General features: G+C 43.3%; 2 protein-coding genes across 11 annotated transcripts; both read left to right on the top strand.

Moving 5' to 3' along the window:
• The first annotated feature begins 52,431 nt into the window (after positions 1–52,431).
• Positions 52,432–84,382, top strand: PEG3 (paternally expressed 3). Of its 9 annotated transcripts, none has more exons than XM_031659313.1 (11): positions 52,482–52,627; positions 57,566–57,652; positions 59,914–60,388; positions 67,415–67,490; positions 69,442–69,604; positions 70,192–70,281; positions 71,033–71,116; positions 72,422–72,525; positions 75,482–75,584; positions 76,660–76,752; positions 76,920–84,382. In XM_031659313.1, the coding sequence occupies exons 5-11, from the start codon at positions 69,589–69,591 to the stop codon at positions 80,816–80,818; spliced, it is 4,389 nt and encodes a 1,462-aa protein (XP_031515173.1). In that variant the 5' UTR covers positions 52,482–52,627; positions 57,566–57,652; positions 59,914–60,388; positions 67,415–67,490; positions 69,442–69,588; the 3' UTR covers positions 80,819–84,382. The 9 variants fall into 9 exon arrangements, with proteins under 9 accessions (XP_017808222.1, XP_031515173.1, XP_017808224.1 ...); XM_017952735.3 differs by having other exon boundaries at positions 52,482–52,632; positions 60,258–60,388; XM_021931481.2 differs by having other exon boundaries at positions 52,482–52,632.
• A 13,321-nt stretch (positions 84,383–97,703) lies between these two features.
• On the top strand, positions 97,704–127,384 carry ZIM2 (zinc finger imprinted 2). 2 transcript variants are annotated; one of them, XM_003916188.5, is made up of 5 exons: positions 97,704–99,356; positions 104,841–104,920; positions 119,783–119,951; positions 122,425–122,520; positions 126,437–127,384. In XM_003916188.5, the coding sequence occupies exons 1-5, from the start codon at positions 99,350–99,352 to the stop codon at positions 127,249–127,251; spliced, it is 1,167 nt and encodes a 388-aa protein (XP_003916237.2). In that variant the 5' UTR covers positions 97,704–99,349; the 3' UTR covers positions 127,252–127,384. The 2 variants fall into 2 exon arrangements, with proteins under 2 accessions (XP_003916237.2, XP_021787174.1); XM_021931482.1 differs by lacking the exon at positions 97,704–99,356 and having other exon boundaries at positions 104,837–104,920; positions 119,437–119,951.
• The last annotated feature ends 16,795 nt before the right edge of the window (positions 127,385–144,179 follow it).

The raw sequence follows: 144,179 nt of genomic DNA, 5'->3' as shown, positions 1-144,179 counted from the left end.
CTGATTTCCATTCCCTGATCACTCAAGAAGTGACACCTCACTTTCTAACTTCATGGGTCTTCTCTTTTTCTTCTATCATTTAACTATTAATCATTTTGCTCACACATTTTTTCTTTTTTATTATTATTTATTGGGGTACAAGTGGTATTTGGTTACATGAGTAAGTTCTTTGGTTGTGATTTGTGAGATTTTGGTGCACCCATCACCATATTTGCACTGCACCATATTTGTAGTCTTTTATCCCTTGCCCCTCTGCCACCCTTCCCCCCAAGTCCCCAAAGTCCATTGTATCATTCTTATGCCTTTGCACCCTCATAGCTTAGGCCGCACGTATCAGTGAGAACACACAGTGTTTGGTTTTCCATTCCTGAGCTGCCTCACTTAGAATAACAGTCTCCAATCTCATCCAGGTCATTGCAAATGCTGTTAATTCATTCCTTTTTATGGCTGAGTAGTATTCCATTGTTTATATACACCACAGTTTGTTTATCCACTTATCGATTGATCTAAGACCTGAAACTATAAAAATTCTAGAAGATAACGTTGGAAAAACCTTTCTAGTCACTGGCTTAGGCAAGGATTTCATGACTGAAAACCCAAAAGCAAATGCAATAAAAACAAAGATAAATAGCTGGGACCTAATTAAACTAAAGAGCTTTTGCACGGCAAAAGGAACAATCAGCAGTGTAAACAGACAACCCACAGAGTAGCAGAAAATCTTCAGTCTATACATTTGACAAAGGACTAATATCCAAAATCTACAATAAACTCAAACAGATCAGTAACAAAAAAAAAACAATCCCCTCAAAAAGTGGGCTGAGGACATGAACAGACAATTCTCAAAAGAAGATCTACAAATGGCCAACAGACATATGAAAAAATGCTCAACATCACTAATGATCAGGGATATGCAAATCAAAACCACAGTGCGATACCCCCTTGTTCCTGCAATAATGGCCATAATCAAAAAATCAAAAACAGTAGATGTTAGTGTGGACATTGTGATCAGGGAATACTTCTACGCTGCTGGTGGGAATGTAAACTAGTACAGCCACCATGGAAAACAGTGTGGAGATTCCTTAAAGAACTCAAAGTAGAACTACCATTTAATGCAGCAATCCCACTACTGGGTATCTACCCAGAGGAAAAGAAGTCATTACGCGAAAAAGACACTTTCACACACATGCATACAGCAGCATAATTCACAACTGCAAAATCGCGGAATCACACGTCTTTGTCGTCGAAAGGTGTAAGTGCCATCCCTGTTGCATCTGAATCCACTCCAGCCTTCTCCGCCATTTCCTACTCCACTAAAACCAACTTGTAAAGGATTAACATTTACACATCAGAAATGGAATGAGACAAAATGGCCTCACTGGAGAGTCAGAGTGAAAACTGGCCCAAGCCGGCTTTCAGGAGCGAAATGTGCCAAACAGCCGTGAAGCCGGGGATTAAAGTCTTTCTTCCATCTGGAACCTGGTGTCGGCAGCACAGTGACCACATTGTGCTCCTTCCCAGAAAAAGCACAGTGTTGCCTGGCTACCCGGCAATGTATATATGGCTTGGCAGCTTGCCTGATTTTGCAACTCAGAGGAAAATTCCAGGGTGGGATGCAAGCTGAGGTTCTAGGACACATGGTTTAACCCCTGCCTCTCGGGGAACTTGAGCCCAGGGGTCTTCCACGGCCAGGTAACTCAGGCCAGGTGAGCAAACCTCCAGGGCGTTTGGTCTCCTTCTTTGCAAAATAGGCTCAACAGGACCCGAGTTGGTGAGAAGCCACGTAGAGCTCATGAGGTTCATAACCAAGCTTAGTGCTTCTAGGACCCAGCACTCAGAAGAGGCTTCATATTCGGACATATCCTGGCTTAGACACTCGGTAGTTTCGTGGCCTTGGGATGGCGGTTTAGCTCCTCTGTGTGCAGATTTCTTATCAGTAAAGTAAGGGTGACCATACCAATCTTTGTGTGTGTGTCGTGTGTGTGAAACAGGGTCTTGCTCTGTCGCCAAGCTGGGGTGCAGCGGCGTGATCATGGCTCACTGCAGCCTTGACCTCCTGGGCTCAAGCCCTCATCCCACCTCAGCTCCCTGAGTTGCTGGGACTATAGGCATGCACCACCATGCCTGGCTAATTTTTCTATTTTTCTTTTTCTTTTTTTTTTTTTTTTTTTTTGTAGAAACTGGGTCTCACTGTGTTGCCCAGGTTAGTGTTGAACTCCTGCACTCAAGCCTTTTGCCTCGGCCTCTCAAAGTGCTGGGATTCTAGGTGTGAGCCACTGCACCAAAAAACCAGGCCCCAGTCTTAGTTGGTTGTGTTAAACATCCAACGTATGAAAACTACGTCGACAGGGCAGGAAGGTGACAGAGAAAATTCCCCCTTCTTCTTCCTCCTTCCCTTCTCTTGAGCAGGCTTACAAATGACCTGTCCTCCTGGTAAATCTCAAAGCTTGAGTGACACAGTACTCTACTGATTCTGCTTAAGACTTTATCATGGCTTTCCATTCTAGTGTTCAACGAGGAATTTACTAAGTCCACAAGATCCTGCCTCCCGGCTCCCCACTGTGCACCATGTTCTTGTCTCGTCCGTCATCAGTTTGTTCTTTGATCATCCCAAGATAATTCCTACGTCTAAATCATCCCCCCCCACCCTCAAGAAGATGAAGACAAGCTCTTTTCACCCTGCGGGGCTCAGGTCAAATGTCATCTCCTCAAAGAGACTTTTCCCAACTGCCTTATCTAAAATAGTAGCCAATGCCAGGAGCAGTGGCTCACGCCTGTAATCCCAGCACTCTGGGAGGCCAAGGCAGGTGGATCACCTCAGGAGTTCAAGACCAGCCTGGCCAACATGGCGAAACCCTGTCTCTACTAAAAATACAAAAATTAGCAGGGCATGGTGGCGGATATCTGTAGTCCCAGCTACTGGGGAGGCTGAGGCAGGAGAATCGCTTGAACCCAGGAGGCAGAGGTTGCAGTGAGCCAAGATTACGCCACTTCATTCCAGCCTGGGTGAAAGAGCGAAACTCTGTCTCAAAAAATAAAATAAAATAAAATAAAATAAAATAAAATAAAATAAAATAAAATAAAATAAAAAACAGCAGCCAAATCCAGGTCTCCAAACCCTGGGCCTCCGTCCCAGACCAATCCTCAATGCTGCTGGGCTCCTTAAAGTCATCCCTCCACCCCCACCCCACACACACAAACACACACTCTGTAGATCCCTAGACAAAAACCACCCTCCCATATTACTCAGAAATGTATCCCATGCACACTGAAGTGAGCCTCTGTTGGTTTTCTCACCCCACATCTATTCCCCCTTTATTCTGATTCTAGCACTTTCTATTTTCCTTGGGGATCCAGCCCAACCCCACTCTCAGCCTGTGCAGTGTAAGTGGAGATCACATCACTTCCTGATGTGGGAACAGACACATGTCCCAGGTCTGGCCAATCAGTGTTTCAGAAATTGACTCATGGGTGGGCCTGGAACTTTGGTGGAACACTGAGATAGAGGTGCTCTGTTTCCTCTGGGTCTCTTAGCTGGTAGCACCCAGGTGCTGAGATGTTGGCAGCTATCTTTACCTTTCTGGGGGGAGACCGTGTGGCAGTATGAAACCAGATCAGAAGAAAGCAGGTCTCAGAAACGCAGACATGGCCGCTCGCAGTGGCTCACGCCTATAATCCCAGCACTTTGGGAAGCCGAGGCAGGTGGATCCCCTGAGGTCAGGAGCTTGAGACTAGCCTAACCAAAATGGTGAAACCTTGTCTCTACTAAAAATGCAAAAAAATCAGCTTGGCACGGTGGTGGGACCCATAATCCCAGGTACTCAGGAGGCTGAGGCAGGAGAATCCCTTGAACCCGGAAGGCAGAGGTTGCGGCGAGCTGAGATCGCACCATTATACTCCAGCCTGGGCAACAAGAGTGAAACTCTGTCTCAAGAAAAAAAAAAAAAAAAGGAAACACAGACATAAAGGTCATGTCTTGATAAAATCATTAGAAGTTCTGGATCCAACTGTACTTGAAGCTCCTTGAACTTGACAGATGTCGAGCCTATTACATTCCTATTTATTTTGTTTAAGCCAATTTGAGTTTATTTTTCTGTCACATCTGAAATAGGCATGACAGATAAAACCCCTCTCCTGGGCCCTTGTCAAGTCACCCCTGATTCATCCCTCTTCTCTATTCTCCATATCCAAACAGTCACCATGTCCCATGGAGATCAGCGTCTGCCCATAATACACGAGTGCTCACATCTCTCTCGTTTTCCATTTTTGTGCGTCCGTTTCTCATCTCTCACACTGATGCATCCTCCAGGTGACACAGCTCTAGCACCCCCTGCCCTTGATTCTTCACTGCTTGGCTGTCTCTACTCTTGCTTGCTCTTTCTATACCATTCTCCGATCCCAAGAAGGACACCCTTCCAAAACACAAGTCTAACTCCATCAGTCTCCTGTTTAGAGACATCTCTTCCATGACAAGCGACAGAAACGCTGATTGCTAAAGCCAAATCAAACAAACAACAATAAAAGTTGTTTACTGACTCATGTAGTTGAAAAGTCCAGGGTAGCTGTCTTCATGCATACCTGGACTCCATCCCTCAAACATTTTTATCAGAGGCCGGGCACGGTGGCTCACGCCTGTAATCTCAGCACTTTGAGAGGCTGAAGAGGGCGGATCACTTGAGGCCAGGAATTTAAGACCAGCCTGGCCAACATGGCAAAACCTCACCTCTATCAAAAATACAAAAAAAATTAGCCAGGCATGGTGGTGCATTACTGTAATCCCAGCTACTCGGGAGACTGAGGCACGAGCATAATTTGAACCTGAGAGGAGGAGGTTGCAGTGAGCCGAGATCGCACCACTGTACTCAGACTGGGTGACAGAGTGAGACCCTGTCTCAAAAAAAAAAAAAAAAAAAAGGAGTATTAGAGATCTATCGGTCTTATTTTCCTAGCAGGAATAGTCCACAATCCTTCTAGCAAAACTCCTAGGGCTGCCCCTCATTGGCCCAGATTGGGTCACATGTCCATCCCTGAGCCAATAACAGTGACTTCTATTGACCAGGTAGAGGTCACAGGAGCTGGAGAGTGAGGCCACATAGGCTCCGTGGACTGAAAGGGTGGGAGAGGGTGCTCTTCAAAAGGAAAAGGGGATTTTGTTATAAAAAACTGAACACTGGGTGAGCAAAACTTTATATCCATTGTGCCCATCCAAGGTACACCTGCACCTTTGAAGTCACGTTCAGGCCTCGTGGAGTTCTCTGTGGCCTCCTCTGCAGCCATGCTTCACCTTACCCACCCCCAGCACCACGCCTCCATGCGCCAGTCAGAATAAACTACTCATCCACAGACTTCTGCATGTCTGCCAAATGCTCGCTGCTCTCATTTCTCTTTTTTTTTTTTTTTTTGGTGGTGGGGGGGAGGAGTCTCGCTCTGTAGCCCAGGCCGGAATACAGTGGCGCAATCTCTGCTCACTACAACCTCCACCTCCTGGGTACCGGTACAAGCAGTTCTTCTGACTCAGCCTCCCGAGTAGCCGGGATTACAGGCATGCGCCACCATGCCCAGTTAATTCTTTTGTATTTTTAGTACAGATAGGGTTTCACCATGTTGGCCAGGCTGGTCTTGAACTCCTGACCTCATGATCCGCCCGCCTCGGCCTCCCAAAGTGCTGGGATTACAGGTGTGAGCCACCACGCCCAGCCCCTCTCATTCCTCTTTTAAGCAAGCTCCTGTTTAGCTTCAAGGCCCTGTCACACAAGCTATTTCTTCCAGGAAGGAGTTCCTAAGACCCCACAGCACAGGAATGTGGTGCGCAAGGTGGATATGAATGGTTTCATCTGTGTAGCGCTCCTCCCTGCTACTTCGGGAAAACTCACCCTGGCCCTTATTTTAGGGACTGCTTCTCCTCCACGCGTATCCCCACAAAGGTCCCATATTGTAGTTTGCTGGGTGTCTTGGCCATGGGAGTAGGCATGTGACCCAAACCAGGCCAGTGAAGAGCCTGCCAAGGACAAGGGAGGCAGGTCTTCCCCTTGCAGATGGATAACCTGAGAATAGCGCCATTCTGACCTCACGGGGAAGCCTTGTGTGACAGGTCGCTGCCAACATGCAGACTCAAATGGTGCAGAGACAGCTTCTGGCTGCATTCCATCACCCCGAGGACAACTACACCCCTTCCCTCCCTGAGATTTGGTTACCTGAACCAAAAAGTCCACCCCTTTGCCGAAACCAGTTCGAGTTGTTTCTGTCATCCTCAACCGTCTGAGACCAGCGGTGCCCCAGCCGCTCCATGGAGTCGCCATGACTGCTGACTGAAAACCCTTATGGCTGGGGGTGGTCATGGGGTATGAGGTGAAGCAAACGGGACTTCTTTCTTTCGCAACCAGGATAGTCTTCTAGGACCACCCAGAGGGAACCACCATTAAAGTCACGAGCTTCGTACACACTGAACAAATGGATTCTAATGTGCAAATTGGTACCATTTAAGGGAACTGCTTTTTTTTTTTTTTTTTTTTTTTGAGACAGAGTCTCACTCTATCACCAGGCTGGAGTGCAGTGGCGTGATCTCTGTTCACTGCAACCCACAACTCCCTGGTTTAAGTGATTCTCCTGCCTCAGCCTCCAGAGTAGCTGGGATTACAGGCACGCACCACCACACTCAGCTAATTTTTGTATTTTTAATAGAGACGAGTTTCACCATGTTGGCCAGGCTGCTCTTGGTCTCCTGACCTCGTGATCTGCCCGCCTTGGCCTCCCAAAGTGCTGAGATTACAGGCGTGAGCCACTGCGCCCGGTCAAAGGGAGTTACTTCTGAGGAGATATTTCCACATCATCATGCATTGCTGGATGAGAGTTATCTTCAAAATGAATTGAATTCCAGAGACACAGCACAGACTACGGCAGCTAAGGGATGGGATCTGGAATCGTACTGCCTCAATTCCAATTACAGCTCCATAATTAACTTCTGTGTGCCTGTAAACAAGTTATTTAATTTCTGCACCTCAGTTTCTTTCATCAGTGAAGTGAAAATGATGATTGAAATGTATGACCTGCTGGGTGACTCATGTTAGGTGACTCATGCCTGTAATCCCAGCACTTAGGGAGGCTGAGATGGGAGGATTGCTTGAGGCCAGAAGCTCGAGGCCAGGAGTTCAAGACTAGGCTGGGCAAGACCCTGTCTCTACAAATATTTTTAAAAATTAGCCAGGTATGTTAGCACACACCTGTAGTTGGAGGATCACTTGAACCCAGGAATTCAAGGCTGCAGTAAGCTGTGATCACACCACTGTGCTCCAGCATGGGCAACAGAGCCAGACCCCCGTCTCTAAAACCTAAAAATAAAATAAAACATAAAAATAAAAACATATGGCCTTACAGGATTGTGGTCAGGGTAAAGTAAGAAAATCTATGCAAAATACACAAAATTTTGTCTCATGTTTCGAAAGCCCCAAATAAGAGTGAGCTAAGATTAGCCTCATTTGCTGCATATTGAATAGAAAGAAGCAGGCAAAAATATTTGCTACTGTGCTAGACATATGTGAGAGAAGAGGGAAAACACAAACGTCGATGTGAATGAGAGAAGAGGGAAAACACAAACGTGGATGTGAATTCAGCTGATGCGCGTATCTCACTATCAGAACACATGCGCGTCCCTTGCTTTTCTTACCATAGCTACCATGTTCCCAGCCCCATGTGCCATTTTGCCTGCCAAGTTTTCACTGGGCTTCCTCTGAGACTCCTTCCTCAGCTCTCTTTTCATATAGTTCCGGCAGGGCCAAGCCCACCCTGCTGACTCCAGGAAAGGGAAAAGGAACAGGTCTAGCCCAGGAGATCAGCACGTCCTCTTGGTCTCAGTGATTTGTCCAGGGATGGCCACAGGATCTAAGTAAGGCCATGCACCTGTCAATGGACATGGGATCACGTCTGTGTTTCGGTTATTGGGTATAATGCTGCTATGGGTGTACATGTTCTATCACTTCCTCCATATTCTACTGTTTCCAGCTGCAGTGGGAAGGGTTCAAGAGAGAACCAAAAACTTCCTAGATCTTCCCTTCCCACCTCCCTCAGCCTCCGCTGGTCATGAACCAGCTCTGGGTCAGTGTCAGAAGAGACTACAAGTCTATGAGCACTACTAGGGAGTGAGGATTATCGGGGGCCACCGTGGAGGCTGGCTACTACAATCTGGTCAGACTCAGGGACACCAGGAGCCTCTGGTCCTTAATCCCTCTGGCTGCCGGGCTGGAGGCCCTTGCCAGGGCCAGGAAGGAGGCTTACTCCTTTCACCTCTCCGTCTTCCACCCCAGCAGAGGAGGGGTAGCCTGAGACCCCTGCCTGACACCAAGAGACGGGATTTCTATCCCAGTGGGGTACAGGGAGTGCAGAGCTGGAAAGGGGAGAAAGTATCATTGCTTCTATATCCAGCAATGGGGGAGGTAGGAAGAAAGCCAGAAGAGAGAATTGTCAGGGAGGTCTGGTGAACCCAATTCAGTGTGGACTTGAGTCTTCTAAGAAGGATGGGGTGGGGCAGGTGCAGTGGCTCACGCCTGTAATCCCAGCACTTTGGGAGGCCAAGGCGGGTGGATTACCTGAGGTTGGGAGTTTGAGACCAGCCTGGCCAACATGGTGAAACCCTGTCTCTACTAAAAATACAAAAATTAGCTGGGCATGGTGGTGGGTGCCTGTAATCCTAGCTACTTGGGGGGCCGAGGCAGGAGAATCACTTGAACCCGGGATGTGGAGGTTGCAGTGGGCCAAGATCGCACCACTGCACTCCAGCCTAGGCAATAGAGTGAGAATCTGTCTCAAAGAAAGAAGAAGAAGAAGAAGAAGAAGAAGAAGAAGAAGAAGAAGAAGAAAGAAGAAGGAGGAGGAGGAGGAGGAGGAAGAGGAGGAGGAGGAGGAGGGAAGAAGAAGGAGAAGAAGAAGAGAGGAGGAGGAGAGGTGACAAATTGTCAAGTCTTTATGACAGCTGGGACTCAATTACTGGATTTGTCAATGTGGAGATTATTGGTGGCCTTTTAGTAAAATGGTATAGATGAAAGCTTGATTGGAATGAGGTTAAGAGAGAGAGAGAAATACAAAAGTAGAGGTGGGGCTATAGAGTTAGTTCTAAGGGGGAGAAGAGAAATGGTGAAGGAGCCGAATGAAATGTGGGTTGGCCAAGCACGGTGGCTCAGGCCTGTAATCCCAACAAAGACTCTGGAAGGCACTGAGGTGGGAGGATCACTTCAGCCCAGGAGTTCAAGGTCAGCCTAAGCAACATAAGAAGTACCCATCTCTAACAAAAAATTTAAAATTAGCTGGGCGTGGCGATGCATACCTGTAGTCCCGGGTGTGCTGAGACTTGGGAGGCTGAGAAGGGAAGACTGTTTGAGCCCAGGAGGTCAAGGTGTCAGTGAGTCGTGGTTGTGCCACCGCACTCCATCCTGGGCAACACGGCAAGAGCCTGTCTAAACAAACACACAAAAAAGAAACGAAAGAACTCAGACTCCCATCCAAACTATGAGGGTTCAAATCTTGGATCTGTTTATTCAGCAGCTGTTAGACAAATTATCTCTCCCTATGTGGAAAATAAAAAGGATCTCTGAAAGTATCCAGTCGAAGGGTTATTGTGAGAACACTCTGTGAAAATGTTTTGTGAGAACACTTAGGTCATGCCTGTATCTTCTGTGAATGTTACTTATTGCTGGAATGAGACAGTATTCCATGAAATTCAAGAGGAAAGGTATCGGACAAGTAAGTGCAGGGCTTACAAAAGGGGTACATTTCTCATTTATTACAGGTTATTACTATTGTATTACAATAATCTTATCCATAACATATAATTAAATATGTAATGCAATAATTATGTAATAATCTTATATATGACAAGTAAGTAAAGAGACAATCTATAATAAATTTATTGTAGATTTCCATCCCTTGCCAGAGAATCAACAACACAGTCCTCATTGCAGTTTACCTGAGTGAAGTAAGGCTTGTTAGGGATAAACTAGCAAGAGACTAGCCAACAAGTCATTGACTGACTGACAGTGAATTCAGTATTTATTGAATGTCGAAGACAGAGTTGCAATACACAACCACCCTTCAGCCAAAGCTGGTGAAAGCCTTTCTCCTACACATCCAAATCAACATTCAGAAAAACACAAGATACTATATTATCTGCAGTATATTCCTTTGACTTGACACATGGACATTGATCCGTTGACAAAGATTCTTCGCTTGGCCACATGTTATTTTGTTTGTTTTGTTTTGTTTTGTTTTTGAAACAGAGTCTTGCTCTGTCGCCCAGGCTGGAGTGCAATGGTGTGATCTCAGCTCACTGCAACCTCCACCTCCCAGGTTGAAGCCATTCTCCTGCCTCAGCCTCCTGAGTAGCTGGGATTACAAGCACCCACCACCATGCCCGGCTAATTTTTGTATTTTTAGTAGAGATGGGGTTTCACCATGTTGGCCAGGCTGATCTCAAACTCCTGACCTCAGGCAACCTGCCCACCTCGGCCTCCCAAAGTGCTGGGATTATAGGCGTGAGCCACCACGCCCAGGCTTGGCCACACTTTAGACAGGCTCCTGAATCTTGTGCTAGGCCCATCTAAGACCCAGTTTCAGGGAAGAACCCTGCTAAGTGAGTTTAGCAGGAACCCTCCACTGTTGACATCTCATCCCCTTTGATATCTGACTGGATTCCTCCTGTCACCCAGGACTGCCTTCAGCAGGAATCCTGAAAGGTCAGTTTAACCAGCATCGCCCTTATCTCTGAAGTTTCCTCTTAGTAATTTTCTAGCCACCGCTCCCGACCCTGCTCCTTGGCTGTGAATTCCCACTTTCCCTGCTGTATTCGGGAATTAACCCAACCTCTGTCACCAACCGCAAGCCCCTGTGGCAGCAGTCTCCGTACCCACTGCGGTGATCCCAAAGAGAGTCCGCCCATTGTCATTGAGCCGTTTTTTCCCAAATAAAATTAAAGTCTGCCCATGTCTTTGAGCCGTTTTTTTCCTTCAGCACCTCAGAAGCAAATGCAGGCATTTTTCACTCCCTCCTGCTTTCAACCTTGCCAAATATGCACCTCAAAGGCAACCCAGGGCCTCTATAAGGGGAGCTGTTGGGGACAGCAGTATTTCAAAGCGATTCCAGGTTTGGGATCCAGAGGCTTTTCTTTCACCCCAGGGCAATTCACTGCGATAAGATTAGGGGGTGAGAGAGAGGTATGCTATTCATCTGTAAAGTGTTAGCAGGGTCATGGCAAAGAGGGGCCCTAGGGCACCTCTCTGGGAGATGGATTCTCTTAAACTGTGTGCTCCATCCCCCGTGGGGGTGTGCCAGCCTCCTGGGTTACAAGTATCTTAATTTGAAGGTCACAGCTCCAGTGACCTTCAGACCTCTGATTGATTTGGGAGCCTCCAGCCCTCTGGCCTACTCCAGCTCTCCTGGGAGGCTCCTGGGCTGCCACACCAGACTCAGGGACGCCAGGAGCCTCTTGTCCTTAATCTCTCTGGCTGCCGGGCTGGAGGCCCTTGCAAGGCTCAGGAAGGAGGCTTGCTCCTTTGACCTCTCCATCTTCCACCCCAGCAGAGGAGGGGTAGCCTGAGACCCCTGCCTGACACCAAGAGACGGGATTTCTATCCCAGTGGGGTACAGGGAGTGCAGAGCTGGAAAGGGGAGAAAGAATCATTGCTTCCATATCCAGCAACGGGGGAGGTGTTGGCCCCGTTAAGGTTTCCACATTCAGGAGGGGGTTGCAGATGCAGACCCCGCCTACACTCCCATCCCCTGCTGGGGCAGGTGACCCAAAAACCCCGTTTCCAGCTGCAGTGGGAAGGATTCAAGTGAGAATCAAAAACCTCCTAACTCCTCCCTACCTCCCTCAGCCTCAGTATCCCCAGTTGCCTAGAAGGCCTCAGCTTCCTGCACACCAGAGGAGGGGGAATGGAGGGAGAGGCAGAAGGTTCCACACCATTCACCCTGCAAATCAAAGATCAGGGAGATTCCCAGCCCCAGTACAGAGCCAGCTCTCTGAGGGACCAAGAGACAAGGTCTGCCTGTCCCGTAGGTGCCCCATCACAGGACAGTGGCAGGCAGGTCTCCTCTGGAAGTTTCGTCCCTCCCTTCTGGTGCCGACCAGAAGAATTCAGAGACCTTGCCTAGGGACAGTCAGGTGTAAGCCATAAATAATAATATTCTGTTAGACATCAGCAACAGAGAATCCACTCATTCAACAAGTATGTTTCATGTTTGTGCCCTGGGCACTGTGTTAAATTCTAGGAAGTCCAGGGGAGCCGGAGACATGTCTATTTTCTCCTGGAGTGGATGGAATGGGGTGTGGAAACTGACAAACAGAATCAAGAATTTTTTTTTTTTTTTTCCCGAGACAGAATCTCGCTCTGTCACCCAGGCTGGAGTGCAATGGCCGGATCTTGGCTCACTAGAACGTCCACCTCCTGTGTTCAAGGGATTCTCCTGCCTCAGCCTCTTGAATAGCTGGGATTACAGGCACCCACTACCACGAATAGCTAATTTTTAAATTTTTAGTAGAGACAGGGTTTTGCTATGTTGGCCAGGCTGGTCTTGAACTCTTGACCTCAGGTGATCCGCCCACCTCAGCCTCCCAAAGTGCTGGGATGGCAGGCGTGAGCCACCGTGCCCGACAAGAAAATTTTTAAAATAAATGGGGTTAGGCAATGACATGCTTTAGGATCTGACACCAAGCACAGGCAACAAAAGTGAAAATAGGCAAATGGGACTATATCAGATGTGCCTTAAATAACTCAACAATTGACGGAATGCAAAGACAGCCTATGGAATAAGAGAAAATATTTGCAAATGATACATCTGATATGTGGTTAATATTGAAAATATATACAGAACTACAACAACTTAACAAAAAAATCAAATAACACAATTCAAAAATGGGCAAAGAGCTTGAATAGACATGTCTCCAAAGAAGATATACAAATGACGAACAAGCGCATGTTCATTATTAACCATTAAAGAAAAGCAATTCAAAACCACAATGAGATACCAACTCATACCTATCGGGATGGCTACTATCAAAAAAAAAAAAAAAAAAAGGAAAGTATTTAAGCCGCCTGTAATCGCAGCACTCTGGGAAGCCGAGGCGGGCGGATCACAAGGTCAGGAGTTCGAGACCAGCCTGGCCAACATGGTGAAACCCCATCTCTAGTAAAAATACAAAAAATTAGCTATTCGTGGTAGTGGGTGCCTGTAATTCCAGCTATTCAAGAGGCTGAGGCAGGAGAATCCCTTGAACACAGGAGGTGGAGGTTCTAGTGAGCCAAGATCCGGCCATTGCACTCCAGCCTGGGTGATACAGCAAGACTCTGTCTCAAAAAAAAAAAAAAAAAAGAAGGCAATGTGGAGAAATTGGAACCCTGGGGCACCATTGGTGGGAATATAAAAGTGGTACAGTCACTTTGGAAAATGGTATGGCAGTTCCTCAAAAAATTAAAAGTAGAATTACCTTATGATCCAGCAATTCCAATTCCAGGTATTTACCCAAAAGAAAACATGGACTCAAAGAGATATGTGTACAGCCATGTTCCTAACAGCACTATTCACAATAGCCAAGAGGTTGAAGCAGACCAAATGCCCATCAACAGATAAATGGACAATGGGAATGTGGTATATGCATACAACGGAACATTATTATTCAGGATAAAAAAGGAAGTGTTGTGAGATAACAGGACTGAACCCTGAGGACATTATGCTAAGTGAAATAAGGCAGTCACAAAAAGATAAATGTCATTATCTCACTTATACAAAGTTACTTACGAATCAAATTCATAAAAACAAAAAGTAAAATGGTGGTTACCAGGGACTGGGGTAGGAAGCAATGGGGAGTTGCTTTTTCATGGTTAAAGAGTTTCCGATTTGCAAGATGAAAGAGTTCTGGAGACCTGTTTCACAATAACGTGAAAATACTTAACATTACTAAATTCTACACTTAAAATAATTAGGATGGTAAATTTTATGTTATGTGGTTTTTACCACAATAAAATAATTAACGAAGATCATAAAACTGGGGAACTTGCTGTTTCCTCAGGAGTTTCTACACAGGAAGGACTTCAGAGGGTAAAGAGAAGGGAAGTTGAAGCTGGTTTGTATATTGCTTTATAAATAACTTTGAGGAGACACAAGTTGTCCACGCGAAAGAGTGGGGGTTAATTACGGGGATGAGGCCACCTACAGCACGACAGACATTGCCGAGGCTATTTCGGCTCAGGTTCTCAGAAAAGATCCCTTCAAGGAAGTGACGTTTAAGTTGAAGGAAGCCTAAATGATCAGTCAAGCAAAGATCTGAGGGAAGAACATACCGAGAAGTGAGAAGACAACGGAGAGAAAAATGTTGGAGAGGGAGAAAGAAACCCTGTGTGGCTGAATAAGCCAGTGGAGAGGTGGGAGGAGGTGACTCTGAGCTAGGGTAAGGTTTTCGTAAAGGTAAAAGGTCCACAGGAATACAGGAATGCTGCAATTCATAGTAACAGCTATGACTATTATTTCTATTATTTCTTTTCTTTCTTTCTTTCTTTTTTTTAGAGTCTCGCTTTGTCGCCCAGGCTGGAGTGCAGTGTCATGATCTTAGCTCACTGCAACATCCACCTCCCAGGTTCAAGCGATTCTCCCGCCTCAGCCTCTGGAGTAGCTGGGACTACAGGCATGTGCCACCACGCCCAGCTGACTTTTGTATTTTTAGTAGAGACAGGGTTTCACCGTCTTGGCCAGGCTGGTTTTGAACTCCTGACCTTGTGATCTGCCCACCTTGGCCTCCCAAAGTGCTGAATTACAGCATGAGCCACCGCACCTGGCTGACTATTATTTCTATCATTATTATTGTCTTGCTGATTTCCAGGGAGACAGACTGAAATTAGGGTGGCCATTACAGGTTGAGCATATCTAACGGGAAAATCTGAAATCAGAAATACTCCAAAATCTGAAACTTCTTGAGTGCCAGCATGATGCCACAAGTGGAAAATTGCAAAGGGTTGCAGTCAAAAAAAGTCAAAACTTTGTTTTCATGCATAAAATTATTAAAATTATTGCATAAAATTACCTCCAGTCTATGTGTATAAGATGCCTATGAAACATAAATAAGGCCGAGCATAGTGACTCATACCTGTAATCCCAGCACTTTGGGAGTCCAAGGCGGGCAGATCACCTGAGATCAGGAGTTTGAAACCAGTCTGGCCAACATGACGAAATCCATCTCCACTAAAAATTTAAAAAAAAATTAGCCGGGCATGGTGGTGGGTGCCTGTAATCCCAGCTACTCGGGAGGCTGAGGCAGGAGAATCGCTTGAACCTGGGAGGTGGAGGTTCCAGTGAGCTGAGATCGCGCCACTGCACTCCAGCCTGGGAGACAGAGCAAAACGACTCCGTCTCAAAAATAAATAAATAAATAAATTTCATGTAGAGATTCAGGTTATATCCCCAAGATATATCTCATTATATAAATGCAAATGTTCCAAAAATCTGAAAATATCTGAAATCTGAAACACTTCTGGTCTCAAGCATTTTGGATAAGGGATATTCAACCTGTATCCCCTGAGCCTCCAAACCCTGGTTCCACCACTCACCAGCTACAGGCCTGGCCCCCCCCTCTTGGTGAAGCTTATCGTCTAACAGGGAAGACAAACACCACATCAGAGAGGACAGGATGTTTGAGCAGCATGGAAGGGGTGACCATTCCATGGTGGGCTGGTAAATGTTTAACAACTAGCTCTCAGGGGAACAAAATCATGCTCTGTAGAGTCTGCCCATTTCCATGGTGCAAATATTCCCGCTGTGGTTGACTTCAAGCTAACAATGTGATATCACCGAACATGCAGTTGGGAAGAGATGAACAAAATTGGATCTCATGAGGCTGGGGAAGCCACCACTGGGGCTACCCCTATTCTGAAGGGGATGGGAGGGAGGCGTCAGAGGTCTCCTGGGAGGAAGTGTCCTGAAAAGTGCAGGCAGAACAGGAAGGAATGGCAAGGGGGAAGTGTTTCAAGCCAAGAGGTCCACAGCTTGAAGGCAGCCTCCAAGAAGTGCAGAAAAACAAGAGCATGACAGCAGAGACACAGCCCGTTTTGTTTTTTAATGGTGGAACAATACAGGTAACATAAAATTTACCATCTTAAACTTTTTTGTTGTTGTTGAGACAGATCCTTGCTTTTGTTGCCAGGCTGGAGTGCAATGGCTTGATCTCAGCTCACTACAACCTCTACCTCCCGGGTTCAAGCGATCCTCCTGTCTCAGCCTCCTGAGTAGCTGAGATTACAGGCATTTGCCACCAGGCTCAGAGGAAATGACAAGAACTGGTCTGGAGAAGGAGCTATTTTGAGGCATGAGAGACAGGATTCTCTGGGTGGTGGGATGTGGAGCCTGGATGTGGAGAGCACTGAGTGCATCCCCGCGTCTTCCCAGGCACTTCCTTTCCCCAAGACATGCAGGTGGGACTTTGGATCTCCAGAGACTTTTGAGGTGAGTGACCAGCCAAGGTTATCATCTGAAAACAAGAAATCAAATCCTTACAAAGCAGGAAGACCAGCTCAAGTAGGACAGGCCTGGGAGCAGCATGAGGCCATCTCTACTCTCCTCTGGGGAAGTGGGGCCCCAGGAGGCGAGCTGGGGAGGCGGCTGTAAGAACCAATCTCTCCTGGAGGTGAGAGCCGGGAGTGCCCCTCCGTTCCCCAGTTGCCAGGGGGGCCGAGGGCACCTGCTACCAGCCTGCCTGGATTTGAACAACCTGGGACCCCCACCAGGCCTCTGCTGGGGCAGAGAGCTTGTTCTCAGCTTGTGGATGCACAGGGAGGTTCTCCATGTTCTAACTAGGAGGACAGGACGCTAGGAAGACATGACCCCAAGTCCCTGGAGCTAACAGCATCCCAAGGCGAAGGCCAGAGCACGATTTACCCATCGGTTCAATATTCTCCACTGTCTTTGCTCAAGAACATTAAATCTTTTTTTTTTTTTTTTTTTTTTTTTTTTTTACCACAGAGTAGTTTTCTAATTAAACTAAAGAGCTTCTGCACTGCAAAAGAAACTACCATCAGAGTGAACAGGCAACCTACAGAATGGGAGAAAATTTTTGCAATCTACTCATCTGACAAAGGGCTAATATCCAGAACCTACAAAGAACTCAAACAAATTTACAAGAAAAAAACAAACAACCCCATCAAAAAGTGGGCAAAGGATATGAACAGACATTTCTCAAAAGAAGACATTCATACAGCCAACAGACACATGAAAAAATGTTCATCATCACTGGCCATCAGAGAAATGCAAATCAAAACCACAGTGAGATACCATCTCACACCAGTTAGAATGGCGATCATTAAAAAGTCAGGAAACAACAGGTGCTGGAGAGGATGTGGAGAAACAGGAACACTTTTACACTGTTGGTGGGATTGTAAACTAGTTCAACCATTATGGAAAACAGTATGGCGATTTCTCAAGGATCTAGAACTAGATGTACCATATGACCCAGCCATCCCATTACTGGGTATATACCCAAAGGATTATAAATCATGCTGCTATAAAGACACATGCACACGTATGTTTATTGCGGCACTATTCACAATAGCAAAGACTTGGAATCAACCCAAATGTCCATCAGTGACAGATTGGATTAAGAAAATGTGGCACATATACACCATGGAATACTATGCAGCCATAAAGAACATTAAATCTTACCAGTAGCTACTACCCTAGGCGGGAGGGTCAGGCAGGCGGTGCGTGGGAAACCCAGAACACGGAGGATTCACACGGGACAGATTCAGGTCCTACAGAGAACACACGGCATGTGCCCAAAAGCCAGGTGTAAGGACTTCAACTCTCACACTGGAGGAAAGAAACATCTTCCCGGGAAAGCATAGAGAGCCTACCAATGCAGGACTCATCTGTAACCATAAAGGTGGCGTATTTACTTTGCCAAAGCACAATGATACTAGTGTTCCATTATGGCCTGAATTGTGGCACACCTCCCACCCCCACCTTCATATATTGAAAGTTCTAACCCCCAGTTTTTCAGAATGTGGCTGTATTTGGAGACAGGGTTGTTGTTGTTGTTATTATTATTATTATTATTATTATTATTATTATTTTGATATGTAGTTTTGCTCTTGTCACTCAGGCTGGAGTGCAGTGGCACGATCTCGGCTCACTGCAACCTCCACCTCCCGGGTTCAAGCGATTCTCTTGCCTCAGCCTCCTGAGTAACTGGGATTACAGGCGCCCGACACCACACCCGTCTAATTTTAGTATTTTTAGTAGAGACGGGCTTTTACCATGTTGGCCAGGCTGGTCTCGAACTCCTGGCCTCAGGTGATCCGCCCATCTCGGCCTCCCAAAGTGCTGGGATTACAGGCGTGAGCCACTGTGCCTGGCCGATGATAGGGTCTTTAAAGAGGGAAATAAAATGTGGTCATTAGGGTGAATCCTAATCCATATGCTGCTATCCTTTTAAGAAGAGGAGACCAGGACACAGACACACACAGAGGGACAACCCTGTAAGGACATGGGGGAAAGGCAGCCAGGTATCAGCCAAAGAGAGGCCCCAGCAGGAACCAACTCCAACAACACCTGGATCTTGGACTTTTTGCCTCCAGAACCGTCAGAAAATACATTTCTGTTGTTTAAGCTACTCAGTCTGTGGTCCTTCATCATGGCAGCCTGAGCTAACACAATTCAATATCTGAAATAAAAGAACAATGCTGAATCGATTTCTTACCATAATAAGGGAGGGAGAGCTATGCTAACCAGGCAGTCTCTCTGTGCAGAACGGTCTGGTTTGATGGAGGGTGTCGGGGCAATGTGAAGTTCAGAGGTTGTGGGGCTTCCATAGACATCAAAGGGTTGACATCATCTGCAGGACGGTGATCTCTCGAGTGGGACCCTTGTGGACTGGCTGGCACTCACAGACGTGTGTATCAGAGGGAGTCCCTCCAACCAAATGATTGTTTGGCCTGCAAAGGCGCGTTCACTGAGGCGGGCTGCCATGGGTCAGTTGTACGACCTTAAAACTGATTCTGATAGCTCCCTGTTTCCCTGGCTGCTGACTAATCTATCTTCTCCTAAGCTTGGGAGAACTTGCTTATTCTCCACGTTTTTGGCAATTGGGGCCCCCACGAGACTGTGAGCTCCGGGAAACGTGAAGGAGATATAAATTGTTCGTCTAGGTGCATTCCTGGACAGGGTGTGTGACTGGCCTAATGTGGGCACTCGATACATATGGGGAATTAGTATTGTTCCTCGCTGTGCACATCTGGGGAGTGGTCATCTGGGCTCCCTGAATAAGAATGGCGGGGTCAAAGGGTGTGCACGCTTTCAGCTTTAGTACCTGCAAGCAGAAGAAGGAGAGCTGGAAGAAGGTGGGGCCAGGACAATCAGGATAGAGGGTCTACGAAGGGACAAGAAGAAGCGTTTTTGCACCAGGCGTGGTGGCTCACGCCTGGAATCCCAGCACTTTGGGAGGCTGAGGCGGGCGGATCACAAGATCAGGAGTTTGAGACCAGCCTGGCTAACATAGTGAAACCCCATCTCTACTAAAAATATAAAAATTAGCCAGGCATGGTGGCAGGCACCTGTAGTCCCAGCTACTTGGGAGGCTGAGGCAGGAGAATCGCTTGAACCAGGGAGGCAGAGCTTGCAGTGAGCTGAGATTGGGCCACTGCACTCCAGCCTGGGTGAAAGAGTGAGACTCTGTCGCAAAAAAAATAAAAATAAAATAAAGAAATAAAAACAAAAAAACAAAAAGGAGGTAAAATTGGCAGCCACAGGAAATGGATTGGCTGAACTTGGGGCAGACAGGAGCACCTAAGAACTACAGCTTTATCTCTGCCTGGGGCGACTGACAGGGAACAGGTTTGTTCAGTAAGCAAAGAATTTCAGGCAAAGCCAATGGCCTCCACCCTCTGAGAAGAAAAAAGGCAATTCTGGAGAGGGAAGAAAGGCTGACCAAGCAGGTCAGGGTCACGAGCATCTTGGGGCCTTCTCCCCTTGCTGCCCACCCTGAGAACTATGAGGTCTCTAGAGAGGCAGAGGAGAAAGAGGGGGATGAGCAGATGCAGCCTCCCCTGGCAGCATCCTGACTCACCTTCTGTGGCCCCCCTCCTTGCCCCTACTCAGAGTGGAGACAGAGGAGGTCTGTGTCCCACCTGCCTTGACAGTTTCTGCAGCTCCCCACTGGGGTCTGCTTCTTCCCAGGCAGCCCAATGTACTCATGACCAGTATGTTTTTTGGAAAGGTGACCTTGGCTGTATGTGATGAACATATGGGAAAGGGGCAGTGAGGAAGCAGATACAAGGAAATGGTCATTCTTGAAGAGGGAAGAGATGACAGAAGCTTGGTAGCTAAGGAAGGTGGCATGGGGAAGGAGGCAGTGGGAGACAGGTGTGGACAAACCAAGGTTTCTGTTGGAGATGCAAGTGATGGATTTGAGGGGGCAGAAGGACCCAAGATGTCCCCAGTCTTCTGACCTGGTGAGTGGGTGGGTGCTGGCACCCTGAGCACATCTGATTAACACTGAAAAAAAAACAATTCAGAGTTTGGAGTCGAAGGACTGAGACCAACTGGAACCAGACCAAAGTGGAAATGTCCAGTGAAAGCAGGATTCATGCGTGACCAGAGGCTGGAAGAGAGACCCGGACTAGAGGAACAGGAGACATTGAGAAAAAGATGGCAGATCTGCACAGGGTCCAATCTGAGGTGCTGGAATCACTGGGAGTGATGTGGCACGAGGATTTCTTCTGCTTTTGCTTTAAAATAGGGACTTAACCTTCTGCAACTGTGGGAGGTGGCTCAGCAGTCGAGCTTGGCCCTGGAGCCTGTGTTTGGCGCTGGTGCTGCCGTTGAGAAAGGAAAGTGAAGAAGAACAAGTGCCAATGGATCTGGGAGGTCTTGCCAGCACCCATGGAGATGAATTGGAACCTCCATCAGTCTCTCATGGCCTGTGAGGATGTGGCATTTTGCAGGAGACCCTGGAGTCCTTCAGTGTGAGCTAAAAACATGCAAACAGCCCAGGAGAAGCTAGTGGTGTAACCACCCAAAAGTTTCTTCCCATCTGCTGCACAAATAAAGATCATGGTATTGCAGTAAAGAAACAATTTAATTAATGTGAGGCCAGCCGCACCATACAAAAGATGGAGTGATTACTCAAATCAGTCTCATCAAAGGTTTGTAGGTTGGGGGTTTTTCAAAAGTAGTTTGGGATAAGGGGCGGGGGTGGTTATGCAATGGGTGGTTGCTGCTGATTAGTTGGGTCAGAGGTGAAATCATAGGGAGTTGAAACCAGCCTCGTACATTGAGTTGGTTCTGGGTAGGGCCACAGGAGCCATTGTGGATGGGTCTAGGTGGAGCCAGGGGTGTCAGACATGCAAAAAACCTGAAAAGATATGTCAAAAGGCCAGTCCACAATAGCAATGTTACCTGCAGGACCTCCAGAATAATGGCTGGCAATCTTTAAGTCTACACCTTAGCAGAATTCAGTCTTCTCCCCTCCCCTACTCTGGTGGTCTCTCATTAGCTTTACAAAGGTGGTCGAGTTTTGGAGAAGGGCTGTTATTACTTAAACTATAACCTAAATGCCTCTCAAAGTTAGCTCAGCCTAAGCCCAGTGATAATTAAGGTAACTTGAAAACTAAAGGCAAGAGGAGGGTTGGCTAGAACAGATCTCCTCCACTGCCAACATTTTCTCACTGATATAATTTTTGCAAAGGCGGTTTCAGTGGGAGCCGGGAATGTCCCCATGGGCCACAAGGTGAGCCGGTAGCTAGCAGGGACATGCATGAGCTGCACAGTACCTGGTCCAACCGTAACCTCTAAACACACACACCCCCCTACACACACACACACGGCACCTGGTCCAACTGTAACCTCTAAACACACACCCCCACCCACACAGCACCTGGTCCAACTGTAGCCTCTAAACACACACCCCCCGCCCCCACCCACACACACGGCACCTGGTCCAACTGTAACCTCTAAACACACACACCCCCACACATACACACATACACAGTGAGCTGGCAACTGGCAGGGACATACATGAGCTGCATAGCACCTGGTCCAACTGTAACCTCTAAACACACACACACACACACACACACACACACACAGAGCACCTGGTCCAACTGTAGCCTCTAAACACACACACACACACACACATACACACATACACAGTGAGCTGGCAGCTGGCAGGGACATGCATGAGCTGCATAGCACCTGGTCCAACTGTAACCTCTGGTGGCCAAGCCCAGCCAAGAACCGTAACAGAAAGTGGACTCTGTGAAACATCACTCTGGTTCTGCCAAGTTGAGCACAGCACTGAGCCACCACAGGCAGCATTCCAGGCCACACCAGCGGGTAAAATCTCTACAGTGTCTTTGCCTAGAGCTCTTTAAATTGCCAAATCATGATATTCCCAGATGAGTGATGTGGGTGTTCCTACAAGGGGGCCATTTAAAACTGGAAGAGTTGGACTGGAATGGAATTAGCTTAGGTGAGGACATGAATGTGTATATCTCTGAAACTCTGGGGTAATATACTCCTTGGGAAGCCAAGAGGCAAAAATGTGTTCCCAGCATGGAGGATGAGCTTACAAGGTAGGTGTCATTTATTTATGTGTTTTTCTTTTTTCTGTTTTTTGTTTTGAGACAGAGTTTTGCTCTTGTTGCCCAAGCTAGAGTGCAATGGCGTGATCTCGGCTCACTGCAACCTCCGCCTCCCAGGTTCAAGCAATTCTCCTGTCTCAGCCTCCTGAGTAGCTGGGATTACAGGCACCCGCCACCACACCTGGCTAAGGTTTTGTATTTTTAGTAGAGATGGGGTTTCACCATGTTGTATGGGCTGGTCTTGAACTCCTGACTTCAGGTGATCTATCTACCTCGACCTCCCAAAGTGCTGGGATTACAGGTGTGAGCCATCGTGCCCGGCTTATTTATGTGTTAATGTTTAAAAATTATTTTTAACTGTGGCAAAAGATATATAACACAGGCTGGGCACAGTGGCTCATGCCTATAATCCAGCACTTTGGGAGGCAAAGGTGGGCAGGTCACCTGAGGTCAGAAGTTCAAGACCAGCCTGGCCAACATGGTGAAACACCGTCTCTACTAAAAATACAAAAATTAGCCAGGTGTGGTGGTGAGTGCCTGTAATCCCAGCTACTTGGGAGGCTGAGACAGGAGAATTGCTTAAACCCGGGAGGTGGAGGTTGCAGTGAGCTGAGATTACGCCACTGTACTCCAGCCTGGGCAACAGAGCAAGACTCTGTCTCATGGAGAACGCATGGGATAAGTATATATATATATATATATATGTGTGTGTGTGTGTGTGTAACATAAAATTTACCATCTTAACCCTTGCTTTTAAAAAGTGTTGGAGACAGGATCTCCCTCTGTTACTCAGGCTGGAGTTCAGTGGTGTGCTCATAGCTCACCGTAGCCTCAAACTCCTGTGCTCAAGCAATCTTCTCGTGGCCTCTGACTGTAGCTGGGACTAGAGAGGCACACACCATCATAATTGGCTCTGGTTTCAATTTTCTGTAGAGTTGGGGCCTCACTATGTTGCCCAGGCTAGTCTTGAACTCCTGGGCTCAAGTGATCCTCCTGCCTCAGTCTCTCAAAGTGCTGGGATTCCAGGCATGAGCCACCGTGCCTGGCCCTGTCTTAACCATTTTTAAGTGTACGGTTTGTCTACACAAAGAGTCAAACACTATGAAATAGTTGAAGAGATTTATTCTGAGCCAAATCTGAGTGACCATGACCCGTGACACAGCCCCCAGGAGGTCCTGAGAACATGTGCTCAAGGTGGTCGGGGTGCGGCTTGGTTTTACACATTTTAGGGAGGCATGAGATGGGGGGGTGGCTTCCAGGCTACAGGTAAATTTAAATATTTTCTGGTTGACTTTGTCTAAATACCTGGAATCTACAGAAATAAAATGTTCAGGTTAAGATAAAAGATTGTGGGCAAGTTTGTGGTGACCTCGTATTTTTTTATGGTGGTTGGGTTTTTTTTGCCCGGCTGGAGTGCAATGGTGTGACCTTGGCTCATCGCAACCTCTGCCTCCCAAGTTCAAGCGATTCTCCTGCCTCAGCCCCTCAAGTAGCTGGGATTACAGGCATGTGCTACCACACCCAGCTAATTTTTGTGTTTTTAGTAGAGACGGGGTTTTCTCCATGTTGGTCAGGCTGGTCTCGAACTCCCGACCTCAGGTGATCCGCCTGCCTCGGCCTCCCAAAGTGCTGGAATTACAGGCGTGAGCTACTACGCCCAGCCCCAAGGTTCTTCTGAAGCCTTATAGTGGTTGCCCTTAGAGACAATAGATGACAAATGTTTCATATTCAGACCTTTAAAAGGTGCTAGAGTCTTAGTTAATCTCCTCAGGATTGGGAGGGCCTAGAAGCAAAACATCTAGCTATGTTTTTAGAGATTCTTTACAGATGCGAATTTTCTCCCACAAAGGGCAGCTTTCAATGGCCATTTCAAAATATGGCAAAGAAACATGTTTGGGGTAAAATATTTTGACTTTCTTCTTCGTCACGTAATGTTATGCCAGAGTCAGATGAGAAAGTAAGTTACAATATATAGGGTTAAACAAAACCTATCTGATGAGAATTTATAGTTTGTAGGGCATGACTTTCCAGACCCCTTAGATAGGAATTTGGGCAAGATAAAAAAAATCAGAGCTTAATCCTCAAGTTCAGTGACATTAAATACACTCACATCTTTGTGCAACCATCACCACCATCCAGCCCCAGAACTCTTTCAACTTGAAAAACTGAAACTTTGAACCCATTAAACAACAGCTCCCCATTTCCTGCAGCTCAGTCCCTGGCACTTACCATTCTACTTTCTATCTCTATTAATTTGACTACTCTAAATACCTCATGTGGAATCATACAGTACTTGTCCTTTTGTGACTGGCTTCTTTCACCTCACATAACGTCATAATGCTCATCGATGTTGTAACAAGTGTCCGAGTTTCCTTCCTTTTTAAGGCTGGACAATATTCCATTGCATGAGTAGACCACACTGGGTTTCCATTCATGTTTTAATTTCAAGACATCATCTCCAGAGACAATTGCCTCACCTGGTTTTTAACCAATACATTCCTAATCCCTAGAAAGAGTCTGATGTAGTTTTTGTTTGTTTTTTGTTTTCGTGTGTGTGTGTGTGTTTTTTTGTTTGTTTGGTTTTTTTTTTTGAGACAGAGTCTTGCTCTGTCGTCCAGGCTGGAGTACAGTGGTGCAATCTCGACTCACTGCAACCTCTGCCTCCCAAGTTCAAGCGATTCTCCTGCCTCAGCCTCCCAAGTAGCTGGGATTACAGGCAAGAGCCACCATGCCCAGCTAATTTTTTGTATTTAGTAGAGACAGGGTTTCACCATGTTGGTCAGACTGGTCTCAAAGTCCTGACTTCAAATGATCAGCCCGCCTGGGCCTCCCAAAATGCTGGGATTACAGACATGAACTACCACGCTCTGCCCACTGCCTGTTTTTTTTTTCTTTTTTTTTTTTTTTAAGAGACAGAGTCTTGCTCTGTTGCCAAGGCTGAAGAGCAGTGATACAATCATAGTTCACTGTAGCCTTGACTTCCTGTGCTCAAAGGATCCTGTTGCTTTAGCCTTGCTAGTTGCTTACAGGCTTATGCCACCATACCTGGTTAACTTTTAAAAATATTTATGTAGAGATGAAGTTTTGATATGTTGCACAAGCTGATCTTGAACTCCTGGGCTAAAGTGATCCTATCCCCTTGGCCTCCCAAAGTGCTAGGATTATAGACATGTGCCACCATGCCTAGCTAATTTTTCCATTTTTAGTAGAGACAGGGTCTCCCTATGTTGCACAGGCTGGTCTGGAACTCCTGGGCTCAAGCGATCCTGCTGCCTTGGCCTCCTAAAGTGCTGGGGTTATAGGCATGAGCAACTACATCTGGCCTCACGGCCTGTTTTTGTATGGCTCAAGAGCTAAGAATGGTTTTAGTATTTTTAAATGGTTGAAAACAAATCCAAAGAAGAATATTGTTGATGTGACAAAATCATCTGAAATTCAAATTTCAGCGTCCCAAAATAATGTGGAACATAGCCATGTTCATTCATGTACATATTGTCTATGGCAGGTTTTACACAAAATGGTAGAGCTGCAGAGTTACGACAGAGACTATACAGCCCACAAGCCTAAAATAGTCATTGTCTGGTCTATTCCCGAAGTTTTGCTAACCACTGCACTTGAGTTCCAATACAAAAGGCATCAATTTAGTTAAATACAATATCTCTTATACCTCGCACCATGCCTGACATGTTATATACATTCCTGTGTATTTCTTATGTAAATGAATGTGGATCTGAAGCTTGCCCCATACTCCTCTGGCCTTACTGTTACTGGTTCTTCACTTCTCTGCTACCCTAGTTGAGTACAAGGTCCTTAATGGCTATGATCATGCCTTGTGCACCTTCTCTTCTACAGAATCTTACCCAGGGAAGGGGTCAGTGAATGTCTGAATGGGTTGGTCCAAGCATTTTGAATCCAGGCAAGTATATTCTTCAGTGAACCCTGGAGAGCTCATAAAACCTCGCTGTGGCTCAGAGGAAACATTCCTCTATACTGTGGACCTCCATGTTTTCATTCCATGCTCTCCAAAAACTCTCCTGATTTACCTTCATTTTGAAGCAGTTAACAAATCCACAATCTTTCAGTTCCTGCAAATAATTTCTTCTCACTCATTCCTTTGTAAATCACTAACAACGCTGGCTAACATTTATTGAGAATTTACTATGTGCTGGGCACATTACATGCATTATCTAGCAGAAGCTTAAAAACACACAGTGGGATGCTCTTTCTTGATTTATTCAGATAGGCAAAAAAGATGGCTACAGGCCAGACACACTTCAGACCAGTTTAGCATCCCAGCAAAGGGAATGTGATTTCTCGTAATTCCCAAGGAAAAGTCCCAGGTAAGTAAGTCTCTGACTGGCCCATTGGAGTCATGTACCCATTCCTGAACCAATCACTGTGGGCATAGCAACAGCACGAAGTGACCAGGCCTAGGTCAGACGCTAACCAGTTCTCCGTAGGAAAGAAGGCTTCTGTGGCAGGAAGCCTGTGGAAGGCGTGTTGGGCAGAAAAATTACAGAGATCTGCAACAACATAAATTGTTGATGAGATCAGTTATATCTGATGAGATCAATTATATCTCTGGCATTTTCAGTTACTTAGGCCAATAAATTCTTCTTTTTATTTAAGTCAATTTGAGTTTAATATCCTTTTTCTTCTAACTAAAAGCAAATGAATTCATTTATATATTTTCCCTCTCTTTCCATCAGAATGTAAGTTCCATGAGAACAGATACCAAGTCTATTTTGTTCCCTGCTGTCATCCCCTTGCCTAAAATAGTGCCTGGCACCACAGTAGCTGCTCAGTAAATATTTGCTGTTTTGTGATTATCTATTTAATGTCCGACCTCAATCCCACCAGGATCATTTCCATGCAGCTCAACGATTTGTTTTGAACTCATCCGTGAGTCCCTAATACATGTCTCACACATATGGGACCTCAGAGTATATTGAAGAATAAACAAATGTCTCTTCCACTGAATTCTAAGAAACAGGAAAATAGAGACTCTGGTGTTTTTTTTTTTTTTTTTTTTTTGAGACGGAGTCTCACTCTGTCCCCCAGGCTGGAGTGCAGTGGTGCGATCTCGGCTCACTGCAAGCTCCACCTCCCGGGGTTCACGCCATTCTCCTGCCTCAGCCTCCCGACTAGCTGGGACTACAGGCACCCACCACTACGCCTAGCTAATTTTTTGTATTTTTAGTAGAGACAGGGTTTCACCATGTTAGCCAGGATGGTCTTGATCTCCTGACCTTGTGACCCGCCCACCTTGGCCTCCCAAATTGCTGGGATTACAGTTGTGAGCCACTGTGCCCGGCCAACTGTGTCTGTTTTGAAAATAATTACATCTTTGGGATCTAGCACTGTTTGAGATGCAGAAGTGCCCCCAATCATTATTAGTTGAATAATGACTAAATACATTTTAATAAATGGTAAGTATGCATAAAGTTTATGTCACCAGTGTTTGAAGCAGTTTCTGAAGTGAAAACTTATGAATTCATGGGGTCTGCAGAGGTTTACGTAGACAGCTTTTGTTCTTTTGCAGGGACTCCATCCAAGGACAGATGTTGACACAGACAAAATTCTTGCATAAACCATTGATGAAGGAATAGAAGGCTTTAGGGCTTCAAGCAGTCCTTCCCATCCCCCAGCCAGGGTAGGCTGACGTCAATTGTTCTGGCTTATTCCCTTTCAAAAACCCTTAGCTCTTGTTAGCTACAGAGGCAGGTTCAGTTTGTTACCATAGAAACTGCAGCTGGAGTGGGGAAGGGGAGGGAGGCTGAGGAATGGTCAGACACTGGAATTTTCCAGCTCTGGAAGCAGATTATATGGAATAGAAATCCGAGACCAGCAGCACACAATCAGTTCTCAATAAATAATAATTATTTTATTTATGTATTTATTTTTTTGGCACAGAGTCTCACTCTGTTACCCAGGCTGGAGTGAAGTGGTGTGATCTCTGCTCCCTGCAACCACCCCCTCCCGGGTTCAAGTGATCATCCTGCCTCAGCCTCCCAAGTAGCTGGGACTACAGGGTAGTGTCACCACACCTGGCTAATGGTTTGTACTTTTAGTAGTGGCAGGGTTTCACCATGTTGGCCAGGCTGGTCTCAAACTCCTGAGCTCAGGCAATCTGCCTGTCTCAGCCTCCCAAAGTGCTAGGATTACAGGCGTGAGCCACCAAGAGGCCATAATACATATTTTTTGGGGTGACAGTGAAAATATTAGAACTTGGACAAGTAAACTCCTATCTCTGAGCTTCTTTCTGCACTTATAAAATAAAAATAATCACCCTACCGTGTAGGAGGTTTCAGTTAAGATGATGTAAATATAACACTTACCACACACTTTATAAAACACAGTTTCTCAAGTGTAGTTTTCTGACCTGCTTTAGAATTGTTTGGAAGTACTTATCTACAAATTCTGGGTACCGTTTTCTTTTCTCCTCCAGTTCTTTTTCTAAGAGGCACACAATCATTTTTCCTCCCCACCTTAACATGTCTTCTAAGTTGCTAAATAAAATATAGGACACCCAGCGTATCCAAACGGGACATAACTTATGCTAACAAATTGTTTAGTTTATCTGAAAATCACATTTGACAGGGTTATCCTGTATTTTTTATTTACTAAATCTGGCAACCCTACTTTTCACACTAGGTCACTCTGAGACAAATCAAAAGCTGCTTGTTATTAGCTAATCTATTCGATTAACAGTAGCTAATTATTAGCGAATCTATCCGTTAACAGTAACTCAGGGTGCCTTTTTCAAAGACTCCAGTCAGTCATTTGAGAAATACTCGAGGAGCATCCGTTCCATGCCAATTACCATGCAAGGCGCAGAGGATACGGCACCTACACTCATCAGTGGCTGCTCTCTCAGAGCTTTCATTCTGGTCATAGAATCATACATCTTTTCCCCACAACATAACGAAATCTTGGAGGCCGAGGCAGGCGGATCACTTGAGCCCAGGAGTTTGAGATCAGGCTGGGCAACATGGTGAAACTCCATTTCTACACAAATACAAAAAATAAAATAAAATAAAACATTAGCTGCGCGCAATAGCGCTTGCCTGTAGTCCCAGCTACTCAGGAGACTGAGGAGGGAGGATCACTTGAGCCTGGGAAGTTGAGGCTAAGTGAGCCGTGATCACACTACTCCACTCCAGCCTGGGTGATAGAGCGAGACCTCCCTGTCTCAAAAAAACCGAACAAACAAAAATATTATGAAATTTCAAAATATTTCAAAATATTAAAAATATAATGAAATATAATTCTAAAATTGAAATTTAATAGAATTCTAAAACTTGTTTTTTAAAAGATTACCTCACTGTCTAGATCACAATGTAAAAATAATGTGTCCAAATGCAGATTTCTCCAAGCTCTATCACAGACCTTTGGGTATAGCTGACAGACGTCCCACGTTTGACCCGTTTGACCCGTTCTCCTGTTTCCCAGTCGGCAGTGAGCTCCCTGAGGGCAGGGCGTGTGTCACCTCACACACGGCTTCCCCAGGCGTCCTTGCTGAGGGCCCTGCACGGCGCGCATGCGCACTACCCGCGGCCTCGTTGACCGGAAATGCTTCCGCCTGGGTCTCACCACAACAGTCCTCTGTGACCGGAGCTCGACTGAAGAGAGCTGCGACTCTGAGGACATAGTCAATGGAGGTCATGGTTCTACTGACCAACTCCTTCAGAGCAACCGGGAGAACAAACCACGACGGTGAACGGGCGAGATTCGAAGGCGGGCGGGGTGCATGCGCAGAGGGCCTGGGACTCTGTCGCAACTGGGCCGCTGCGGGCTGGAGGCTCGGCGTCTCCCTGAGGTCAGCCAGGTTCGTGGGCTCGCGCCCCGCGCCTCTTCGACACACAGACTTCCCCTCTCTTGGGGAGATACCTCCGATGTCCTCCAGACGGAAGTGCTGGAGGTTCCAGTCTGCGCCAGGCTGCAGGCCTCGCGCTGAGACCCAGCCCGTCGTGATGAGGCGTTACCCAGGTGACCTGACCACCACAGGCCTCATTCGCCAGACGTGGTCTCTTCTCTGCCGGTCCTCACCAACGGCTTCCAGCTTCGCCGCTAGAGGCTTCGAGAAAGGCGAGCAACTTCCCGGAACGGCTGCTGAAGTCTGGGGCCCATTCCCTGACCCCCAGTGCGCCCATTCTACGCTAGCGTTTCTCAGAACTTGCTATGTCCGATTATTAGCATTGATTTGACTGGGAAAAAACCTGTGAGACGCCTAGCACGGAGTATAGGAAATGGCTTTCGACAAGAAGCGGTAGCTGGGGTACCCAGCCTCTTTTAGACAGTTTTGTGGAGATGCAGTGTACGTCAAAATGTACCCAGTATACAACTGAGTATTTTTTAGTAAATTTGTGAGTTGTACAGCCATCACCGCAGTCCACTTTTAGAATGTTTACGTCAACCAATCCCACCATCCCCAGTTCCCTCGAGCCCATTTGAGGATCGGCCCCAGGCAAGCACTAATCCACTTGATGCCTCTTGAGATTTCCCTTTTCTGGACGTTCCATGAAAACGGAATTGTACAATTTATGATCTTTTGCGGCTGGCTTCTTACCTTTAGCATAACACTTCTGAAGTTCATCCATATTGTAACGTTTATGTGGAGTTTGGTCTTGCCTCTTTTAGAGAAAGATAGTTTTGGTTCAGAACTGCTTTGCTGAGTGAATCGTGGACACTGTTGACATTGTTTGAAAGCTGTAGGTATACCACGCACCCCTTTATCCCCTTAAATTTGAGTTTTGTCAATTTCTTTTTTCCCTGGATTGAGCATGTATAATTAGGATTTTCAGACTTATTAGCTGAAAGTCTGTTACGGATGCCGGGTTTGTTCCCTTGCTAGCTTGGATTTGGATCCAGGCCCTCTTGCTTGTGTGATTTTGGACAAACCGTTCAACCTCCTTATGGTCTTAGTCTACAGGGGATACTTATTCCTAGTTTAAATGAGTTATTGCATGGGAAATGTTTAGTGTCTGGCACATAGTTCAGCTAAAAATGTTAGCTATCATTATCTTGCATGGTTTTTTTATTTTTAATGGTGTGTTTTTTGTTTTTTTTAATGGTGATGAGTTAGAGATGAGTGCTATTGCAACCCAGTGGGCTAGGGTATTAAAACTTGCTAAGTCTGTTTTCTTATGACCCAGATCAATTTGTGGCACATATTTATTTGCTTCCTGGGAGTTGGTAGGAAATTTATACAGCTCACCAAGATTATTTTGATAGTTACTTTTGGTACTTTATATATTTTCAGTAAATTATGTATTTCCTTAAATTTGCAGATTTATTAGATAAAAGTAAATGGTGTGGTGTTAAGACTAATCTCTGGAGGGCAGAAATGAGGGTTAGAATGCTGAGCTCTATGTGGAGCATTGGGCAATTTGTTTAACATCCCGAGGACCCACTTTCATCCGTGGAATTGGAAAACAATGGCACCCTACCTTCCTGGTTGTCAGGAAGATTAAATAGAAATCTTCTACTTAACCACAGCACCTGGCAGCATAGGGAAAGTTCCATAACTGCCAGCTGTTGTTATTTCCATTCTGCAGAGTTCTTTCCAATTAAAACAGCTTAGGGATTGTAAACCTCTGTGAACCAGTTAATTAAAATGAACTGGGAAGCCCTCCACTGTTTTCTAGGCCTTGGAACACTTTATGGAACAAGGACATTATTTGTTCCTTGAAAGTTGGAGGTTAGTTTCCATTCCTACTCCAGTCACCTTTTGAGGCCATGCTTTCTCTTGCTTTTTCCCGGGGAGGGGGTGGAGGGGGGGACGGTACTTTCTGTGTACTACTCCTCCATTTTAATAAGAGTTTTAAATATGATAACAAAGAGGGTCAGCAAATCTTTTCTGTAAAGAGCCAAACAGCAAATATTTCAGGCTTTGTGCGATATACTGATGTCCTGTCAAAATTACTCAGCTCTGTCCTTGTAGTGTGAAAGCGGCTGTAAATAAAGGGGTGTGTCTGGGTCCAATAAAATACAGCCAGTGTTATTTATGAACTTTGAAATTTAGGTTTCATTTAATTTTCTCATGAAATATTTTTTTTCAACCATCAATTTTTTTTTTTTTTTTTTTTTTGAGACGGAGTCTCGCTCTGTCGCCCAGGCTGGAGTGCAGTGGCGCCATGTCGGCTCACTGCAACCTCCGCCTCCCAGGCTCATGTGATTCTCCTGCCTCAGCCTCATGAGTACCTGGGACTATAGGTGTGAGCCACCACGCCTGGCTAATTTTTTGTATTTTTAGTAGAGACAGTGTTTCACCATCTTAGCCAGGATGGTCTCGATCTCCTGACCTCGTGATCCACCCACCTCGGCCTCCCAAAATGCTGGGATTACAGGCGTGAGCCACTGCGCCCGGCCCATCTATTTTTGATTCAACCGAATTTTTGTATGTAGGCTGTGTGAACTGTATAAAAATACAGCAGACTGGACTTGGCCTGATTGCTGTAGTTTGCTGACCCCTACCATAGTATTTCATGACATAGTGACTAGTGGTGTGATGTAGAGTCAGAAAGACATGGGTTTAATACAGTTTTGGCTCTGATATGTGTTAATTGGGTGTATTTGGGCAAATTAGCACATCACTCAGCCTCATGGTCTTCATCTTACGATAGGCAGTAAACTTACCTACCTTTTTGGTTGTCAGTTGGAATAATACATATGAAGGGAGTCAGTGTGATAATCCACAGTGCTAGGAGTCCAGTGAATCATATATTAGCTATAGCATATTCTTTTCTGAGAGTTGGTTGTGTAGATTTAAGTGCTGGAGAGTAGAGCTAGATGACTTGGTTTTTAATCCTGGCCACTTTCTAGCCATGTGACTTTGTGCCAGTCATCTACCCTCTCTGTGCCTCCCCTTCCTCATCTGTAAAATAGGGATTATTAATAGTACCTACCTTAGATAGTTGTCATGAAGATTTAAGAAGCTAACAATTACAAAGTGCTCAGACACATTCCTGGTACATACACATTCTTATGTCAAAATAAAGTACATTTGGGGTTGAAAATCCATGTGCTTTCTTCAAATGAAACACTTTTGTCTCTTTTTGCGGAAATTACACAATTTATAAAGCATAAGAATTATTTGTTCTTTGGAAATGTGAAGAAAGTTGCCTATAAATGGCAAAGACTTGGAGAACTTTTTGAGGAAAGTACTCCCCTGACATTTGCCAAGTTTTTATTATCTCCCTTCCTTTCAAGAATGATCCATTTCATTATGGCTTTCAAATGTAATAGCCTAGAAATGTACCTAGTGGTGGTTGAGGGCCGAGGCTCAGGAATCTAACAGATTTGGGCTTGATTTCTAGCTCTGCCACCCTTTAGCTTGTAACCTGGGAAAAGATACCTCTTAAGGCTTGCCTCTCATCTGTAAAACCTGGATGATAATAGCATCTACCTTATTAAGTTGTTATGATAATTAAACATAATAATTCACATAAAGTGCTTGGTGCCAGGCCTTACCCACTGTAAAAGTTTAATAAATTATAGCTATTATTTTTATTATTCTCCGGGGCACTCTTGAATTCAGATGCACTTGGAAGCCATCTGCTAGCTTCTTAAATGGACAGCTTCCCTCTTTAGGTTTGAAATGCTTAATAGCATTATAGGTTGAGTATTCCTTATCTGAAATGCTTGACACCAGAAATGTTTGGGATTTCTGATTTTTTTGGATTTAGGATTTTCAACTATATATGAATTATTTGTTCTTAGGAGGCTGCCTTCATGAACCTGTTAGTCATAAGTTTGTTTTCTAAGAAAAAAGGGGGCCATTTATTGAAGATTTTCAGTGTATTTGCATAGGATTGTGTTGGGAGATAGTAAGCAATATAGACAGAAAAACTCATATTTGAATTCTGGCTTTCTCAACTACTTAGATTATGACCGTGAGTAGATAGTGTCCTCTCTGAGCTGCAGATTTCTCGTCTACAAAATAAGTATATTAGTTTCAGTTTCATTAAGGTTGTTGGGACAATACACCTAGATACATATTTTTAATAACAGCCTTATCAAGATATAATTCATCTGCCTTACAATTCACCTGTTTACAGTGTATACAGTTCAGTGGTATTTAGTGTATTCAGAGTTGTATGGCCATCACTGCCATCAATCTGAGAACATTTTCATTACCCTAAAAAAAACCCTTCACTCCTCATTCCCCTCTTCCTCCAACCGTAGGGAACCATTCACCTATTTTCTGTCTATAGATTTGCCTGTTCTGGACATTTCATATAAATGGAATCATACAAGATGTGAGCTTTTGTGACTGACTTTTTTTACTTAGCATACTGTTTTCAAAGTTCATCTATGCTGTAGCATGTATTAGAACGTTGTTCTTTTCTATTGCCAAATAATATTCTGTTGTTTGGATATACATAATTTATCCATTCAGCTAATGACCGTTTGGGTTTTTTCCCCTTTTTGACTATATTATGAATAATGGTGTTAAGAACATTGATGTGCAAGGTTTTGTGTGAACATGTGCAAGTTTTCTACCTACTAGTAGAATTACTGGGTCATGTGGTAACTCTAACGTTTTGAAGAACTGCCAGATTGTTTTCTAAGTGGCACCCAGATCTTTTATAAAGCACTTACTCCAGTGCCTGGCACAGGGTGAGTGTCCCATACAAGATAGCTATTCTTGTAACACATTTTCATTGTAAGAAATATGTTCTTGAAAGCCACTCTTCTAATTTAGTTCAATGAATTGGCAAGCACTTGTCTTTTTCTTCTTAATGTCCTGGGAACTATCTGTGCAGACTAAGAATAATTTGTTCCTTAGGCATTGGAAGAACACTGCCGGTCAAATAGATTTCAAGTAATTTCTGTTTCCCTAGAAAATGATGCATTTCTTTAAAGTTTTCCAGCTTATTAATACAGAATTAATGTAGGATAGTGGTTCAGAGTCTGACTTCTGGAGTTACTTACTGGGTATGCTTCAGTTTCCTTATATGTAAAATAGAGGTGATGAGGTCACCTATCTCAGGAATTGTGAGGATGAGCTGCAAATACATGTAATGCTTGATGCAGTATATAGCACACAGGAAATATTCAATAAATATTAGTTTTATCTCATGGAGCCTGTAGGGGCTAGATTATTAAAATGTACTAGAAAGTTTTAACATACAGGATTCTTTGTAAGAAGGCTTTTCTTACCTTTTTTCCCCCCCATTCCTTTGGCAGTCAGTTTGCTAATTTTTATTTTCCTTGAAAATGTTCCTTTTCATTAAAATTTTCATAAGTACTCATCTAAAATCATACTGAATATTAACTTTTAAAAACTTTTAATAGGTAATATATTTGTGTGGTTTGAAATTCAAAAAGGAGAAAATTTGTGCTCCCCACATCCCATCTTCTAGCCATCAGTTTCCTTCTCTATACATAACCAGTGTCTCAGATGTGTTTGAGTCAGAAAAAGAAAAAAAAAAAGATAACCAATGTCAATAGTTTTGTGAATATCTTTCCAGTGTTATTCCATGCATATAGAAGCAAATATGTATACAGTGTGTTTCTCTTTTTATTTAATAAATGAAGTATACTGTGTTTACTGTTTAACACCTTGGCTTTTCATTTAACAGTGTATCTTGGCGGTTGTTCCATAAGATTTTTTGCATGCTTTTTTATCATTGTAGATTTTTCTGTTAAATGTATGTGCCATAATTTATTCATCCAGTCTCCTCTTTGTGAACATTTTACTTATTGTTAGACTTTGTTAAATCTGTATCTCTTACCTCCAGCTGTTTTTCTGCTTTCTGATTCATGTTTTACGTTTATATCAATTATTGCCTTTTTCTCCATTCTTCTTAGGTTTATCTCATGATGGGCCTTAAAAACCAACCAGATAAAAATGCATTTTCTCTATCTGCACGATGATCTGCATTGTGGAAGCCAGAGTAGCTCTCCTTATCATTCTGGTCATGTTCTCAGGCATTGACATGTGAGTATGTGTAGAAATCATGCTGTTTTTCAGGGGACGTGGTTGAGATGTGAGTGCCGATCTCACCTGGGAGAAATTCTTGTAGTGTGCTACAGTTGTGGGTTGTCTGGGATCTCCAGTCATTAAATGGCCTACAGGGTCTTACAAGATCTGACTCTTCTCTGCTTCTGTAGCCTTTATCTTATGCCATTCTGTATTCTAGCTACACAGGTTTCTGTATTCCTGCAGCCTCATAACCCTTGTGCACACTGTTAATTAGGCATAGAATGTCTTTCCTTACTACCTAGACTGGGTCAGGCTCTCTGATATATGTGTTATAGTACAATGTTTGTTTCATCACATTTATTGCTTGTTACTTATGTTATTTATATGCTTATTTGATTGTTTGGCTTCATCAGTGAGCTATAAGCCCCATGACGGCAGAAGACTATGTCTCCATTGTTTATCACTGCGTCTCTAGTGTCTGAATGTAGTTGATACTCATTACCTGTTTATTAGGTGGTCGGATAAATGAACGTCTACCATTTTGCCAGTTCAGGTTTAGAGCTTTCTGGCTGGTAAACCAACTTGAGCAAAAAGCGGATGAGTAACCCTGTGTTTTCTATGTGTACTACTTTGGTTACCATGTTATAGCTTGATTTCTGAATGTTTTAGCTTCTTATGAGAAATGGTGCCCAGTGCCCTTTTGGACAGGGACATATAAGCTGAACTTTAGTTCTGAACCTTAATGCTGTCTGCCAGACTTGACATATTTTCCTTTTATCATATCTGATTCATGATGGGAGTGGGCTTTTGCCTGTCTCAAATCCTGTATGTAATTCATTGCTTTTAGGAGCTGTTCTTTTAATATTTGAACTTACTAGTACTTTCTGTGAAAGGGTTGGTTACTTTAATATGAATGTTTGGCTTTATATTGTCCTGAAACTCCTACTTGAGAGAGTTAAAAAAATAAAAGTTTTCCTTAAGGAAAATTTGTTAGATTTGCATTACTGAGGAATGGTGTACAAATTTGTATATGAAGATATTTATCCAGCAGCACTGAATATATACACACGAGTTCTAAATACTGAAGAACTGGTTTCTTTATCTTGTAAAGTAGTGTTTATTTTAATCTGACTATTCATGTAACAAATCAGCTATGTGTGGAGGACTTCAGAGCTCTAGCAGAGACCTCTCCAGAATCCCTGCTCAGTGTCTCCACTTGCTTTAGTGTAAGCATTTTAAATATTATATGTCCCACATAGCTCTTGATGTTGTGCTCTTCCCCTGAAACCTGTGTCTCAGATACTCACCAAATAACACTTCTGTGCACCCAGTTGTCCAAACCAGAAATGTGGAACTCATTCCTGATTCTTTTTTCTTTGCCACACATACACAGATCATCAGCAAGATCTATCTCTATTGTTTCCAAAGTATATCTTGTATTTGTTCACTTCTCCCTGTCTCTACTGCCACCATACTAGTTCAGAGCCCTGCCATCCTTTGCTATCCCTTAACTGGTCTTCTTGCCTCCTCTGTTAAGTATCTCCAGTCCCCTAGTTTTCCACAGAGCAACATGAATCATCTTAAAATGCACGGTGTCAGGTCTTATTTAAAAATCTTTAATGGCCGCCATTACATTTAGGATTAAGTTCAAGCTCTTCCTCTTAATCTACAGTTCCTAAAGAGCTGGCTTTTGAATACCTGTACAACCTCATTTTATACCCCTCATTATCCTCTAGCCACTCTGATGTAGTAGCTGGGATTACAGGTATGCACTACCATGCCTGGCTAATTTATGTGTTTTTGGTAGAGATGGGGTTTCACCATGTTGGCCAGGCTGGTCTCAAGCTCCTGACCTCGGATGATCTTCCACCTCAGCCTCCCAAAGTGCTGGGATTACAGGTGTGAGTCACCACGCCCTGCCTGTTTTGTCTTTTTGAAATGTTCTTCCCTTCCTCTTCCCCAGGCTGGCTTTTTCAAAATTTAGTCTTAGTTTCTCTTCCTCAGAGATCCCTGACTATTCTGTATCTACCATACAAACACAACCATCCTCATCTCGGCATCCTGGTTTTTGTTTGTTTGTTTGTTTAAATCATTTACCATAATCTTTAAAGGTTTGTTGAATGTCTCCTCCCAGCTGGACTGAAACTCCAAAGACATATTAAATAAATAAGTTATGGCAGGGGCCATTTCAGTTTGATTTACAATGAACCATGAACTTGACCTAGCATTGGGTCTTATATTAAAAGTAATTGCAAAAACCACTATTACTTTTGCACCAACCTAATAAGATAGTAGGCACTCAAATATTTGCTGAAACAATAGCTGAATAAGCACTTATCGAGAGACTTCTGTGTACTAAGCTTTGTGCTAGGCCTTGAGATCATAGTAGTGAAAAAGACAGATTTCCATCCAATCTGCTCAAATAACCCAGACTATTACAGATTTATTGTAGACCAGAGATTCTCAAGCTTTTTGGTCTCAAAACCTACTTACACTCATGAAAATGAGGACCCTAAAGAACTTTTGCTTACGTAGCTTATACCTATTGATATGTATAGTTTTAGATATTTTAAAAACTAGAAATATGGCCAGGCATGGTGGCTCACACCTGTAATCCCAGCACTTTGGGAGGCCGAGGTGGCAGATCATGAGGTCAGGAGTTCAAGACCCGTCTGGCCAACATGGTAGAACACCATCCCTACTAAAAATACAAAAATTACCTGGGCATGGTGGCACGTGCCTGTAATTCCAGCTACTTGGGAGGCTGAGGCAAGAGAATTGCTTAAACGGGACCTGGGAGGCAGAGGTTGCAGTGAGCTGAGATCACACCACTGCACTCCAGCCTGTGCTACAGAGCGAGACTCTATCTCAAAAAACAAAACAAAACAAAAAATAAAACAAAGCTAGAAGTAAAGTCAGAGGACTTCAGTACTTGCATTAGTCTGATTTCATACTGCTGATAAAGACATACCCAAGACTGGGAAGAAAAAGAGGTTTAATGCACTTACTGTTCCACATGGCTGGGGGGCCTCACAGTCATGGCAGAAGGCAAGGAGGAGCAAGTTAAGTCTTACATGGATGGCGCCAAGCAAAGAGAGAGCTTGTGCAGGGAAACTACCATTTTCAAAACCATCAGATCTCATAAGACTTGTGCACCATTATGAGAACAGCATGGGAAAGACCCGCCCCCATGATTCAGCTATCTCCCACTGAGTCCCTCCCACAGCACGTGGGAATTATGGGAGCCACAAGATGAGATTTGGATGGGGACACAGAGCCAAACCACATCATTCCTCCCATGGCCCCTCCCAAATCTCATGTTTTCACATTTCAAAACCAATCATGCCATCCCAACAGTCCCCCAAAGTCTTAACTCATATCAGGATTAACTCAGAAGTCCACAGTCCAAAGTCTCATCTGAGACAAGGCAAGTCACTTCTGCCTATGAGCCTGTAAAATCAAAAATAAGTTACTTCCTAGATACAATGGGGGTACAGGTATTGGGTAAATAGAGCTGTTCCAAATGGGAGAAATTGGCTAAAACAAAGGGGCTGCAGGACCCATGCAAGTCCAAAATCCAGCTGGGCAATCAAATCTTAAATCTCCAAAATGGTCTTCTTTGACTCCATGTCTCACATTCAGGTCATGCTGATGTAAGAGGTGGGTTCCCATGGTCTTGGGCAGCTCTGCCCCTGTGGCTTTGCCAGGGTATAGCCTCCCTCCTGGCTGCTTTCATGGGCTGGCATTGAGTGTCTGCAGCTTTTCCAGGTGCACAGTGCAAGCTGTAGGTGGATCTACCATACCAGGGTCTGCAGGATGGTGGCCCTCTTCTCACAGCTCCACTAGGCAGTGCCCCAGTAGGGACTCTGTATGGGGGCTCCGACCCCACATTTCCCATCTGCACTGCCCTAGCAGAGGTTCTTCATGAGAGCCCCAACCCTGCAGCAAACTTCTGCCTGGACATTCAGGTGTTTCCATACATCCTTTGAAATCTAGGTGGAGGTTCCCAAACCTCAGTTCTTGACTTCTGTGCACCCACAGGCTCAACACTACGTGGAAGCTGCCAAGGCTTGGGACTTGCACCCTCTGAAGCCATGGGCCAAGCTGTACCTTGGCCCCTTTTAGTCATGGCTGGAGCAGCTGGGATGCAGGACACCAAGTCCCTAGGCTGCACATAGCACAGGGACCCTGGGCCCAGCCCACACAACCATTTTTTCTTCCTACGCTTCCAGGCCTGTGATGGGAGGAGCTGCTGTGATGACCTCTGATATGCCCTGGAGACATTTTCCCCCTTGTCTTGGGGATTAAAATTCGGCTCCTCCTTACTTATGCACATTTCTGCAGCAGGCTTGAATTTCTTCTCAGAAAATGGGATTTTATTTTCTATTGTATTGTCAGGCTGCAAATTTTTTGAACTTTTATGCTCTGCTTCCCTTATAAAATTGAATGCCTTTAACAGCACCCAAGTCACCTCTTGAATGCTTTGCTGCTTAGAAATTTCTTCCACCAGATACTCTAAATCATCTCTTTCAAGTTCAAAGTTCTACAGATCTCTGGGGCAGGGGAAAAATTCTGCCAGTCTCTTTGCTAAAATGTAAGAAGAGTCACCGTTGCTCCAGTTCCCAACATGTTCCTCATCTCCATCTGAGACCACCTTAGCCTGGACCTTATTGTTCATATCACTTACCAGCATTTCTGTCAAAGCCATTCAACAAGTCTCTAGGAAGTTCCAAACTTGCCCACATTTTCCTGTCTTCTTCTGATCCCTCCAAACAATTCCAACCTCTGCCTGTTAACCCAGTTCCAAAGTTGCTTTCACATCTTTGGGTATCTCTTCAGCAATGCCCCACTCTACTGGTACCAATTTATTGTATTAGTCTGTATTCAAGCTGCTGATAAAGACATACCCAAGACTGGGAAGAAAAAGAGGTTTAATGGACTTACACAGTTCCACGTGGCTGGGGAGGCCTCACAATCATGGCAGAAGGCAAGGAGGAACAAGTCAAGTCTTATGTGGATGGCGGCAGGCAAAGAGAACTTGTGCAGGGAAACTACCATTTTCAAAACCATCAAATCTTGTGAGACTTATTTACCATCATGAAAACAGCACAGAAAAGACCTGCTCCCATGATTCAACTATCTCCCTCCCACAACACATGGAAATTGTAGGAGCCACAAGATGAAATTTGGTTGGGGACACAGAGCGAAACCACATCAGTACCTCATTTTTAGTAATGTGTAAATTATCCAAACAGAAAACAATAAGGATAGAGTAGATTTGAACAATACTGTAGGCCAAATGGACCTGACACATATACAGAACATTTCATCTAACTGCAGAAGAATATACATTCTTTTCAAGCACACAAGGAACATTCTCCAGGACAAATCATATATTAGGCCACAAAACAAGCCTTAACAAATTTAAGAAGATTGATATCTATATGAAGTATCTTTTCTGACTATAACAGTATGAAACTAGAAATCAATAATGAAGAATATTGGAAAACAACACATATGTGGAAATTAACACACTCACTCCTGAACAACCAGTAGGTCAAAGAAAAAATCATAAGGGAAATAAAAAATATTTTGAGACAAATGAAAATGGAAACACAACATGCCAGAACTTGGGATGCAGAGAAAGCAATTCTAAAAGGGAAGTTTATAGTGTTAAATACTATATTAAGAAAAACAAAGATCTCAAAGAACCTAACTTTGTACCTCAAGAAACTAGAAAAAGATGAACAAATTAAGACCAAAATCTAGAGAAAGAAGGAAAGATAAAGATCAGAGCAGAAATAAACAAAATAGAGAATAGAAAAACAATAGAAAAGATCAACAAAACTATGATCGTAATAGTGAAATCTGTTTTTTTGAAAAAATAAAATTGACAAACCTTTAGCTAGGCTAAGAAAAAAGGAAGACTCAAAATTATAAATGGAAGAGGAGACATTACAACTGATACCACAGAAATACAAAGGATCATAAGATACTACTATGAACAAGTATGCACCGACAAATTGGATAACCTAGAAGTGAAAAAATTATTAGAAACATGCAACCTACCAAGACTGAATCGTGAAGAAATAGAAGTTCTGAGCAGATCAATAAAGAGTAAGGAGATTGAATCTATAATCAAAAACCTCCCAACAAAGAAAAGCCTGATACGTGATTGCTTCACTGGTGAATTCTACCAAATATTTAAGGAAGAATTAACACACAGCCATCTCAAGCTCTTCCAAAAATTAAAGAGGAGGGAAAACTTTTAAACTCATTTTATGAGGTCAGCATTACCCTGATACCACAGCCAGGCAGAGACACTACAAAAATAGAAAATTACAGGCCAATATCTCTGATGAACATACATGCAAAAATCCTTAACAAAATAACTAGCAAACTAAATTTAACAGCTCATTGAAAGGATCATACACTATGGTTAAGTGAGATTAATCACTGGGATATAAGGATGGTTCAACATACACAAATAAGTAAATGTGATACACCACATTAACAAAATGAAGCATAGAAATTGTGATAATTTCAACTGATGCAGAAAAGCATCTGACAAAATTGAACTTCCTTTCATGATAAAAACTCAACAAATTATGTATAGAAGGAACGTACCTCAAAATATTAAAGGTCATATATGACAGGCCCACAGCTAACATCATTGTCAGTGGTAGAAGACAGAGACGTTTTCCTTTAAGATCAGGAGCAAGATAAGGAAAAACAGAAGGCATACAAATTCGAACAGAAGAAGTGAAATTGTCTTTGCTGATGATGTGGTCTTATATATAAAAGACCCTAAAGATGCCGCCAAAAACTTGTTAAACTAATAAACAAATTCAGTAAAGTTGCAGTAAAAACCAATATTGTTTCCAGGTACTACTACCAATAAACTCTCCGAAAAAGTAATCAAGGAAACAATTCCATTCACAATACCATCAAATTATTTAGGAATAAATTTAACCAGAAAGATGAAGGACCTGTTCACTGAAAACTATAAGACTTCGATGAAAGAAGTTGAAGACACAAAAAGGAAAATATCTGGTGTTCATGGATTGCAAAATATTGTTAAAATCTCCATACTACCAAAAGTGATGTGTAGATTCAGTGCAATTTCCTTTAAAAATTCCAGTGCGATTTTTCACAGAAATAGAAAAATACTCCTAAAACTCATATGAAACCACAGAATACCCCAAATAACCAAGGAAACTTTCAACAAAAAGAACAAAACTGGAGAGGCATCACACTACCTGATTTCAAAATTGAGTATAAAGCTACAGTAATAAAAACAGCATGATACTGGCATAAAACCAGACATAGAGACCAGTAGAACAAAATAGCCAGAAATATATCCGTAATTTATAGTCAGTCAATCTTTGACAAAAGTGTCAAGAACACACAACAGGGAAAGGACTTTTTTTTTTTTTTTTTTTAAATAAGTGAGTGGGGAAAACTAGATATCCATATATAAAGGAATGAAATTAGACACCCCATATTACAAAATCAACTAAAAATGGATTAAAGACTTAAACAAGACCTGAAACTGTAAAACTACTGGGAGAAAGCATAACGGAAGAAACTTCTTGTCATTGGTCTGACCAATGATTTTTGGATAAGACTTTAAAAGCACAGGCAGAAAAAGCAAAAAATAGAAGGGATTGAATCAAACTAAAAAGCTTCAAGTGTTGGCAAAGATATGGAGAAAAGGAACCTGTGTACATTGTTGGTGGAAACATAAATTAATATTGCCATTATGGAAAACAGTATGGAAATTCATTTAAAAAATTAAAACTACTGTATGACCCAGCAATCTCACTTCTGGTTATATATCTAAAGAAAATCAGTATATACTTCCATGTTCATTGCAGCAGCATTCACATTAGCCAAGATGTGGAATCAACCTAACTGTCCATGGATTGATGAATGGATAAATAAAATGTATATATGTATAATGGCATACTTTTTCAGCCTTTAAAAAGAAGGAAATGCTGTCACTTATGACAACATGGGTAAACCTGGAGGACATAATGGTAAGACAAACACTGCATGATCTCATTTATATGTGGAATGTAAAAAAGTTGAACTCATACAAGTAGAGAGTAGAATGGTGGTTGTCAGGGGCCAGAGAAGATGAGCTGATGTTGGCCAAAGGATGCAAAGTTTCGGTTAGATGGGATTAAAAAGTCCTGGTGATCTGTTGTACAGTATAGTGACTATAGTTAATATATACTTGAAAATTGCTAACAGGGTAGATCTTAAGTGTTCTTCACACACAAAAGTAATATGTGAGGTGATATGTTAATTAGCTTGATATCCTTTTTCAATGTATATGTATATTGAAACACCATGTTGTACACTATAAATATATACAATTTTTATCAATTATATCTTAAGAAAAAATTAAATATTTAAAATGTGTATTTTATTTAAAATAACAGTAGTAAACTTACAGGTTAATGGAAGCAACATTTTTAATGAAAAATAACAATTTTCAAAACCAAAGGTTACTGAGAAGAAGGGCATTGTTTCACATCTTTGTAAATCTCCTTAGCATCTGACTTAATACAAAACAGCTGGATTCTCATCTGCTTCGGCCTTCAATTTGTCATGATATCACAGGTCATACAGCCTCAGGCAAACTCCACTCCACACTTGGGAAACAAGTGAAAACTGTTGTAGTTCATAGAAGATAATACTTTTGATTGAGATGGTACTATGATGCTATGAGTTTGTGAGTTCACCATTTACCCTCCTTTTAATATAAACTTGCAATAATAGGAATATTTAAGATATCCATATGGGTCAAAACTTGAACAGCAAAATGCAAGGATATGTGGAATTGAAAACATAAACCTTCTGAACTAATGATCTTGAAAAGGCAGAGGAAATTAGGAATCTGACTGCTCTTGGGTAATGAGGTCCAGAAGTACCCCATGCATATTGAGGTCCCAGGCTCATTGTGGCAAACAGGCACCAGATTGGGACTCTCCTGACATAAAAGGAACCTGGAAAAACAACAACAACAACAAACAGTGATGGTTACCCAGGTTTTTTACTTACGAGTGGTGGCAGGGGCGTGAAAAAACAGAGCCATGCAGAGAGGATCCAGCCTAAGCTTTAATCTTGCTCAGTGACTAATACGCCCATTTTTTCACATGGCACAAAATCCCCAGTTGACAATACATGATTGTCTCTGGACTATGCTTCTCATGGGTGAGGTAGAGACAGTCAAAAAGACATGGAGGGAAGAAAAGTTCAGAGAGGAGGGGAAACGATAACCCATAGGAAAAACACTTAGAAACTAAACTTGCAAAGCACTGGGTTAAAGTTACGAAATCTTAAAATGAACAAGACAGCAAAACCAGCAATCGAGACATGAATTCAGTCCTTTCAAAATGCAATTCAAAATAGTGTTAGTGTGACTTTACGATTTTTGAAGCAATAAAGAATAGTGTCCATGAAATGTTCATCCATTTGAGAAAGGTAGATATTAAAAAAAGGTACCAATTAGAAATTATAGAACAGAAAATGTAGTTATTGTATTTAAAACATCTAGGGAAATGCTATTACCAGATGTCGTTAAAAAGAGGAGTTACTCAGCACAGAAAACAATGTGAAAAATAGAAAGATTGAGACAAATGGAGGATGGATTAAGATGGGTCATTATACTTTATAGGTTGAAAAGAGTAGAAATGGAATGGCAGAAAAGTTATATTTAAAGACACACTAGCCCAAGAATTCTCCAGAGTGGAAGAAAGACCTTCATTGTTCACATAAATCCTGAGCAGGATAAACAAAAATCTATACATAACATCTAGTCTGAAAGCTACCAGGGCAAAAACTAGGTGTTATTATAAAGGAACGTTATGTTGATGCAGACCTCCTCATCAGGTTTGTTAGAAGAGAATGGAATAATATCTTAGGAGAGAAGATAAAGGTTACCTAAGAATTCCATACCTGGCTAAAATGTCATTCAAAAATGTCTTATAAAGACATTTTTAGAACTACAAATAGACTACCTTACACACTTCCTGAAAGATACATTTAAGGATTTATTGCAATGAGAAAAAGTAAACCTAGAGGAACGAGAACTGAGATTCAAGAAACAAGAATGAGTGAATCAATTCTTGAACTAAGCCAGTAAATATAATTAATCATTAACTGTAAAAATGGTTTTCCTTTGTTTATAAAAAAGGTATAATTAAAATTCTAGACAATATTAATGAAGGTGGGAATGGGAAATCCAGTGAATTGCTGACGTGTGCCAGCATGTTTGCTTTAGTGCTTTATAGTCTGTTAAAATATATATGCTTGTGTAGAAATTAGGAACTTAAAGATAGACAGTGAAGTAATAAATATAATTGAAACCTCCCAAATAAGCAGAAGGAAAACAAAACTTGATCAATTCCGTAGAATGCAGGAAAGGAGAAAATAAGTGACAAAAAGCATATTAAACAAATACATCAATAATTAAAAATGTAAACAGATTAACTTTCCTGTGTTTCTCAACAGAGTCATGGCCTTGTTTGCACCTAAAAACATAGCCTTGAAATATATATAAAGCAAAAACTATTAATTATAACGAGTGGTGGATAAAACCATAGGAATATTGGGAGATTTTATTATATCTAGAACAGATAGATCAGGCAGACAAAAAATTACCAAGAATACTAAAAATCTGAACACAGTTAACAAGTTGATCCTATGAACATAAATAGAAATTGATACCTAACAATTAGAGAATACTCATTCTTTTCTAATATATTGAACAATTAAAATTAACCATATCTTAAGGTCACCAAGGATGCTTTGACAAATGTGAAATAGTAGCATATGGGCCATACTATATGAGTATAATGCAGTTAATTTGGAAATCTGTATTCAAAAGATAGTTTTTTTCCCCCAAGATCTTTGACCCCTAAACACATTTCTTCATGTCGCAAAGAGGAAATCTAATGGAAACGGAAACAGTGAAATACAGAACTGAACAAGAAAGAACTAGAAAAAGAACAGAAATTAATTACATGGAAAAGAAGGAAGAATATAGTCAACAAAATCAAGTCCTTTTCAAAAGACAGAACTGGCAAATCTTTAGCAAAACTGATGGAGAAACCATGGATAGATTAATAATATTAGTAATAGAAAAAGGGGCATAATTCTCAATGGAGAGGAGATTATAAACTATGGTAGAGAATATAAGAAGTAGGATAGCAATCCAAATCATTCTATAAGGCTGTTATAACCTTGGTAGCAAAACCAGACAAAGATAGTGTAATGGAAAAGTATAACTCAGTAGTACCCAGCTGCATGTGTATATGAATCAGATCCTCATAATCAAGATCAAGCAGGGTTTAGGAATACAGTTTTCAACATAAAACCTGCTTTATTCACCATATCATCAGATGATGTTAAATAATATAATCTTCCCAGTGGATGCAGATAAGTCATTATATAAAATTAAACTTATGATAAAAATTTTAAAACCTAGAACTTAAGGGAATTTCCTTAACCCCCAATAAAGAGACTGTACAAAACAAGTTTGCAATGAACGTTTTTACTTCTTAGTAAAGATGAGTATCCCCTTTCAAATATAGGACAAGACTTGTTCAATATCACCCCAGAAGTCCTAGCCAATGCATTATGTTAATGAAGTGAGATACGATTGTCAATGAAAGTAAAAATGAAGTCATTAATTAGCATGTTAATATTTTAAAGATATAGGAACATTTTTTTCTGTAGAAAAAAAAAAAGTCAACAAGTTCACTGGATCCAAAGTCAGCATATAAAAAGCAATAGCAGGCCAGGTGCAGTGGCTTATGCATGTAATCCCAGCACTTTGGGAGGGCAGGGTAGGCTGATCACAAGGTCAGGAGTTCGAGACCAGCCTGGCCAACATGGTGAAACTCTGTCTCTACTAAAAATACAAAAATTAGCCGAGCATGATGTCACATGCCTGTAATCCCAGTTACTCAGGAGGCTGAGGCAGGAGAATTGTTTGAACCCGGGAGGTGGAGGTTGCAGTGAGCTGAGATTGAGCCATTGCATTGCTAGCTTGGGCGACAGAGCCGGACTGTGTCTCAAAAAAAAAAAAAAAAAAAAAAAGGCAATAGCAGATACTCTTCTCAAAAATTCATAACCCAAATCAAGTTGTGAGAAAATATCAAACAAACTGAGTATTCTACAAAATACTGAGAAGCTGTCACAGCCTTGGGGAGCCTAAGGAGATTTAATCACTAAGTGTAATGCTGTGTCCAGACTGAGATCCTGGAACAGAAGGAAGATAGTAATGGAAAAATGGGTGAAATCAAAATAAAGTCTGTAGTTTGTTTTCTGCTAATTATCTCTTCTTTTTGACAAAGTAGCAAGGTTACGGAAGGTATTAACATCAGGGAAAATGGGGTGGGGAAGTTTTGTACTATCTTTGCAACTTTTTTGTAATTCTGAAACTATTAAATAACCAATTATACAATTAATGGGGGGAAAAAGGACCTCCTAAAGTCAAATAAGGCCTTTATAGGAAAAAAAATTACAGTGTATCGTTGATGGCCATAAGAGATACGAGTAAATACTGATATAGAGGATGGTCAAAGATGAGAGATCTTGATATAATGTTTTTAGTTTCTCTAAATTGCTGTGTGGATTTAATAAAATGTCAGAATCTCACTAGGATAGTTCATCAGACTTTAAAAGCTGCTTCTAAAAATCATTTGAAAGATGGTGGGCTAAGAGTCAGATAATTTTGAAAGACAAGGTAGGGCCAGACACTTTGAAAAACAAGGCAGGGCAGTCACCCTTTCAGATACCCAGATACTGTAAAACTGTAATAATATGGTGCCTTAATGCACAGAGATAGAGAGTTCAAGCACAGACCTGCTCATATACAGAAATATGATACAAAGTCAGGGGAAAATTAGATCCCTAACACAGAACATAGGCAAAAATAACCATAAAGAAAACTAAAATGCACAGCTATTTGAGTATCTTTATGACATGAGTGTGGGGAAGAATTTCTTAAATTAGGCATTGAAGGAAAAGATTGTGAAATTTTACAGCACCTATATTTAATTGTCCTCTAAGACAAAAGATAATGTTGGCTCTTCTAATTTTGGGCTTTTGGACTTTAAATGCAGTTGGGATGGGGGGCAGGAGGTCATTCAAGCTGAAACATGACATCTTTTTTGCTTTGCAAGATCACCCTTAATACTGGAGGAAGGGTTTGGAATGGAAGAAGGGTTTTTGTAGGAAGATAATGTTCCTTAGGACTACCATGGAAAGGGAAATCATGGGACAAATTTGGGATTTGCCTTAGACAGGGTCAGCAAGACTTGCTGATAAATTGGATGCTGGTGGTAAGGAAAAAAGGAACGAGAACAATCGTGAGGCTTTTTTGTTTGTTTGTTTTTATTTTTGTTTTGTTGGTTTTTGTTTTTGGCTTCAGCAACTGGTACTGTTTATAGAAATGGGGAAAGGGGAAATTAATATTTGTTTGAAATGCTTTGAGTTACCTGATAGACATCCAAGGGGATCAGTCAGTTTCCAAGCAAAAGACTGCACTTTTGTGGACCGTCCTGTGACAGAGGATTGGAATTTGGGAACCATTGGTATGCAGGTGGCATTTAAATTATGTGACTAGGTGAGGAGGGAAGGGTTGTTACCTAGGGAGTGGACATTGATGGAGAAGACTAGTGACTAAGTTCTGAGGCAAGACCCTCCAGTGTATAGATGGTGAGCAGAGCAAAAGCCATTTATGACTGAGAAGAGACCACTGATGGGGGGTGGAAACCAGGACCATGTAATTGTCACCAAAAATAAGAGAAGATAGCGTGCGATTTTGTTTTTGTTTGCTTGTTTTAATGAGGATGTTGAGTATTACTGAAAGATAAAGTGAGATTAAGAGCAAGTTTCTTGGTGACATAAGGAATAGCTGAAATTTGTCAAGCAATTTCAGTGGGTTTGGAAGGGATGGAAGACTTTGGGGCATATATGTTAGCAGGAGAGAATGTATGGTAAGACCATTGAGTCAGCGACAGTAGACTGCTGTATCAGGAGGCATTTTCAGGGCCAAGAGGTGCTGAGCAAAGGAGTGGTAACTGCAGGAGCTCGGAGAGCATGTGGTGTCTGGTGGAAATTAACGATTCAGGATCCAGAGAGAAACTGGTATTGCAGATAGAGGCCTTTGAGGAGAGAGGGGGATGACGGAATCCTTAAAATATGTTAAAATCACCTACAAAACCTAAACCAGACATTAGGATCCCTTGGGAACCTGAAAAACAGATCTCTGTGCGACACTGGGAATCCGCATTGTTTAACGGCTCTCCAGGTGAGCCAGATTTGAAAATCTCTAACCTAAGTCAGGGTACTGCCACAGTCACCTTCAGTCTTCCTGCTGGGAACTGGTTTTGAATGTGTATTTTCATAAGCACAGTGTTTTCATTCGTATATTATGTTTATGTTGCACTGCCGGGCGAAAAGAGACTGTTGATGGTCTAGGGAATCTAAAACACGTAAAGCAGCTTCTCAGTGTAGCAAGCAATCACTGATAACTCCTTGAGTATAATCAAAGTTTAATTTGGGGTATTAAAGTCTGTGTGCTCCTTAGGTAAACACCTTTTGGTAATTAACCACATCTTGCAGATTTTTTCCTTTAAAGTTAAAATCGTACAGCATTTTTATTAGCCACTTAAAATCGCTGTGTGTAAATTTACCAGAATACAGTTTAATTCTTTTCTATGGAGCATAGTTTTGGTGATAAAAATGATGCTCCGTGAATATCTCTGTATAGAATCTTCTGTATATCTCTGTATTTCCTTTGCTTTTTTAGTTCCTTGAAAGTGGAATAGTTGGACCAAAGAGTATATTAGTGAACTTTTAGTAATTCATTGATTTTACTGCCAGAGAAGAGAGAAGTATTTCTGCCAAGGAAATTCACAGTATGGATGGCAGAAGGGAAGAATCCCTCTTCCACCCCACATTCCTTGTCCCTAGAAGTAACCCATTAACAATTTCTTGCCTACCCTTCCAGCAGTTTTACCTGTAGTTGGGTTTATCCTTAAAAAACAAATATATGAGAAAACACTTACTTACCAGTTCGTTTCTACAAACTTCAGTAACTTGTATATTTCACTAAATCTATTGAGAATTCGGTCCTTAATAATCCCATCCAACTCTACCTCATTATTTTTATCTCTCATTTTCTCGCTGTTTTACTAAATGGCAGTGTAGTGGGCTCACGCAGTGGAAGGTCTGTATTGACGGCTGGTGGGAAACAAGTCAGTAGTGTGTGAGACTGCCCGCTCCCATAAACCGCACGTGCCCGGTGTTTCAGGTTTGCATTTCTTTATGCAAATAGGTCGTGCTGTTTCCTTCGCAGGTCGGCCAGCCGTTTGGATTTTCTTGCGAATTGCCAGTTTTGTCCCCTTTGCCCATTTTTCTGGCTTGGTTTAGTCTTTATCTCGTTGGTTTCCAAGAGCTCTTCATTTATTAAGGAAATTAGCTCGGTGTCTTTCATGTGTCCCAGGCGGAGAAGTCTTGTCTTCCCTGTTGGTCTTTAGACGTTAATGTATATGTTTTTGCGGCCAGGATTTTCATTTTTTTCATTTAGACAGTTGTGTACATTTGTCCCTTTATTCTCCGGCGGTTTTACATTTGAGCATCTCAGTGGGGTTTCCTCCATTTCGACCCCCATTTCTTTGTTTGGGGGCTGCACCCCCACCACCCAACCCACCCCCCTTTTCCAGACCCGGCTTTGGGGTCCCTCACGGCCACTCCCTGACGTCAGCCCCCAGCCTTCGCGCCAAGCCGTTGCTGTGGCAACCGCAGCCTGATTGGCACATCACAGGGCCGTGGTGAGGGGGCCCGGAGAGGGCGGCGAGGCTGCTGATTGGCTAGCACAGAAGCCCCGCCTCTGCAGAGAAGCCCTGACAAGGAGGCGTCGAGCGGCACCTCGGTGCAGAAGCCTGGGAGCTGCGGGTGGAGAGGTTTGGGAGGCGCGAGAGATGTCCACCCTGGGCTGGTGGCGCCGCCGGGCGCCAGGCGCCATGTGGGTGCGCTAGGCGGCTGTTCGCGCCCGAGGCTGCGCTGCACTGAGGTGAGGTGAGTGCGCCCTCGGCCGCCCGGTGCACCTCCTGTCCGCCGGACCTTGGTGTAACGACGGTGCTGTGCCGGAGTGGCCGTCTTGCCGCAAGCCCAAGACCCCCGCGGCAAGCCAGCGACCCTTGTGGCAGGGCGGTCCGGCGGACCTGGTACATGGCCGCCCACTGCCCAGTCCGGGAGTGGGCACAGTGGCGGCCGGGCTGTGGATGGTTGGTGCGTTTTTGGGGCAGGGGTGGGCGCAGCCTGGGCTGCTGCGTTGGTGCCGCCATCTTGCGGGCCGGGGTCTAAGGGGCTGCTGCGGGTCCTCCGCGCCTTCCTGACTGGCCGGGGTCCACCGCAGCAACCCGGGGGCATTAGGGCAGACAGCCAGGGGCTCTGTCACGGCGAGTCCAGCAAGGTGGACACCAGTGCCATCCCTGTTGCCGCGGTGGAGTGCGGCTCTCGGGAGCCCTGGGCTGCCTGGACTGGGTCTGGGGGCTGCAAGAATGCCCCTTCCTGCGGGCTGCCATCGGCCTCACGGCGCTGGCGTGCCCGGCTACCCTCTGGGGGCGGGGCCTGTTTGCCGCAGTGGTGGTGGGAGGGGCGAAGGCCGCCAAGGTGGCGGGGCTGAGGGCTGTCCCGCCTGTAAGGGGTTTTCTTTCCCCGCCCTCTCGGGCGCTATCTTAAAGGAGGGCGGCTGAAGCTTGCGGCGCAAGCACTGCCCTGGTTGGTTGGCGGCAGATGGGGCGGGGCAAGGCTAAAGTGACTGTGGGTGGCGTTGGATGTAATCGTCTGCTCAAGCCCCACCCACTGGGTGACATCTTTTCTGAGGGTGGCTGAGATTTGCCGTGCAGGCGCTGTTCTGGTTGATTGGCGGCAGATGGGGCGAGGCAAAGCTGAAATGACTGGGTTGCATTGGCTGTAATGGTCTGTTCCAGCCCCACCCACTGGGTGCCATCTTTTATAAGGGTGGTTGAGGTTTGCCGAGCAGGCGCTGTTCCTGTTGATTGGCAGCAAATGGGGCGGGGCAAGGCTGAAGTGACTGGGTAGCGTTAGATGTAATGATCCGCTCAGGCCCCGCCCAGTTGGACGCCATGTTTGATGAGGGCTGCTGAGGTTTGCTGCGCAGGCGATGCCCTGGTTGGTTGGTGGCACATGGGGCGGGGCAAGGTTGAAGTGACTGGGTAGCACTGGATGTGACGATCTGTTCAGGCCCCACCCGCTTGGACGCCATGTTTGATGGGGGCTGCGGGCCCCACTCTCTCGGACGCCATGTTTGATGGGGGCTGTTGAGGTTTGCTGCGCAGGCGCTGCGCTGGTTGGTTGGTAGGAGATGGGGTGGGGCAAGGCTGAAGTGACTGGATAACATTGGATGTGACGATCTCAGGCCCCGCCCACCTAGGTGCCATGTTTGATGGGGGCTGTTGAGGTTTGCCGCGCAGGCGCCGCCCTGGTTGGTTGGTGGCACATGGGGCGGGGCAAGGCTGAAGTGACTGGGTAGCATTGGATGTGAAGATCTCAGGCCCCGCCCACCTAGATGCCATGTTTGATGGGGGCTGATGAGGTTTGTTGTGCAGGCGCCGCCCTGGTTGGTTGGTAGCAGATGGGGCGGGGCAAGGCTGAAGTGACTGGGTAGCATTGGATGTGATGATCTCAGGCCCCTCCCACCTAGATGCCATGTTTGATGGGGGCTGCTGAGGTTTATTGCGCAGGTGCCGCCCTGGTTGGTTAGTGACACATGGGGCGGGGCAAGGCTGAAGTGACTGGGTAGCATTGGATGTGAAGATCTGCTCAGGCCCCGCCCACCTAGGTGCCATGTTTGATGGGGGCTGCTGGGGTTTACTGCGCAGGTGCTCTGATTGGTTGGTGGCAGATGGGGCGGAGCAAGGCTGAAGTGACAGGGTGGCATTGGACCTAGTGGTTTGTTCAAGCCCCACCCACCTGGGCGCCATCTTTAATGGAAGCGCCTGAGATTTGTTGCACGGGCGCTGTCCTGGTTGGTTGGGCGAGGCAAGGCCCGCCCGCCTGGGCACCATCTTTGATGGGGGCAGCTGAGGTTTGCTGTGCAGGTGTTGCCCAGATTGGTTGGCGGCAGATGTGGCCGGGCAAGGCTGAAGTGGCTGCGGGTGGCATGGGCGTGATGGTCTCCTCAAGCCCCGCCCACCCGGGCGCCATCGTTAATGGGGGTGGCTGCGGTTTGCCGCCTAGGTGTGGGGTTGTCCACAGGGAGGGGCGGGGCCGCGGCTGCTGTGCCGCCTTCTCTGCGGTGGTGGAAAGCTGTGGAGTGCCACGCCCGTTGGGTGTGTGTGCTGGTCGCCGGGCTGTTTTGCCAGTGGGACTGGCTCGGTCCCCGCATCTGGGGGAGCCAGGAGACCTGCCTAGAGAGTTTGCCGTAGCGGCCGCGGAGCCATTTGTCCTCAAGGACACGGCAACGGTTGTCAGCGTGCTCGCTGTGTTTTTGGCTAACGGTGGCAGAGGCTCACCCCTTCTCCTCTTGTTGCCTGACCAAGACTTTGTTCACCTCAGGATGTGTGTGGCTCCATTTTGTGTCTGGGGGTGGCTTGGCGGGGGAGCTGTGTGGCGGGTTGCGCAGGCGCCCCGCTGGCAGGGCTAGGGGCGGGGGCCCAGGACCGTTCTTCGGGACTGATAGGGCTGAGAGCACCCCTACCTCCACTGTCCCCCGCCGCCTCCACGGTACTGTCTGTGCTAGCCTTAGGGGGGCGCCCGAGGTTGATTGCGCAGGCGCCATCTTGAGTGACACCTGGGTCGGCCCGAGGACGGGCATGAGGGAGGGCTGTCTCAGTGACTGGGAGCTGCCGAGCCTGGTCCACTCTGGCGCAGTGTTTGGCTACAGTGGGGCACGTGAGGGCAGTTACACAGGCACTGGTTTGAATGACTGCTGGGTTGGCTGTAGGGCCCGGTGCAGAGGAGTGACCCGGGGGCTGCATGGCCCCGCCCACCCTGTGGCATCATCGTGGCTGGTCATTAGGTGGCAGCCAAGGTGTACTGTGCAGGTACCATCCTGAATGACAGGCTGGCTGCAGGTGCGGGCCTGAGGGAGGAGCTGCTTTGTCTTGAGTGATTGAGGGGGGCCATAGCATGTGTGTCTTGTCTGATGGAGCAGCCTGCATTCAATGTGACGGGTGCACTGCAGAGGCGCCATTTTTGAATGACAACTGTGTTGGCTGTAGGAGTGGGCGTGAGCCCACTATATGTATATTTAGTACCTAGTACCGTGTGTGTGGGACGTTGGCGGGGGCAGCAGAAGCGTACTGCGCAGGCGCCATCTTGAGTGACAGCAGGGCTGTTGGAGGGGGCTGAGGGGATTTCAAGGTAGGCGGGGCCGTACAGCCTAGTTCATTCATTCTGTGCCATCTTTGCCGGCTCAGGGGTAGGGCCTGCGCGGGAGCCTTCCTGAGTGACCGCGGGCTGCACTGGCGTGCCAGCTGAGCCCTGCCCCTACCATCTTGGGCAGCGCGCCTTCATGGCTGGTGGCGCCGTAGTTCCTCCAGGGGGCGCCAAAGCCAGGCCTCGGGAAGCCGGCGAGTTCAGCTGCGCAGCCTTGGGACAGTGAGGTCCAAGGCCAAACTCAGAAGTTTTAAAAGATTTGGGGAAGGGTGGGATTTTAAGTGAGAAAATGGAGGAGGTGCACTGTGGGTGTAAGATTTGGGGTCTAGGTGATTTGGAGACTCTGGTGGTGAAGGATTTTCTCTCAAAATCCTACAAGTGGAGCTGGAAAAATTCAGGGCTGCAGGTGGTCCTGAAGGGAGGGGCAGTGCCTTGGAACTAGGAGGCTGCCCTGGGCAGGTGGGGGTGTGTTTGAAGGGGCTGCCCCAAAGGTAGGGTGGGTCCTTGGGAGAAACTGTTCATGAGCAGAGCCGCTAGAGGGCTGCACAGCTTCCAAAGCTTAGTTTGGATGGGGACCTCCCAGCCCTAGCTCTCCTACAGAGTCCTAGAGCTCACTTACCTAGCCCTGGCTCCACCCAAGGAGATCTTAGGTCAGCCCTTTTGTTTTATTTGAGGTAGGGAAAGTGACACATATGACGCTTCCTTCCTAGCCTGTCATCATTTCTTTTTTTTTTTTTTTTTTCAGACAAAGTCTCGCCCTGTCACCCAGGCAAGTAGTGCGGTAGCGTGATCTCGGCTTGCTGCAGCCTCTGCCTCCCAGGTTCAAGTGATTCTCCCACCTCAACCTCTCTTGAGTAGTTGGGAATACAGACGCGCACCACCCTGCCCAGCTAATTTTAAATTTTTAGTAGAGCAGGGGTTTCACCATGTTGGCCAGGATGGTCTCGAACTCCTGACCTCAGGTGATCTGCCCGCCTTGGCCTCCCAAAGTGCTGATTACAGGCGTGAGTCACTGCACCCATCCTTTGAATAGTTTTTAATAAGCTCTTTAACCTCACCAAAATATGCTCACCTGACTCTTGGAATATAAACCAGCCCCGTAATCATGAAGGTTCTTCCCCCAGTGACCTCTAATTGATTGAACACATACTCTGAGGTGCAGTGGGGCTTGAACTATGTCCTACTAGTCCACTGAGAGCATGTTGATAAACCTTAAAATATTTCACATGATTAAGAGTATCATTACCTATTAATAATGATAGGATAGCAGTCCTAACGTAGGGATGGCCAGCGCCATAAATGGGGTTCTTGAATTGATTCCTTAATCTAGAGCCACAGGGAAGGTTGTAAGACACCCCAGAAACTGACTTGAATGCTTTTGATGTAACCTTGTTGGAGAAAGTCTGTGAGTACATCCCAGGGTGTGACATGGCCTAAGGGGGCTATACCCATGGCCATTTATCCTGGATGGGATGCTATTTATGGTCTCGTTTGACCTGTGCCATCATGGAAGATAAATGTGGAACTGTTGTGCTATTGTTCCCCCCTGAGGAACCCAGCAACTGCAAAATAAACATGGTGAATCACATTTTCTTTTCCTCTACAGCTTTGCCTTCTTGATCTTCCATCCTCCTTGGAGACGACTGGCGAGAGGAAGAGGGACTAGGTCCAAACGCTAGGTGGCTGGGTCCAGGTGAGTTGAATTTCCTCCTCACAGTGCCACATCCATCTTTGAAGTGACCACTGCACTTCCTTACTCTGACACTTTCCTACTGCACACGTGTTCCACATAGCCACCCCAGCACCATTAGTGCCCTCTGAGAATACCCAGACTCTTCTGGTGGATTTTGTATTCCCTAGAAATTCTCCTTGGCCTCACACCATCCATTTCAGTATCCTCCCTCTTTTTCTCATACTCAGCTACTGCTTCAGGCCTACTCTTTTTCTCTTACCTGATGATTAAAGAAGCATGAGAGATTCATCCACTCATCTGTGAATATTGACCAAGTGTGTACTTTGTGCCAGGTACTGGGACATAGCCCCCATGGGGGAAAGGAAGTGTTTTCACAGAGTTTTTAGTCTATTTGGGAATTAAAGCTGTGGAAAACATAATTGTTTGATTTATACTTTTGCAAGAGAACATCTGCTAGCAACAGCCGACTTAATCTTGGAGAGGCCACATAGGGACCTCCCTGAGATGGTCAAGAACATTAAAGCTGAGCCCTGAAGGAGTGTGAATGGTGTGTGTCATGGGGAGAGTAGTCTCAGCAGAGGGGACAGGGATGTTCTTGAGAGATGCAGAGAGAGAGGAACTGAAAATCCAGGATTCCTAGAGCAAGGGAATCATTAAGTGGCATCTGACTGAGGTAGGAAGAAGGTAAGTTGCGGCTTCATTGTGAAGAGACTTGTAATCGTGGTAAGTAACTGGGCTTGACCTAAAGTGCATCAGGAAGCCCTTTTAACCATGGGAGTATCGTAATCAGATTTGTGGTTTTAAAAAGATCATCTGGTTACAGGGTGCAGAAGGGGAGGGTGGACGCAGTGGGTGTGAGGAGGCCACCTTGGGCCTGGGTGAGAGATGGTGGCTTGGCTTGTGGTCATATCACAGGGAGGAGCGAAGTGGGTAGATTATTTGAGAGGTACTAGGAGGGAGACTCCACAAGACTCACTTTCTCTGTTCATGGCCTGCTGACTGATTCAGAGCAGACACAGTGAGTCACATGATACAGGGAAGCAAGCACATAGCCAGGGGTTGTCTGTTTATTAGCAAGCATTATGCTGGGCCTGATCCAGGACAGGATCATGCCAGGCTTGGAGTCTCTAGAAGTGAGTGGCATAATCCCTGGCCTCAGTGTCTACTGAGTGGAAACTACTCCCATCACAAGAAGAGTAAGGATGTGTTTACCAAAATAGGTGGCTACGGTGGTGGTGGAATACTGCTTGGGGAGAAATTAACATGACCAGGTGGGCCCTTGGGATGGGTTGGTGTATTCCTGGCCTCAGTGAATGCTCAAGATATCCATTATGGTGCTTAACCCTGTGGAGACTTGGAAACCTCCTTTGCCTGAGAGCTCGTGTTGGTAGATCCACATTTAACTAAGCTCGAGAGACTTAAACCCGTACTAACATGACTTGTAACAGGATGTTCTTTTTCCCACAATTCTGGTTTATTAAGTCATGGTAGGCGATCAACAGTAGCAGGGACCCAGGTACTCAGCAGTGTGTATGATCAGCAGATTCTCTCCCTGTGGGCAGACCTACATGGGAAACACAGCCATAGTGAGAATGTTGCTTGATGAGTGTGGAATCAGAACCAAGAGGATGTGGGTGAGCTTTCATAGCACTGGTTTGTAACACAGCCTGGTGCAGCCATGTAGTCACAGTGAAACCCTTGCTTAGAGTTGCCAAGACACCACAAGCCCCTTATCTAACATCCTTGCCCTCCCCAAACTCCATTCGAGTTAGGTCTGATGAGAGTTGTTCACTATCCTGTAGATGATTGGATGGACCATGCTTTGTCGCCTACTTTTTAGTACTCCCTGCCGTTAAAAAAAATAAGATCAGCCAATTATTGTTATTAGAATATAGTCAAATAATTTCATACTGTTGTGGAAGACATTTTGTCTCTTTTAAAGTAGCTTTATTTGTCTCGAACCATTTTGTGCTGGTCGTAAGACTGAACTCTTAGATATTATTTCCTCTCTTTCTAAACTTTTGGGGAAATCTCTCAAGGATGGACAACGACAAGGAGATTTTGCTGCAGTGTGGTAAGTGCTAAGCTTAATGTGGTAGAAGTAAGCCCAGGATGTTGAGATTATCTGAGAGAAGCCAGCCAACAGACCAGAGGGTGGAGGTTGTGGCCTTTGAGATGGAGTTGGTGGTCATTTACTCCTTGCTCCCATATAAAGTTGTTCCCTCTAAAGCCCCTGTGTCCCACATGTACCTTATTCATAGGTGATTGGACCAGACTGGATACCTTAGAGCAGTGGTTCTCAAAGAACAGCTCCTGGAGTGGTGGTAGGAATGCTTCTTTCCTGGGGAACCACAGACCTCCTGAGTCATCCCACCTGGAAAAGTAGCTTCGTGTTTCATAAGCACCCTAGGCAACTCTTCTGCACGTCTGAGTTGGAGAACCACTGCCCTAGAAGGAATCAGGCTGTAGCATGCACTTTCATACTGAGAATTTCGATGAAAGGACACTTGCGTGTCAGGCATTTAAACTGGGAGGTAAGGTAGGGCTGGGCTGGGACAGCATCTTACTCCATGTGCATGCTGAAGTAGAGAATGTCGGTCTGCAGAGAGAGGCAGGAGAATGGAGCAAACAAGAAGAGAGAGGAGACCACACACCACGCTGTCCCTGAGAGACGAAGAGAATAACCTCCTCGGTTCCTGACTTTAAAGTTCTCAATTCCAGCCCCCTTTTAATGAGGTAGGTAGAACGAGTTAGGGGGCTGAATCTAGGTGCACCATGGTGAGGGACCAAAGTAAGTAAATGGAAATGAGACTGAAGGAGACTTGGTGGATTTTCTCCTGCGTCAGATGGGATGTGGGAGCCTGAGGCCAAACTGGAGTCACAGGATTTCTTCTCACACATGGTCCCAGACGCTTTCTAGTGCATGATGTGTTCTTTAATTAAGTTCTTCCCTGCTCAGTTGAACACTGACCCATCATTTCTCTGATTAAAGCCACAGATCTTCCCCGACTTGATGGCAAGGATGCCTGATGAGTTTCATCTTTGTTATGTATTATATTACTTGTGAGATCCATGCTTTTAATTTCTACTCATTTTAATGGAATAGAAGTAAAGTGTCATAAAATATCCAAAGAATGGCATCAGTACCACCATCCAGACTTCAATGGCAGTGCTGTCTTACAGCAGGCTGCGCCAAGCTTATTCTGTATACAGAGAGGTTTCGTGTTTAGATATCTAAAGAACAAATCCTTTGGAGATCAAAGAATGCCAGATTCCCAGAAGCACTCTTTCTGCCTGGCTGTGTAGAGGGATCCTTTATCAGTGGCCCCATCACTTGGCGCCTCTCCTCCCTCCCCTTGAAGTTGGTGACCTTTCTTTGTCCCCTGGCCCAGAGTCAGCTAGCCCTTGTGTGCTGCTAACTGCTGTTGGCTACTACTTAACACTGAGTCCTGCTCTGAAGAGAGAGCAGAGGGAGATGTGGAAGCTTTAGTAATGAGGGGTGTGTGGGAGCCCCCCTTCAAGTCAGGAAGGAGATGGATTTGCCCTGTGGCCAGAGTTCAGTCTTGAGCCATATAATGGCTAGACAGCTGTCACTGAAGTGAGGATTTGGGTGTGGAGCCTAATGCCTACTAGCCCCTCCATGGTACAGTCACTGGAGAGGGGAGATACAGATGGTGACCACAGGGTACCCTCGGTGGGAGTGCTTTAAGGGTCAGAGGGAGATTGTATTATGGGGACCCCAGCAGGGAAAAGGGAGGGCCTGATGTGCTGCAACAAGCTGGGCAGGAAGGAAAACAAACCCCCTAGGAAACAGTCATTGAATTTACTTCATTTTTATATTTAGTTTTTTTCCTGATTGGGAAGTTAAAATAACATTTTAAATAGAGATGGAAAAAGAAACAGAGACTTGTTATTATTAATCATTTATTCTGATAGACTTCCCCTATTTCATAAATAGTTTTAGTACAAGTGTATGTGAGTTTTCTTCCAGTTTAGTTTGTATGTAGTTTAGTTTGTATGTACTACCATATGTTTAACTATTTTTTACATACATGAGATCATGCCATTTATCAAACATTTCACACTCAAGGTCTCCATCTATAGCTTTGCTTTCTGAAAATGCATTATATTCCATTGTGTGGACACTATCATTCTCTGTGTACACATAAATGGGAATATTTGCAGTAAGAACAACATATGTATAGATTTTAAGATTTATTAATAACAACAAACTTAATCAGTAGGTGTGGCTTGCAGTTTCTATGGTGAATGTTTTGCAATACCTGAATGTAGTGCTGTGTTTTATTTTTATAATCAGAAAATAAAGCTGTAACATTTCTTGACAACACGACTTAATGGTTATGTAACATTTTGCTAAATACTTTGGTTTCATTCCTTGTTTAATGAAAACTCAGGAGGGATGCTGATTTTTTGGGTGCAGTAAATTACTTAGAACAAAGTATGTTTGTCATTGGCCCTAGTGGCCTTAGCTTTCCAGAAATGTGTGGTTGAAATACCTGATTTCTTAGGGGATGCTCCATGCCAGCAGTGGTTATATTGGCCTTTCCTAACGTCAAAGGCCAACTCTAATTCTAGAAATGCATGCTTGAGTAACCAAACACTGAAGTGTCAGCGGTCCTGTCATGGCCTTTTTGTTAAAGTTACCCTTTGCCATGTAGTTGTAAGAAAGTTCCTAGTTTGTATTTAAATAAGGAGTCATTTTCCAGTCCTTTATTATACGTTAAGTCCCCATGTGTCTGTAGACTTTCACACAGTTGAATTCCGGACTCTGTTATGTCCCAGTGGTATATTTGTCCCTGTGCTTATATCCTTATATTGGAAAAAACACTTTATTTTCATGTGTTGGAGTCATTTTACAGACAAGCCACCCCCCACTCCATATAGGCCTTATGCACGGTTGTCTTGATATTCTTGTACATTTATTCTTCCAGAAGAACTGGATTATCGGTTTGTCAAAACTCCCCACCTCAAAATAAAAAGGAACTTTTAAAATGTGATACACATGTCTTCATGTATTTATTTCAGACTTACTGCCCTTCTGTAATTTTTTTTTTTTTTTTTTTTTGGTGATGTGGTCTAGTTCTGTCACCCAGGCTGGAATGCAGGGGCATGATCTTAGCCCACTGCACCCTCCCGCTCCCAGGGCTCCCCCTGCATCAGCCTCTCGAGTAGTTTGGATTACAGGCGCATGCCACCACCCCTGGCTAATTTTTGTGTTCCTCTGTAAACTTTTGAAATTTTGTTTGAAGTTGCAGATAACTTTGTTAAACTGATTTATGGAGATTGATTTATTTGTTTTGCTATTAATGGGAATTATTTCTCTTGCTGTATTTACTCATAAGGTTTTGTAGTTCAAAATAATGCTGTCCCCATATTTATACTTTTTTCTTCAGTTGCACTAGCTAGGACTTCCAGAGTCATGTTAAATTGTAGTTGTGATGTAGCTGTCCCTTCCTTGTCCCCACTTCCAGAGGAACACCTTTAGGGTTTAATAACATGCTTGTTTGCATTTCTTTGAGATAAGTATTATGCTTAGATGGTCTCCTGCGTTTACTCTGCTAAGAACTTATGAGGAAAGGCTGTTGAAGTTTGCAAATTTTTTTAACTTGAAATACTGCTCATGGGCTCCCCTTCCCCTTTCATCCTTTGTATAACAGTTTACCCTTATGGGACATCCTCCTTGTATTCCTGGAATAGCCTTTCAAGATCATGGGCTATTATTTGGACTTTGTTAGATTGGGTTTATCAAATGTTTTTGCATCTATGTGCAAATGCTTATTGAACACCTATAAAAATACAGAGATGAAAAAGGTAGCAGAGTCCTTGCCCATGGGGCCTTGCAGTGGGGTATAAATACAGGTGCTCTGTAGTTCTGTTGGATTCATACATCTTCAAGCACAGGTGCTCTGTTGTTCTGTTGGATTCATACATCTTCAAGCACAGCTCTGATTAATAGGCTACATTTTTACTGATGGCCTGTTTAGGTCATCCTCGGGCAGACTAACTCCTGAGCCTTAAATGTTTCATTTGATAGCATCAGACAAGCCTTTATACCTTTCTTCCTCTCAGCACCTGCAAACACATATCTTCTGTTTTCTTCAGTGGTAGGCATGGCTGTTGCCATGGAGAAGCTGGCCTGGGGAAGTGGGGGCCGAGTGGGTAGAGCAGTTATGCTTTTGATTGGCCAGACTCGCTGTCACAGAAGGTCACCTGGGATCTGATCTTCCCCAGGCAGGGTAAGGTAAGTATGTGGCCCTGGCAGGTGCAAATTCAGCATCTGGCCCCATTGCTAGTTGCCCTTTGGGCGGCAAGTAGAGGATGGGGTGAATCCAAAGCTAAGGGTTGGGTCACGCAGCCAGGAAGGCAGCTAACCTAATTGCATATGGCCCACCTTGTGTCAGGTGGCCCTGCAGGAGAAGGCTGACCAGCACTTCCTCTTCCTGCCTTTGGTTCTGGGTTGCTCTAATGTGACTTGTGTTAGGACTGTGGTTACAAAGCAGTAACACAACAGAACACGTTTCCCTGTCAGTCGTGCTCGTCCCTTCCCACCATTCCATGTATAAAATGTGTTACCTGCCATTATTTTGTGCTCGAGGTTTTACCTTTTACAAACCAGAAATTAGCTGTACATACAAAGGTTAAAACATAGTGTGCAGCTGACTTTGTTTTTTGTTGTTGTTGTTGTTGTTGTTTTGAGATGGAGTCTAGCTCTGTTGTCCAGGCTGGAGCGCAATGGTGCAATTTTGGCTCACTGCAACCTCTACCTCCTGGGTCCAAGTGATTCTCCTGCCTCAGCCTCCCGAGTAGCTGGGATTACTGCCACCACGCCCAGCTAATTTTTGTATTTTTAGTAGAGACAGGGTTTCACCATGTTGGCCAGGCTGGTCTCGAACTCCTGACCTCAGGTGATCCACCCGCCTCAGCCTCCCAAAGTGCTGGGATTACAGGCGTGAGCCACCGCACCCAGCTGCAGCTGACTTTTTAGCTTTTTTTTTTTCTTATTAGCATTTTATCTACTTGGCTATATTTGTTCTTAAATGGAGAATTGCTGGTTCAAAAGAAGTAGGTGGTTTTTTTAGTAGCTTTAAACAGTGGCCAAAATGGGGTCCAGAAATGTGGTTCATGCCTGCTCCAGCCAGCTTCTCTACACCCTCACTAGCAAAAATTTTCATCTTTTAAACATGTGCCCATTCGACAGGTCAAAAAAACGTTTATTGTAATATTTTACATTTCTTTGATGTCTGATGTTAAGTAAGCGGCCTTTATTATCACTAATTTTATGAACTCTGTGTATTGGTGGTGTTTATTTTCATATTGGGCTATTTTTCCTAATGCCAAAAACCTTTTACATTTCAAATATTAACTGTCATCTATGTTATAAAATACTTTCCCCCTCACTTTTTGCTTTGTTTTTACTTTGGTTGGTTTTTATAGTGCAGAAAAGTTGGGCCCATCTTTATTTTCCTGTGTCCCACGTGGTGGCCTTTCAGTGGCTCTGCCACGGGAATTATGCTTGAGCATTTGCCTGACTGTTCCTGTTCCCTGCTGTTGTAAACAGTGCTTCTGTGAACACATTTTTGAACCGTATGTCTTTGTGCACATGGGCAGATGGGTCTGTGAGTTAGATTTCAGAAGTGGAATTGCCAAGATAGGGGATGGCATTGTATTTATGTACTGACAGTTGATAGGTATAATTGAGGGGTATATTCAGATTGCAACTGCAATATCATAAGTATTTATTGGATCTAAGAGGTTTCAAAGTTGATTCTTTGGGGTTTTCTAAATTGACTTTCTCATGTCCCCTGCAAATGGCCAGGTTAGGGTATGACCATGGATTCAAGCTGCAGATGGTGAAGGGGAGGGGAGGGGAGGAGAGCCTGGGCTCGGCACCAGTGTAAAGATGTTACGGCTGCCTGCACCCACTCCGTGGGTAGCACAACCTCTAAAGGCCTCTACTAATAGTTTTGTTTATTGTTTTAACTTTGAATTTGTTTTTTTGACTAGGTAATACATGCTCATGGTAAAATAAAAATAAAAACAAAAAACAAAGGGAGAATATACAGTGAAAAAGTAAGTTGCCCTCCCTTTCCTGGCCCCTAGTTCCCTTACCCAGAGGCAACTGCTATTAGTCATCATTAATAGTCTCTTATATATCCTTCTAGAAACCGTCTGTGTAAGCACATCTGTTTTTAGTTTCTTGGAATGCTATATACATTTTATATATCCTTCTAGAAACCATCTGTGTAAGCACATCTGTTTTTAGTTTCTTAGAATGCTATATACATCTTATATATCCTTCTAGAAACTGTCTGTGTAAGCACATCTGTTTTTAGTTTCCTGGAATGCTATATACAGCGCTGTGTTCAGTTTTGCACTTAACTATGTTAGAGATCATCTCATATTCATTTATTTAAGGTTGCCTTGTTTTAAAGGGTTTTACAGTAATTCATTGTATGAACATAACGTATCTTGTCTATTAACAACACTTCAGTGAATATATTCTTGCACATAGGCCATTACATATCTCTGAGGTAAATTCATAGAAGTAGAATTTATAGGAGAGGGAGGATATGTGCACTTGTAATTTTGTTAAAATCTGCATTGCCACAAGCAGTATGAGAGTGCCTGTGTCTTCCCGCGCATACAAACATATGTTGCCCAGCTTTATGATTGATTGTTTTGTTTCCAAAGCCCTTTCTTTACTCCCAAATGAATTTCTGCTGCCATGGTGGGAAGTTGCTCAGGTCTGATTTTTTTTTTTTTTTTTTTAAGTTTTTCTGTTAAAAAAATAACTTCAATTTTTCAATGGCTTCTGTTAACCGAGGGCCAAGTTCTATTGGCCTGGTCTGAAAATCTTGAGCATGTTAAATGAAGATTGTGTATGTTTACTCTAATCCTGAATTTCTTGAGGAAAAGCAATGTGTTTTTTTGTTTTTTTGGTTTTTTTTGGCACAGAAGTTGGCATCCACCTTGTGACAAGATACATGTGGGCATTCAAGTGGTCACATAATTAATTGTAGGAAGTCCTCCATCTCTTTTCTGTGCTCTGGAATGGTTTTTATAGCATGGTAAATATTTTATTCACAGAAAGTTTATTTGGGAAGTTGCTCTTTACATTATTTCAGCTTTTTAGATTTCTTCTCTAGTGGTCATATTTTTCTCTGCTTCTTGAGTCAGATTTGGCTATTTGTATTTTCTCCAAAAAAAAAATGTTGATTTCCTGTTGAACTCTATAAGTCTACCATTCTGATATATAGCTTTTACCTAGGATACTTTATGCTTCAATTCATGTCTTTTGGGGAGAGAAATTCACATAATATAGAAGCATATATACGTATCTAGATCTTACGTAAGGGAATGTTCGTTTTATCTCTTTGTGCCTCAGATGTGTTTTTCTTGTCTTATTGTAATTGGGTAGAACTCCATAGAATAATGTTCAAAAATAGCAGCATTAAGACTTTTATTTCTGCTTTCGTGAGTTTGGTTCGTGGTTTCTTAGTGATATCTTTGTCTTGCGTTTTTGACTTGTTCTGGTTTCATAAAGACAGTTTGAAAGCTTTTTATTTCTCCTGTCTGGCATGGTTTGTATAGCATGGGAATGACCTTTCCCTGAAGGTATAGAAGGCATCACCCCAGTGCTATTTGAGTCCCCAGTCATTTGGGGAGTTAATTCTCTGACACTCCTTCTATATGTCTTTCATATTCTTAGTCTATGTATTTCTTCCTTTAAAACGTCTGCAGGTACCTGTGTTTTGACTCTCTTCCTGTGGATAACTGCTTGGTCTGAAGTTCCAGAAAGGATCCTGTTCCCAGACAGGTGATTACATATCTGAGGCTGTTTTGTTGCCTGAGGATGAGGGCTAGTATCATCTCAGGTACCAGAGTGTTCTCCTGAGCCTGTCTGCCATGTAGCAGAGTTGGGCCGTGTGTCCTTGGCTGTCTCCCTCACAGGCACAGACCTCTGCTCTTGGCCTTTCCTGGGTTAGAGTGACCATGTCTGAAATGTCACACCAATCATCTGGAGCCTGGACTCTCTGGCCTGCTGCCTTCCCTTGCTTTGGGATTCTTCTGCCCAGCAGAGCATTATCTATGTTGTGCTGTCTGTGGTGTCTCAGTCCTATGGAGAAGGGCAGCAAGGGAATGGTCTAGTCGCTAAGGTCTTCAGGATCGAGGCATTTGCACTGGATGGTGCCCAAGCTCCATGGGATAACTTACAAGAGAGAGCGCGGGAAGGCAGTTTGCATAGTGAGGGAAGTGGGAGCCCATCACTGAGACGAGTAAACATGAGTTTACCGCAGTTACCACATTAATTTCCAAGTTATAATGTCTAATTGAGACTCTGAATAATGGAAACACCTTCAGTTTTCCTTTAGACTTTTTTAAATTAAAAAATTTAAACTTGCTTTCCTTTTAAAACAAAGGGAGAAAATTTTTGTTGCATATGGTTTTTTTTTCTTCTCTGGAAGTAAAGCCAGTAGGTAGTTTATGCTCCCAGACCTCGATTTCTTTCCCATATTGCCCTACTTAGTTGCACCAGTTGTGCTGACAAGTCATAAAAATACATAATAAAACGTAAATGATAGCAAAAATGCTTTAAAGGAAACGTATAGCTTTACTTGGTTACGTAAAAAAGAGGAGAGATTGAAAATCTTTACGTTTATATCCAATCTCAAAAGTTTAAAAAATGGAAGGGGGCAGATAATAAAATAAAGACAAGGAAATAAATGAACTAGGTAAAGAAACAGTAAGAAAGGAATGTCAAAACAGAAAGCCAATTCTTTTAGACAGATGAGATCTTTGATGAGATTGATGAAGGGCAAAAGAACATGCAGTAGCATCAAGAGGCTCAGTGGTCACTTGTCACTGTCTGAGGGAATAATGTCATGTTACCTAGAGTTGAGTACTTTTAATATTTTTGAGTGGTCTTCCATTTTTTACATGTTGTATACTGTGTTTTAATGATTGTGTTAAGGGAAGAAATGTTAGGGGAGGATTTGCCCCAGCTCCTACTTCCCTTTTCATTTTTGCTAATAAATGTGCTGACATCTGATTGTAGTACTGGCTAGGGCCTTGAACATTTCTCTTGTGCCTTGCATTGGGCAGTTAAGTCTTTTTAGGTATCTTAGTTTATTTCAGCTTCACAATTCTGAAAGGGATGGAGGTGCTGTTATTCTCATTTCTCAGATTACAGAGACAGACTCTAGGGCATTAGACAAATTGCCCACAGTCACCTAACAAGTTAGTAGCAGACCTAACTCCTCAAGAGTAGGTCTATGTGAAGCCCAGGGGTCGTGCTTGTAACTGCTGTGCTGAGGCCAACTTTGTGCAGTTGTTTGTCTATTTCCTGGCGACTTCCATATCCCAAAGCATTGTTGATGCCCCTGGTAGGGTGGCCTTCACTGCTGCCTGGTCCTGAACTTCTGGGACATGTGTATATCTCCTTACGATCTACAGGTCCCTGAGTACTGACGGTCAGGGGCTGCCGCGTCTTTCCCGTTGACTCATGTTTGGTTCCTCCAGTGAAAATTTTACTTAGAGAAATGCTGCCTCCAAAGCACTTGTCTGCCACCACACCTAAGAAGTCCTGAGCCCCAAATCTGTATGAGCTAGACAGTGACTTGACTAAGGAGCCGGATGTCGTCATAGGAGAAGGTCCAACTGACTCTTAGTTTTTTCATCAGAGGTTTCGGAACCTAATCTACGTGGAATTTGTTGGGCCTCGGAAGACCCTGGTCAAACTCCGAAACCTCTGCCTTGATTGGTTGCAGCTGGAGACTCGCACTAAGGAGATCATCGAGCTCTTGGTCCTTGAGCAGTACCTGACCATCATCCCTGAAAAGCTCAAGCCTTGGGTGCGAGCAAAAAAGCCAGAGAACTGTGAGAAACTCATCACTCTGCTGGAGAATTACAAGGAGATGTACCAACCGGAAGGTAAGAGTCTCCATGGGGTGATGGTGCAGGCCTCAGGCGTGCCCTGCGGCTCTCAGCCTCCACACTTCCAACATGGTCTGGGCTGGATTATTCTCTGTCCTGGGCAGCGGTGGGGGTGTCCCGTGTACTGTGGAATTGAGCCGCATCATGATTTTCTGGGTGTGACCACCACAATTGTCCCCGCACATGCCCAGGTATCCCCTGGCAGCCAAAACTGCCCTGGCGCAGAACCAGCATCCTGAGTCAGGAGAGGGAAAGGAGACACCTCTGTGGAAGGGAGAAAACGTCTTACGGCTCCTGCCGTTTTGGTGTGGCGTGCTAGGAGATTGCCTTCTGGCTTTTTGTGTCTGGGGGTGAGGTTGGGGTGCTCACAGCCACCATGCTCCCCCCACAGTTTTTAGTATGTCAGGAGTGGTTGGAAGCCACTAAAGGGTTTTGAGCTCAACAATGTCAGGATCAGGTCACTCCAACCATGTGTGTGTGTGACAGGGAGATGCCAACTCAGGGATTGGGGGCAACTATTGTGAGAATATGGGCCAGAGATAGTAACCAGGTCGATAGTAACCAGGTGATGGGTGTCCTCTCAGACGACAACAGCAGTGACATGACCAGTGACGACGACATGGCCCGGGACAGAGGAGAGTCCTCACCACCTCACTCAGTCCATTCTTTCAGTGGTGAGTACTCATCCCCTGGGTCAATCATGGGCAGGCGCTGCCAGATGCTTCCAGGTGGAGACACGGTGGGTTGGGGCCTCCATGAAGATGCCCCGCCATCCCCAGGTGGTCAGCTTCACTCAGAGATCTGAGGAGAGGGTAAAGTAATTGATGGCATAATGAGATATTTTTATATCTAAACAGACACCTTAAATACTTAGTTTCATTTTATTCAACGATAAAATATTTAAAGCTATTTGGAATTTGCAACAGGCTGCTTCCAGCTGTACCCCAGCCTCCCCAGGAAGGTTCATTAAAGATGCTTCAGTGAACTTTTATAGGGAGCACTGCTTTCAGGGAGGGTGTGTGTGTTGTTTTCTTGGGTTTTGTGTTTTTTTGTGGTAGAATGACATGCACTTTAAGATTGGCTGCCAGACAGTAGACGGTCTGCAATCCATTCTCCTGAATGTGGACTCAGCCCCTTAGGAACTGGGAAGCCAGCAAAGAGTCTGAAGTGGGGGTTAGCTACTGGACTGAGCTTTAGAACTTGCTTGGAAGCAAGCCCCACTTGTGCAAAGCCTGCAGAAACCATGTTGCGGGTATAGGATAAAGAAGGGGCCAGATGAGCCTGGGAATCTGGAGCTCTCTGTTTTGGATACATTCCTTGTGGGAAGAGGGTAGCATCTCTTTCCAGAGGGGTGTTTGTGCACATGCAGGGAAAACAGGTGTGTCGAAGTGCTTTGTTAACCACTGGAATGTCTCACCCGCTCAGGTGACCGGGACTGGGACCGGAGGGGCAGAAGCAGAGACATGGAGCCACGAGACCGCTGGTCCTACACCAGGAACCCAAGAAGCAGTGAGTCTTAACCACTTTCTTTCTCAGTAGGAGATACAGAGCATGTGCTGTGCATAGGTTGAAGGGGAAAGTGCCAGGGCCTCAAAAGTTTCTGCTGCTCCATTTGGACTATATTCTGCTTCCCCAAAAGTTTAGTCTGAGCCTCCTATTTGTGAAGTTCCACTCAGTGCCACCAGCACAGGTTTCACCACATAGACCTGTTGCCATCTGAACTATTTGCTCAGTGTTCTTAAGCTGGTGCATTTTTTTAAAAAAGCTAGAAGTTTCTGTATGAAAGATTATGCTACTCTAAAAATTGAAAACTAGGCCGGGCGCAGTGGCTCACGCCTGTAATCCCAGCACTTTGGGAGGCTGAGGCAGGCAGATCATGAGGTCAGGAGATCGAGACCATCCTGGCTAACACGGTGAAACGCCGTCTCTACAAAAAATACAAAAAAATTAGCTGGGCGCAGTGGCGGGCCCCTGTAGTCCCAGCTACCCAGGAGGCTGAGGCAGGAGAATGGCGTGAACCCAGGAGGTGGAGTTTGCAGTGAGCCGAGATCACACCACTGCACTCCAACATGAGCAATAGAGCAAGACTCCGTCTCCAAAAAAAAAAAAAAAAATTGAAAACTAGTATAAAGTGCCATAGGCAGAAAGCAGAATGAAAAACACATTATAACAATGTTGTTAGCTAGGAATGTCTGCAGTGACTTCTTGCAGTGTTAGGAAAGTGCCACATCTGAGCACCAGGCCTGAGATTTGAAAGGGAATCAATCATCACACCAATGTGGTGTTGGTGTCCATACTGCTGGAAATCATTTCCTCTTCTTCCTGGACTTGGAGAGCACTGCTCTGGGCAGCAGGGCACCCCTAAAATTGATCAGGAGAAGGATATCAGGAGTGAGTGACGTTTAGTGATGGTTCACAACACATTAGGCATTGTTCAGAGACATGACCCTGTGGGACGGTCTCTTGATGCCATCTCCCTGTCACACACTGCAGCTGGGGAGACCCAGAGGTTGTGCCCGAAGGATGAGGCTAGTGGGCACTGCACTGGACCCACACAGCTTGGGCACAATCTGAACCACCTGCGAGACTGGGAGCAGAAGGATGAGGCAGGGCCCCTGGCCCTGCTCTGGGTCTGGGTTTTTGTGGGACTGGTTTTATGGGACTCCTCAGAGGCTGCCACAGAGTGCAGAGAAGAGAAAGGCACTTGCTGTTGTACACTCACACCCCAGCCGGCTTCACAGTTGAGTAGGACAAACCTGGGACCTGCAGGATGGACTGGGCCCTGCTTCTTGTTGATGCCTTTTCTCTTCCCAGGGATGCCTCAGCGGGATCTTTCCCTTCCTGTGATGGCGAAAACAAGCTTTGAAATGGAAAGAGATGATGACAGGGACTCCAGGGCTTACAAGTCCCGATCTCAGGTATGCTCAGGTTTCCTCTCTTTCTAGAAAGGCCATCTTCATTTCGTGGCAGAGATGCCTTTCTTTCCTCGGATGGTGTGTTTATTTATCTGCCCCTAGAGTCCCACCTGGGGTGAGAGCCCCAGCCCTCCAGGAAGAGCCCAGGCCCATCCCATAGGTGACAAGTAGCCCAGGCTGCTGCTGGCTGGCTGTGTCGTTCATGTGGTCAGAGGAGCTACTGCCCCTCAGCATGTGTGTCACTTGGTAGGTTGGTCACATTGCCGTTCCCTACAGGGCCGGGGAAGCAGAGCGACTCTGGAGATGTTTCTGGTCCTCAAGAGGGAGCCAGGAAAGCTGTGGGTCTGCAGAGTAGACTGGCCAGGGAGAACAAAGGCTCTGGAGCTGACAAGAGCTGGGTTCAAAGCCTGGCTCTGCCACTTGCTAGCTGGCCTTGGGCCATTTACTCAACTAAGCTGAATTTCAGTTTCCTCATCTGTAAAATGAGTATAGTGATTGCTCCCAGAGCTGCTGTGAAAAGTCACTCATACACATACATAAAGTACCTGGCACATGGTAGGCATACCATTAAATGTTATGGCAGTTGTGGTTTAAGAGGCAGCATGTGCCAGGGAGATTCATGAAGGGAAAAAAAAGGTGGGACTTGAGCTTGTTTTTTAGGAAGGAGGAAAGGGGTCACTTAGACATGGTGGAGTGTGGAGGAAGACCCCAGCACTGACTGGACTCAAAGAAGGGAGGAGCCATTGGGCTGAACCTTGCTTTCCTTCATGTATCAGTGCCCACCCCATGTCAGATAGCAGGCCTAGGCCCTGGGGGGCACAGCAGTGAGCAACACAGAGAGGGGCCCTGCCCTGAGAAGCTTTTGACAGTTGCACAAATAAATATTGACATAAATGTTGTATATAACTGCTAATCGTTCTCAGTGCCCTCAAGGAAAAACAGAGAGTTAACAAGAAATTGTAACAAGGGCCTTGATTTGGATTGAAGGGAAATGTGTTGGAGGCATTAACAGTCGCCGTTTAGAGCAAGGAGCAGACTGGGTCAGGTGTTGTGGGAGGGGACCCCAGGCATTCGGGAGAGCTCAGCTAAAGTTGTGGGATAGGAACTAAACAAAGGGCCAAGTGACTGGGATACAGGAAGAAGGCTGCAGGCATGTGTGGGCCTGGCCATTGGTATCCTGGTAGTTGGGCTTTGTCTTGTTTTGCTTTTTAAATGCCCTTCCTTGACAATCTGTGAAGAACTGGCATCCAAGCCCCATGTCTGCACAATCAGAAGTCTGGAAGCTACTGATTCCTACTGATGCAGTATAGTAGTAACCCCAGCAGCAAATGACAAATTACGTTTTGGAGGTGTACAAAACAGAAAATTCTCTCATCTTTTAGCATCATGTGTAAATCTCCTAATTGTTCACATGTATGGATCATGTTGTGAAAATTACATTGTGCCATACTAGCATTGTTTTCAGAACAGCGTCTCTTCCGTTGAACTTGATTGCAGTTTGTATACATTAAGATGTCATTGTTGATTACAAACACAAAGTGAACAACCAATGTAGGGCTGCCCACTTGCCTAGATTTTAATTTCAAATCAAAGTGTGCTTTTTCTTTCATGTGAGAAAGGAATTTTATCTGTGAAGCTCTGCTTTGTTTCCTTGCCCTACTTAGTTTTTGTCGTTGTTTTTGCTTTTTTGTGGCAGGACACAGGCAGTGCATAAATAAGGCTTCCCTCTTAAACCCAGATGCCCGTACCTCTCTGTTTTCTTGATATATACCTTATTCAGCAAACCCTCTTTTTTGCTACATTCTTCATGTTGCTCCATGCCTTTTCCCAGCAATAGAACTATGGTGGATTTAATATCAAAACATATGTATTTCCTTTACATAATTTTTCTTAATATTTAAGCAACACATCACATTGCCGAAAATCCTCACCCACAGTATTGCAAAGCAGATAAATGCACTTCTCCCCATTTTACAGGTGAAGAACCTGAAAGAAAGGTTCAAAAAGGTTTCTGTTCCCAAGGTTGCACAGCTCATAATCGGTGCGATCCTCCTTTGACCCAGATCTCTGTCCAGCTCCAAAGCCTGTGGGCTTCCCATAGCACCGTCTCCCTCCTCAAGTCTCTCTCCAGCCTCAGTGCCATTCTTCCTGGAACCATGACTCCCTGAAACCAGTAGTGTTCTAGTCGGCCCTCTGGCAATAAGCAAAGGTCCTTTAGGATCCTGGTAGAAGGTTCTCCTGAGTAATTCGAGGAATTTTTAAATTCCTTTTTAGGTAAATGTCCATTAAAACAGAAAAGGCAATTATAAAAATGCCCTCAGGGCTTACAGTTATTCCTGGGTTATTTGGAAATTCTGCAAACTGGAAACTCCCTCAGTATAGCCGTGCTATGCCGTGGAGAAGCCAGGAGGGAGGTTTAAGTCACATCCTGACCAGACGTCTGCCTGAATGTGTGTGTCTTCTTTCTGTTCCCTGAGTACTCCATGCCTGTTTGATATTTAGTCTGTTTAAGTTTTCCCACCAATCCCTTTCTCTATGTATCATAACCTTACCCGCTACTGAAGGCCCCACCTGCCCTCCACAAACCTTTGCACACTGTTCAGGCCCACCCTGAACTGTCCCCTCTACAAAACCCGTTTAGCACTTATTATCTGTACCCCAATTTATTGTTTATTGTTCTCTAATTGTTTCATGAGTCTTTTCTCTCCAACCAAATTATAAGCTGCATGAGGGCAAGGAATATGTGTCATGCGTCTTTGGGATCTGCCTCAGAGTGTAGCACCAAGGTAGGTACGACGTAGGCCCCTAGTAACACTTGACTTGGATCACTCAGAACCCCAATACCGTGAGCACTTACTATATAACTTCATATATGTAGCTCCCATGTCGCCAACATTATTCTGTCTTTGGATATCGGTGGGGACAGACTCCATTGAGAGGTCTGTGTTTGCTGTTTTAGGATGCTGAATCATACCAAAATGTGGTAGACCTCACTGAGGACAGGAAACCTCACAACACAATCCAGGACAACATGGAAAACTACAGGAAGCTGCTCTCCCTGGGTAAGCAGCTGCTTCTCAGTCACTCCCAGTCCAGTCATTGGAGCATTTTGTCATCTTGCTCCTTTTTAAGCTGGATGTTAGAGTCCGACACATTAATATATTTGGACTTCAAGGGTAGTAAGAAATCTATGAAAGATTTCAAATGAGGGAGTAAATGATGAAATGTGTGTTTTTAAGAAATGCCTCTGGCTTTGGGTAAAGATATATTGTACAGGGTGGGGACAAGCAGGGTGATGCTTCTTGCCACAAGAGTTGATACCTTTTTCCAGAGCGGTAGCACTGGAGGTTTTTAAGTAGACATTCAGGATGGAATCCGAGTTCCCATGTGGACTTTCCTGGAAGACATCTAGCCTAAGTTGGTAGTGGGCAGTTGGCTGTCCTGCAGGTCTATAAGGCCATGGGGCCTCGAGGGAGCGCGTGGAGGAAGAGCAGTCGTGAGGTAAGAGGAAGAAGGCCAGTGAAAAAGAGGACTTAAAAAGTGGTTACAAGGGCCGGGCACGGTGGCTCAAGCCTGTAATCCCAGCACTTTGGGAGGCTGAGATGGGCGGATCACGAGGTCAGGAGATTGAGATCATCCTGGCTAACATGGTGAAACCCCGTCTCTACTAAAAAATACAAAATACTAGCCGGGCGAGGTGGCGGGCGCCTGTGGTCCCAGCTACTTGGGAGGCTGAGGCAGGAGAATGGCGTAAACCTGGGAGGTGGAGCTTGCAGTGAGCTGAGATCTGGCCACTGCACCCCAGCCTGGGTGACAGAGCGAGACTCCGTCTCAAAAAAAAAAAAAAAAAAAAAGTGGTTACAAGAAGGTGAAGACTAAAAGACAATGCACTGATTTCAGGGACGTGTGAGGTCTTTGTGCACATTTCTGAGTGGAGTCAGAAGAATTAATTGCAGATTACAATGGATTAGGGAATAGATAGTAGGGAAATGAGACAGCAAATGTCTTCTGACATCCAAGGAATCAGATGTGGGCCACCTCATATTTAGAGTCTCAGTGAAAGATGAAGATCAATTTATGGGGATGAGTCTTGGTCCTCAACTTGAATTTGAGGCACCATATTGTCCTTGTGACCAGGAGTGCAGCTTGCTGAAGACGATGGCCACTCCCACATGACGCAGGGCCACTCATCAAGATCCAAGAGAAGTGCCTACCCAAGCACCAGTCGAGGTAAGCAGGAGGCACATCCCACAGAGGAGCCACACAGCCAGTAAGATGCTATCAAGGAACCTTCTACACTTTGCATTCCTAAACATCACAGAAGGGTGCACCCCTCCAAGTCCCACTGTCCTTCCTGTGGGGACTAGGGAGTATTTACATTTAGGGTTTCTTTCCAGGTCTAAAAACTATGCCTGAAGCCAAAAAATCAACCCACCGGCGGGGGATTTGTGAAGATGAGTCTTCCCACGGAGTGATAATGGAAAAATTCATCAAGGATGTGTCGCGCAGTTCCAAATCGGGAAGAGCAAGGGAGTCAAGCGACCAGTCACAGAGATTCCCCAGAATGTCAGATGCTAACTGGAAGGACGTTTCATCGCACAAGAGGGAGTCAGTGATCCAGCAGAGGGTTTATGAAGGGAATGCATTTAGGGGAGGCTTTAGGTTTAATTCAACCCTTGTTTCCAGAAAGAGAGTTCTGGAAAGAAAGAGGCGCTATCATTTTGACACGGATGGGAAGGGCTCGATTCATGATCAAAAAGGCTGTCCCAGGAAGAAGCCCTTTGAATGTGGTAGTGAGATGAGAAAAGCCGTGAGCATGAGCAACCTGAGCAGCCTCAGCTCCCCGTCGTTTACTGAGTCGCAGCCAATTGATTTTGGGGCAATGCCATATGTATGTGATGAGTGTGGGAGGTCGTTCAGTGTCATCTCAGAATTTGTTGAGCACCAGATCATGCATACTAGAGAGAACCTCTATGAGTATGGTGAGTCCTTTATTCACAGTGTGGCTGTCAGTGAAGTTCAGAAAAGTCAGGTTGGAGGGAAACGTTTTGAATGTAAGGACTGTGGAGAGACCTTCAATAAGAGTGCCGCCTTGGCTGAACATCGGAAAATTCATGCTAGAGAATATCCTGTGGAATGTAAGAATCAGGAATGTGAGGAGGCCTTCATGCCTAGCCCAACCTTTAGTGAGCTTCAGAAAATATATGGCAAAGACAAATTCTATGAGTGCAGGGTGTGTAAGGAAACCTTCCTTCATAGTTCTGCCCTGATTGAGCACCAGAAAATCCACTTTGGGGATGACAAAGATAATGAGCGTGAACGTGATCGTGAGCGCGGGGAAACCTTTAGGCCCAGCCCAACCCTTAATGAGTTTCAGAAAATGTATGGTAAAGAGAAAATGTACGAATGTAAGGTGTGTGGGGAGACTTTCCTTCATAGCTCATCCCTGAAAGAACATCAGAAAATCCATACTAGAGGGAACCCATTTGAAAATAAGGGTAAAGTATGTGAGGAAACCTTTATTCCTGGTCAGTCCCTTAAAAGGCGTCAGAAGACTTACAATAAGGAGAAGCTCTATGACTTTACAGATGGCCGGGATGCCTTCATGCAAAGCTCAGAGCTCAGTGAGCATCAGAAAATTCATTCTCGAAAGAACCTCTTTGAAGGCAGAGGGTACGAGAAATCTGTCATTCATAGTGGACCCTTCACTGAATCTCAGAAGAGTCATACTATAACACGACCTCCTGAAAGTGATGAGGACGAGAAGGCATTCACCATTAGCTCTAACCCCTATGAAAACCAGAAGATTCCCACTAAGGAAAATGTCTATGAAAGGAAATCATATGAGAGGTCTGTTATTCATAGCTTAGCCTCTGTGGAAGCTCAGAAAAGTCACAGTGTAGCGGGGCCCAGTAAACCAAAAGTAACGGCAGAGTCTACCATTCAGAGCTTCGATGCTATCAACTATCAGAGAGTTCGTGCTGGAGGGAACACGTCTGAAGGAAGGGAATACAGTAGGTCTGTTATCCATAGCTTAGTGACTTCCAAACCTCCAAGAAGTCACAGTGGAAATGAATTGGTGGAATCTAATGAGAAGGGAGAATGCTCCATTTATATCTTAGACCTTAATGATAAGCGACAGAAGATTCCTGCCAGAGAGAACCCTTGTGAAGGGGGCAGTAAGGATCACAACTATGGAGACTCTGTCATACAGAGTGTATCCCATGCCAGACCTCAGAAAAGTGTTCCTGGAGAGGGATCTGGTGAATTTAAGAAGGATGGTGAATTCTCTGTTCCCAGCTCAAATGTCCGTGAATACCAGAAGGCTCGTGCTAAAAAGAAATACATTGAGCATAGGAGCAATGAGACCTCTGTAATTCACTCTCTACCTTTCGGTGAACAAACATTTCACCCTCGAGGGATGCTCTATGAATGTCAGGAGTGTGGGGAGTGCTTTGCGCGTATCTCTGACCTCACTGAGCACCAGAAGATTCATGATAGAGAGAAGCCCTCTGGAAGCAGAAACTACGAATGGTCTGTCATTCGCAGCCTGGCCCCTACTGACCCTCAAACAAGCTATGCCCAAGAGCAGTATGCTAAAGAGCAAGCGTGGAACAAATTTAAGGAATTCAGACAATTTTTTGCTACCAGCAAAGACCTGAACACATACCAGAAAATCTATGACCAAGAGAAGTCTCATGGTAAGGAGTCTCAAGGTGAGAAGATCCGTGGGGAGGAGACCTATAGCGAGGAGACCCACGGCGAGATGTACGGCGAGGAGACCCATGGTCAGGAGACAATTGAAGACCCTGTCATTCAAGGCTCAGACATGGAAGACCTGCAGAACGATGACCCTGATAATGCAATCTATGAATGTGAGGACTGTGGCCTGGGCTTTGTGGATCTCACAGAGCTCACAGACCATCAGAAAGTCCACAGCAGGAAGTGCCTGGTTGACAGTCGGGAGTACACACATTCTGTAATTCACACCCATTCCGTCAGCGAGTATCAGAGAGATTACACTGGAGAGCAGCTGTATGAATGTCCAAAGTGTGGGGAATCTTTTATTCATAGCTCATTCCTTTTCGAGCATCAGAGAATCCATGAACAAGACCAGTTGTATTCCATGAAGGGGTGTGATGATGGTTTTATCGCCCTCTTGCCCATGAAGCCACGGAGGAATCGTGCCGCAGAGAGGAATCCTGCTCTTGCTGGGTCGGCCATTCGATGCCTTTTGTGTGGACAAGGCTTCATTCATAGCTCTGCCCTTAATGAGCATATGAGACTTCACAGGGAAGATGATTTACTGGAGCAGAGCCAGATGGCTGAGGAAGCTATCATTCCAGGCTTAGCCCTCACTGAGTTTCAGAGAAGTCAGACCGAAGAGAGACTCTTTGAATGTGCAATCTGTGGAGAGGCTTTCATCAACCCAGCAGAACTTGCAGATCATGTAACTGTTCATAAGAATGAGCCTTATGAGTATGGGTCCTCCTATACTCACACCTCATTTCTTACTGAGCCCCTCAAAGGAGCTATACCATTCTATGAATGCAAGGATTGTGGAAAGTCCTTTATTCATAGCACAGTCCTTACTAAACATAAGGAGCTTCATCTGGAAGATGATGATGATGATGATGAAGCAGCAGCTGCAGCAGCAGCAGCCCAGGAAGTTGAAGCCAATGTCCATGTTCCACAAGTAGTTCTGAGGATTCAGGGGTCAAATGTAGAGGCTGCCGAGCCAGAAGTGGAGGCTGCCGAGCCGGAAGTGGAAGCTGCTGAGCCAGAGGTGGAGGCGGCTGAGCCAAACGGAGAGGCTGAAGGGCCAGATGGAGAGGCTGCAGAGCCCAATGGAGAGGCTGAACAGCCGAATGGAGAGGCAGAGCAGCCAAATGGGGATGCCGATGAACCAGATGGTGCAGGGATTGAAGACCCAGAAGAGCGAGCTGAAGAGCCAGAGGGAGATGCCGACGAGCCTGACGGTGTGGGAATTGAAGACCCAGAAGAAGCTGAAGATGAAGAGATTCAGGTAGAAGAACCATACTATGATTGCCATGAATGCACAGAAACCTTCACTTCCAGCACAGCATTCGGTGAGCACCTGAAAACTCATGCCAGCATGATCATATTTGAGCCTGCAAATGCCTTTGGGGAGTGCTCAGGCTACATTGAACATGCCAGCACCAGCACAGGTGGTGCCAATCAAGCTGATGAGAAGTACTTCAAATGTGACGTCTGTGGGCAGCTCTTTAGTGACCGCCTGTCCCTCGCCAGACACCAGAATACCCACACTGGCTGAGGGCATGGGGTAAAGGTTAGAAAACCTTCACCTAGGACTTGACCCTTACCAAACCACAGAGAATTCAAACCAATCCATGATAATGTCAGTAGGAGACTTAACCTTAGTGTGTTACACACCTGACTTAACATCTCCAAACTCATATTGAAAAGAGAATGAATGTGGAGATTCCAGTCTTAAGCTTTCCCCTTCAGATGTCAGTGTCTGCATGTGGGAAAGCCACAGCACACATCTTACCTTTCCAAGTAACCAGATTGAGAAAACCCTATGAGTATTCCATACTACAAAGGTTGCCCAAACCAACTGTAAATGACACTTGTGTAATGTATATATAGTGTTTCCTGAGGTGTATATAAAATAGCAAATTATGGCAGAACAGTGATCACATAGATTTGGATTTAATATGATATACAGTTACAGTTTACAGAGGTACCTTACCTGGTACTCTGAATTTTTTTTTTTTTTTTGGAGGAGGAAGAGAGCAACAAATTTGAATATATTTGTAAGTGTCTTAGATCCCAAGAAAGATTTATTGTGCATTATTTGAACCCTGTCAGTATCTTTTTCGAGTTATTGTTTTGTTTCTTACCCTTGAACAGTCTTGTGAAGGTGTGGGCATGATAGATAACATGTCTTTTACTCTTTGCTGTTTGAAAAGAGAAGTACTTTAGCTTCTTTCTGCAGCCATTTCATCTGCACCAACACTTTGGAACCTAATACTGTGTAAGGCTTTACAATATACGGATTGACTTTTTGTGACCCAAATTGATTGGTTCCCACATCGTTATGTTTGTTGAAGTGGTTGTCATGCAAAAATATTACAAGTTTGTTTTCTGGATTTTTTTTTTTTTTAAACCAACTCAGTATGTGTTTGATGATAGTGAATTGATAAAACCCGAAGCTTTTCCCTGTAAATCTTACATCTTTGCCTTTAAAGAATGGGTTACAACCATCACTAGATCACAGTAGTGCCTAATGAAGGTTGAGAACCGTAGGAGAGGCTCTCATGCTGTAAATAATGATGCAGGCTAATGACCTTTCATCACTTCCTTTGTGCGCTTCCTGCCTTAAGTGACAAGTAGCAACATGGCTTGGGTCCCCTGTGCAGCACCAGCCTATGCTGCCACAAGTCAGTTTGCACCCTAGGTGCCCAGGAGCTAGTATCCTTAGATCTTTCTATCGCTAACTTAATTCTCTTCGTTATTTATCTGACCCTCTAACTCTATGTCTAACTTGCATTAAAAAAAAAAAATTGCTTTCTTTACAGTCAACCCAAGCTTAACATGGACTCAGGTTCCCCAGCAGCCTTAATTTGTTTTGTTAACATCTGTTCCTTCTTTTTCAGCTCTCCTAGAGTATTTCTGAGTGTCGCGTTCATCTAATCTTAGTATTCCTTTTAATCACAAATTGACCTCACAGCTTGAGGTTTCCTGTGTCCTATTCTGTGGACTACCTGTGCTCCTTTGCTTCCCCTACCCTTGCATAATAACTATATTAAGAGATTTTTTTTTTTTTTTTTTTTTTTTGGCCTTGAGTTGGCTGGAAAAAAAAATTTAAAATTTAAAAAATTAAAAAAAAAAAGATTTGCAAAATGTAAGTGTAGATCATTTGAACAAGCAAAATTAAAATACCCACTGGGGGAAATGTGTCTGAATCTTACTCTTCTGGATCTGCAGGATTAGGGCTTGGAAGTATGTCAAAGATGCAGGGAGTGTCAACATTTAGGAAGATTGTAGAGCTGAGAGGTAGAAGCAGAAATGAGTAAGCCAAAGAAGGGAGTCCTAATATATCACCAGATCTAGGAGGGGAGAGGAGACAGACAGAAGAAAACACCAGAGGCAAGAACTGTGGAAGGCCAGGTTGCTGAGAAGGAATTGAGTGGGGTGTCCTGAGCAGTTTGGAAAAGGAGCCTTTGATGGTATGGTGTAGGTGAGAGCTAGCTGCATAGGAAGACCTGAGGTTGGAACGGACATCGGGAAAGCTGAGGGGCAGTGAGGTGTACTACATGGGAAGAGGACTCTTGAAACGAGAATCAATGTTGATGTCGGGGTGAACTTTGTGGGTTCGTTACTTGGTGTTAACATTGTTGGCAGTGGTAGACCCTTTTCAGAAAGCACCTTGCCATAAGTAAGGGTGTCCGTTCCAACCTTAAGTTAGTGAAAAGGTAGTAACAAATGGTAAACAAGAGAATGATTGCTTCAGCCTATCTGCGGACACTTAATGCAGCTGTTTAAAAATGATAATCACGAGTTATGTAGCAACGTGGAAATATATTTGCAGAATATTAAGTGGAGAGAGCAGGACATGAAAGTATATTTATACTACAGTTATAACTGTTTAAAAATATATGCTTATAGTCAAAAGCTGTTGTGGTGGTGTTGTAGGCTTATAGTTGAGCATTATTTTCTTAAATTTCTTGAATGTTCTTTATGGTAGTGTTACTAAAAAGTTTATGATCACATTTCCATTGTGAACATAATTTGAACTCATTATCACACACTTGGAAATTACAGAAAAGTGGAGGAAAAAAAATCATATTCCCACCATCCAAAGACATATAGTCTCCTCTATCTTGTTTATGCTTGTTTCTGTGCACAGGTTTATGATTATAACTGTGTCAAAATGTATATTCAAAATAGCTTGTTACGTTACCTTTGTGGAATTATGGTTAAATACTTTCACCTTAATTTTTCAAATGTTCCCTATAATAATGTCCTGATAACAGTGTATTATGTATGTCTCCATTGTGTGCATAATACATACCCAGAGGAAAAATTAGAAAATACAGTAAATTATTTTAAAAAATTACCTATATTCCCAACACCCAACAACTACTGCTAACATCTTGATCTGTTTCCTCCGTCTTGTTTCAGCGCACAAGTTTGTGATTATAACACTGTTAAATATGTGTGCATAAAGTCTAAAATGAAAAGATGTGGAAAATAGCTAAAATAGTGTTGTCGTTGTGGGAACTTGGTTAAATATTTTGTCTCAAATTCCTTAAATAATCTTTGGTGTCTTGGTAATAAATTTTATGTATGTATTTTTTCATTACAAATATAATACATACTCATAGAAAAGTTTGAAAATTCAGTAAAGAAAATTCACTCATATTCCCAACACCCAACAACAATTACTGTTAACATCTTGATCTGTGCACTAGTCTGTGATTATTAGGGTGTTAATGATAAGTATGCATAAGTGTCAAAGATGGGAAGAAAGATGGAAAACAAGAAATAGTTGTGTAGTTGTTGTGGGATTATGGTTATTTTGTCTCGGTTTTCTTGAAAGGTCTTCATCATTCTAGTGTTTTGGTAGTCCGCCTTTATTACATATATTTCCATTATATATGAAATATGTGTTCATTATAGAAACTTCGAAGTTACAGAAATGTAGAAGAGAACCTCACCCATGATTTCACCATCCAAAGACTGTGGTTAACATCTTGATATATTTTCTTCATCTTGTTTCTGTGCACAGGTTTTTGGTTTGTTAATATGGTTGTGGTCGTTCTATCTATCTGTAATAGTGTCAACAATAAAAATAAAGTTAAAAATAAATATGTGCCAGTCTCTTTTGTCTGTTTTGTGTTTGGGGTTGTTAAATATGTTCTTTTGTTAGAGTTATAAATCCAAAAACTTAGTCCCTCCGTAAGCCTAAAAGTTTTGGTTTACAAATCTCATTCTATTTTTAAGTATTATCTATTTCAATGATTACTTCTAAGGGATTTTAAAATACTGTCTGATGTCACATTTGTAACTGCCCTTATGAAACTAAAACATACGTTCCAACAATGTTTTTAAACTTGATAATGAGCACAAGTACATCTTAGTTACTTGAGTGGGCATTTTTAATTGGAAATGTGAGATTGTCTCAAACATTAAAAAAAATCACAGAAAATAATAAACCCTTAACATAAAAGTGTTAATACTATATTATATAATCTCAGGTGTTTATTCCTGACTCTTGCCTGAGGTTAAAAGGTAATTATCCTGAGTGGGTCATCTCGGTACCGGTTTTCCCCCAAGTTCATTAACCATACTTTAACCTGACCTCCCCACCAGAAACATCCCATGCAATTCAGCAGGTTGTCATCCCTGATAGTAATTTTTAAACATGGCTGTGATTCCATAGTGATCAGAGCTTTTCAACCAACTTGCTAACTGGAACGCTGTTGGCGACCACAGTGGGCGGCGCCATACCCACCCAATTTGCGACTGCTGTGTCCCCGATTCCATTAAGTCAGAGGAGATGATTGTGTATTCATGTCCTTCATGTCACATGAGTGGATTATGCTCTTAAGATATAAAAATGTACTTGCCACTAATTCTAACTAGGGTTTGACAGAGTCCTGCATTCTTTCATGTTCTTAGAACTTTATCTCTTGTGGCATCTGACTATTTTGGTCACAGCTTCCATGGTCATTCTGTGACAAGGGGCATCAGCATAGGTCAGGGTGGGAGGGTCGGGACTTTTTAAGGATGGATTCCCTAAATAATGCGTTACAAAAGGCTGTAAAGGAAGGGAATGAAGTAGGTGTCGTTAGGGGTTGTTGGACCAGTCCTTATACTCTGGGGCAATTCCTTCCTCCACCCCACACCCAGTTGAAGGGGTAACTAACTTCCCTACTGCTACGCTTATTCTGTTAGACTTGACCTCTCCCTCGTGTCAGTTGATTGGTGCCCATAGGTTCCTGGTGTTCAGTCAGACTCAAAAGAGAGTGAGGGCTACCTAGGTGGTCATACGGGTTGGGGCTGGGTATACTCATGAACAAACAGACCTAGAAGGAAATAGGCCATAAAGCCAAAGGGAATCCTGGTTCCTGGTGCCTCACCCACCCCAGTGCCTTATGGAGTCTGGCTGAACTGCCTGCCCTTGGGTTTCTTTTACATGGTTAATCCACTTTTTGACAAACCTCTCAAGGATTAATGGATGTTGAATCTAAACACTAATTGTTGGGGATCAGAACATTGCAGGGTGAAGAGCAATGAATATATGCTGTCTGCAGGCTAGCCAGCTCTCGAGTTTAAGTCACTCCTCCCCTAAAAAGGCAGGAGTGAGAAAGAAGCCAGGACTGGTACCATATCTCCCCACCAGCCAGACAGCAGATTGATCATACCAGTCCCTTTTAACCACAGAGAGGGCAGTTTTCTAGCCTTATGGAATAGAGATTCATCCTGGGCTTAGATTTTTCTTTTCCTGCCCGCCAGCCTCTCACGAATGTCTGCCAACTTACTGCATGCCTCATACCACTTACATACCATATACAGCAGCAAGGAGTACAGAAAAAATCTGGGGAGACTACTCTCGAACCAAAGTAGTTCAAGAAGGTTCCCCAGGATAATTGCATTGTTTCTTCCACAAAGCCAAAGGGTGAATTGTCCAGGATAGCTCTTCTGTATGCCCAGCACCCACTAAATAACAGCACACTGCATGGTTTTGGTGAACTATCCTGACCCCATTCCTTCTGATCACCACCTCTGCCCCTCCCTCATGCCAGCAAAGGGATAATTATGTGGTTTGGGGTAGACCAATCAGACTTCCTTACCCAAGAATTTGAATCTTCAGCAGAGCAATACGGGGATTGAAGGTGTTCAAAGCCCAGTCATTCTTATGGCCACACTGAGAAGAGACAGTCTATTATTTCCCCCTAATGAGATTAACGAGTCTTCTCTGATTGCTGTCCTACTAGAAGGACTGATTATTAACTCTTTACTCACTATTTTAAGCCACACAATATTATTCCAGTAAGATTCAGTTTCCCCCTTAAATTAACTTGAATGAATTTATGTTGCTTGCAAGCAGAGAATCCTAGCACAGATGTGGTTTCTTTTTAATTTTCATTCTTTCTTATTTATTTCTTGAGACCGGGTCTCACTCTGTTGCCCAGCCTGAAGTGCAGTGGCACAAACACAGCTCACTGCAGCCTCAACCTCCTGGGCTTGAGTGATCCTCTGGCCTCACCTTCCTATGCAGCTGGGATCCACAGGCAGGTGCCACCACACCCAGCCGATTTTTTAATTTTTTGTAGAGACAGGAGCTCAATATGGTTCCCAGGGCTCAAGTGACCCTCTTGCCCTGGTCTCCCAAAATCCTGGGGTTACAGGCATGGGCCACCGTACCTGGCCTAGATGTTTTTTGTTGCTGTTGCCCTGTCAGAGATATTGATGACGATTCCATACTCAAGAATACTTCTTTTCAAGGGAATCTGTCCTATCACAGCTGAACAGATGGAAAGTTTCTATCTGTATAATCATAACATGATACAAATGGGAACTCACTTTCTCAAAAAATTCTGATTTAAGTTCTTTATTCTCTTTTTTCCCCCATCCCATCATGAGGAAGCACATAAAGAAATACGTTGGTCATTTGCCTGTCATCCTGAATTAGTCTTCAGGGATCACTGTGGGAGAGGTCAACTTTCATTTTGGTTTATAACCATATTTTGCCTTTATTCAAGAACCATGAGGTCTCATCTCCATGCAAGGTCTTCTTAAAATTTCTCTGACTCTGAACTCTCAAGCCACCTTCATTCACTCAATAATTGATGGGCCATTTGTAAGTGTCAGGTACTGTTTGGGGCATTTGGGATTCTGTGGGGGGCAAATCAGACATGGTCCCTGCCCTCATGGAACCAAGAATATGTGTATATTTGGGCTGCCATAACAAAATTTCTTAGACTGGGGAATTTATAAACAACAGAAATTTATTGCTTACAGTTCTGGAGGCTGGGAAGTCCAAGATCAAGGTGCCAGCAAATATGGAGTCTGACGAGGGCTTGCTTTCTGCTTCAAAGATGATGACTTCTTGCTGCATCCTCACATGGCAAAAGAGGCTAGGTAGCTCCCTTGCACATCTTTTATAAGGGCACTAATCTCATTCATGAGGGCTTAGTCCTCATGACCTAATCTCCCCCTAAAGGGCCCACATCTTAATACTATTGGATTGGGGTTTGAACATCAACATATGAGTTTTGTGGGGACACAAACATTCCGACCACAGAAGTATGTATGGGGAGGAAGGCAGTAGCAATATATCTCCTAATATACATTCTCCTGCTCTTACTAAATGTTGACTGGTTATGTGGCTATTTAGAAGAAGTAAATATTTTCTCAGCTTCCCTTGCAGCTAGATGTAGGCGTGTGAGTAATGTCTGGTCCATGAGATGAGCACAGTAAAGGTGTGTGTCATTTCCAGGTCACAACCAGCCTTCTACTCTCTCCTCCTCCTTCCCCACAGGCTGGAATGTAGATACAATGGTAGGAACTGGAGTAGCCATCTTGGATCAAAAGATGGAAACCATATATTGAAGATGTCAGAGTAATGAGATAAGAGCTTGTGTCTGATGATTCTTGACTACTTATCCAGGCTTTTACATGAGAAATATCTGTCATATTTAAGCATCTGTTAATTGGGGACTCTTCATTACAGGAATGAAACAATAAAACAAATATTGGGAAATAATTTAAAGCTCATGGGAACGTTGCAAGAATAGTACAGAGATCACCCATCTTCACTGATTTGGTAACATTTCTCCTATTTGTTTTGTCATTTGCATACTATTCTATATAAACCTAATACATTATTTTTATAACCACTGAGCATAGATTTCACACATCACAAAGCTCACCTCTAAATACTTCAGTCTGTGTCACCTAAGAATAATTATTTTCTCTTACATAACTGAGGTGCTATTATAACCTTTGCACATTTAACACTGACACAATGCTTTTATCAAATCTGTCAATATTCTAATTTTATCAACTTGCTGAATACCCTCCATTTAAACATTCTTTTTTTCTCCAGTACAGGATCCTTTCTAGGGCTAGGACCAGGCCTGTGTTTAGCAGTTGTAAAGTAGCCTCCTTTAATCTGGAAAACCTCCTCAGCCTTTCTTTGGCTTCTAGGTCACACTCTGACACACTTTGGGGTTTGGGGGGCCATTTTCCTATGAATTAGGTTCAGTTTATGCAGTCGTTCCTGGAATACCACATAAGTGATTCTGCGTCCTCTCAGGACCTCACATTTTAACCTACAAGAGATCCATGTGCCATCACTGGTGATGCTAGTTTCGATCTACCTAGTCAAGGTGGTTGCCTGATTTACCCACTGATTACTTTCTGGTTTCTCTCCTTGCAACTAATAAACCATCAGTGGGACACACTTAGATAAAGCAAATAAGGAAGGATTGGGGAATATTTCGATTGGTCCATGATGGGTCACATGTCTACTGCTGAACCAATCCACAGCTGGGGGATGTAGGACTCTTATTGGCCCAGCCTGAGTTGCATGCCTAGCCCTTCCCAGTGGAAGGTCCCAGACTCTCCCTAAAACGAAACAATGAAATTGTGGAGTAAGTCTGTGGTTCTCAAATGGGATTGAACGATTTGCCCTCCAGGGGACATGTGGCAATGTCTGGAAACATTTCTGGTTGTCATAACTGAAGGGGTGATGCTACCAGCATCTCATGGGTGGAAGCTGCTCAATACCCTATAATGCACACGACAGTGCCCCCACCCCCAGGACACAGAATGAACCGACCCTAAATGTCAGTAGAGCCAAGGCTGAAAACCCCTGGAGCAGAGGAAGGATGGTTCTGCAAAGGAAGGGGCACAGAGCAGAGACCCAACCCTCCTCTCCACTCTGATGCCTCCCAGCTGAAAATGCCAGCCTGGTGAAGCTGAAAGCCCAGACTCTGGGGTTTAACTGCCTGGTCACAAATATTGCCTCTGCCACTAAAAGCTGTGAATCTTGGGTTATTTCCTTAACTATTCTGTGCCTCAGTTTCCTCATCTGTAAAATGGGACTGATGTTAGTACCCCCGTTATGGGGTTACTGTAAGGTTTGAGTGCATTACTTGTACCATTCTTGGGACATGCCTATTTTATAAATGTTTGTGACATAACTGATTGGAAATTTCCACCCTCGGAGGTTAGATGCACACTTCTAATCCTAACCCTCTGCCTGCCCCATTCTAATCATATTGAGTGGGACAAGTTACTGAAGCTTTGTAGTCTCAGTTTCCTCTTCTGTAAAATGGAGAAATAACAACAGAGGCTACCTTGTGAGGTTTACATGAGATCATAGCACATCAACCATGTAGAAAAGGAAATACTCAACCATTAGATAGGAATAATAGTCTTGACAGAAATTGCTACACCTACTCATTGCTTACCTGAAGACTGTGGTCTCCAGGTAGCATGTGGGTGCCATCTTGTTTCTAGGCTTTGAGAAGTAGCTTCAGTAATGGAAGATATGAATGCTGGTCCCTCAGTTGGATTGACTGAGGCAGCCCAAATCTTGGAACAACTTTCTTTAATAGCACCTGTGCCACCTGATGTGCAGGGTCACTGCAGGTGGCAAAGGGTTCTACCCACCCTGAAAAGGTGTCAATGAAGATCAGGAGGTATTTAAAGTTTCCCAAGGCTCTGGGCATAACTATGAAATCAACTTCTCATCTTCCCCTGGACATCTACCTTGGAACTGAACCAGCTGAGGAGCCTTCTGAGTTCCTCTCACCCCTGCTATCCCCCCATGGGGTGGGTATCAGGGGTTATTAACATAGCAGGTGGGATGAGTCCCAACCACCTTTTTGATTGACTCCCTGAAGTTTGGGACAGTCATGCTTTCACAAAACCAGTTATAAAGGATTTTCTCACCAAAGTGGGTGTTAGAGTGAACTTTTTTAATGGCCTGCAGTGCAACTGTTTTTAGGAAAAGAAATTGTCCACGACGGTTTATTAGCCATCCTGGATGGTCAGGATTCTTGGTATAAGCCCATTTGGTGGCCTTTTTCCATTCCTTTTGAGAGAAAACGGGGGTTAAAAGAGCAGGACCCAAGAAGAAAGGCAAAAGTGGCATTTGAAATGTGACCTTCCCTAAAGCTGCCTGCTTTGACGCTAGGTTGGATTTATTATTTTCTTTAATTACCTCAACGTCCCATTTCTGGTGACTGCAGCAATGGACTATTGCCATGTAGGCTGGTTTTCTTCCAGCTTCCAATAATCTTAAAATGATGGCACTACCTGTTTATTATGAGTTTAACCTGTCCCTTTCCTTCCAAATAACCCCACGTGGGTGTAAAATGAAATACACGTGCCTGGAATCAATGTATATGGTGAGGACCTTCCCTTCACCCAACTCTAATGCCTGGGTTAGAGCAACAAGCTCTGCTTTCTGTGAAGAGCATCCTGGCAAGAAAGCACTGGCTTGTATAACTTCAGTGGGAGAGAACATAGCACATCCTGCCCTTCTCTGTACCTCTTGCAGATTGCTGCTCCTACCGGTGAACCATTTGACTTCCACATTTTCAGTAGGCTCACTTTTAAGGTCTGGGCTACTGGAGTACATGTCACCATCACCCCTAAGCAGTTATGAGATAGGTAGCCATCTTCAGATGGAAGGAGGGTGGCAGGGTTCAAGCTGTTACACACCTTCAAAGTTATGTGGGGGTCATCAATAAGCATTACCTGTAACTGGAGAGCCCTGCCTTGGGACAGCCCTTCTGCCCCCTTTCTTTTAGGAGGGTCTGGGTATGGTGGGGAGTCCAGACAGTTAACTTCTCGATCTCTTTTGGAAGGATGGCCATGACCATCCCCAACCAAAGGCAAGGTGGCCATCCTTTAGCAACTGAGTCCAGCTGCTTGGAAAAGTAGATCATCACCCAGGTCAGTGGGTCCAATCTTTAAATATGTATTCCTAGGGCAATTCTTCCCCTCTCATGAATGTAAACGTGGAAAGGTTTGCTTAAGTCAGGTAGGGCTAATTCTGGGTCCCTCGTGAGCTGGGTTTTCAGCTTTTTGAATGCTTGATCACATTCTGCCATCAGATCCTCCAGCTTCATGGCTAGGGACTCTCCAGATATTTTGGGGGAGTTTTTGAACACCTGGGTCAACACAGTCAATGTTAGTTGCTGTTTCCTGCCTGTCTGAGGATCCTGCCATTTGAAAGTGAAGAGGGGCTGGGAGTCTGTGGCCAGCGGGATGCAGAAAAAGTCATCTTTTAGATCCAGGTCTGAGTACCATGTCCAACTTGGAGGCAGAGTGGACCATACAGTATAAGGGTTAGGTACACTGGGTTTATGTTTTCTGTGACCTCACTAATTGTCCTTAAGTCTTACACTAATTGGTATTTTCTATTTGATTTCTTAACAGGTAGGATAGGAGTATTGCAAGGGGATTGACAGGCCCTCAGAAGTCCCTGTTTTCTAAGCTCTTTAATCATTGGGGCCATCCCTTTTAGTGCATCTCATTTGATCTAGTTTATATTTTAGGATCTCAATAAAGGGGCTATCTTTTGCCTTCCCTCACATTTCCATAGGCAATTTTGGTGGGTAACCTTATCCTTGGGGGTGTTCAAAACCAAGTAGGTGGCCCCCTGTGTTGACCAAGAAGTCGACAGGCTTGTTCCCCATGCCCAGTGTCAGCCTGGGCTCCTAGCAGGACGGACACCTGGAGGGCCAATTGAGGAGTACCCAGGACCTGTCAATCTTTTTTTTCTACTTGGACCATCTGCCTCTGTGAGGCACCTGGTAGGACCTACCCTCTTCCCCCTCCCTTCAGACGTGAAGGAGACAGTACCTTTTCCAGTGATCCTCCCCCTTATAGAGGGCACGTTGGTTTTGTCCTAGTCCCTTAGGTCTTTAGGATCCTTTCTGTTAGTTAGGGGACCAGGGATCACTCACTTCAGTTGTGGTACTTTATGGATAGGTATCCTGTGAGTTTTCCAGCTGGCACTCGAGAGCAACAGCCAGTAGTGGGCTTGCCATTTGTCGTCTCTGTCTTCTTTATGTTCTTTCTCCCTATCCCAGTTGTTGGACACCTTACTGGCCAGGTCTACTAGTCTTGAGATGAGAGCATCGAGCCCTAATTTTACTTTTTGGAGTGTATGTCTAATGTCCACTGTGCTCTGAGAGCTAAAATAGGATTGTTTGTCTCTTCTCTATGGGATTGGTCCACTTCCTCCCTTACCCTTTTGAGAGCAGAGGTATTTTTCTATTTCACTGAGGAGAATATCAAAAGGGATTGAACATCTGCCCAGTTGAGGTCATGGGTCCAAAACTATTCTGAATGAGGTTTTGAAGCCCCTCGGATCTTCCCTTAGTCCTTTAGAATGAGACTTTCAGTTATAAAGCTCTGAAGTTGTGAAGGGAAAATGTACAGCAAACATCTCTCTTTCCCCACTGGGGACCTGCTGGAAGGGGCATCATAGAGTAAGACTGGTAAATGTCCTGCTCCAGGTAGTGGTTGGGCTAGGTCCCTGAGAGGAGTCTGAAGGTGATTGGTAAGGAGGGAGTGTGTTGCCTGCAGAGGCCACTGAGAATAAGGGAGCTATAGGTCAAAGATTATAGAATTAAAAATAAAAAACTCTTACAATTTCATTAATAGTAAATTAACACCATAAAGAGGCCAAGAGAGGTGGCTCACACCTGTAATCCCAGCACTTTGGGAGGCCGAGGCAGGTAGATCACGAGGTCAGGAGTTCAAGACCAGCCTAGCCAACGTGGTGAAAGCCCTGTCTCTACTAAAAACACACAAAAAATTAGCTGGCCTGGTGGTGGGCACCTGTAATCCCAGCTACTCGGGAGGCTGAGGCAGAGAATTTCTTGAACCCAGGAGGTGGAGGTTGCAGTGAGCCGAGATCACACCACTGCACTCCAGCCTGGGTGACAGAGCGAGACTCTGTCTTAAAAAAAAAAAAAAAAAAAAAAAAAAAAAAAGTAATACCATCAAGAAACCTTGTTTTAACATAGGGCACTGATCTCAGAAATACTTACGAATAATTTCTTATTAATTATAGCCAACTTAGGCCGGGCGCGGTGGCTCAAGCCTGTAATCCCAGCACTTTGGGAGGCCGAGATGGGCGGATCACGAGGTCAGGAGATCGAGACCATCCTGGCTAACACGGTGAAACCCCGTCTCTACTAAAAAATACAAAAAAAAAACTAGCCGGGCGAGGTGGCGGGCGCCTGTAGTCCCAGCTACTCGGGAGGCTGAGACAGGAGAATGGCGTAAACCCAGGAGGCAGAGCTTGCAGTGAGCTGAGATCCGGCCACTGCACTCCAGCCTGGGCGACAGAGCAAGACTCCATCTCAAAAAAAAAAAAAAAAAAAAAATTATAGCCAACTTAATCATATACAAAATTCCTTTTATAAATTTTCTTCCACAGACTTGATCATGACTTTTACAGACCATCTATGACATGCTTGGACCTTTTGATTTGTTCTATAATACCTCTTTTAAAATAATTGGTCATTTTATTTTAGGACAAAATTTTACCACGTGAAATCCTTTTCTTATATAAAATTATTTTCTTTTCTTACCAAAAATATATCTTTATGTCTACAAATCTTTTATCTCTCTCTCTTTCTCTCTCTTACTCGTTCCTTTCTACCTTTTAAAATAAATAACTTTTAAATAACCTCTAAACTACATAAAATTACTGTTTTCTCAATAAAAATACAAGTTACAGAGTTATATATTATTGCAATTCTTTTAGTAAACTTAAATTTTAGTGAAAACTCAGGAAGCAATAAATCTTGAACTGTTTATCAGATGTTAGCATTTGATAGCTGAAACCATTCTATAATTTTTAGAAACATGTTTTTTTCATATTATAACCCATTTTTAACATCTAATGAGTATTCATTATTCAATTCAAAATAATTATAAGATTTTAAATGATATGAAAAGTTTGTCTACAAGCACTTTTCCCATTTATATGTACTTAGTTCTTTCATTTTTTTTAAGGATTCTTTCTTTTCTATTGTGAGGTCAAATTTACATACATCAAAACATACAAGTCTTAAGGATATTATTCAATGAGTTTTGGAAAATATGTACACCTGTGTAACTCAAATCTCTATTAATATACAAAACCATATTGTCAATCCCAAAATTCCCTCATGCTGCTCATCAATCAGTCTCCAACTCTGTCTCATTAGAGGCAACCACCAATTTATTTTCACCACACATTAATTTTGCTTGTTGTAGAATTAGCATGAATGGAATAACACAGCATGCATTCTTTGTGTAACTCTTCTTTCACTCAGCATGTTTTTCTATATTCATCCATTTTATTGCATGTATAGGCAGTTTGTTCCTTTTTTGCTGAGTAGTGTTCCATCGCATGAACCTACCATACTTTGGTTATTTTTTCTCTTATTGATTGACACCTGGGCTGTTTCCAGATTTTTGGCTATTATGACTATAGCTGCTAAGAACATTCATGTACAAGTTTTTTGTTGGTTTTTTTTTTTTTCATATGTGGCCGTATGTTTTTATTTCTCTTGGGTAAATACTTAAAAATGAAATCACTGGATCATGTAGTAGGTATATGTTTAGGGTTTTTTTTTATTTCCAACTTTTATTTTAAAGTCAGGGTTACATGTCAGGATGTGTAGGTTTGTTACATAGATGTGTGCCATAGTGGTTTGCTGCACAGATCATTCCATCCCATAGGTATTAAGCCCAGCAGGCATTAGCTATTCTTCCCAATGCTCTCCCTCTCACTCCACACCCTGCAACAGGCCCCAGTGTGTATTGTTCCCCACCATGTGTCCGTGTGTTCTCATCATTCAGCTCCCACTTATAAGTGAGAACATGTGGTATTTGCTTTTCTGTTCCTGCATTAATTTGCTGAGGATAATGGCTTCTGGTTCCATCCAGGTCCCTGCAAAAGACATGATCTTGATCCTTTTTATGGCTGCATGTTATTCCTTGGTGTATACGTACCACATTTGCTTTATCAAGTCTGTCATTGATGGGCGTTTAGGTTGATTCCATGGTTTTGCTATTTTGCAATGAACATGCACATGTATCTTTATAATAGAATGATTTATATTCCTCTGGGTATATACCCAGTAATGAGAGTGCTGGGTCAGATGGTATTTCTTCCCCTAGGTCTTTGAGGAATCACCACACTGTCTTCCAAAATGGTAGAACTAATTTACACTCCAACCAACAGTATAAAAGTGTTCATTTTTCTTCACAACCTTGCTATCATCTGTTGTTTTATGACCCTTAAGTAATAGCTATTCTGACTGGTGTGAGATGCTGTCTCATTGTGGTTTTCATGTGCATTTCTCTAATGATCAGTGGTGTTGAGCTTTTGTTTTAAAAAATGGTCGTTGCCTACATAAATGTCTTCTTTTGACAAGTGTCTGTCCCTGTCCTTTACCCACTTTTTAATGGCGTTGTTTGTTTTTTTTCCTGTAAATTAGTTTAAGTTCCTTGTAGACACTGGATATTAGACCTTTGGCAGATGGATATATTGCAAAAATTTTTCTCCCATGCTGTAGGTTGTCTGTTCACTCTAATGATAGTTTCTTTTGCTGTACAGAAGCTCTTTAGTTTAATTAGATTCCATTTGTCAATTTTTGCTTTTGTTGCTACTGCTTTTGGCATCTTTGTCATGAAATCTTTGCTTGTACCCATGTCCTGAATGGTATTGCCTAGATTTTCTTCTAGGGTTTTTATAGTTTGGGTTTTTACATTTAAGTCTTTAATCCATCTTGAGTTGATTTTTGTATATAGTATAAGGAGGGGCTCTAGTTTCAACTTTCTTCATATGGCTAGCCAGTTCTCCCAACACCATTTATTAAATAGGGACTCCTTTCCCCATTGCTTGTTTTTTGTCACATGCGCACACAACACACAAACATCCAAAAGCTTTTACCTCAGAATTTTAGCCATGAGATAGCAATACAAACTCACCATTGTATAAAGATAGCTGCATCCAAATTATTTCTAACAAAATTGGAACCTGTTCACATGGCTGAACTTTGTTTGCCCTGATAAGTAATTCAGTGAAAGCTGTGGACCAAAATTTTGGGCAAAGCAGTTTTCATGGTAGTTTTGATTGTAAAAACTTCTTTTTCATTTTTTTCTTCAGTTTCAGACAAGTTTCCAGTATTGCCATTTCAGTTAGACCATAAATAATAAGTGTTATTTCAGCACCAGCAACTTAATAACAGCAGATTCAAAGCTGGCAGAGAAGAAAATAAGGAAGATACAGAGCTTTAGAAGACTCTACTTAACTCTGTAGTAGCAGATTAACCATTTACGCTCTAAATTTTCCTTACTGTGCACAAAACCAATATTGACCATTGCACTCAGGCATCCCTGGTGTCTTATTGAGGCCAGTGGACATCACTGGCACCCTGTCTCAGGTAGTCTCCCATAGGTACCTTAACCTCATAATGGAGATTTCTTCCAATCCCCCAAAAGTGATCCCTTAACCTCACAGCCTCTGAATCGTCCTCCTTTTGGTACAGCAGCCAAGGCCACCTTGTCTTTAGGGCCTCAGGGAGGAGGAGGAGGAGGAGGAGGAAGAGGAGGAGGAGGAGGAGAAGGAGGAGGAGAAGAAGAAAGAGGTACTTTTAAGAAGGGGAGAATCCAGGTTCCTCCAGTGCATGGAAACTGGCATGTAGGAGGTTTCCACAGGCATAAGAGAACAAACTCTAAGAGGAATAAACAGAAAGAAATAGAAAAGAACACACACACATAAAAGACTTGCTGGCAGGTCATTTCCTGGTTCTGTAGTCTACACTGTTAACCCTTCAGTTCCTCTCTCACCTTTCTAAGGACAGTTTTCTTTAAATCAATGTAATAATAAATTTTGTCATGCTTTCAGCTCACCCTCACATAGTCATAACTTATTTATTTATTTATTATTTGAGACATAGTCTCACTCTGTTGCCCAGGCTGGAGCGCAGTGGCACGATCTCAGCTCACTGCAACTTCCACCTCCTGGGTTCAAGCCGTTCTCATGCCTCAGCCTCTTGAGTAGCTAGGTCTACAAGCGTGCGCCACCACACCCAGCTATTTTTTTTAAAAAATATTTTTAGTAGAGAGGGAGTTTCACCATGTTGATTAGGCTGGTCTCAAACTCTTGACCTCAGGTCATCTGCCTGCCTCGGCCTCCCATAGTGCTGGGATTACAGGTGTGAGCCACCATGCCTGGCCAAGCCACTGTTCCCAGCCTCTTTAAATCAAAAGAGTAATAAATTTGTCATGCTTTCAGCTCACCCTCACATAGTCACAGCTTAGTTTAATCTTTATGTAGACAAGACTCCTAAAATCTTAAAACAAAGATGGTGTGTTTGTCTGCTTGCTTTCTGATGATGCCCTACTCTGTAATGGAATAGCTTCTAATAAACTTGCCTTTTTCACCGTGCTCTGTAACTTGCTTTGAATTCCTTCCTGTGCGAGATCCAAGAACCCTCTTTTGGGATTTGGATCAAGACCCTTTTCTGGCAATGCTTTCATTTGCCTGCTCTTTGTCCCACTCATCCTGGGCATATGGTCAGCCTCCCTGCCCCTCACTGCCTGGGGGAACCTTTAGTGGACTCACTGAGCAAGCTCGCCTCACTTGCCCATGGGTGAGCAGCCAGATGGGAAGCTTTGCTTGGTCATTCCTGGGCCTAGAGGACCGACCCGCTGTTCAGTGGGGATCAGCCTCCAGCTTTGAGGTTTGGGCATAAGTGGGGCCATCCTGCAGCAGTGGCATCCAGCTTCGGGGGCTCCACTGTTCTGTCACTCCAGCCTGGGTGACAGAGCGAGACATCATCTCTAACAAAGTTTTAAAAAAAAAAAAAAAAGAAAAAGAAAAATTTGGAAGAAAATTCCACCAACTTCCAAAAACCACAATTTAAATTTGCCGTGTGTGCTGCGTACTGTCAAATCCACAAGAATGATGTGTAGGTACTGTACTAGGTAATGTAAGTAATCTAGAGATGAATTAAAGTATGCCTAAGCATGTGCATAGATTATATGCAAATACTATGCCATTTTACATGAGCCTTCAGTGTCCACAAAATTTGATATCCTGGAGGTCCTAAAACAAATCCCCCAGGAATACTGAGGGAAGCCTTACACACATACACATATACATTCCTTCTTCAGGTATAAAGAAACATTGGTGTGACACTTCAGATCAGTTACAGTGGTTACCTATGTTTTTGGGGTAAAATTTTGGTGAATGGTGCACATGTGGTGTGAGGAACGGTTTTCACTGACTACCACATATTTTCAAATGTTTGAAATTATCTAGTTTATTATTTTTTATTTTTTATTTAGTAAACACACTTATCCTCAAGTTCTAAGTAACATATTAACTCTCCAAAACTTACATAAGGTGTTAGTTTTTTTGTTGTTTTGTTTTGGTTTTGGTTTTGGTTTTTTGAGACAGAGTCTTGCTCTGTCGCCCTGGCTGGAGTGCAGTGGCGCCATCTCGGCTCACTGCAACCTCCGCCTCCCGGGTTCAAGCAATTCTCCTGCCTCAGCCTCTCGAGTAGCTGGGACTACAGGCGCCCGCCACCAACAGAAGGCGTTAGTTTTAAGGAGGAAGGTCACAGGAGCGCCCTCCTTCGTCGCCGCCCTTCTCCTCGTGTCTCACAGGGCACTTGGCTGCAAGCGGCTGCGGTTCCTCAGCCCCCTGCACCGCAGAGCGCACGCGCAAGCCGGCCACGGCGCATGCGCTGCTGATTTTGGTCAGGGCGTGGAGACGTTCAGTCAGGCCAGGGCGTGAGGCATGCGAGGTGAGTTCACAGGGCCCCGGGGCAGGAGAGCGGCCGGCGCGCGGGCAGCCCAGCCAGCGGCCTGGGCGGGGCTGGAGCCCCAGTGGACGTGAGGGCGCGAGAGGCATCCAGTGCAGGGCAACGCGCGGCTTCGTGAGGGAGACTCCGCGGCGGGTCCTACTGGGGCCTTGTGGCCTTGTGGAAAAGCCACTCCAGAGGCGAGGGCTGCGTCTGACTGCCCTAAAATCACTGCCCTTGCAAGGAGGGACCCAGGACGGCCCTGCGCTGGTGGGCCCGGAACTCACCCCGAGGCTGGAGGCTGAGGCCTGACAATCACTTGAGCCCAGGAGGCAGGGATTGCGGTGAGCCAAGATTGCGCCACTGCACTCTAGCCTGGGCGACTGAACGAGATTCTGCCTCCAAAAAAAAAAAAGAAAGAAAAGAAACACCCCAATGGAAAGAAGCACAAAGGACATGAACAATTTATAATTGGCTAGTAAATCCGAAACAAAGAGAAAGCCGTATTATTAATCAAAAGAAATGTAAAATTAAGGAATAAAATGATATATTTTTAAATCTGGCTAATTGACAACAGATTTTGAGGGATGATAATATTCTTGATTGGAAGAACCAGTTACATAATTTGCAGGGCCTAGTGCAAAATGAAAATGTGGAGCTCCTTGTCCAAAAAATTGTGAAAAATTTCAAGAGAGTGACAGTAAAGCCTTAAACTAGGCCTGTGGGCTTTATGAGAATGGGGCCCTTGTGACTGACCTAATTACAGGCCCATGAAGATGGCACTATTGGCTTGTAAGGTGGACTGAGACGTAATCTTACACATTGAGTTTGGAAGAAGTTGGTAGAAGCCATTGAAAGGAAAATTTGGCAGATTGTGTCAAGAACTTTTAAAAACAGTTTATCGCTTTTGTCTGTGTAATTTGAGAACAAATACTTAGCTTCAGTGATGTTCATTATATTATGATTTATAATAATGGAAAACAAAAATAAATGCTTTCAAATGGAAAAACTGTTAAATTATAGAAATAAAAGGTGTAAGTTTTAGTGGGGAGAAGAAAAGAAAAAAATGTTTCCCCCAAGTGGCATCTTTGTTCATGGTTTCTTAGAGTGAGTGTAGCCTTTATGGAAGGTATGTTTTATTTATCTGATTACAGAAGAAATGAACGTTTGTTGTAGAACATCTTGAAGCCAGAAAATAGTTTTGACAGAGAAAGTACAAAATCACCTGTAAAAATTACTTATAATATTACTGTTCTTCCTTAACCCACTGGCGCAGTATTTTGGTTCACCGCCTTTTCTGTGCTTTATATGGTTAAGCGTATAGTGTTATGTACAGGTTTCCTTTTTCCACTGATACTATGACCTAGACGTTTTCCTACAACTGTAATACAGCTAAAAAATGTTTAGCGACATACACATACGGAAAAGGGCACAAACCACAAATATGTAGCTCAGTTTTCAGAAAGTGAATACACTGTGTCCAGATCATTCCTAGCTTTCCAGAAGCCCTCATGCCTGGTTCCAGTCATTACCACTCTTCCCCCTAACAGCAGCCACTATTCTGAATTCTAACACTTTAGGTTTATTTTGCCTGTTTTTGACCTTTATATAAATGGAATCATATAATATGGACCTTTTTTTTGAGTCTGGTTTCTGTCATTCAACAGCAACTTACATTCATATTTTTTGTTTAGTATTCCAGTATACAAATATATCAGCCTACTGTGGCTCTGTCTCCTTGCCAACACTTGGTATTGTCTGACTTTTTCGTTTTGGACGTTTTGGAGGGTGTGTAGTGTTACCCTATTGGGGTTTTAATTCCTATATCTCTGATAACTAATGAAGTTTAGCCTTGTTTTATGTTGATTGGCTATTTATAGCTGTCATCTTTTGTGTAATACTTGCTCAGATCACCTCCACTCCACTGTCTAATCATCTGCAGGCTAGTTGTAAGTCTCTACATAATTTCTGCAGTTCCTGAGGTTTCTGTATCCTTTCAGCTGATACAACTCTGCCCACCATCTTCCACAGCATTGTGTACCGGAGCAACCTGCCTTTAAGAGTAGCTCTGTCTTGTAAAGGGCCAAGGTGTAGAGATGCCGGATGTGACAGGAGTTTTGGATATCTTGAGGAATCCCTAAATCTTTTGTATGCGTGGTCAAGAGAAGAAACTAGAAACAGAGACACTGAAAGTTTCTCCTCAAAAGTTTGGGGATTTTCAGTACCTGTTAGTGAATAGGCCTTATCAAGCTGTGAGCCAAATCCAGGAGTTCTGCTTGCAATGGCTGCAGCTGGAGCTCCTCACTAAGGAGCAGATGATAGAGCAACTAGTGCTGGCACAGTTTCTGAGCATCCTGCCAGAGGAGATTCAGACATGGGTTAGGTCAAAACAGCCCAAGAACTGCAAAGAGGCAGGAACCATGGTGGCAAACTTTATTCAGGCATGTGAGAAGGAAGGTGAGAAGGAGGAAGCAACTGGCTGCTTCTATTTATTGAATATCTGCTGTATGCCTGGCACATAACGGGAGCTGAATAGAAATTTGTTGAGTGAATGAATGAAATAATGCATTTTATACATTCAGTCTGATCTGCCTAATCTCATGTGAGATGAAAGAAATTTGGGGTTTGGGTAATTTTTAAATTTTTATTTTAAGTTCAGGGATGCATTTGCAGGTTTATTACATGGGTATATTGGATGATGCTGAAATTTGGGCTTCTAATGATTCTATCACCCAAGTAGTGAACATGGTACTGGATAGGCAGTTTTTCAACCTTTGCCCTCCTTCCTCCTTACCCCCTTTTGGAATTCTCCATGTTTATTGTTCCCATCTTAGTGTCCATGTATACCCAATGTTTAGCTCCCACTTAAAAGCGGAAACATGTAGTATTTGGTTTTCTCTTTTTTTTTTTTTTTTTTTTTGAGATGGAGTCTTGCTCTGTCACCCAGGGTAGAGTGCAGTGGCACGATCTGAGCTCACTGCAACCTCCACCTCCCGGGTTCAAGCAATTCTCCTGCCTAAGCCTCCTGAGTAGCTGGAATTACAGGCGCCCGCCACCACACCTGGCTAATTTTTGTATTTTTAGTAGAGACGGAGTTTCACCATGTTGGCCAGGCTGGTCTTGAACTCCTGACCTTGTGATCCACCCACCTCGGCCTCCCAAAATGCTGGAATTATAGGCATGAACCACCGCAGATTCTGTATTAATTTGCTTAGGATAATGGCTTCGGCTGCAACCATGTTGCTGCAGAGGACGTGATTTCATCCCTTTTTATGCCTGTGTGGGTTTGGTTTTTGCTTTTAACATTTACTATTTCTCTGAGTGTACCAGCTTTGTTCACCTTGCCTCACATTTCTTATCCAGTGTAAACCTTAGTTTCAACACAAAACAACACACACACACTACAAAAAAAAATCTCCTGGGATTGCTTGTGGCATTAATATAGTAAGTATAAATTTGGGAAAATTGGTCTTTACATTATTTAGTCTTTCTATTCAAGAACAAGAATGATTAGCTAAATTTTAGATGCAAGGGGGCATAAAATGTGGGAGATACAAAGACTGGAAGTTCAACTTCTGCCAAAATTTGACTGGTATCTTAGAAACTCAAGTTATTAGATTAGAGCTAAGGAGGTATTTCTAGAATGAGAGAAGAAAGTCACTGGGTCCTTATAGTCCTTTGAAAAAAGTAATACTAACTAAAAGCAAAATATTGTTTGGGGCATATATATAGCAAGGGAAAAATGAATACAAACACCAGACCTCAGAGCATAGTTATCTCTAGCGGGAAGGCTGGAGAATGGACATGAAAGAAGCACACAGGCAGATGTAAGTTATTGGGAATGTTCTAGTTTTGGGTTGGATAGTAAATTCACAGGCCTTAATTATACTTAAAAATAAAAACAAATGGATTTAAAATAATCACGAGGGCCATGCATGGCTCAATAAAGATAGCATATCATGAACTAAGGATTATGATTAATCTCATTCTGTGTTCCCACATTACTTAAAAGAATTTAAAAAATGCTGATGGTGAACACTTGAGCACTTAGAATGTTTTAATGTATTATCACAGGTGTTCTTTCATGTTAATTCATTTTCTTCCATTAATAGTTCTGTGAAATAGGTATTACTTTTGTTTCATAGACCAGGAGCCAGAAGCATAAAGAGGTTGAGTAACTTGACCATGGTTCCACAACTTATAATAATAATTGGCAGTCAGGATTCAGACTTAGGCTGCTGGCTCCAGCATCTGTACTCTTAATCACGGTGTTACAGTGAGTGCCTCATATAGATATAGTGGATGTTGTCCCAGAGGCTAAAAACTTGGCCAGAGGCACTGAGTTATTGATGAAGCTAGAGTTCAGTGAGAAGGAAAGAGAGTTCCCTAGGGTACCAGAAATAAACAACAGATTAATGAAGGGTTTACCCAGAAAAGAGAATATATAGGCAAGGAAGGCCATCAAGGTTAAGGCTCCTGAGGGAACGTGGTGGTTGTCTTTTAGATCAATGAGTGAAAAATATGTAGGAAAGGCTTAATCATAAGAGCTGCCATTTACCAAACAAAATACCTGCTGTGTGCCTTACATATATAATGTTTAATTCTCACAAGAGCCCTTAGAGGTATAGTATACTCCCCTTATCTGAGGGGCATACATTCTAACACACTTGAAAGTGTGGATAGTATCAAACCCTATACATACTATGTCTTTTCCTCTGCATACATACTTACGATGAAGTTTACTAATTAGGCACAGTAAGATATTAACAACAACTAGTTATAAAATGGAACAATTATAACAGTAGGTTAGCATCACTACTCATGTGCGTTGGGGGCATTATTAAGTAAAATAAGGGCTACATGAACACAAGCACTGCAATACCATGACAGTTGATCTGATAACCAAGACAGCTAATAAGTGACTAACAGGTAGGTAGTGTATACAGAGTGGACACACTGAGGATTCATGTCCCAAGTGGAACAGAGCAGGAAAGTGTGAGATTGCATCACCAGAATGGCACACAATTTATAACATATGAATTATTTATTTCTGGAATTTTCCATTCAATATTTTTGACCCCCAATTGACCATGGGTAACTGAAACTGCAGAAAGCAAAACCTCAGATAAGTGGGGACTACCGTATAGGTATTGTCATTATTTCTGCTTTACAGTTGAGAAACAGAGGTTCTGTGGTGATCTTGATTGGACAGTGAGGCCCGAAATGACTGATATGGAGGGAACTTTCACTTTATTTGGAAGGCATGGGAGCCATTGAAGCATTTAGAGCTTGGAAATAACCAGAGCTCTCTTTTGGAACTTGTTATATTGAATTGAGAAATGATTTCTGTCTTTCTCACCGTAGGAACTCTAGAGCTACTGTTCCTTCCCATGGCAGGACAGGGTGGCATGAGGGTGGCTGGCCACTGTGTCTGTCAGTGCTGCCAGACAGGACTCAATTCCATGGTTATTCCTCTCTCCCTTCTAGGTTTCCTTGCTCAGGACTCTGTCCCTGCAGAAAAGAGGAACACAGAGATGTTAGACAATCTGCCATCTGCTGGGTCCCAGGTGAGTCAGGCTTTCCTCTGACATGGTTATCAAATATGGGGATCTTATCTTCCTAATTTGTGGACTTCCTTATTTAATTGAACCACATCCTCATTTCCATTCAGTTTTTATTTAAATATCACTTTACTGAGCCTTTTTTCTGACTAATCTAACATTTGCTTATGATTCTTTTTTTTCTTATTTCTCCAAGAAAAATCCTTCTGACTCTTTTATCCTCCTTCCTTGCTTTACTTTTCTCTGTTGTACTTATCACCAGCCCACATACTATTTATTTAATATTTTTCCTCTTTCCCTGTCTTTTGAATTGTTTACTTTTTTTAGTATTCTATTTTATTTAAAAAAAACCCTTACGTGGTTTGCGTTATTGTTGTACCCCTTTTTATATATGAGGGAGTGGGAGCAGAAAGGCTAGGTAATATGCTAAAGGTCACACAGCTGTTAAATAATACAATTGAGACATGAACCCAGGCAGTCTGGCTTTACAGTCCACATTCATAACCCCTTAGTTATTGCTGCCTAATGTAGTGCTGTTACTCCAACTTAGGCTGGCCAGATCAGCAAGTAAATATACACAATGCCCAAATTAAATTTGAGTTTTAGGTAAACTATGAATAAATTTTTAGCATAAGTATAAATAAATTTTTAGCATAAGTATGAAGTTTGAATTTCAGATAAACAATTTTTTGCGTAAGTATGCAATGTTTAAGACATACTTATGGGCCGGGTGCGGTGGCTCAAGCCTGTAATCCCAGCACTTTGGGAGGCCGAGACGGGCGGATCACGAGGTCAGGAGATCGAGACCATCCTGGCTAACACGGTGAAACCCCGTCTCTACTAAAAAATACAAAAAACTAGCCGGGCGAGGTGGCGGGCGCCTGTAGTCCCAGCTACTCGGGAGGCTGAGGCAGGAGAATGGCGTAAACCCGGGAGGCGGAGCTTGCAGTGAGCTGAGATCCGGCCACTGCACTCCAGCCTGGGCGACAGAGCGAGACTCCGTCTCAAAAAAAAAAAAAAAAAAGACATACTTATGTAAAAAACTGTTGTTTATCCAAACTCTTCCAAGCTAAAGGAGCATGTTGTAACCCAGTGCAACGAAGCTAGGAACCTTGAAAAAAGGTTAGAGGAATTGCTAACTATAATAACCAGTTTAGAGACAAACATAAATTACCTGATAGAGCTGAAAAACACAGCATGAGAACTTCATGAAGCATACATAAGTATCAGTAGCAAATCGATCAAGCCGAAGAAAGGATATCAGAGACTGAAGATCAACTTAATGAAATAAAGCATGAACACAAGATTAGAGAAAAAAGAATGAAAAGAAATGAACAAAGCCTCCAAGAAATATGGGACTATATGAAAAGACCAAACCTACATTTGATTGGTGTACCTGAAAGTGATGGGGAGAATAAACCAAGTTGGAAAACACTCTTCAGGATATTATCCAGGAGAACTTCCCCAACCTAGCAAGACAGACCAACATTCAAATTCAGGAAATACAGAGAACAGCACAAAGATACTCCTTGAGAAGAGCAACTCCAAGACGCATAATTGTCATAATTGAAATGAAGGAAAAAATGTTAAGGGCAGCCAGAGAGAAAAGTCGGGTAACCCACAAAGGGAAACCCATCAGACTCACACAGATCTCTCTGCAGAAACCCTACAAGCCAGAAGAGAGTGGGGGGTCAATATTCAACATTCTTAAGGAAAATAATTTAGAACTCAGGACTAAGAAACTCACTCAAAACCACACGATATGGAAACTGAATAACCTGCTCCCAAATGACTCAGTAAATAACGAAATTAAGGCAGAAATAAATAAGTTCTTTGAAACCGATGAGAACAAAGACACAACGTACCAGAATCTCTGGGACACAGCTAAAGCAGTGTTTAGAGGGAAATTTATAGCACTAAACACTAAATGCCCACAGGAGAAAGTAGGAAAGATCTAAAATTGACACCCTAACATCACAATTAAAAGAACTAGAGAAGCAAGAGCAAACAAATTCAAGAACTAACAGAAGATAAGAAACAACTAAGATGGGAGCAGAACTGAAGGAGATAGAGACACCAAAAACCCTTCAAAAAATCAATGAATCCAGGAGCTGGTTTTTTGAAAAGATCAACAAAATAGATAGACTGCTCGCCAGACTAATAAAGAAGAAAAGAGAGAAGAATCAAATAGACACAATAAAAAACGATAAAGGGATATCACCAGTGATCCCACAGAAATACAAACTATCATCAGAGAATACTTTAAACATCTCTATGCAAATAAACTAGAAAATCTAGAAGAAATGGATAAATTCCTGGACACGTACACCCTCCCAAGACTAAACCAGGAAGAAGTCGAATCCCTGAATAGACCAATAACAAGTTCTGAAATTGAGGCAGTAATTAATAGCCTACCAACCAAAAAAAGCCCAGGACCAGACAGATTCACAGCCGAATTCTACCAGAGGTACAAAGAGGAGCTTGTACCATTCCTTCTGAAACTATTCCAAACAATAGAAAAAGAGGTTCATTTTATGAGGCCAGCATCATCCGGATAGCAAAACCTGGCAGAGACAACAAAAAAAGAAAATTTCAGGCCAATAGCCTTCCTGAGGTGGGAGGATCACCTGAGGTCAGGAGTTCAAGACCAGCCTGGCCAACATGGTGAAACCCCATCTCTACTAAAAATACAAAAATTAGCTGGGTGTGGTGGCACGTGCCTGTAATCCCAGCTACTCGGGAGGCTGAGGCAGGAGGATCACTTGAACTGGGGAGGCGGAGGTTGCAGTGAGCCAAGATCACATTGCTGCACTCCAGCCTGGAGGAGAGTGAGACTTCATGTCAAAAAAAAAAAAGAAAAAAGAAAAAAAGAAAAAACAGATTTTTAATAGGCACTTAACAAAATCTGATCTTCATAAAACCCTATGATACAAAAAGTATGATGACCCATTTATAGGTCAAGGTCCAGATCAGAGATGTTACCTGTCTTGTCCAATGCAACTAAATAACAGTACAGACTGGGTGCAGTGGCTCATACCTGTAACCCCAGCACTTTGGGAGGCCAAGGCAGGCAGTCCACCTTGGGTCAGGAGTTCAAGACCAGCCTGGCCAACATGGTGAAACCCCGTCTCTACTAAAAATACAAATATTAGCTGGGCGTGGTGACACACACCTGTAATCCCAGCTACTTGGGAGTAGCATGAGAATTGCTTGAACCCAGGAGGTGGAGGTTGCAGGGAGCTGAGATTGCACCACTTCACTCCAGCCTGGGCGACAGAGGGAGACTCTATCTCAGAAAACAAACAAGAAAAAAAGAAAAAAACAGTACAGTACTTGAACCCAGGTCTCTGAACTGCCAGCCCAGTGCTCTTCCCACCCAACACACTATCCATGAAATTGTCAAAGATTTCAAAAAACTGAGCCCCTTAAAACTTACTGAAATTCAAATTTAACTGGGCATGCTGAATTTTATCTGGCCATCCTAGTTCAACTAAATTTTTGGATTTGGAGATTTGAGACAATGGAGTCCACTGGGAAGCATGGATAGGCTAGAATACCCCAGAATTTAAAAAAAAGGAAAGATAATTATGTCCTACCATATATTTCCTCCAAAATAATGAATAGTATTTTAATGAAATCGTCAAACATAAAACTGTTTTCTCGTTGTACAAGATTATACAAATGATTCTGGTAGTGTCATTATCTGTTTGTTTATTCACCAACGTCTACCGGTGTCAGGCTCCATTTGAGGGAAAAAAGAATGTTCTTAGAACCATATAGGAGGTGCCAGAAAGTCACAGAGCAATTGAAAAGGGCCTTTTCCTTGAAAGTCATGTCATAGAACATGCATTCTTAAGGAGGATGATATTGCCTTCAAGGGGAAGAAAATTGGTTCTTGGAGATGAACACATACTATTCTTCTTATGCATACAGCACAGGCATACATACAGTACATACACAGATACACAGTATATTTGCAATATTAAAATGTATAGGGTACCGTGCGATTCCATTTTTATGAAATATCCAGAATCAGCAAATCTATGGAGACATAAGGTATGTTAGTGGTTGCCTAGGGCTTGGGGTAGGGAGTGGGAAGATGTTGGAGGGAAATGGAGAGTGACTGCTAGAAGGTGTAGGGTTTCTTTTGGGGTGATGAAATGTTCTGAAACTTATTGGGGTGATGGTTGCACAACGCTGTGAATATGCTTAAAAACCCATTAAATTGCATACTTCAAATAGGTGACTTTTATAATACATAAATTAAATCTCAATAAAGCTGTTATTAAAAAAATAGACATACGGCACCTGTGGCCCCAGTTCCACCAATTGAATTAGAATCTGTGTTTAACAAGATCCCCAGGCGATTTGTGTGCACATTAAAATTGGAAGCATCCAATAACTGTGTATGTGAATCAATGCTAATTTATAATTGTTTGAAAAAGTATATCCATATCAAGGACTGGAATGTACTTTGCAAAAATGAAAATAGTGTAAATGAAGACAACCCCTTCTACCCACACAAAGGGTGTGGCTTACTGTAGGCCTTTAACAAATGGCAGCTCTTATAGGGACATGATACTGTTATGAGGTTTTCTGATTTTTTGTTTCAAAAATGTTCTCCAGTGTTCTTGTTAAGTCATGTTTTAGAAACCTAAAAGACAATAATGAAATTAATATACTCTGCTTTCTTTAGAACCAGAAAAAATTCATGGGGGTTGTGATTAGAAAAAATGGTCTATAAAGATTACTGGGGTGGAGGGAGCGAGATAAGGAAAAAAGGTTGAGAAACAATGTTGTAGAATGTCTGCTCCTGAGAGTAGCCCTCTGTCCCTACCTTCTGTGCCAGGGATTCCAAGCAAAGATGCCCCTGAGGGACTACCAAGGGAATATAAATAAGGAACTGGGCTGGGTGGATTATGACAAACAGGGGAGTGCCTGTCCCATATATAAGGGCAGCTGTGACTCAGCTTTTGCTGATGGTGCCATGTGAGAATGTGTACCCAGGTCCCCAGATTTTCTAATGTTTTTAATCAGAAGTCACAAAACCAGTTAATAATGACATTTCCTAATTTTTTGGTGTTGGCAGCTAATACAAATTTTTTTAAAAAAGTAGAAGGACCATGCGAGCCAAATAAACCCATCTGAAGGAGCTGAGCAGCCAGTATGTGATCCCTAATTTAATCCAATGTTTGTTGATTTGCATAAAGTTTTAAAAAGTTTCAATTAAAACACAAAAGATGTATATTAATAAAATGGCTATCATAGTCTTGTGTAATCTTATGATATCTGCCTTTTTATTTTTATAGTATCAAGCAATTTTAGGTGTTTTATTGTAAAATTTTAGAGTGTAAGTGACTTTAGAGATAATGTAATGGGTCTCTTTATTTTAAAGATGAGACAATGAGAATCAAAGATTAATTAACCCATACCTCACAACCAGCTAATAGCAGAACTCAAAACTCCTTATTCCAGTATAGGTTTGTTCCCATGATTTTCTCTAATGGTTACAGAGAATGAGATGGAAAAAAGAAAGGAGGGTTGATTGACAGTTTATAGTAGGAAAACAGTTGGGAACAGTAAGAGAGCAGTCTTAAAAATGCTCTGACTACCACATGACCACCATCGTTTAAAAAGGACGCTGTGACTGAGAACTCATGGCCTACCATACAGTGATTCTTACTTGAAATAGATACCTTTTCTACAACTAAATTCCGTTGTCTTACAGTTAATCAGGTAACATTTCTCTTTTAACAATTTTTATAATAATATCAATTATCCGTTATATTCAAGGTATTATAGCATATTAACTGTATTAGTTAACTAAAATAAAGCACAAGAAAAATGATTATGAAAAACTGAGACTGCTGTCTTCTAAATATTTTGAGTCACAGACTCCTTTGAGAAACTTGGAATTTTTATCTTCCAGAAAGGTGCACATGTACTGCAAAGCTCAACCTTAAGAATCCTTGATTGCCAGGTTAAGACCTCAGCCTAACAATGTACCTTTGGTTTTGAATCATTTTTTTCATTGCCAAAGTATAACTGGAAACAAACAGAAAACTCATTAACTGCTATAACATTTTGAGCAAAATGGCTAGTAAGTTTTCATTTTCAATTTTTGTCGTTAACTGTTTATGAAGACTGTTATTGGATTAGCATATTTGAGTGGGGAGATCCTATGCATTTTCTCATACGTGTTACAATTTTCTAGTTAGTAGATATTCAGATTTGCGAAGGAAGGTAAGTATCCTATTGCCTCAGGATAATGTTAGATTTGAAGAGGTCAGTCTATCTTTTTTTTTCACTTTTATTTTAGAATTAGGGCACACATGTGCAGGTTTGTTACAAAGGTGTAACAATGCTAAGATTTGGAGCATGAATGAATATGTCACTCAGGTACTAAGCATGGTACCCAATAAATAGCTTTTTCCAACCCTTACTCCCCTCCCTCCCTGCCTCCTCTTGTATTCCCTAGTGTCTGTTGTCCCATTTTTTTTAGGACAATTAACTACTTTTATTATTTTTAGTATTTTAATATTACCTAAAATATTCTTAAAAATTAAGTAGAGTTTTTTACAGCTTTGACCTTTCAAATATTTCACATTCAAATTTGTTGGCAATTCTTTCTCTTTTTTTTTACTATACTTTAAGTTCTAGGGTACATGTGCACAACGTGCAGATTTGTTCCATATGTATATATGTGCCATGTTGGTGTGCTGCACCCATTAACTCATCATTTACATTAGGTATATCTCCTAATGATATCCCTCCCCTCTACCCCTACCCCACAACAGGCCCCAGTGTGTCATGTTCCCCTTTCTGTGTCCAAGTGTTCTCATTGTTCAATTCCCACCTATGAGTGAGAACATGCAGTGTTTGTTTTTTGTCCTTGCGATAGTTTGCTGAGAATGATGGTTTCCAGCTTCATCCATGTCCCTACAAAGGACATGAACTCATCCTTTCTTATGGCTGCATAGTATTCCATGGTGTATATGTGCCACACTTTCTTAATCCAGTCTATCATTGATGGACATTTGGGTTGGTTTCAAGTCTTTGCTATTGTGAATAGTGCCACAATAAACATACGTGTGCATGTGTCTTTATAGCAGCGTGATTTATAATCCTTTGGGTATATACCCAGTAATGGGATGGCTGGGTCAAATGGTATTTCTAGTTCTAGATCCTTGAGGATTCACCACACTGTCTTCCACAATGGTTGAACTAGTTTACAGTCTCACCAACAGTGTAAAAATGTTCCTGTTTCTCCACATCCTCTCCAGCACCTGTTGTTTCCTGACTTTTTAATGATTGCCATTCTAACTGGTGTGAGATGGTATCTCATTGTGGTTTTGATTGGCATTTCTGTGATGGCGAGTGATGGTGAGCATTTTTTCATGTGTCTGTTGGCTGCATAAATGTCTTCTTTTGAGAGGTGTCTGTTCATATCCTTTGCCCACTTTTTGATGGAGTTGTTTGTTTTTTTCTTGTAAATTTGTTTAAGTTCTTTGTAGATTCTGGGTATTAGCCCTTTGTCAGATGAGTAGATTGCCAAAATATTTTCCCATTCTGTAGGTTACCTGTTCACTCTGATGGTAGCTTCTTTTGCTGTGCAGAAGCTCTTTCGTTTAATTAGATCCCATTTGTCAGTTTTGGCTTTTGTTGCCATTGCTTTTGGTGTTTTAGACATGAAGTCCTTGCCCATGCCTATGTCCTGAATGGTATTGCCTAGGTTTTCCTCTAGGGTTTTTATGGTTTTAGATCTAACATTTAAGTCTTTAATCCATCTTGAATTAATTTTTGTATAAGGTGTAAGGAAGGGATCCAGTTTCAGCTTTCTACATATGGCTAGCCAGTTTTCCCAGCACCATTTATTAAGGAGAGAATCCTTTCCCCATTTCTTGTTTTTGTGAGGTCTGTCAAAGATCAGATGGTTGTAGATGTGTGGTCTTATTTCTGAGGGCTCTGTTCTGTTCCATTGGTCTATATGTCTGTTTTGGTACCAGTACCATGCTGTTTTGATTACTATAGCCTTGTAGTATAGTTTGAAGTCAGGTAGCATGATGCCTTCACCTTTGTTCTTTTGGCTTAGGATTGACTTGGCAATGTGGGCTCTTTTTTGGTTCCATATGAACTTTAAAGTAGTTTTTTCCAATTCTGTGAAGAAAGTCATTGGTAGCTTGATGGGGATGGCATTGAATCTGTAAATTACCTTGGGCAGTATGGCCATTTTCACGATATTGATTCTTCCTATCCATGAGCATGGAATGTTCTTCTATTTGTTTGTGTCCTCTTTTATTTCGTTGAGCAGTGGTTTGTAGTTCTCCTTGAAGAGGTCCTTCACATCCCTTGTAAGTTGGATTCCTAGGTATTTGATTCTCTTTGAAGCAGTTGTGAATGAGAGTTCACTCATGATTTGGCTCTCTGTCTGTTATTGGTGTATAAGAATGCTTGTGATTTTTGCATATTGATTTTGTATCCTGAGACTTTGCTGAAGTTGCTTATCAGCTTAAGGAGATTTTGGGCTGAGACGATGGGGTTTTCTAGATATACAATCATGTCATATGCAAACAGGGACAATTTGACTTCCTCTTTTCCTACTTGAATACCCTTTATTTCTTTCTCCTGCCTGATTGCCCTGGCCAGAACTTCCAACACTATGTTGAATAGGAGTGGTGAGAGAGGGCATCCCTGTCTTATGCCAGTTTTCAAAGGGAATGCTTCCAGTTTTTTCCCATTCAGTATTATATTGACTGTGGGTTTGTCATAAATAGCTCTTATTATTTTGAGATACATCCCAACAATACCTAATTTATTGAGAGTTTTTAGCATGAAGGGCTGTTGAATTTTGTCAAAGGCCTTTTCTCCATCTGTTGAGATAATCATGTGGTTTTTGTCTTTGGTTCTGTTTATATGCTGGATTATGTTTATTGATTTGCATATGCTGAAGCAGCCTTGCATCCCAGGGATGAAGCCCACTTGATCATGGTGGATAAGCTTTTTGATGTGCTGCTGGATTCGGTTTGCCAGTATTTTATTAAGGGTTTTTGCATCGATGTTCATCAGGGATATTGGTCTAAAATTCTCTTTTTTTGTTGTATCTCTGCCAGGCTTTGGTATCAGGGTGATGCTGGCCTCATAAAATGAGTTAGGGAGGATTCCCTCTTTTTCTATTGTTTGGAATAGTTTCAGAAGGAATGGTACCAGCTCCTCTTTGTACCTCTGGTAGAATTCGGCTGTGAATCCATCTGGTCCCAGACTTCTTTTGGTTGATAAGCTATTAATTATTGCCTAAATTTCAGAGCCTGTTATTGGTCTATTCAGAGATTCAACTTCTTCCTGGTTTAGTCTTGGGAGGGTGTACGTGTCCAGGAATTTATCCATTTCTTCTAGATTTTCTAGTTTATTTGCATAGAGGTGTTTATAGTATTCTCTGATGGTAGTTTGTATTTCTGTGGGATCAGTGGTGATATCCCGTTATCATTTTTTATTGTGTCTATTTGATTCTTCTCTCTTTTCTTCTTTGTTAGTCTTGCTAGCGGTCTATCCATTTTGTTGATCTTTTCAAAAAACGAGCTCCTGGATTCATTGATTTTTTGAAGGGTTTTTGGTGTCTCTATCTCCTTCAGTTCTGCTCTGATCTTAGTTATTTCTTGTCTTCTATTAGCTTTTGAATTTGTTTGCTCTTGCTTCTCTGTTTCTTTTAATTGTGATGTTAGGGTGTCAATTTTAGATCTTTCCTGCTTTCTCTTATGGGCATTTAGTGCTATAAATTTCCCTCTACACACTGCTTTAAATGTTTCCCAGAGCTTCTAGTATGTTGTATCTTTGTTCTCATTGGTTTCAAAGAACATCTTTATTTCTGCCATCATTTCGTTATGTACCCAGTAGTTATTTAGGAGCAGGTTGTTCAGTTTCCATGTAGTTGAGTGGTTTTGAGTGAGTTTCTTAATCCTGAGTTCTAGTTTGATTGCACTGTGGTCTGAGAGACAGTTTGTTATAATTTCTGTTATTTTACATTTGCTGAGGAGTGCTTTACTTCCAACTATGTGGTCCATTTTGGAATAAGTGCAATGTGGTGCTGAGAAGAATGTGTATTCTGTTGATTTGGGGTGGAGAGTTCTGTAGATGTCTATTAGGTCCGCTTGGTGCAGAGATGAGTTCAATTCCTGGATATCCTTATTAAAATTCTGTCTCATTGATCTGTCTAACGTTGACAGTGGAGTGTTAAAGTCTCCATTATTATTGTGTGGGAGTCTAAGTCTCTTTGTATGTCTCTAAGGACTTGCTTTATGAATCTGGGTGCTCCTGTATTGGGTGCATATATATTTAGGATAGTGAACTCCTCTTGTTGAATTGATCCCTTTACCATTATGTAATGGCCTTCTTTGTCTCTTTTGATCTTTGTTGGTTTAAAGTCTGTTTTATCAGAGACTAGGATTGCAACCCCTGCCTTTTTTTTTTTTTTTCCATTTGCATGGTCGATCTTCCTCCATCCCTTTATTTTGAGCCTGTGTGTGTCTCTGCATGTGAGTTGGGTCTCCTGAATACAGCACACTGATGGGTCTTGACTCTTTATCCAATTTGCCAGTCTGTGTCTTTTAATTGGAGCATTTAGCCCATTTACACTTAAGGTTAATGTCATTATGTGTGAATTTATGATCCTGTCATTATGATGTTAGCTGGTTTTTTGTTTGTTAGTTGATGCAGTTTCTTCCTAGCATTGATGGTCTTTACAATTTGGCATGTTTTTGCAGTGGCTGGTACTGGTTGTTCCTTTCCATGTTTAGTGCTTCCTTCGGGAGCTCTTGTAGGGCAGGCCTGGTGGTGACAAAATCTCTCAGCTTTTGCTTGTCTGTAAAGGATTTTATTTTATTTTATTTTATTTTTTTTTTTGAGACGGAGTCTCGCTCTGTCGCCCAGACTGGAGTACAGTGGCCGGATCTCAGCTCACTGCAAGCTCCGCCTCCTGGGTTTACGCTATTCTCCTGCCTCAGCCTCCCGAGTAGCTGGGACTACAGGCGCCAGCCACCTCGCCCGGCTAGTTTTTTGTATTTTTTAGTAGAGACGGGGTTTCACCATGTTAGCCAGGATGGTCTCGATCTCCTGACCTCGTGATCCGCCCGTCTCGGCCTCCCAAAGTGCTAGGATTACAGGCTTGAGCCACCGCGCCCGGCCTGTAAAGGATTTTATTTCTCCTTCCCTTATGAAACTTAGTTTGGCTGGATATGAAATTCTGAGTTGAAAATTCTTTTCTTTAAGAATGTTGAATGTTGGTCCCCACTTTCTTCTGGCTTGTAGAGTTTCTGCTGAGAGGTCCGCTGTTAGTCTGATGGGCTTCATTTGTGGGTAACCTGACCTTTCTCTCTGGCTGCCCTTAACATTTTTTCCTTCATTTCAACTTTGGTGAATCTGACAATTTTGTGTCTTGGAGTTGCTCTTCTCGAGGAGTATCTTTGTGGCGTTCTCTGTATTTCCTGAATTTGAATGTTGGCCTGTCTTGCTAGGTTGGGGAGGTTCTCCTGGATAATATCCTACAGAGTGTTTTCCAACTTGGTTCCATTCTCCCCATCACTTTCAGGTACACCAATCAGATGTAGATTTGGTCTTTTCATGTAGTCCCATATTTCTTGGAGGCTTTGTTCATTTCTTTTTACTCTTTTTTCTCTAAACTTCTCTTCTCACTTCATTTCATTCATTTAATCTTCAATCACTGATACCCTTTCTTCCAGTTGATTGAATCGGCTACTGAAGCTTGTGCATTCGTCACATAGTTCTCATGCCATGGTTTTCAACTCCATCAGGCCATTTAAGGACTTCTCTACACTGGTTATTCTAGTTAGCCATTCGTCTAATCTTTTTTCAAGATTTTTAGCTTCTTTGCGATGGGTTCGAACTTCCTCCTTTAGCTCGGAGAAGTTTGATCGTCTGAAGCCTTCTTCTCTCAACTCGTCAAAGTCATTCTCTGTCCAGCTTTGTCCCATTGCTGGCAAGGAGCTGCATTCCTTTGCAGGAGAAGAGGTGCTCTGATTTTTAGAATTTTCAGCTTTTCTGCTCTGTTTTTCCCCCATCTTTGTGGTTTTATCTACCTTTGGTCTTTGATGATGGTGACATACGGATGGGGTTTTGGTGTGGATGTCCTTTCTGTTTGTTAGTATTCCTTCTAACAGTGAGGACCCTCAGCTGCAGGTCTGTTGGAGTTTGCTGGAGGTCCACTCCAGACCCTGTTTGCCTGGGTATCACCAGCGGAGGCTGCAGAACAGCAAACATTGCAGAACGGCAAATGTTGCTGCCTGACCCTTCCTCTGGAAGTTTTGGCTCAGAGGGGCACCCAGCTGTATGAGGTATCAGTTGGCCCCTGCTGGGGGGTGTCTCCCAGTTAGGCTACTTGGGGGTCTGGGACCCACTTGAAGAGGCAGTCTGTCCATTCTCAGATCTCAAACTCCATGCTGGGAGAACCACAACTCTCTTCAAAGCTGTCAGACGGGGACATTTAAGTCTGCAGAGGTTTCTGCTGCGTTTTGTTCGACTATGCCCTGCCCCCATAGGTGGGGTCTACAGAGGCAGGCAGGCCTCCTTGAGCTGCTGTGGGCTCCACCCAGTTTGAGCTTCCTGGCCGCTTTGTTTACCTACTCAAGCCTCAGCAATGGCAGGCGCCCCTACCCCAGCCTCGCTGCCGCCTTGCAGTTCGATCTCAGACTGCTGTGCTAGGAATGAGCGAGGCTCCATGGGCATGGGACCCTCCGAGCCAGGCGCAGGATATAATCTCCCGGTGTGCCATTTGCTAAGACAATTGGAAAAGCGCAGTATTAGGGTGGGAGTGACCCAATTTTCCAGGTGCCATCTGTCACAGCTTTGCTTGTCTAGGAAAGGGAATTCCCTGACCCCTTGCACTTCCTGGGTGAGGCAATGCCTCGCCCTGCTTTGGCTCACGCTCGGTGGGCTGCACCCACTGTCCTGCACCCACTGTCCGATAAGCCCCAGTGAGATGAACCTGGTACCTCAGTTGGAAATGCAGAAATCACCTGTCTTCTGCCTGTTGTCCCATTTTAATGACCATGCGAACCCAGTGTTTAGCTCCCACTAATAAGTGAGAACACGTGGTATTTGGTTTTCTGTTTCTGCGATAGTTCACTTAGGATAATGGTTTCCAGTTGCATCTGTGTTGCTACAGACGACATGATTTTGTTCTTTTTTTGGCTGCATAGCATTCAATGGTGTGTACACACCTCATTTTCTTTATCCAGTCCACTGTAGATGGGCACTTGGGTTGATTCCATGTCTCTGCTTCTGTGAACAGTGCTGTGAGGAACATATGAGTGCATGTGTCTTTTTGGTAGGATGGCTTATTTTCCTTTGGATATATGGTATCTGCCTTTTAAATTCAACCTTAGGCTACCAAGATTCTTATATATAACTGTAATTAATTGATTTCTTTCTTTTTTTTTTTTTTGGAGTCAGAGTCTTGCTCTGTCACCCAGGCTGGAGCGCAGTGGTGTGATCTCAGCTCACTGCAAGCTCCACCTCCCGGGTTCATGCCATTCTCCTGCCTCAGCCTCCCGAGTAGCTGGGATTACAGGCACCACGCCCAGCTAATTTTTTGTATTTTTAGTAGAGACGGGGTTTCACCATGTTGGCCAGGAGGGTCTCGATCTCCTGAGCTTGTGATCCGCCCACCTCGGCCTCCCAAAGTGCTGGGATTACAGGTGTGAGCCACCGCACCCGGCCAGTTAATTGATTTCTATTGCTAGAATACTATTTCATTATATGGCTATACCATATTTGTCTCGTCTACTGTTAATGAATGTTTGGGTTATTTCCACATTTTGGATGTTCCAAACATGCTATTATAAACATACCTACCCATCCATGTCTTTAAGTACACATGAGCAAATATACCTAGGAATAGAATTTTGGGGTCAAATAGAGATGAGAAGGGTGGTTATCAGAGGCTGGGAAGGGTTGTTGGGGGGCTGGAGGGAGGTGGAGATGGCTAACAAGTACAAAAAAAAAGGAGAAAGAATGAATAAGACCTACTATTGATAACACAGTAGGGAGTCTATAGTCAATAATAACTTTATTATTACAATAAAGTTATTGTAAAATAACTTAAAGAGTGTAATTGGATTGTTTGTAACTCAAAGGACAAATGCCTGAGGGGATGGATACCCCATTCCCCAGGATGTGCTTATTCCACATTGCCTGCCTGTATCAAAGCACCTCATGCACCCCAGAAGTATATAGAAGTACTATGTACCCACAAAAATTTTAAAAAATTAAAAAAAGAATTTCTGGATCAAAAATGGTTTTCCAATTTACATTTCCCTTAGCATCTCCAGTGGATCCATGTTTTATGTAATACTTGGTATTGTCCCACTTATTAATTTTTACTCAGTTACTTAATTTTTACCCAATACTTAATCGAATGGGTACAAAATGGTATTTTGTCATTTTGATTTTCATCTCCTTGTTTATTAACAAGATTGAATATTTCTTCATGTTATGAGCACTTTGTTTTACAGGTGGTACCCTGAGGCTTAACCTACCCAAACTCACAAAGAACCAGAGCCAGGACTCTGATTCCTGAGGCTGAGGTATACTGCTGAGCTTTTAAGTATTTGCATGCTTGCATTCTATCTTTATAAAGTGGCTTAAAAGGCTATTTCCCCCTCAACCCAAATCTGTAGTAATTAGCAACAGGAACTGTTTCAGTAATGTTCCCACTTCTCTCAGACTCTAAGACAAAGCAAGATGCAATGCCAGGTGCCTGTGGCTCTGCATTAGAGCACGCGGAAGCTCTCTGCTGGTCTGAATGCCTGCCTCATGTTCAGTCCTCTCATCACATTCCTTCTCCTCTCTCTGGGATAGTTCCTGGACTTCAAACACTTAGGAGCATTTCTGGTGTTTGAGGAGTTGGTGACGTTTGAGGATGTGTTTGTGGACTTCAGCCCGGAGGAATTAAGCTCCCTTAGTGCCGCTCAGAGAAACCTCTACAGGGAGGTGATGCTGGAGAATTACCGGAACCTGGTCTCCTTGGGTAAGTATGCCTTCTCCACAGGACTTGGTTTCTTCCCACTAGGGCAGTGGCTCTCAACTCCTTTGTGTCCTCTCATCAGTAATGGCGGTTCAGTATGTCAGTGAGTCTCAACCCAGGTCAGAGGCAATATTTTAATATTTGAATATCAAATTCACTGTTAATTATAAAATAGCTAACATTTCTTGAGCACTACATATGTGTCAGGCACTTGTATAAGTGTTTTACATATTCCGACTCCTTGAATCCCCACACTAGTCCTATGAGGGGGAGGTATGCCTATCGTTGTTGTTATTATCGACATTTTTAACGTTGAGGAAACTGAGTCATTGGAAGGTTAAATTACTTGTCGAAAGCTGGGATTTAACTCCAAGCAGACTCCAGAATCTGCTCTCTTAAACTCTGATGTGCTACCTGACAGGGGTTTGCTCCACCAGTTCTCAGCACAATGGAAGGCTGGAAATGATGTTTATTGAATGAGCGAAGGAATTGCTAAAACTTCCAGGAGCTCCAAAGACTTCTACTGGCTTGAGTTTTAACAATCAGAGGTTGCCAATCTCTCTTTACATGCAGAGGCAAAATTGTCTTACCTGTTCTCACAGGTAAAGTTGAAAGTGAAAAGTGAAAAGTTTATGTTGCCGGTGCCAAGATCCTTTTTCAGTGGCTTTTTTGGGGGCTTGAGGTCTCCTGAAAAACAGAAGCCAAAACAAATGCTGTTCCACTGGCAGTAACCTGGTGAAGTCAGAGACCTAGTGAGAAAACACACACCTCCTACCTCAAACCTAGCACAGGGATGCATACGTTTAACTCTGGTTCTTATCGGTTACCAGGAAGTACATTTTCCAGCGTATTTTATACTCTTCTCTAGCTTACCACATTTTATGACTTAAAATAGAGGGAATAGTATCAAAGTAGAAGAAATAAATTAATTTTATCTTTCCAGCTCTTATGCAGTGACCTGGAGGCATTTCTATCTTATGAGCCCTTGGCTTCTTTAACACTAAAGGTTTCGTGTTAATAGCAATCTTATATGTCACCTGGGACATTGTCTTCCTAAGTATGGAATGAGTACAGTGAGCTAAATAGAAGATTATTTTAGGCAGTACATGGACAGCATGACATAATCCTTCAATCTGTTGGTGAGAAAAAAGTTCTTCTAATTTTCTTTTAAGCCTTCTGACTCTATCAAGTAGAGAATATCAGTTTGTTAGCATGTCTCTCTAATTATTCTTCCATTTTAGCAAAGAGAGAGCAGACATCAAACCCTGAGTGTCAGATAGGCAACAGAAGCTAGCTAGCACTCAATAACCTTAGTTTCTGTTATATTTACCATGATGTTACCTTCCATTTTTTGTGCGTGTGGGTGAGTGACATTGGTTTCCATTTATAGGGTTGATATAAAGCTTCCATTGAAAATAAGCATATTGGCCAGGTGCAGTGGCTCATGCCTGTAATCCCAGCACTTTGGGAGGCAGAGGCGGGCAGTTCATTTGAGGTCAGGAGTTCAAGACCAGCCTGGCCAACATGGTGAAACCTCATCTCTACTAAAAATATGAAAAATTAGCTGGGTAGTCCCAGCTACTGGAGAGGCTGAGGCAGAAGAATCACTTGAACCTGGGAGGCAGAAGCTGCAGTGAGCCGAGATTGCGCCACTGCACTCTAGCCTGGGTAACAGAACGAGACTGTCTCAAAAAAAATAAAAAATAAAAAATAAGTGTATTTAAGTTAACAAGAAAGGTGATCTAAAGAAAAACATTAAATAAATACTGAATATGACTATAAATGGCACATAGAAATGCCAAAATGCAAGGGTCATTCATTAACTTGCCAGTGAATTCAGATGTACAAGGCCTAGTATAGGCATTGGGGTTACCAAATAGATGACATTTCCCATTCTCATGGATGTTATGTTTGAGTAGAGAGAGTCAGACAGTAGACAAATAGATAATAATTTGGTGTGCAAATGATAGAAGTTTGGGAAACAAGGAACTTAAGGGAGGGGGAGGAGCAGCACTTCAAGACAAAGAGGCAGTGGACGTTATCCCAGGAAGGAAAAGAACCAAACTGTTGACTTTTTGAGCGGCTACGTCAGATTCTTGGTGCTGAAGTGTAGAGCTCAGCACACTGCCCTCATGCCCCCTTTTTAGTCTTCATAGCAGAGTTGTTCAACCTTGGCGCTCTTGACGTGGGGCCAGATCGTTCTGGGTTGTGGAGCTGTCTTGCAGAATGTTGAGCCGTGTCCCTGCCTCCAGCCGTACTAGACACCAGGAACCCCTCCCGCTGCTCCCACAGTTGTGACAACCAAAGATATCTCCATACATTCTAGATGTCCCTTGGGGGTAAAATCTCTATAGGCTGGAAACAGGCTACATTTCACTCCTGCGAGAGTTTATTCCTTCCTTATTACCCCAGAGTCTTTGGGACCCCGGGTTGGGAGTTACTGAAACCCTGAGTTCTGAATCTTCCTCTCCAACAGGGTACCAGTTCTCTAAACCTGACATTATCTCACGCCTGGAAGCGGAGGAATCACGTGCAATGGAGACAGACAGCAGACATACAGTGATTTGTCAAGGTGAGTAGTGAGGGGGAAGCCTGGGCTGTAGGAGGAGGGACCAGGAAATGCTAGTCAGGGAGCTTTCCTCAAAGCCCCCTGGGCCAGGGAGAAGGCTGGTAGGTGCTCTCACCTCAGGGCCTCTTTCTCCTCACTACTCCCCTTCATCTCCTTTCTGGAGCTCATCTCTTCCTGCAACGTCAGTTCCTGTCCTGCTCAGTTCCAGGGTGGCCAGTGTCCTTTTACTCTTGGGTTCCAGCCCTTCCATTCACTCATGCCTTTCTCCTTGCAGCTAGAAATCATAGATCTTTCCTCTTTAACTGAGACAAACAAAAAACCCTGGCCTGATACCACTTGTCTTTCTCACTGCCCTCCACTTTCCCTCACATCAGCTCCTCAGACTTGTTGACACCCAGAGGCTCCCTTCCCTTTTCTTCTTAACCCTGGCCCTCTGGTTTCCATCCCCCTACTTCTGCCAACATAGACACACGTATACACTCTTCTCTGAAAGTTCCACAAAAGGTTCCCACTAGCATCCTTATGGTTCTGGAACCATAGACTTCACGTCCTCCAAACTCTATGGCTACAGTCTAATAACACTTACCATCTTCATGAAATCCCCTTCTTTGAATTGGGTCACTATGTGCATCAGCTGGGATCACTGTTGTCCTTCAGTTGCAGTTAACAGAAAACCCACACCCAAACTGGCTAAAGTCATAGAGGGATTATTAGCCTATACTATTGATCAGCTGACCTGTATTCAGGGACCCAGTGAAGTCATCAAAGACCTAGTTTCATTTTCTCCTTCTACTCTGCCTTCAACTCTGACAATAAATCCTAGATGCATTTTTGTTGTTGTTGTTGTTGTTCATGTGCAAAGAAGGAGCAAGAAAGAGCTGGTGTGTCCAAGACGCATTCTCAAGAGAGAGGAAACATCTTTTCCAGCTCTCCTGATTTTTCATTGTTCCATATCGGGTTGTATCCCTTTCCTGAACTAGTAGCTGTGTCCAGTACAGTGCTGATTGACACAGCCCTCCTCCACCTTTTTCTGTGTGAGTGGAAAAGGGATGTCCAAACAAAATGCAAGAAGTTACCAGGAAGACTCCTCTCTGTTTCTTTCATTGTCTTCTCTTCTTTCCCTACTCTGGTTTCTTCATTCATTCAGTCATCCCATAGATATTTATCAGGCTTCTGTGGTGGACCAGGTACTGTCCTAGCATCTGTGGATACAATAATGAACAAGACAGGCAAATCTTTTCCTTCATAGAGCTTGCATTCTAACGGAGGCAGTAGTTTTAAAAAAATAGACAAATAATAACTGAATGTAAAGCAGATAGAGAATGAGATATGGGAGGTTGCTTAAGATGGAATAGTCAGAGAAGACCTCAGTGTGGAAGACTTGAATGAGATGAGGAGCTGAACCATGTAGAAATCTTGAGGAAGACTGTTACAGGCAGAGTGAACAGCAAACGCAAGGACCCTGAGATTGGAATGAGCGTGGGTGTTCCAAAAACAGGAAGAAGGGCAATAGGGTCTGAGTTAAGTGGAAGATAGAAGATGAGATCACAGAGATAGTCAGGGGCCAGCCCACTTAGGAATATGTTAAAGAATTTTGTTATAAGTGAGATGCAAAGATGGTGGGAAGTTTTGAGCAGGGAAATGAGGTAGTCTTATTGACATTTTAGAACTTTGCTGTCCAGTGTGGTAGACAATAGGCACATGTGGCTGCTTACATTTACACTAGTAAGAATTACATAAAATTTAAAATTTAGTTCCTCAGTCACACAAGCCACATGGCAAACATTTGATAGCCACATGTGACTAACGGCTACTGTGCTGGACAGCAAAAGTGTAGACCATTTCCATCAGCACTGGGAGTTCTACGGGGCAGTGCTATTCTAGAAAGATCCATCTGGTTGTCCTACGGAGAACGGGCTTTAAGAGGAAAAGCCAGAGAAACCAATTCAAGAGGCCATTGAAGTCCACCAGGCTAAAGATGATGGAGGCTGAGGCTATGGTTGTAGAGTGGTCAGGTTTGAGGTATTCCCTGAAAGGAGAACTGGCAGAACATACTGAAATATTGGATGTACAGCAGGGTAAGGAAAACAGAAGAGCCAGCAAGGACTAGGTGTTCTCTTACTCTTCCGTTCTTGAGTGTTCTCTTCAAAGACCACTTCCTAAAAGAGTTGATCCATTGTGATGGGCCCAGCTATCCCTCTTTTCCTGATGACTTCCTAAGCCGTGTTCTGGCTCTGCTGTTTTACCTGTACTCTGTTCACATACTTTGAGTGTCTGCCAGGATGCAACCAACTGTGTTCATCACCTCTTTTCCAAACCACAGTCTTATACTTGACTTCCTTGGCTTCAGTATTTTTCCTACCAGAGAGTTGCCTTTATAAAGCATAGACTTTTTTTTATCAGCTTCTTAACCTCCGTCAAGATAAAATTCAAACTTTCAGCAAAACACTGAAGTTCCTCCCAGTCTGGCCTGAAATTTGCATCCCAGCCTCATCTCCTACAGATCTTGCAACTAAAATCCTGTTTCTAGCTCCCCAGGACTGTATACTTTCACAGTTCTATAGCTTAGCTCAGGCTGTTTTATGTAAACTCGCCCCCCTTCCCCATTTGCTGAGGCCAAATGCTGTCCCCTCCACTAATCATGTCCTGTTCCTAAGTGGAGTCAGTTCCCCCATCTCTGCTCCTGTCGTCATTTATAGTCCGATTAGAGTCCTTTTACAGACCTCTGACCCATCTGGTTAGATAATGCCTTGCACCAAACAGGCATTTAATAAATATTGAATTAAAGGGAATTGGTTGGCAGTGTAGATTGAGGTAAAACAAGAGATTTGGAGCTAAGAAAGGAGAATCTTTATTTAATTCTGAACAAGAGGTTGTTGACCTGTTTACTCCAGTGTCTCCTCAGTAGTCCTGAAGAACCACGGTAATAGATATTCTAAAAAAAAAAATGTTTCATGGCAAGATCAGTTTAAGAAACGCCACATTCTGTACCTTCCCTTTTTGGGGTTCAAGGTGCATATTAAAAGTTCTGAATCCTACAGGAATGAAATCTGCTTGATTTCTTGATTTGTGTCATACAACATTTCCCAAATTAACTTGACAGTGGAACCCCCTTCATAGTAACAGCTATTTGTTTTTCAGAATATTAGTGATCTGCCAAACATGGTTTGGAAAATGCTGGCGAGCCCCAACCCCAGCTCTTTCTCTGACTTCTGCTCATTCTAACTCTGTACATTTGTGGCATCTTTTTGACACGCCATCCTCCTGGATGATATTTTTTCTGCTTCTTCCCCACTCTCACTCTTCCTTGCTTACTGTCTTTTCTTTTTCTTTCTTTCTTTCTTTCTTTTTTGAGACAGAGTCTCACTCTGTCGTCCAGGCTGCAGTGCTGTGGTACGATCTCGGGTGAACCCGGGTGAATCCCGGGTTCAAGCGATTCTCCTGCCTCAGCCTCCTGAGCAGCTGGGACTACAGGCGCGCGCCACCACGCCCAGCTAATTTTTTGCATTTTTAGTAGAGACGGGGTTTCACCACGTTGGCCAGGATGATCTCAACCTCTTGACCTTGTGATCCGCCCGCCTCGGCCTCCCAAGGTGCTGGGATTACAGGTGTCAGCCACTGTGCCTGGCCACTTACTGTCCTTTCTGTCCTTTTCCCATTTTCTCTTTAGGTTTTCAGAAAACTCTCTCAACCTCCATGAGATCTGTTTGTTACCCTTGGTCTCTTTATTTCTATTATATTCGTATGTCTCTCTGAGTAAAAAGAATAGAGGAATTTTTACTTTTTTTTTTTTAGATTAGGAAAAGAGACCTGAAACCAAAGCACTAACTCCAGGGCAAAGCCTGCCTATAGAAATGTTATTACTGGGGGGCAGGAAAGGATAATTTAGCAGTAGGTAACTTCTGGCATGTCTCTGCAGGAGAGGCTCATGACAATCCATTGGAACCACACCAGGGCAACCAAGAGAAACTTTTGAGTCCTATAAAAATGAATGACCCCAAGACCCTCACTCAGGAAAGAAGCTGTGGCAGTGATGAATTTGGGAGAAGCTCTACTCTTAGTGAACAATCCGAGGATCCTCTAGGAAAGGATCCCCAGGAGGACACTGCTCCTGGCATATGTACAAGTCCCCAGTCAGCTTCCCAAGATAACAAACACAACAGATGTGAATTTTGCAAACGAACCTTTAGTACTCAAGTAGCCCTTGGGAGACACAAACAGATCCATACTGGGAAGAAACCCTATGAATGTAAACAGTGTGGTAAAGCCTTCTATCTCATGCCACACCTCAACAGACATCAGAAGACCCATTCTGGTAGGAAGCCTTCCATCCAGTGTGCGAATCTCTGTGAACGTGTAAGAATTCATAGTCAGGAGGACTACTATGAATGTTTTCAGTGCGGCAAAGCTTTTCTCCAGAATGTGCATCTTCTTCAACATCTCAAAGCCCATGAGGCAGCAAGAGTCCTTTCTCCTGTGCTGTCCCCCAGCAAGACATACTTAATTCGTTATCAGCGGAAACATGACTACGTTGGAGAGAGAGCCTGCCAGTGTTGTGACTGTGGCAAAGTCTTCAGTCGGAATTCACATCTCATTCAGCATTATAGGACTCACACTCAAGAGAGGCCTTACCAGTGTCGGCTGTGTGGGAAGTGTTTCGGCCGACCTTCATACCTCACTCAACATTATCAATTCCATTCTCAAGAGAAAACTGTTGCATCCAATCACTGTTGAGAAACCTTCAGTCACAGCACACACGTTTCTCAACATTTTTGGCTTCATCCTAGAAAGAGTGTTCTGAATGTGAGAAGGCCTTTCACTAGCCCCCACACCTTTTTAACAACTTGAAAATTCATCAAAGTGTGGTTAAAAAAAAATGTTGCAAGGATGTAGGAAAACCTTTTTCCAAGAGGGGATTCCTCAGATGTCATACAGGTGAAAAGCTTACAAAGAATATTTTTGTTGCATAGGAAAATAGCTAATAGATTTTACCTTTTTCAGTGTTATTCATTGTGAGGGAGGATTGCCCTCATTTCCTTTTTTTTTTGTTTTTTTTTTTGAGACTGAGTCTCGCTCTGTCATCCAGGCTGGAGTGGAGTGCAGTGGTGCAATCTTGGCTTACTGCAAGCTCCGCCTCCCAGGTTCACACCATTCTCCTGCCTCAGCCTCCCGAGTAGCTGGGACTACAGGCGCCCACCACCACGCCCAGCTAATTTTTTGTGTTTTTAGTAGAGACGGAGTTTCACTGTGTTAGCCAGGATGGTCTCGATCTCCTGACCTCGTGATCTGCCCACCTCGGCCTCCCAAAGTGCTGGGATTACAGGCGTGAGCCCCCGCACCTGGCCGCCCTCGTTTCTTTATATCAGAATGGATTCATGGATATGTATTCTATGGGCTGTAATTCAGTACTGTCATTTATTTTGTTGTTCAAACGGCTGTAGCTTTGGCCATTGGGAGCTCTTTCAAGTTGGCTCCTGTGCCTTTTCAATTAGCTCCCACCCTTTTCAGGAACCACTTCCTTTCTACATCTTCCATAATTTTTCTCCCTTCACCTCCAGGAAAACCCTGTCATGTCTTTAAGGTAGTTTCTACCTCATTCACTCTCTCATGAAATCCACTTCTCTCCCCACGATCAGAAGGCTCATAGCCTGATCGGTCTTTTATTTCACTTCTCCTGTTGCCGTTTTTGCTAAATCTACATTCTGCTTGAACTGTTATTTACTTAACATATTTTTAATGGACTCATTTATGTTTTTTAAACTTCAGTACCTCTACTTAAAAAGGAAATTTTTAAATCACCTCAGACAAAGGGTTTTACTCACACCATAACCAGACTTCCCTGATTATCTCCCAAGATGTCCTTGGACAGTCAGCTTGTTTCAATCTGGATCTAAACGTGCCCCCCAGATCGCATTTGCTCGTCTGAGCTCTTAAGTCTGTTAATCTAAAGCAATCCCCTCTCACGTTGTTAAGGCCTGTGGGACCCTGAGGTTAATACAGAATTTCCCTCCTGTTCCTACCCAGTTCCTGATACGTCAAACAGTTTAGACACTCCTCTTCATGTTTACATTTTTAAATTTAGAAGAACTCATTTAAAAATTCTTATATTTCATTGTGGTAAAAACCACACAAAGCTTAGTGTCTTAACCGTTTTTAAGCATACAGTTCAGTAATGTTCAGTATATTCATACTGTAGGCCGGGCATGGTGGCTCACGCCTATAAATTTAGAAGCACTCACATTTTAAGGTTTTTAGTGGTGATGCAAGTAATATACATTCCCAGAAGAACACTAGAAATTATGTTTGTTTTTTCTTTGAGTATTTCTATTTCCCCCTCCCAGATATACTTGCTGCTAAAAGTTTGTGCCCATTTTTTCTTACACATACGTCTCTGTATAGCTTTTAAAAGTTATATTTTTAGGCTGGGCATGGTGGCTGATGGCTGTAATCCTGGAACTTTGGGAGCCCAAGGCGGGCAGATCACCTGAGGTCAGGAGTTTGAGACCAGCCTGGCCAAAATGATGAAACCCCATCTCTACTAAAAATACGAAAAAATAGTCGGGCGTGGTGGCACTCGCCTATAGTCCCAGCTACTTGGGAGGCTGAACCACGAGAATTGCTTGAACCTGAGAGGCAGAGGTTACATTGAGCTGAGATCGCACCATTGCACTCCAGCCTGGACAACAGAGTGAGACTCTGTCTCAAAACAAAGTTTTATTTTTATGAAATGAAATACACTACCATAAACACTGTTTTGAGGGCTATCATTTTCATTCTCATATATTGTGAACATCTGTCCATATGCAGATATACATTCCTAAGTTTCCTTTCAGTACTTGGTTGCATGGATGTGTCCTCATTTATTTCATCTGGCCTCTCAGGGTTGGAAACCAGGGTTGCTTATAATTTCTCTCTTTTTTTTTTCTTTTTGAGATGGAGTCTCGCTCTGTCGCCCAGGCTGGAGTGCAATGGTGCAATCTTGGCTCACTGCAAGCTCCACCTCCTGGGTTCACGCCATTCTCCTGCCTCAGCCTCCCGAGTAGCTGGGACTACAGGCGCCCGCCACCACGCCCGGCTAATTTTTTTGTATTTTTTAGTAGAGATGGGGTTTCACCGTGTTAGCCAGGATGGTCTCGATCTCCTGACTTCATGATCCGCCCGTCTCGGCCTCCCAAAGTGCTGGAATTACCGACGTGAGCCACTGTGCCTGGTCAGTTTATCTTATATACACGTTGCTGCTATAGTTATGCCTCCACCCCTGTAGCCCTTGAGTTTTGGGGTTTTGGCATTTTTCCTTATTGATTTGCTCTAATGTCTTTGCATCTGGTCTTGTTTCCTAAGAGGAGATTCTCAGCAGTGGAATTTCTGAGCCAAAATGTGTGTATCTTGAAGGTTTTAGAAACACTCCTAGCCTCATCCTAGCAGGGTTTAAAAGTTGTATTGATTTTTTTCTCTAGGGAAGGACTGTAAACCACTTACCTCTCCTCCACAACCCTCTTCTCCTTGAAGAATTTGCATGATGATCCCATATTAGGATATAACAGGATTTAAGTCAGGTCTGGAAAGAGCCACAGATTAATTGAAGTCTTTTGTTTGAACTCTGATTTTTAACATAGTTTTATTAGGTATTGTTTCCTCACTATACAAATAATATTAGGCATATTAAAGAAAATTTTGCAAAACAGAGAAGGCTAATAAACTTCCTAGTCGTTCTGGGTACGCAACTAGTACAAGTCCAGGGAGGTAGTTATATTCACAGGTAGAAGAGACCCTTGGCAGAGAAGAGAGAGGGTGGGTTTTGGAGCCAGGGAGAGCTGAGGTCAAACCTCAGGGTCCTTCTTAGAGGCTGATTATATCTCGTTTTCTTAGGAAATGGGGATCCTCCCCTGGGAGAACCATTGAAAGGCCTAGAGTTCATCTATAGAAAAGAGCCTAATAGTGCCTGGTATTTAGAAGGCCCTCAGTAACGAGTAGCTGCAATTAGGGAATATTTTAAATTAAATTAAATTTAATGTAATTTTAATTTTAATTTATTTTATTTTTGAGATGGAGTCTTGCTCTGTTATCCAGGCTGGAGTGCAGTGGTATGATCTCAGCTCACTGCAGCCTCCACCTCCTGGGTTCAAGTGATTCTCCTGCCTCAGCCTCCTGAGTAGCTGGGATTATAGGTGTGTGCCAGCACGCCCAGCTAATTTTTGTATTTGCAGTAGAGACGGGGTTTCACCATGTTGGTCAGGCTGGTCTCAAACTCCTGACCTCATGATGTGCCTGCCTCAGTCTCCCAAAGTGCTGGGATTACAGGCGTGAGCCACTGCACCTGGCCTAAAATTTATTTTTAAAAACGTTTTAATAGCAGCGATAAACTAGAGTTGTAAACCACAGTTAACACATCAAAATGCAACGACATTTTAATCATATTTTAGTATTTTTTCTACAAATAATTTTTTCTATGTGTAGGTTTTTAAAAATAACATTACAAGTTTAAAGTTCTTTTCTGATTTTTGACAGTTTTTAATAACTTTATATAAAACTCTGATTAACAAAGCATAAAGTACTGTATTTACAGTTTTTTTTAGAATCTATTTCCAAAAAGTTGTTTTACTAGATGGCATGTGATGAACATTTCTAAGGCCCTTGAAAGATCCTGCTGGATTTGTTTCTGGAGGGGCTCTGCCATTTGTAGCCCTCAGCATAGGGAAGGCCAGAGGTATGAAATAGGTGGTAAACCATCCTCCCTCTCGAGTCCCTGGCAGGCGTCGTTAACCAGTTATCCACTCTCTGGTTCCAGTGAACCTGAGGACAGGGTTGGGATCTTTCTCAGCGCAGCACCCAAGGCAAACAAGACACACTAAGCAGTTTTTGTATGTGTAAAGAACTGCCTTTGTCGCCCTGGAGCCAAGTAAATACTCCCTTTAAATAACTTTGCCAGCACTGGGTATGTATTCACTTAAACAACCACCAAAAAATCTTTACCTATTTGATAAACCCAAAAAGTGATTATTATTAACAATAATTAATCTATGTTTGCATTATTATGCATTTTTCTCCAAATAAGTTTTAAAAACTTCTTTATGTATAACCTAGGCCCTTTAGCTTTTTTGTCTTCATGCTTTTTCTTACTAATTTGTGTGAACTCACTTTCCTTTTTCTAAAGTACACATTTCTGATGGACTAATGTTTTTTTCTTTTTAAAGTAATATTTGACTCATTAAAGGCAACTACTTTACAGAAACGTAGATCTCCCTCCCTCCCTCTGCCCCTGAAACAGAAAAATACACTATAAACACCATTAACATTTTAGTCTGTTTTCTTGTAACTTAAAATTAATGACCAGATTTATGAAGGTAGCTGCCTCTGGGGAGTGGCTGAAGAAAAGATCTCATTTTCATGGTCTATACCTGTCCACTTTGTTACCCTTGTGACTGTATTACGCTCTGTTGCCCAGGCTGGAGTGCAGTGGCACGATCTCAGCTCACTGCAGCCTCCATCTTCCAGGTTCAAGCACTTCTGCCTCAGCCTCCCAAGTAGCTGGGACTGCAGGCGTGCACCACCCTGCCCGGCCTTTTTTTTTTTTTTTCTATTTTTGGTAGAGATGGAGTTTTGCCATGCTGGCAAGGCTGGTCTGGAACTCCTAACCTCAGGTGAGCTGCCTGCCTTGGCCTCCCAAAGTGCTATGATTACAGGCGTGAGCCACTGCACCCAGCCCTGTATTAACCTATTTTTAAGGTATTCATAGATAGTTGTCATATAGCTGTGACCATTCCATGTGTGCAATAGTACACCTTGTTTTTCTACCCAATCTTATACCTAAAAAACTGCTTTCATCACTCATCTATGGTTATCACCTCCTTAGCAGTTGCACAGCATACCCAGTGCTTTCTATGTATGGCTCCTCCTCTGTTTTTGGGAGGTAAAATTTAGTTTCAATTTTTCATAGTTATAAATATACTATAATGAACATTTCGGTGCTTAAACATTTTTCCAAATGTAAAATTTCTTTAAGATATGTATTTGCCAAAGAGGAATTGCTGGGTCAGAAGGTATATAATTGCTTTTAAGATTTTTGATATATCCAAGTTCCTTTTGGGAACATTACATCAGTTTGCACTGCTGCTACTGCTAGTAACGCTTAGGGATATGTGTTCCTCACACACACCCACTACCCTCCACACCTTCCCCCCAGCTGGCATTATGTATTAAGAGCACTTTTCATTGTAGGGTGTTTAGTAGCAACTTTGCTAATAGGGGAAAGGATATCTCATTTTAATTGTCTTTATTTGGTTTTTAAGGATGTTGAACTTTTTCCTGTAAGCTTCTTAAGCCATTGTGTTTCCTCTCTTTGCATTGTCTTTTAATCATTTGTCTATGTGTCTTTAATAGCTTCCTATCAATTTGATCCATCTCTTTGTGTAATAAAGATTTAATTCTTTGTTGTCATCTTGGCTGCAAATGATTTTCCCTGTTGGGCATTTTCTTAATTTTTTGAAAATGTTTCAATTTTTATATATTTCAATCCTTCTATTTTCTTCCAACCCTACAAAATCTAACCCTCTGTAAACATTAGTGTTGTATTCTGGAGTTTTAAAAATATACTTTAGTCATTCTTGAATTTACTTGGGCATATGGTTTGAAAAGAGAATTAATACTATTTCTCATTGTTAATTGCCCCAACATTATTAGTAAATTATAAATAGTTATATTTTATAATGTAGGATCTATATTTGGACCATCTATTTGCTTTTATTGGCTTATTGCCCTGTTTTATCCTAGATCTATATTCTTTGTAATTTTTGTAGCTATATTTAATGTTTTCCATCATTGTGCCTTTAAAAAGTGTATGTGTATGTATGCATAAACTTATGTGAAGTTATATATGTACATTTCTGTTATTCCAGATTAAAATTTATCTTTAGTAATCAAAAACCAACCTTTTGATTATTATTGCAATGAACTTATAAATTAGGGAGAATTAACATTGTTGCATTTAATCTTAACATCCAGGAATATGATACTGTCTTTTCATTCATTCAGGCTTTTGTATCAATCAGTAAAGCTTTATATATAGTTTTCTTATCAGAATGTCACAAGTTTTCCTTAGTTATTTCTGCCTGTTCTTGCAGTTGTGAGTTTTCTTCTATAGAGTTTTTCTTATATTTCTCGTAAAAAGCCAGCATCTCAAGAATAGGGTCACTTCAGCATTGCCAAGGAATTCTGAAATTTTAGAACCAGACTAACTACATTTGGCTGCTTTATTAGTCTCCCAGGATCATCTCTGCTGGCCCCTGTAGGATCCTGAGTTTTCAACCCTTTCTTGAAACCAGTATTTCTCAAACTTTAATGTGTAATATGGGGGAGACAGGCAATAAGCAAAATAAGGTGGTAAATGCTATGAAGAAAAATAAAACCAGGAAAAAGGGTAGGGAGTTACCATGCAAGAGGGCTCATTTAAGACAGGTTAGTCCAAAAAAGGCTCTCTGAGGAGATGGCCTTTAAGCAAAGACCATCAGATGAGAAGCCGGGAGTGGTGGTGCATGCCTGTAATTCCAGCAACTCTGGAGGCTGAGGCAGCAGAATCACTTGAACTTGGGAGACAGAGGTTGCAGTGAGCAGAGATTGCGCCATTGCACCCCAGCCTGGGAGACAGAGCGAGACTCCGTCTCAAAAAAAAAAAAAAAAAAAGAAGCAAAGCATGCCCAATGTGGTGCCTGTGATGCTCCAATGGGCTGGGGGAGGTGCCGACACACGCCCAGAAAATGCTTAAGTATATTCACCCCAGGGGAGAACCTGGGGGATGGAGGAGTGCGTTTGAGTTTTTACTGTGTGCCAAGTGCTTATACTCTCTGTTCACAAAAACTAATGATAACATTCTGTTTCTGGAAGGGCATTTTCCAGATGTGACTTCAATGGATTCTCAAACTGGGAAGGCAGGCATTGTTAGGGTTCCCATGTCACAGACGAGGAAGCTGAGATTTAGAGAGGAAGTGGGAGCATCTGACTGAACCCAGGCCTCCCTGACTTCAGTTTTAAGTCCTTTGTGCGACCTGAGCAGAATGACAACTAGCTTTTAAAAACCTCTTCCTGTGAGCTGGACCCTGATCTAAATGCTTTGCATACAACCCACTTAAAAATTATTGAGAAATCCCCGAAGAATGTTTCTTTCTACAGTTTATATCTCCTATGTTAGTCATGTTATAAATAAAAGCAGAGAAATTGTTAAATTTTAAACTTAAAAACAGCAACAAATCTATTATATGTTAAAAGAACCCACATTTTATGAACAATGTTAATATTTTCCAAACAAAATCTTTGTAAAGGTAAAGGTGGTATTGTTTTACATTTTTGTAAATCTCTTTAATTTCCTCCTAAAGAGAAGAGAGATTTCCCCCATCTACTCACAATATTATATCATGCAGAGAAAATGAGAAGGAAAAAATCCAAATAAAATATTAATGTTCTGGTTGGGCTCACACCTGCAATCCCAGCACGTTGGAAGGCCAAGGAGGGCAGATCACTTGAGCTCAGGAGTTCGAGACCAGCCTGAGTAATGTAGCAAGAGCTCATCTCTACTAAAAATAAAAAAATTAAAAACTAGGTGGGCATGGTGGTGTGTGCCTACAGTCCCAGCTACTCAGGAAGCTGAGGTGGGAGGATCACCTGAGCCTAGGAGATCGAGGTTGCAGTAAGCTGTGATGGCACCATTGCATTCTTGCCTGGGCAACAGAGCAAGACCCTGTCTCAAAAAATAAAATAAAATAAAACAAAATAAAGATTAATGTTCTTAGAAAAACAGTTTGAAGTGGTGGACCCCTTACAAAGGTCTTGATTTACTACATTTGGAAATTACTGGTCTAAGAGATACACAAATAATGAACAAGAAATTACAAGTGGAGACCATCAGAGTGTACAAATGAGAAGTTATTAATTCAAGAAACTGTGAAACATCCACATCACCTTTGCAATTCTGTGCAGCTGCATTTGGCTGGGGCAGAACAGCCCCTCCCCCAAGGCCAGTTCTCACTCTGTTTCCATGGTGACTCATCTCCAAAGACACTGAGCGTTGCTTGGCAACCAGACCAGCTCCTCCATTCTCTCCACCTGCAATGAAGACCCACTGCATTCTTGCTGTTCTATCTTCATACCTGCAATTGTCTGCAGAGGAACCCCGGATACATTAAAACTGAGGGAAGAACAGCAACATTCCACATCTGACTCCACGGAAACTACCAGCTCCAACGGTGCACAGATCCTGCGTTTGATCTCTCTACATTTCCCGGGCTGACACGATGTCTGTTTGAAGCTGAGGTGTCAGTGCTTGCTGGGAAGAAAAGCAATCAATCAGCGAGAATGAGGAGTGAGGGTGGCATGGCCCCGTCTGATTCGAAAGTTCGAGAAGTTGCACGGTGCCCAGCAGACACACATACCCCATTCTTCAATAACTGTCATTATTGAAAAATGGAAAAAAATAGATTTTGAGAGAAAGAAGGAACCACCACACATTATTAACATGGCTATTATCCATAAAACAGAATATAACAAGGGTCGGCAGGCTGTGGAAAAATAAGAAAGCTTCCGCCCTCTTGTTGGGAATGTGATGTGGTGCAGGGGCTTTGGAAGCGAGATGGTTCCTGTGAAATTCATAATAAAGTTACCAGATGATCCAGCTGTGTCCTCATCTGGGTATATACCCCAAGAATTGAAAACGATATTTTAAAGAGATATTTGGGCCGGGCGCGGTGGCTCACGCCTGTAATCCCAGCACTTTGGGAGGCCGAGGCGGGCGGATCACGAGGTCAGGAGATCGAGACCATCCTGGCTAACACGGTGAAACCCCATCTCTACTAAAAGTACAAAAAATTAGCCGGGCGTGGTGGTGGCGCCTGTAGTCCCAGCTACTCGGGAGGCTGAGGCAGGAGAATGGTGTAAACCCAGGCGGCGGAGCTTGCAGTGAGCTGAGATCGCACCACTGCACTCCAGCATGGGAGATAGAGCGAGACTCCGTCTCAAAAAAAAAAAGAGAGATATTTGTACTCTTATGTTTATGGCAGCTTTATTCATAATAGTCAAACGTAGAGAAACTGAAGTGTGCATCAAGGGATGAGTGGATAATGGGTTAACAAACTGTGGTTTTTCACTTTGGGAGGCCGAGGCAGGTGGATCACCTGAGGTCGGGAGTTCGAGACCAGCCTGACCAACATGGTGAAACCCCGTCTCTACTAAAAACACAAAAATTAGCCAGGCATGGTGGCGGGCGCCTGTCATCCCAGCTACTCCGGAGGCTGAGGCAGGAGAATCGTTTGAACCCGGGAGGCGGAGGTTGCAGTGAGCCGAGTTCATGCCACTGAGCGATCTCGAGGTTGCAGTGAGCTGAGAATGTGCCACCAAATGATCATGCCATGCCGAGATTGTGCCTGGGCGACAAAAGCAAGACTCTGTAAAACAAACAAACAAACAAACAAAAAACACCTATGGATTTTGCATGTGATGGAATATTACTGAGCCTTACAAAGAAATAAAACCCTGACACATGCTACAACACAGATCAACTTTAGGACACGATGCCAAGGGGAATAAGCCAGTGCCAAAGTGACAACTCTCTCTGATTCCACTTCCATAAGGTCCCAAACTAACCTAATTCATAAAGACAGAAAGTACAATGGTGGTTGCCAGGGGCGAAGAGAGAAGGAACGGAGAGTTAGTGTTTCATGAGTACAGAATTCCAGTTTGGCAATATGAAAAGTACTCTGGGTTTGGAAGGTGGTGATGTTTGCAAATAATGTGAATGCAATTAATGACACTGAATTGCACACTTAAAAAATGATTAAAATATAAATATTGACTCCTGTAATAATTTACCCCATGTTTATTTAAAAATTTAAAACAAACTTGAAAGTTTTTGCTTACGAATTAATATTAGCAAAATATGGACTATATGGTAAATTTTATATCTTGTGCAGCCTGCCAGATTTTTAACAAGGAATGCCTGTTTCCTTTCCAGTGCTTCAACAGTGCCATCTAGCTGTGGCAAAGGCGCTTGACAGTATTTGATAAAATCATACGCATTGCCTCAAATGAGAAGAAAGAGAAAAAAATAAGACCCTGAAAATTGCTGTGTCACTTTAGTTTCTTGTTCTTTGAAAAGAATTTGTGCCGCAAGTTTTATTAATGAGCACATGGCCACGGAAGGCTGTAGGACCTTGGGTTGATCTGCAATGGTGTAACCTCCTGATGGGCTGGTTCTTCCTGCACAGAAAAAAAACATTCACCGAGACACCAGCCACGGTGGCTCATGCCTATAATCCCAGCACTTTGGGAGGCTGAGGCAGGCGGATCACCTGAGGTCGGGAGTTCGAGAGCAGGTGACCAATGTGGTGAAACCCCATCTCTACTAAAAATACAAACTCAGCCGGGCATGGTGATGGGCGCCTGTAATCCCATCTACTCAAGAGGCTGAGGCAGGAGAGTCGCTTGAATCCAGGAGGCGGAGGTTGCAGTGAGCCGAAATCCCACCATTGCACTCCAGCCTGGCGACAGAGCGAGACTCCATCTCAAAAATAAAAACAACAAAACAAACAAAAAACAATTCACTGAGGCCATGACACTGCCACAAAGAGTTTATTGATATAAGGCTGGCCACGCAGCTTGGGAGACAGAGTTATTACTCAAATCAATCTTCTTGAAAATTCAGAGGTTAGGGTTTTTCCAGGCTAGTTTGGTGGCCCAGGGGGTCCACTTCTAGGTGGGGCTAAAGGACCAGTTGGTGGGTTGAGAGATTCGAATGGAGCCATTGGCCATCAGAAATGCAAAAACCTAAAAAGATATTTCAAAGGGCCAGTCTTAGGTTCTACAAGAGCGATGTTATCTGCAGAGGCAATTGTGGAAGTGGCAAATCTTGTGACCTCTAGACTCCTGGTTATCATTTAAGTCTATACCTTAGCAGAATTCAGGCTCCTCATCCTCCTAACCTGGTGACTTTTCATTAGCTTTACAAAATTTTGGGGTTTTTTTGGGGGGGGAGAAGGGCCATTATCATTTAAATTATGAATTAAAACATCTCCCCCAATTAACCTGGCCTATACTCAGCAATGATCTAGACACTTTGGAAGTTAAAGGCAAGATGGGGGCCGGTTAGATCAGACGTCTTTCACTGTCGTAATTTTTGCTGTCGTAATTTTTGCAAAGACAGTTTCGGTGGTATGGCTCTGGAGAGATTCTTCAGTTCCGGTACGGGCATAACTGTAGAGAGAGTGCAGGCTGGATTTCAAATTCTGCTCAGCTCTACGGACATGAATCTAAATGCAGAGGAAAACACACACAACCATCCCCAGCAGCCTTGGCCGTGAGCAAGGTCCTAGGAGCGTCCACATTTTACAGAAAGCACTGGGCCCAGAGATGGGAGGTCTCCAGGCTGCCTGTCCCTGAGTCCACACCCCCATCACCTGCTCCCCCAGCCTGTCTCTGGACATCCGAGGAAAGGGGTCTGGCACCTCCTAGAAAAGAGTTTCCAGGGCTGTGGTCTTGTTCCACCCTCAGGCTTGGGATAGCGCTCGTGCCCCTAGGGGACAGTTGGCAGTGTCTGAAGGGGTTTTTAGTCATCACAGGAGTGGAGAGCTGCTGAGAATCCAGGAATGCCCCTCAACAACCCACATGGCCTAGCACAACCCTCCCTGCCACAATGAAGAATATCCTACCAAATTTTCAATGTTACCCTGGAAGAGAATACATGATACAGATGACCCTCCCAACATGTTTGACCATCGCCGTATTGACCGCCTCCCCTCCAAGGCTTTCGTTCAATCTCCCTAGGCCATCCACTCCTACCTGCCTTGTCATTACCAATAACCAAGACCACTCAATCCCCTCATTTCGAGCATCCCATTCCCATCTCCAACAGCACATCCTATGTAACAGATGACTTACCAATAACCAAGACCACTCAGTCCCTCATTTCAGCATCCATTCCATCTCAACATCATCTATGTAACAGATGACTTACCTGTGTGCATGAGAGACCACTCAGTCCCCTCATTTCGAGCATCCCATTCCCATCTCCAACATCACATCCTACCAAACAGATAACTTATCCTCCTCACCTGATACCAACATTCTTTTATCCTTTAAGGACCAACACTCCACCATTTTTACCAAACCTTCACTGCCACACCCAGGTCACCTTCTAGGGTCAGTCTGTGAAATGGATTCTTCCTGCACACACTCCACTCACAGTTTCGTGTGATTCTCTTGGAAAACCCCATCCGTGTTTGGCTCTGACTCCCCTTGCCCTCCCCCTTACTCCTCACTCCTGGTGGCTGGAAAGAAACAGCCCCTACCCCATTGCTGTTCTCACCCTCCCTTCATGGTGACTCACCTCCAAGGATCCTGAGCACAGCCTGGAAGCAGGACCAGCTTCTCTATACACACTACTACTTCAGTGCATGACTACTGCATAATGGCTCTTTTTATGCAGAGTTCTTCACTCTTGTCACCCAGGCTGGAGAACAATGGCACCATCTTGGCTCACCGCAACCTCCACCTTCCAGGTTCAAGGGATTCTCCTGCCTCAGCCTCCAGAGTAGCTGGGATTACAGGTGCCCACCACCACACCTGGCTAATTTTTTTTTTGTATTTTTAGTAGAGTTGGGGTTTCACTGTGTTGGCCAGGCTATTCTCGAACTTCTGACCTCAAGCGATCTGCCTGCCTCAGCCTCCCAGAGTGCTGGGATTGCAGGCGTGAGCCACTGCCCCGGCAGGCTTTTCTGATCTTAAGACTTCAACTCTTTCATTCACATTGTCACCTTATTCCTATTTCCCAAACAAAAGTAACAAGATTAAAATAATATTTTTAATCATGTCCAAAAGGAAGTGAGATACAATTCTTACTTTTGCCCTTTGAACCTCTTCTATCTCCAGCAACAAACCTAAAACCTGAGATACTCGCAACTTTAGGTATATTTTTCTACCACACTCCAAGCTTACATTCCAGGAGAGGAAGAGAACAAACAGTAAGCAAGGAAAAGAAGCATTAATTTACGTGCAGTGGCTCATGCCTGTAATCCCCATGCTTTGAGAGGCTGAGACAGGAGGATTGCTTGAGGTCAGGAGTTTGAGACCAGCCTGGGCAACATAGCAAAACCCCATCTCTAAAAATAGAAAAAATCAGCTGGGGCTGAGATTTGTAAACTGAAGGATGAAAATATAAAATATAAAATTAATTGATAAAGCATCAGCAGGCTTTGACAGGATGGATTTCAATTTTAAAAGAAGTTCTGTGGGTAAAGTGCTATCAAACAGCATCACATGCTACAGAGAAATATTTTGTGACTCAGCTGATGTGACGGTCTTTATCGTTATCTTATTTTAAGAAATTGCCATGGACACCTCAACCCTGAACAACCACCACCGTGATCAGTCTGCAGCCATCAACACTGAGGCAAGACCCTCCACCAGCAAAATGGTTATGACTCATTGAAAGGTCAGGTGATTCTTATAATTTTTTAGCAATAACATATTTTACATTAAGATGGGGATATTGTGAACTGGAGGATATATTCTAAATTCTAAATTCTTTGTGGTCATTTTACAATGTTCACAACATCTTCACGAGGAGTAGATTCCATGTCAAGAAACCACTTACTTTGCTTGTTCAAAAGAAGCAACTCCTGTAATCCCAGCACTTTGGGAGGCCGAGGTGGGCAGATCACGAGGTCAAGAGATTGAGACCATCCTGGCAATACGGTGAAACCCCATCTCTACTAAAAGTACAAAAAAAAATTAGCCAGGCGTGGTGGCACATGCCTGTAGTCCCAGCTACTTGGGAGGCTGAGGCAGGAGAATCGCTTGAACCCAGGAGGTGGAGGTTGCAGTGAGCCAAGATAGTGCCATTGAACTCCAGCCTGGGTGACAGAGTGAGACCCTGTCTCAAAAAAAAAAAAAAGAAAGAAAGGAAGGAAGGAAGGAAGGAAGGAAGGAAGGAAGGAAGGAAGGACTCCTCACCTGCTAAAACTTTCTTATGAGATTACAGAAATCAGTCATATCTTTAGGCTCTACTTCTAATTCTAGTTTTCTTGCTCTTTCTACCACATCTGCAGTGATTTCCTCCATTGAACTCTTGAACCCCACAAAGTCATCAATAGGAGTTGAAATCAACTTCTTTCAAACTCCTATTGATGTTGACATTTTGACCTCCTTGTTCCATTTATAGAGCACAGGTAGAGTAGGTTTTGCAGTGCTGAAGAGTCCTAGAATTTTTAGGCCATGCATGGTGGTTCAAGCCTATAATCCCGGCACTTTGGGAGGCCAAGACCAGCAGATCACTTGCGGTCAGGAGCTCGAGACCAGTCTGGCCAACGTGGCAAAACCCTGTTTCTACTAAAAATACAAAACTTATCCGGGCATGGTGGTGCAACCTGTAATCCCAGCTACTCGGGAGGCTGAGGCAGGAGAATCACTTGAACTCAGGAGGTGGAGGTTGCAGTGAGGCAAGATTGTGCCACTACGCTCCAGCCTGGGCAACAGAGCGAGACTCTGCCTCACAAAATAATAATAATAGTAATAAATTTTTAGGACTAATAAATAGTCCTAGGACTTTTGGAATAGTTAAAAAAAGCATTGGATTCCACTGACCATCACCAGCTGCATTAGTTCCTAAGAAGAGAGTCAGCCTGTGCTTTGAAGCTTTGAAGCCAGGCACTGACTTCTCTCTAGCTATGAAAGTCCTAGATGACATATTTTTCCAATAAGAGGCTGTGTTGTCTACACTGAAAATCTGTTGTTTGATGTACTCACTAAGGACCTTCACTAGATCTGCTGGATGACTTGCTTCAGCTTCCACACCAGCACTTGCAACTTCACCTTTCACTTTTTTTTTTCTTTTTTCTTTTTTTTTTTTTTTTGAGACAAGAGTCTTGCTCTTTTGCCCAGGCTGAAGTGCAATGGTGTGGTCTTGACCCACTGCAACCTCTGCTTCCTGGGTTCAAGCAATTCTCCCCCCTCGGCCTCCCGCGTAGCTGGGATTACAGGCATGTGCCACCATGCCCAACTAATTTTTTTTGTATTTTTAGTAGAGACAGGGTTTCACTATGTTGCCCAGGCTGGTCTCAAACTCCTGGGCTCAGGCAATCTGCCCACCCTGGCCTCCCAAAGTGCTGGGGTTATAGGCATGAGCCACTGCACCTGGTCCGCCTTTCACTTCCATGTTATGAAGGCGGTTTCTTTCCCTAAAGCTCATGAATCAACCTCTGCTAGCTTCCAGCATTTCTTCTGCAGCTTCCTTACCTCTCTCAGCCTTCATAGAATTAAGGAGAGTTAGGGCCTCACTGTGTATTAGGCTATGGCTTAGGGCAATTTTCTGGCTGGTTTGATTTTCTGTCCTCACAGACGGCTCCAACTTTCCTGACTCGGCGATAAGGGTATTTCCCTTTCTTATCGTTTGCGTGTTCCCTGGAGTAGTCTTTATTTTCAGTCCAGAACTTTTCCTTTGCACTCACAAGTTGTCTCACTGGTGCAAGAAAACTAGCTTTCACCCCGTCTCGGCTTCCTACCTGCCTTCCTTACTAAGCGTACTTATTTCTAGCTTGTGATTTAAAGTGAGAGACCAGCAACTCTTCCTTTCGCTTGAACACTTTAGCATCATTGTAGGGTTATGTTTCAGAAGAATTCACATACAGTTGTGTCTCACAGAATAGGGAAGCTTGGACATGGGGAAATAGGGGAATGAACAATTAGTGCAATTAATGGGGCACTCAGAACAAACACACGGTTTTTGTTGTTGTTGTTGTCGTTGTTGTTTGTTTTAGAAGGAATCTCACTCTGTTGCCCAGGCTGTCATGCAGTGGTGCCATCTTGGCTCACTGCAGCCTCCGCCTCCTGGGTTCAAGCGATTCTCATGCCTCAGCCTCCTGAGTAGCTGGGATTACAGGCCTGCGCCACCACACCTGGATAATTTTTGCTTTTTTATTAGAGACAGGGTTTCACCATGTTGACCAGGTTGGTCTGGAACTCCTGACATCAGGTGATCCGTCCGCCTCAGCCTCCCAAAGTGCTGGGATGACAAGCGTGAGCCACTGCGCCCGGCCACATGTATTATTTAGATTCCCCGTCTCATATGCATGTGGATTGTGATGTCCCAAAATAATTACAGCAGTAACATGAAAGATTACTGACCATAGATCACCATCACATCCATGATCATAATAAAAATGCTTGAACTGTTATGAGAGTTACTGAAACGTGATACCGAGGTGTGAGGTGAGCAGGTACTTTGGGAAAACGGCACTCTCAGACTTGCCAATGCGGACGTGCACAAACCTTCCCTTCGAAAAACCTCCATATCTGTGAAGCGCAGGGAAACGAAGCACAACAGAAAAATGGATGCTTGCATTTTCCAAACAAAATTCGCAATAAAGATGGTGTGGCTTTTCATTTCTGCAAATATCGTTAATGTTTTCCTTACCACTAGATGGCTATGATCAAACTGTCTGCTTAAATCAGACACATGTAATATGCCATCCAGAGAAAATGAGGGAAAATGCAAATAAAGTCTTCGTGTGTTTAGGACAATTACTTGGAATTGTGGATTCCAAATCTTGATTCCCCCACATCCCTGGAGTCCTGGAACTCCACTTTTGGGAAAAAGTGGTCTAACAGATATACAAATGATATACAGG

The sequence above is a fragment of the Papio anubis genome, chromosome 20 (genome assembly GCF_008728515.1).
Source record: "Papio anubis isolate 15944 chromosome 20, Panubis1.0, whole genome shotgun sequence".
Taxonomy (NCBI): Eukaryota; Metazoa; Chordata; class Mammalia; order Primates; family Cercopithecidae; genus Papio; species Papio anubis.
This window is presented reverse-complemented; position numbering and strand designations above follow the sequence as displayed.

Excerpts from the sequence above, each read along its gene's own strand:
- PEG3 (XM_017952733.3), top strand. Across the intron at positions 70,282-71,032 it reads CTCAGTCCATTCTTTCAGTG|GTGACCGGGACTGGGACCGG; the intron begins GTGAGTACTCAT and ends TCACCCGCTCAG. Across the intron at positions 76,753-76,919 it reads CTACCCAAGCACCAGTCGAG|GTCTAAAAACTATGCCTGAA; the intron begins GTAAGCAGGAGG and ends GTTTCTTTCCAG.
- ZIM2 (XM_003916188.5), top strand. Across the intron at positions 119,952-122,424 it reads CCGGAACCTGGTCTCCTTGG|GGTACCAGTTCTCTAAACCT; the intron begins GTAAGTATGCCT and ends CCTCTCCAACAG. Across the intron at positions 122,521-126,436 it reads ACATACAGTGATTTGTCAAG|GAGAGGCTCATGACAATCCA; the intron begins GTGAGTAGTGAG and ends ATGTCTCTGCAG.